Raw genomic sequence first — 144,179 nt, 5'->3', positions numbered from 1 at the left:
TTTTTTAAAATATATTTTCTTTCTGCTTAAATCATTAGAATCATAGAACATGCTATTCTAATCAGCTTTGGTGGAATGCAAATAAAATATGCAGTTTCCTATTCTCTTTCTTATATGCCACCAACACCGATTTGCTAATTCATTCTCGTGGAACACCAGGTGTCCCATTGTGTAAAAATGTTTTTAGTCACAAGGTGAATGAAAAGTTCAATTTGCCATTACTATTTTTCCCATCATTTTTTACAGTATCATATTTTCCTTTATGCTGTTCTTTCCCATAATGTGCTTACGCAATAGCCCATCTGCAATGCATAACTAATGACATGCAAGGTGTTTCATTAGAGTGTGCCTTAGTTATGATATCCCTGTTTTCTTAGTTGCTTTACTGATACTGATTACTTATTACTAGCTGCAATTTATGGAAAATACAATCTCCTGTATCCCTCTTACAGGAGATACCAATCCTGTGACATCAGCACTAAAAGATTAGTAGATACTATGCAGTAAAATGTACAGTAACCAGTGATTATACTCCCTTCCAAACTATTAGATAGTCTTTTCTTGTCACAAGCTCATGCAGTCTCTGGTTGTGAGTCCTGAGGTTCCTCTGTATGAATCTTCTCTTCCTCTCCCCTGTCCCTCTCCAAAACAGCTTCCCCTCTATACACAGTATTGTTACCAGGTTAGCCAGGCTTTAAGATACTTTTTTTTTTTTTTTTTTTGCTTTACAGTAAAACTGTGCCAAGGAAAAGCTCTCCCAAAGCCAAGTACAGCCAAAATAAGCTGTTGCTTTCTGTCTCTTGTTCTTGCTGTGTTCCAACCACACCGTGTGAAGGAAGAATCAATTTTAAATGAGGAACTTCAACACTTTTCTTTGAGCTAGAGATGCCTAAGACTTTAGTTAACATTTTCATTCTCTTTGCAGTTTGCCATCCTGAAAAGAATGGCTTGGGCCCTCAAGTTGAGCTTGTTACCTTTGCAGAAAACAAACAAGGGATGTGAAGCACAGAAAGAGCCACCAGAGTGCCACTTAGCACTCCTGTACTCTCTTCCCCTTCTACAGGTATGCTAGGTATCACAAAAGACCAAAACCTTATTACAAACTTAAATTTAATACACAAAGTGGGGATATCTAAGATACCTGCCATCATTAAAGATTTTATGAATACAGTAATACGAATTCTATTCAGTGAAAGTATTTCATATTCCTAGGGAGTGAACCTTGATCATTTATGCACATGGGACAATAAATCCTCAGACCATGTTTTTTGACCCAAATGATTGTGAAAACTTCTCTTACAGTGAATTAATTCACAGGTTGAAGAACAGTGGAGAAACAGGGCCACTGCCTGTGACCCTGGAGATACTGCCAGTATCTATACAACCGGAAAAGTGTTTGCATAGCTACAGTGTGATTTTATGGTGGAAGGAGACCTGGCTACTCAGGTTTCCATTAGAAGGGAATGCTAGGTGGATAGGCATGGAGGGGGCAAACACAGGTTTCTCAGGATGCATGATCTGGGAACCAGGGTGTCTGGCTCCATCACATACCTGCCCTACAGAAAACATGAGCCATCAACCTTCTGGATGTCTCCCAACACACAGTCCGACCCTTCCTTTCACTAACAGGGAAGAAAAAAACCAACCTAAACTATGCTGTCACTACTCTGTCTCCAATACCTTTTGTTCGTTTCTAGGCATCTTGGTGCCTAAAGATTTCCTTTCCATTTCTCTACAATTTCTTAGACAGAAATGCCAATAGAAATCTATGTTTATTTTTAAAGAAGTTTTATTGATCTCTGCTCAGGCAGTTCTAAGAAACTATTTAGGAGCTAGCTGAGAATGGTGCAACATGCTGGAAAATAGCATCACAATGCCCCTTTTGGCCTGCACTTTTATTGCCCACCACCCAGCCAACATAAGAGAAACAAGGCAGACAGAGGGTATAATCCCAAGGTGCCTCACCCAAATCGTATCTGCAGTCCAAATACAACAACCTGCCTCTTCTGTTGATCAGCATGAGGCATTTTGGTAAGTATATTTCAACATTACAAATATCTCAAGAGACTGAAAACACACATCATCATCTTGCTCTGTGAATCCAACTACTTGCAACTCTTGCATCTGTAGGGATGAATGGATGACATTTCCAGCATTTTTCCCCATGGAAAGAAGACGCAAGACACATTAGAAGTCTAAGGACATTACAAGCAAGCTGCAAGTTGAGGAGTGTGTATAAAAATGAATCAGGTTAGTAGTCACTTTGGGCAGCATCATTCCCATGGACTATCAGGCACTGAATGATTTAAAAACATGACCAGAAAAGAGTTCTGCTCTTACATTATGGGTTATTACAATTCACTCATTAGAAGGGCTCTTTAATACTAGAGAAACCTGTTCAAATTTACACAATATTGTTGTTGTTGTTGTTATCATCATTCTTATTATTACTGTCTTGCAGTATTGTCTACCTGGCTCAGCTTGCTTATCCCTAATAATTAGCAAAGTGACCTGGCTTATACTTCATACAAACCAAGCATCAAAGAGCCTTGACAATCAATTTCTGAAGTGACTGAGTAGCAAAACTGCACAGCAAGCGTATATACTGCAATGGTGATGATTTGTAGGGCTTTGTAAATCACACAGCTAAAAAAACAATAAAAAGAAAAAGAGACTAATAATCCATCAGTTTTTCCATCAACTTAAGATGAGGAACTCAGATTTGACCTACAGCATGTCTGAATTTACAGACTATAACTAACTAAAATTTTGCAAGCACAAAGTGATAAATGCATTCAGTACAAGAGAATGCACTGTTTTCTGTTCTAAGAACTTTATGGTGTCAGAGGTTGCCTTTCAGGTCAAAGAAGTAGGCTGATTATCTCAAGAAAATTTAGTTAACAAAAAGTGTTTGTTATTAACTGAGGTCATTCATTATTTGAGAGCATCAAACAATGTGTTTCAGAGGTCAACAGTTGAAAGAAACTGGCTGAACAATTAAAAGCACTTAAAAGTCCTTTGGGGCCAGTTAGAGTTCATTACATTTTTGTTTCAGATGTTTCTTCCTTTGGCATATTAAGCTATCCAGAATACTCCAGTAGCTTGAGCGTATGCCTTAGCAACCTTAACATCTTTGTTCTTGTCTGATCTACAGGGAGACTGATTGTACTGCATATGGTAGTGCTCCAGAAATGGTACCTTCAGAGCAGCAAATATCTACCCACTCTCTTCAAGTACTGCTCATCTTAAACAGTTTCAGATGAAGCAACTAATATTGCATCATAGAGGATAGAAGTTACTATGCCAAATCCAGCTAACACTTTCATTTATAATATATTCTTGCAACCTGATCTTGACAGTGACATTACCCTCTATGGTTTGCTGCAGTATGTGAAGAGAACACAGCCCCTGGGTGAAACATTCTGCTGATGTGGAAATCCATTTCAGAGTCAAAATCACCATTTCTCAAACAGGGTTCATACTGGATTCTACCTACACTCCATCCCACTGAGCAGGTACTGCCCTGTTGCACTGCTTCAGCATATCTTCCCAGGCTCAGACCTTGGCTAGAACAAAAAACTTGTAAATGATCCCATCCGAGGCAAATGTGCAGAAGGAGACCTTACTTCCTGCACTTAAGAAACTGTATTTTCTGCAGTCTTCACAATTTATCAGTATCAATATACTATTGCGGGTGTCATGCCACATGTTTTTTTAAGTCAATATCATGACTTGTTTGTTAGGTAGGCTCAGTTCATAATTTTGGAAGCCTGACACTGAAAAGACCTACTGTGGGATTAGGGTTAATTTAATACCGATTGTGGAAAAAAAGTGGGTCTTTAAGACTTCTTATGTTAGGTCAAATTTTGCTCATCACTAAAGATTTTTCCCTTCATAAAGGAGAAAATACTCGCCTGACTGGGCAAAGAGGAGACCAGCATCGCAGAGAGGGGGGAGTAGATGCATGGGGCTGGAATGTGCCAGTGAATTTCAGATAGTGTGAAGCAAATGAACAAATCAGTGCAACAGAAAAGAAGGGAGGACTGGAGGAAAACAGCCACCCTGTTACCTCAGGAAACAGGTGGCTCTTTAGAAAGAATGAGAAAGACATAAATGATCTTCAGGAAGGAAAGAATATTGGCAACAGGTGTAACTGCAACACAAAATACAGAAGAGAAATTGTAAATAGAGTAAAAGCTAGTAAGGACTATGAACTGGGAGATAAGAAACTTGATTTTTGCACAGGAGACTAACAGCTAATAAATAACAGCTCTCTTACCAGAAAAGTTATGAACAGAAAAGGTTTAGCAGAAGAGAAGTTTGTCAATAGTTTAGCTGGAACACAGGGAATCAAAGTTCAGTGATTTGCATTGCTACTTCTTGTGGAAGCTTTTATTTTGTATGTATAAATATATAGAAAAACTTACTGGTCAGATCTCAGACGGACATTTTAGCACAGTGCCCATCTCAATATATATGGAACTGGAAATAACATCTAACACCTATGAGTTTGTCTAAGAAATTAAAGATCACCACTACTTAGGAAGGATCTATAGCATTTATCCTGGGACAACATAGAATTAAAAACACCTCTCCTCTGGTCAGTAAAATTGATGCTAACTAAGCGTCATGTATCAAATCACTAAACTGATGCTGAAGTGAAAAAAACCTCCTTCATTTTAATTTGAATGAAAACAAGACTGAGGAAAGAAAACTTGCAAATGGAATAAATAATAATTGCTAGGGAAAGAATTACCATCACAATGCTTCTGAAATAACACTGTAAATAAAGTATGTATAAAAAATAGAAGCCAAGATCTTTAGCTCTTGGAAGCAATGTTGATTTACAGCACCTGAGAATCTGGCACGGACTGTAAGAGGACAATCAGGCCCTTTCGTCCAAACACTGAATAGTTCTTACTACAGTACTATTATATTATAATATGACTAGGAAATGCTGCAAATGGATCTAATTATTATTACAATCCTAACATTATAATCTTGAAGTCCTTGTCAAATGTTATTTCCAAGACAGAGAGAGATGTCCTACAGGCAGGAGAATTAAAATAAATAGATTAAATAATTTCCTACTGGCGAGATATCCTAAAAAGCTAATAGGTTTAGATTCCAGATTGGATTCTGTAGCAAAGATATTTGATTTGCTTGTCAAAATTTAAAGATCTTACAGTGCTCCACCAATCATTATGTATAAGATAGGTTAATAAGAAAAAATCAAACTCAACAATTACAATCCAGACAAAATTTTGGCAATGTGTATTAACTAGGGGTCAAGTAGTACTGTGCCTTTAGTCTAATGTTTTCAGTGGTCTTGGATGTATGTGTAGTTAGTACTAGTCCACATGCTCTACTGTTTCAGATACAAAATAATAGTTCTGTTTAAGAAACATGGTGGCTTGCAGAGCCAGTGAACACTGAAATACTCCAAAATTTGGATGACTGGATCTTATTTGCTGTTACTTGAGTGGTAAGTATTGAAACAAAGACAGACAAAATAAGAGAATCAATGTCTGCACTGGTAGGATTCCGCCAACCCTATCAGCTTGCTTTCACCTGATTTTAGAACACCATCCCAATAATTCTTCATGAAACATCCACTCCTCCTGTAAGCAAAAGTTCAGAATTGCTTCAGCTGTGAAGGGATCTTACGGTTTGAAATATATCACACTGGAAATAAGACCAGTCATTTAATTTGACCTTTGTGACATTTGAATAGTTTCCAGATGACTTCCAGATGACAACAGTGCCTCTTTGGAAGTAACTCTTGTCTGATTAAGGGAATCAAGGTATTGAAAAAAAAAAGAAGTCTCCAAGTGCATAAATATTATCAATCAGGTCAGTGGTGTTCCAGTATGAGCCAATGTCCCTTATCTTACATTATGTTGATAGTACTGCCATCTGTTACACTTAAAAGCTTTCAAACTGAAAGAGAAGGAATATTAGTCAATAATTTCTACTAGTGTAGCATCTGCACTTCTGCTTGCAGGGCCTGACAAAAAATCACCTTTGATATCCTTTATCTTACAGATGTCTCTCTAGAGTCTTGTGTGGTGGTGCTAAAGAGATGGCGGTTCCTGTGGAATCTGCTCGCTTTCCTGCCAGGGCACCTCTTACTCTGAGGGAGAAGAAAACACCCGATTCTCTTTGTGCCATTGGGAAAGCAATATAGTAAAAGAATGGATGAAGAGTGGTAGTGGGAGCTATGAAGTTTGATCATGTCAGCTGTGAAGTCATGCAGAACCACCACAGATCTTGTCAAAGTGAGGATACTGTGTTTTCTTATCAACAGTGACTTAATGCTTCTGTGCATGCTAGGCGTTTTTTCAGCTCCATAGAGCTACAAAAACTACCGCTGTTTGGTGCACAAAACCCCTTTTGCCCAGAGGCAGACAATTCTTCAGACATGAACCATCTCACATCTGAGGTCCTGAAGACAGATCTTGCATTTGTAAATGACCAGATATAATTGCTGACCATGACCTCCTCCTGAGCAACCAGCAATCTGAGAGCAAGATACTTTCAAGACCTGTAGCTGGCTCTGTTCCTCCCCATAACTCCTAGCTAGTGTTATGGTCACTAATATTGTTAGGAATGCATAATGTTATGGATGAGCTTTGCTGTTAGTGACAGTAGGGACCTGAACCTTGAGCCTTACAGTGCCAAGGTTTAGTTCCCCACTCTGCCACGGACCTCTACAAATCACTATTAAATCACTGTTTCTGTGCCTCAGGTACTCAGTTATGCCATAGTTTTCCTGTTTCTCAAGCATTTTGCAAGGATACATGCCCTGGAGTCAGTGAGAAAGTCAGGTATTTGTGGTGTTGAAGAGAACTGTGGCTTGTTGCAGTTCAAAGAAAACAAGAGGACAGGCAGCAAATTATGTCTGAAGAGTCCTTAATGCATAAATTATCTGAGGGACAAGGTTGCTTTAACTATTCTTCATATACAAGAGGAAAAATTAATCACTTGTGCACGTTCTGAAATACAGGTGTGATATTTTTAGCAGATTAATGATTAGTTATACTAATTAGCATAATGTAGATTAGATGTATTGTCTGTGGTAAATACTCTTACACTCAAAATACTGTTTCGGGTAAAGAGAGAATGCCATTTATTGCTTGTCCACTTAGCGTTTTCACAGCCAAATACCCAAATTATCCAATGCAAAAAAGCCTTATTAATAATATCGTCAAAGTTGTTACACGTACAAAACCACCTTCCTAGTACATACCTTGTCTGTGGTGGTGTCCTCAATCTCATGCCCCATTCCACGTCATTACACATTTTTTCACCCCAGCCTTCTCCCTTTCTCCTTCTCCCAGGGAAGGGGTGAAAGCTGCCCTGCAGCCCCACAATATACCTGGGGCCATTTGTCCAGCAGGGAGTGCCTGGGGCTGTCAGCCCCTTCCCCAGCAGCACTCACAGAGCTGGAGCTCAGACAGGCTGGGCAATGGGCTCCTGGCTACAGGGCTCCTGGTAATCCCAGCTCAGCCCTGCTCAGGCCAAGGGCAGCCCAGCCACCCCCTGGGACCTGCCACAGCCCAACGCCTGCCCCCAGCAGTGGCAAGTATAACCATGCTTACTGGGTTGCAATGTAATATTGTTAATTTAAAATAAATGAAGGTAAGCTACACTGAATATGACTATTCTGTACTTGATTTCACACTGAGGAAAACTGACAAAACTGATGGGAAATATTTTTTTTAATAATATAGTTGAAATAATTGCCTTCCTTCTAATTCCTTCTTTGAGAGAATGAACATTACACATATTCTCATAATGCATTTCATAAATGATGAGTGATTCATGAAAGACCTGCCTGTGATGAAGAATTAAAAACATGCAACCACAGATTCAAATCTTAATTGAACGCTTTGTGTTTCGTAGTAATTTGATAATAAATCTTTCATCTTTTAGCGGTATAGGCTAATGTTAACAGAAAAATCATTTGGTTTTCAATAGAGGTCAGCTACTCTTCTGTTTCATTTCACCATATCCTGTGTTACAGAAAATAGGTAGCAAATATTTCTTACTTTTCCGCAGGTCTCCAGCAACATTATCTAATGCCAATACTCAGATCTGAAAAAGGACATTAGTTATGCCTGAAAGGAGACCACTAAATAAACAATCCCTCTAGTATTAAAGATACACCTAGCTATACAAATATTTTGTCTAATATGAATTTCCTTTCTGTACTGTAAATTTAGTTCTTATTGTACCAGAGCAAGCCATTCCCATTCACTTGGCCATGAGGCACCTGTTAAAGCCAGCTCAGCCCAAGGCAAGCCCAAGGCCTTTGACTTTCTGGTTGCAATGGCAAAATCATATTTACTGAGTCACAAAGTGCATCCATCCTTCAGTGCTGACATCAGTGGCAGTGCAGCCTGAGAGGTACTGCCTTCCTCAAGGCAAGGGAACGTAGCACCACTGAAACCAGCGGGTACCAGGAGAGGCTCTATACCACAGCGCCTATTGCCGCACTGATGCTTGGCAGAGGGTTTATTACAGAAATGCTCTCACATGCAAAAAATAAAATATTTCCGTTCCTATTGGAACAGAAATCTACATGGTTCCTGGTAAAAGAGGTAGCTATACTTTGTCTTAAACACGCTTGCTACTCAGTTTCCTAGTATTTTTTCCTAACAAAACAAAAAGACCACTGATACAAACACTGCCTACATTTCAAGGGAAACAGTAGCAAGTCTTTGTTCTTTGAATTAAAACCCCTCTTTTTGTTTAAATCTTTGAGCTGCTTTGCTTAGTCTATGACAATTCAATAATTATTTGCATACCATTGATTTTCTTCTAAAGCAAAAGTCATTAGACCATTGGCTCACAGCCAGCATTGCTAAACCAAGATGGACAGAAATCATTGCATAAATTTTGATGGCAGCTAGATTCTGACTCTGAGATTTTCTTCAGTTGTTGGATTGTCAAAATAAAATGCTGAACAAACACTCATGTCTCGTATCGTTACATTTATTGTTGAAAATTACTGGTCGATATTTGCTTGCACATTAACTAATAGCACTGACTATTTCCCTGTCCATACAATATTATAGTTAATAGCAATTGTGATGCCTCACACCACAATAAAAATCGGCTTAAAAAAAAATCAATAGATTCCCTGTTTTGTATCAGGAAAGACAGATGAACAATAAATCATGTATTTTGAAGTGATTGTTTAGTCTGACAACATGATATTCAGAATTACTTTGAATGATAGGTATGATTCACTGTAGAGTCAAATTCTAATATGAAATGCATCTCTGAGTGCCTTTTTTGCTTCTGTTTAGGGACAAGTCATGGCAATAGTGTCTCAATGAATTTTCTGAGCCAAAGTGTATAATATAATTTAGGAGTTCACACCACCAGTTTTTGCCTGGTTGATGCCATTTGTGGATTGTTCAAGTTAGAGCAACATAATTTGACTCATGGTGCATCAAGAATATGACATCTAACTCTGTGGTTGAGACAAATAGAATATACATACAGAATAACAGAAAACTGATTTACCTAAATTAACATCCTTAAGTTTCAAATATAAGCATTGTAAGGTTCTTTCAGAAAGAGGACACTCACCAAGAAAAAAGACATCCACCAACACAATTCACCAAGCAGGTATGTCATGCAGCCTATGATGGTAATCTTACATAAATACATGAAAATAGAGTGGCTTTTTGGCAGGCGTTTAGACTGAAAAATATTGCTGCTTTTAAGGGAAGACTTCTTTCAGTTTTATCATAATGATCCATATACAGTTTTTACTATAGTTTAAATCTATTTTTTTTCAGAGCAGATATATTAAGGATGCAATATCAATGATGTTTTAGCATGACAAATTATCTTCATTCATTCTCATGGCAGAAGAATCTCTTATCTTTTGTTGTCTGAACAAATAATGGCTTGCTGTAAGACTAAAGCATTGGTTATATTGTGCAAAGGTTTAATATGTCACAAATTCAGCGTGGATAATTGCTGAATATTCTTGACTGGTAATCCTCTCAGCACCTCCTTGTCAAGGACAGTGTCTGCTGCCTACGTATGTATTTGTCTGCATTGAAGATTTGCTTCAAACTTGCTCTCTTTATTCCAGAAATATCTTTCTCTATACCAGAACCATGTGCTGGAGTTTTGTACCAGCAAATAATACCTGAAGGATAAATCTAAACTTGAAGTATTAGTTTCTGATTTGCTGTATTATTTTTTTTTAAATCATGCAGCTTGCATGCCATTTTTTTCCCTACACGGCCCTAAAACATTTGAGCTTTGTATTCTTTTGGTTTTTTCCATAGCAAAAACCATGTACAGAAAGATCAAAAATTACAGCCAAACAAAACCAAAGACTAATACATATTATATTGACTAGCTACATTATACAGCCTTTTTAGTTCTTTATTTTTCCTGTCAGATAGAAGACCATGAGCACCTGGAGGTCTCACAGTAGTTTAAGATACATTACTCTACTTACACAATGTCATTAAAAAGGCATGCATAATAAACATTTCCAAAAATCAAATAATATTAAAATTGGCCAATGTAGGTTAAAGGACTATAATGCTTTTACTTTAGATGTTGAGATGTTACTGGTGGAAATAAGCATCATGGTAGAATGCAGATGAGGAGAAGGAATCAAATAAAAGAGGTAATTTTGATGGAAGAATGTTAAAATATGAGAATTAGGAGAAAGGAGAAATCAGATGGTAAAACAGTCTTTGCGCGAGTGTCTTAGATGAGTTGGAGATTTGTATCCAGAGAGAGGGAGAAAAGAAAAATGGACACACAGATACAGAGGTGACACAAGGGAAGAAATAGGAAGTATCTAGGTGAATGAAGTTCTAGGATGCTGAGAAAGAATAAAGAACCTGAAAAATGAAAATGAACAGAGACATGACAGGTCCCTTTTCTGCCTGTAGGATTTCCTGACCACCACAACCCTGTGTGCCTGAAGACCAGTCTCATCTGTGCAGCAATTATTGATGCTGGTTCTGTATGTGCAGCCAATGAAGGCAATGGATTATGGTTAATTTAAGGATAATAATCAAATAGATTCTCATCACCATGGTGAAGCAGCTTTTAGTGAAGCCTTGAATCTATTTGCCACATCAGTTCCTAATTGTCTCACTGCTGTCATTTCAAACATTTCAGCCAACATTTCAAACATTTTGTCTCATCTTTCTTTCTTTCTTTAATATCATTGTCAGACTCACAAATTGGATGCTTTGAATATGCCTTTAATTTACCCACAAGTCAATTTATCATACATTTACATTTTTCATCACAACTGATGAAAACTAGGAGAATTTTTAATCTTCATTCTTTTCATGGCATTTCTTTTGCACTGGTGTCAATAACTTCATCAGCTGGAATTACAGAGCAGTGTGGTTGATGATTTCTTATTAATTTTCTTAACAAAAATTATTGAATTGTCAAATGCAATTGTTTGAATTGTAGTCAGATAAAGATCTGCTTTATTTTGCTATTTCATCCAATCACAAAAACAAATAAAAGTGGGCAATGATTCTCCACCACAGGAAAACAAATGGGGACCTCTCCTATTATTTCTTACTAAACAGACCCTGAAATAAAAGCGACTTCCCTGATGATATTCTCCAGACTTTTCACTTTATCCCCAGGGTCCAAAATCTGGAACTACTAGGAAACAGCTGTGCTATCAAAGCATTCCTGTAAAGAGGTCTCAAACACATCAAAAATACCAAACTGGAACTGAATGTTCAGAAAAATTCTTCTCAGCAAGTACACCTCAAGTGAAAGTCAAAACTGCATTTTTTTTACAGAAATGGGGGGATATTCCTATTTTAAAGGACCAGAAAATTTGCTGAGAAGCCAGTTACAAATTGGGAAGAGCTAGTGGGTAGCAGCAAGTCCCCAGGAAGGCACAGCATACTACTTCTAGTAGCAACTGGACATAAATGGAATAAAAATAAAGAATAATAATAATAAAATAACCTATTCTGATTATTAAGGACATTATTTTCATTTTCATGAAATTAATTTTTACCATAGGCTTCTGATGATGATGAGTGGTAGAAAGTCCTTTTATCCTGATGTGTAGGAAACAGAAAATAAGAAAATGTGTGTTTTTCTCTAAAGCAAATTATTAAGGAATCTGGCTTCAAAGAGTCAAACAGATCTTTATTTTTTCCTTATCTGTGATGTCCAAAACACTAAGTAATCAGAAAAAAGAACCGGAATTGAATCAACTTTGTGAGAATGCACGAGGTGATAGTGTATTTGTAACGTCTTTATATCCTTATGTTATTTCTACCATATTCTAGGGAAATATGTAATTTGCAATTAATAAAACCATATCAAGATCACAGAAAAGCAGAATTTAATGGAATTCACCTATTAACAGGCCATTCTGCCAATGATTTGCTGTAACTGAGCATCTCAAAACCTATCCTTAAGATCACAGGGTAATTCTGTTTGGAAAAGACCTCTGGAGTTCTGTCATCCAACCTCCAGCTCAAAGCAGGGTCTGCTACAAGGTCATACAGGCTGCTCAGGGCTTTGTCCAGGTTGATCTTGAAAACCTCCAGGGATGGAGTCTATGAAGACTCTCTGGGCAACCTGCTCCATTGTCTACCTGTCCTGATAGGGAAAAAGTTTCTCCTTATACCCAGTATGAACCTCTCTTGTTTCAACTCATGCCCTTTGCCTCTCATTCTCCTGCCATGCACTGCTGTAAAGATCCTGTATCTGCCTTCTCAGTGACCTCTCTGTAGGTATGGGCAGGCAGCTGTTAGGTGTCCCCACCCCCAGCTGTCTTTTCACCTTTTCAGGCTGAAGAAGCCCTGACCCATCAGCCTCTCCTCACAGGGGAAGTGCTCCAGCCCTTGACCACCTTGGTGGCCCTCTGCTGAACCTTCTCCAGTTTATTGAAATCTTTCTTGTATTGGAGGGCCCAAAGCTGGGTGCAGTCTAGATTTGATTTGTGAATTGCAAGCAGAGGTGGACAATCCTTCCCTTTGATCTACCGGCTGTGCTCCTGTTCATACAGCCCAGGATGCTACTGGCCACCCCTGCTGCCAGGGCAGGCTCCTGGCTCACGCTCAGCTTGCTGCTGGCCAGAGCTCCAGGGCTTTTCCAGCAGAGCTGCTCCCCAGCCTGGCAGTCACCAGCTTATATTGTCACTAGTGATTCTTCCTTCCAAGGGGCCAGACTTCTCATCTGTCCTTGAGGTTCATAATGTTTCTTTTGGACCATTCCTCAAGCCTGTCTAGGTGTCTCTAGATGACAGCCTGCCTCAAGAGTATCGAATGCTCATCCCAGTTTGATGTCAGATGCAAACTTGAGCATGCACTCCATCACCTCCTCCAGGTCATTGACAAAGATGTCAAACAGGACAGATCCCAGGATAATCCCCATTGGTATTCCACTTGTTACTGGCCTACAGTTAGAGTCAGACTTATTACATCACTCTCTGAGCCTAACCATCCAGTCACTTTTGTCTGACCATCCAGACCATAACACCATAATTTGAATACAAAAATATTGTGGAGGACAGTGTCAAAGCTTTGATAAAGCTTTGAACTGGCTGAACACAGTGATTTAAAGGATAGGGGACGACGGTGTCAAGCTCCTGCCCGGCGCAGCAGGCGTGTGTCGTCTATGACTGCCCCGTCTTCCCAGGTGCCCTTGCATAACAGGTATGAAACTCTGCAAGTGGAACTGAACAATAACGAGGACGATGGCACATCTAGCTCAGAGGTGTTGCTGAGGTTAAGTTTGCCTTTGTCCTGTGTCAAAATCACTTCCACAAAGAAAAAAAAGATGGGTAATTTTCATAGGAGACTCTCTTCTGAGGGGCCCAATATGCAGACCGGACCCACTTCTTAGGGAAGTCTGCTGCCTCCCTGAGGCCTGGGTTAAAGATGTGAAAAGAAAGCTTCCTACCCTGGTACAGCCCTCAGATTACTATCCATTATTGATTTTTCAGGTAGGCAGTGATGAAGTTACAACTAGAAGTCTGAGGGCAATCAAGAGAGACTTCAGGGCCTTGGGGTGACTGATTAAAGGATCAGGAGCACAAATAGTGTTCTTTATCCTTCCAGTCACAGGGAATGATGAGGGAAGACACAGGAAAGGCCAGCAGATCAATACCTGTCTCTGAGCCTGCTGTCACCACAAGATTTGGGTTTTTTTGATCATGGGTCAGTCTACACAACACCAGGCCTGCTGGCGACAGATGGGGTACACCTGTCTCAAAGGGGGAAAAGGATCCTTGCACAGGAGTTAGCAGGGCTCATTGGACTGTCCCCATCCCTAGAGGTATTTAAAGGACTTGTAGATGTGGCACTTAGGGACATGGTTTAGCAGTGGACTTGGCAGTGCTAGGTTAATGGTTGGACTTGATGATCTTAAAGGTCTTTTCCAGCCTAAACAATTCTATGATTCTATAAAGTCAAGGTAAATGACATCTGCTACTCTTCCTTAATCCACAGACCTAGACATTTCATCTTAGAAGGTAATCAAAATGGTTAGGCATGATTTACCCTTGGTAAATCTGTGATGACTGTTCCCCATCACCACCTTCTGCTTTATATGCCCAAAAATGTATTCCAGAGTAGTTTGCTCCATGGGACTGAAGTGCAGCTGACCAGCCTACAGTTCCTTGGGTTGATTACTTGGCCATTTTTTGAAATGAGTGTGACATTTACCTTTCTCCATTCATCAGAGGTGTCCCTGTGATTTCCATGCCCTTTCAAATATGATAGTGGCTTTGCAAGGACATAGCCCAGTTCTCCCATCCTTGGATGATACTCTGGACTTGTACTGGTCAAGTTATCTCTGACTTAATCTTCACCCACTGCTGTTAGCTCTCCTCCTTGAACCCAGCCACTAAGCGCAGGGACAGTGGTAGAAACATTTCATGTTGCCCTTCATGTCCCTCATCAGTCTTGACTCTAGGTCAACTTTGGATTTCCTGGCACCATCCCTTCATGCCTGGACAGCTTTTCTAAATTCCTCCTTTGTAGCCTGTTCCTGCTTGCATCCTCAACATATAGCCTGTTTGCACCAGGGCTCTGTCATGAGTTCCCTGCCTTGCTCAACAGTTTGTAGCTGAGTTGCACAGCTGCAGATCAGAACTCTTTCTCTCTTGCAGGACAATAATTTTATTGCACAAAAGTCTCCCTGGATTTCAGTGGGACACATGCAACAATTCATCCTTCAACACCCCTGTATTTCGTCTGTCTTCCTCTTGTAGCATAGCTAGCCATCTAAAAAGGTATCTCCAGAATCACTGAGCTGTGAGCAGCCAGAAGTACATTTTAACTACACAAGCTATGAGAACCCTGTTAACCTTTTATACATAATAGAATTTATGGAAAAAAATGATAGAATGTAATTCACAACAATATGGTGCTTTTAAGCAGGGCTTCAGAGAGCAAGCACCCCGAATTCCAAGCATTCCTACCGAACAACACCTGCACACAAACACTAGAATAAATGGAAAAGAAGAGAACTAAAGCCTCTCTATCAGTACTGTTCCCTGATAGGAGGAACAATATGAACAATTTAACACCAAATTAGCTACTTGGAAAACCTAGTAGTTAACTCCTTAGATAGCAAACGAGAGGAGGGATGTGGCAATTATTCAATAGAGTCATATTTAAATAGATCTGAAAAGCATTACTAATGTCTAAACTATTTTTTTTCATTTTTGCTTAAAGAAATTTTACGTAAGAAATTAGATTTCTCAGCTGACTGAGATACATTCTAGAGCCTTACAGAAAGCTACGACTGGATAAGAACCTCTTTATACCACTAAGCACAAGAACACAGTATGGGCTGGCAACCTTCAGAGCCCTCTGACAGACACTACTCCTTCAGACTCAGGACTTAAGTCAGGAAGATTCTCCTTTATTGTTCGGATGGCATGACAATCCAAATATTTTCACTCTTTGCCCAACGCTTTGAATGATGCATTTGTCTTTAGAAAAACGTTAGAGATATTGAACATTATACAAAGTGAAAAAGGTTTCTTTTTATGCCATGTTAAATTCGATACTTCTAGACCCTTTCTGACACATTAATCTGTGTCATTTATTATGGTAGGGAAGACAAATTCAGAGAGATGGAAAGAAATCCTAACAGCAAATTTGTGTGAAGTCCACTGTTATCATACAAAGATAACAGTTTTTCCTAAGGAGGCTGTCTACAGCGAGATAGGTTTAATCTAAAATTTAATATCAGCTTTTATGACTGAAAGAGAAAACTGAAATAAAACATGAGCATAAACGAAAGAAATTATACAAAAATTACTATAATTATGAACATCAAAGTTACTTATCAAAACTCCATCTTCTTTATGCTAATTATTTTCCCAACAGATTATTCTGAATAGGATGAAGCCATCTCAGTTATGAAAGAAAACTAGTGTTTTCCCGTTCTCTGATAATTAGTCATTCATATTTAGATAGCCTTCATTCACTGCTGCACAGGTGCCTCAACCTTTGCCACACAACGTTGAGCTGTATTTAAAGAAATACTCTTTGAATACTTCTAAAGGAATAATAAAAAACTGTATTAACAGCTTAATCACCCTGCATCTCTCCAAACAAGAGATCTGTCATGTGAAATTCATCTTTTTTGTCAGAAACATGCACAAAACAGTTCTGACAGACTAAAATATGACAACGTTGTATCAGCAAGCCTGCTTCAGCAGCCCTGCTAATTTAACACCCTATTCAGCAGATATTCAATTTCCGCGGCTGCTGGCCATGAAGTTTCAGTGAACTTTTATGGGTTGGCACCTGCAAAGCTTAATTCCAATTCAATAAACATAAATTCCTGCCTTCCTCATTACAGATATGTTAACTGCTGACTATGACTATGACTCTCCAGCAAAAGCATGTCCTATTCACATATCTATATATAGAAATCACCATTATATGTCCATCAGACTTGCGAACTTATGTTTGGATAGATCACAACTAATGACATATGAGTGGGAGGAAAGTCCATGAAGAATGATGGAAATACAGATATGCTCAGAGATGTCAAAATGAAAAAGGTTCCCTGATCAATGTATTCCCATCTATTTGGACTCTGAAAAAGTTATTTACTTATGGCTATAATAAGTACTAGAAACAATTTTACAAAAAAAACCCGAACAAAACAAACAGTACTCCCCTATGTCTTCTGAGCTACTACATAACGTCATGGGTAAAGCAATTCACCTGCATAACCTATTCATTGTCCCATGAACCAGGATCTTCTAATGGAGAGCTACTGCTAGGATGCTACACTGCATCAACCATAATGCACCTTACTCTCCCACTGACACTGATTGGTGTGTCACGACTGATTTAGGCTAGACAGGGAGTTTACGTAAGATTCAATAAGGGAAGAAAGCTTCTAAATGCTAGGATGTCTGGTTTTGCCATCTCAGCCACAAAACAACTCAAAATCTCAAATCTGGGGGGTTTTTAATTAAAAATAGCAAACCAGCACAATTCAATGTCCCCATAGAAAACTGTCACAAGATATCTGATTCGTAAGATTAAAATTTCATTATTTTCATTATTTAAGCTGATTCAGGATTAAAATCTAACAAAATAACCAATGAGATGCCAGCAGTCTGCTGTTTCAATAAGCTCCTTAAATGAGCATCATCCATGAATAGAAAAGGCAATTATCAATTGTCATCACTGATGACAATGGATAATTGTCATCACTACTTTCAGTAAAAAAATGGGCAGGATTAGCTGTATCACTGCAAATACATAACGTGAATGAGCAGGTCAGGCCAATTTACAAGGCTATGGTAAGAGTACATGAGATTATCACCCGATCACATTGACTGATCTACAGTGGTGCTCCCAGTGCAATGCTGTTGGTTCTTTGCAGTTTTGAAGTCCATTTTAAAATATTTAAAAATATTAATATAATTGATCAGACAATAAAATAAATACAATTGGTTGGTTGCTGGAATGGGTAGGAGGAATTTCTACTGTTTATTTAATCCAGATTCTTGAATTCTGTTAGGCCTGTTCAACAGTGTGTACATAGTACAGGTTTTATGGTAGTAGAGATACTTAAATTAGCTTTAAAACAAGCTGATTTGAAAGCTAGAAACTACCACGCTAAAGCAGGAAATTTGGCATGGTCTAATTAACCATGTAGAAATAAAAATTGACATGTGGCACTGATTAATTTATGTAGCCAAACTTTCACAAAGACCATAATGATACATCACTGCAAGCATCTGTATTTCAGATGACCGAAAATGGCACCCTTTCAGGTGGTCAGAGGAGTCTCAATTAACAAAATTCCTAGAGCCTTAAAGCCAGGATAGCAAAGAACTGCATGAATTACTACCTTTTCTAGGAAATATTAAAAGGGACGAGAGATTTATGTGCTTTTACTAAACTGATCTGGTTTGATCTCCTTAAGGATATAATTTTTTAATATACCTATTTTTATTATCCTTCTAAACATAAGGACCATTTGTATTTGATTCCAATAGATAATTGTTACACACAGATAATCTACACTTCCTTCTTGACCATCACCCCAGTGTCACATGCCTGGCTGCTGAAAGATGAACGACCAGGAGAACAGAAGTGGAACTGCAGAGAGTTGTACACGAGGAATGTTGAACCATGATTGTTCTCTAGAAGATGTCTCTCTCTCCATTTTGGCCAAGATATATTGGCTTGCCAATAGCTGTTTGTCCATCTGAAACCTTTCGTTGGTTCTGTGGTGGGTTGACCCTGGCTGGGCAACAGGTGCCAACCAAAGCTGTTCTATCACTCCCCCTCCTCAGCTGGACATGGGATAGAAAATATAACAAAAGGCTCATGGGTTGAGACAAGGACAGGGAGAGATCACTCACCAATTATTGTCATGGGCAAAACAGACACAACTTGGGGAAATTAGTTTAATTTATTACCTATCAAATCAGAGTAGGGTAATGAGAAATAAAAACAAATCTTAAAACACCTTCCCTCCACCCCTCCCTTCTTCCCAGGCTCAGCTTCACTCCTAATTTTCTCTACCTCCTCCCCTGCCAGCAGCACCGGGGCACAGGGAATGGGGGTTGTGGTCAGTTCATCACACGTTGTCTCTGCCGCTCCTTCCTCCTCACAGGGAGGACTCCTCACGCTCTTGCCCTGCTCTAGCGTGGGGTCCCACCCACGGGAGACAGTCCACAAACTTCTCTATCATGACTCCTTCCCACGGGCTGCAGTTCTTCATGAACTGCTCCAGTATGGGTCCCCTGTGGCGTCATAAGTCCTGCAAGGAATCCTGCTCTAGTGTGGGCTCCTCTCTCCACAGTCTACAGGTCCTACCAGGAGTCTGCTCCAGCACAGGTTTCCCACAGGGTCACAGCCTCCTTCAAGCATCTACCTGCTCTGGCGTGGGGTCCTCCATGGGCTGCAGGTGGATATCTGCTCCACCATGGACCTCCATGGGCTGCAGGGGGACAGCCTGCCTCACCATGGTCTTCACCACAGGCTGCAGGGTAATCTCTGCTCTGGCGCCTGGAGCACCTCCTCCCTCTCCTTCTTTACTGACCTTGGTGTCTGCAGAGCTTTTCCTCTCACATATTCTCACTCCTCTCTCTGGCTGCAGTTGCTGTTGTGCAGGTTTTTTCCCTCTTTTTTCCCTTAAATATGTTATCACAGAGGTGCTACCACTGTCGCTGATTGGCTCAGCTTTGGCCAGCGGCGGGTCTGTCTTGGAGCCGGCTGGCATTGGCTCTTTTGGACAGAGGGGGAGCTTCTAGCAGCTTCTCACAGAAGCCACCCCTGTAGCCCCCCCTGCTACCAAAACCTTGCCACGCAAACCCAATACGGGTTCATATCATGTCAAACTCGAAATGTTTAATAGGAAATCCCTGGAACAATAGGAATAAAGGGAACAACTTGAGGATGAGAACAGAACTAGAAGAGATAGGAAGAAAGTAGAATGACACTACACTGCCAGCACTCAAGTGCAAGGTGGTGACAGAGCAGCAGGAGGAAGAAGTAAAAGGAAAAAAAAATCAGAAGGGAGAAAATATAGGAAGTTGGTATCTCAGATATCTTCTCACTGTCATTTGACATGGACCTCTCTTCACTAATTCTTATTGACTAATTTCTACTGACTTCAGGGGGCTTGCACGGTAGACTTCTAACACAGTGAAGAAGGGTAGGAATTAAATAAGGACAGTGTGTAAGTTATGGAGACAGCAATCAAGTTTAAAACAGAAAATTCAAGACACTTCATGGATTTGCTGAATAATATAGGTATCATTAATATAGATACCCTCAGGTAAAACTGAATTTGAGGTTCATTATACTAAATCACTAATGGCTAGAAATTTTAAACTTTCATGTTAGCTCATATTAACTTTAACTGGAAATTTTAGTTCCGCAAAACCTGTCAATCTTCCTGCCTGTACACAGTAGCTTGCCTTTATTTAAGATGTCAACAAGAAAGATCAAAGCACCCTTGTAGTGGTTAGCCTGGAAGAATATTGTACAAAGAGTCTGTGATCCACATTATGGTTAATCTAGGTGTATGCTTCTGTATCACGGATGTCGTGTGATTGCTATTTAGTCAATATATATACAGTCAATGTATAGTTAGTAGATGTACATGTAGTCAAAGCATATTAATCTTGAGTGTATGTATAGTATATTGTCTTGTTCAATTGAAATATATGCACCTGTTCAGGAAGTGCAGGTTTATTAATAAATTAAGAATATTAGAGTGCATTGTCCAAGGTGCTTTTCAAAGCTAAGTCCATATTCCAGTCCTGACTGTTGTCATTGATTGAGAAATCCGTATTTTCATAGAATCATGGAATCATAGAATCGTTAAGGTTGGAAAAGACCCTTAAGATCATCAAGTCCAACCGTTAACCTAGCACTACCAAGTCCACCACTAAACCATGTCCTCAAGCACCACGTCTACCCGTCTTTTAAATACCTCCAGGGATGGAGACTCGACCACTTCCCTGGGCAGCCTGGTCCAGTGCCTGACTACCCTTTCAGTGAAGAAGTTTTTCCTAATATCCAACCTAAACATCCCCTGGCGCAGCTTGAGGCCATTTCCTCTCGTCCTATTGCTTGTTACTAGGGAGAAGAGACCGACCCCCACCTCGCTACAACCTCCTTTCAGGTAGTTGGAGAGAGCAATAAGGTCTCCCCTCAGCTTCCTCTTCTCCAAACTAAACAACCCCAGCTCCCAAGAGCAAGAGCCTATAAGAATACCAGTGATCTTAGAGCTGGTGAACCTCACCATGGATGGGATCTGCGCAGCGTGCTGTGCCTTGACCGTAGGTCCATCTGATACCATATCATCTTGGGGTTCCCAGAATCAGAAATAAGATTTTGTAACTGGCTATCACCTTTTCTAGGCTATTAATGAATAGTTATCTGCTTTGCAAGTGCTTGTGCATTTGTTATTGGATGTGGAAAGAACTCTCACCTCCTCAGTGCAAAACACTTGAGTCCAAAGACCTTGAGCTTCTTGTTATGCATACAAGGAAGACCTGACCTCTGTCTCTGTGTTAGTAACCTGAACAAATCTAACTGCAAACCATTCAGGGTATATGAAAGTTATCACTAAAACCCACTGCTATTGCATTTTTTTTCAACCCTCCTACATAGCATGATGAACTCTTAGGATGAATTGCACATCCATGGTACACTTCTGAGCAGCACACACAGTAATATTGAACTGTGCAGTGGGGTATGTTTGTGCAGTGGGATATTTTTGGAACCAGGAAAACCCCTCCATTTTCCATAATGCAATAAAATATACCCCTGCTTGCACTTCAGTGAAAAATTCACAACCAGCCCTTCAGTCTTTCTTTTTTTAAAACTATTGGAAAATGAACAGCATGCTGAAGCTCCATTCTAACTGGTTTTCCTCACTAATTTGGCCTCATTTCACAAGTGTAGACTGCTTGTGCCAAGATTTTATATGCTGCTTTTTCTTTCTGTCTCCACTGTGCCAATAAAAATGTTTTTCATTTGAAGTCTTATATTTATTACTTTCAGTGTCACTTAAAGGAATAAATCTATCATGGAGCAAAGTGCAAGTCAATAAAGTAATGTACGTACATCAAGCAAACTTTTTACCAGCTAAGATACTATGGTATAGATAATAGAATTCTTTGAAATACACTGTAAGGTAATGTTCTTAACTGTAACTGTAAATTCTGCAGTGAGCCAATAAAAATGTGCTTTTTATGCTTGAATAAATGTCAGTTTTTAAATATCCTAAGATGCCTTAGACTGTTTTAACCTCATCCCTATAGAATTGCTCCCTTGACTTAAATGGGAAATACATTTTATCTATTTTTCTTTCAAAAATAAAGAAAAAAAATCTGTATAGTTAGTAGAGCTTCCACAGAAGATCTGTAATGAAGACCTCTAGCTCCTAATAGCCTCAGACTTACCGAAATTGTGTGGTTACATAAAATAATTATCTGGAAGGTACCTGTAGAAGTAAAATAGACACCCACAGCCACTTATGCAGTGTATCCTCTCCTATTTATCTGGACGGCCCACTGTAAGCCAGAATGAGCTGCGTTCAGGGCAGAACCTTACCTTATCAGAGCGATCCTTTGACTAGCTAATGCAGTTGGCAGGAAGGTTTAAATGTATTTTTTTCAAATGTTTTGCTGGGAAATTAAAAAGCCCAGACAGCAACGAGATCCATTTGGTGGACTTAACTCTCAGTGTGTGGGCTGAGCGGTTGGCTAGACGACCTTCAGGCTGGCTTCTGTCAAAAATTTTGACAGAACCATGAAGTTGTCCATGGGAACACAATATCATCTGTAGTGGGCATTACACATGCATTAAAAAATAGGCAGATGAACAGGTATGCATATATATTTCTGAACTATTATTATGACCAGGCAGATTCACCTCAATTCATTTCAGGCAGGCATTTTCTGTTCATTTTTCATATAGAACCTCTTAGAGTTTTCTTTGAACTAGTACATAAGGAATGGTATGCAAGACTTGGGTATTGCAAATAACTTCCCTCAGACAGGCCATATGTCCATGACACACCGCACTGATTTCAGGCTTCTGGGTACGCTGTGAATCAGTAACTTTCAGATCAAATTTCCTCAGTTCACATGCAAAATGGTGTTTTGTTTGGATTTTATTACTACCAGTTCTGTCAGAGCATCCTTAAATCTGAAAGCCAAGCTACTATTTTTTCCAGCTCATGCATTTTCCAGTAGAAATGAGGTCTCTCATGGCCTAATTTAACCCCTGCTTCAATTGGTACCAGTCTTTTCCCTGATAAGGACTTCAACTTGTGCAATTCTACAGAACGTGTGAGAGATGAGGAGATTACACACATAAAGCCAAATATATTATGGCAATGGCTTTCCACAGCTGCAACTGTGTGTCAAAATAAAAAAAAAAAAAAACAAAAAAACAAAAAACAACCTTCAAAATACTGGAAATAGCACATGAGAAAGTAAGAACTGACAACCAGATGTAAACCATCCTCCTTTTGGATTCGTACAAAGACAAAAAAAAAAACAACAAACAAACCACACACCTTGCAACACTTGCTCCCTTTAGATGTGCAACAGGAACAACTAGATAAAGCAAAATCAGGAGTCTTTTTCCCCAGTCACTTTTCTGACAAATTCTTAGTAACACTTTGTGTAGTTTTACAATGATCGGTGCAAGTTCATCAGGTTTTTTTCTAGAGCTTTTAACACAGCGCCTCTTTTAGTACAGAATGTGCTTTATGTTGCTACCATTTCTAGTCCTTCTGAACTCTTCAGTTTTTTTAGACTGAGTTTATTTATGCAAATGGCATGCTGCACAACGTCTGTAAGTACAGTATAAAATTCTTTAAGAAAACAAAATAAAATTCATTTCACTGGTTAACATTATGGTATGGTAGGGAATTGACTACAGATATGTGAATACTGAGCAGCTAACTTACGAGTACTGTAAATATTGAGATTTTTCAATACTGAAGACAATAGAAAAACAGACCTGTTTTTACTGCCTTATCTATCAGCTGAAGAGGTTGCCAAGACTTCCAAGTGCCTGACGATGTCCCAGTGACACAGGTCAGAAGACTAATTACCAGCCAACCCAAATGGCAGAAGAAAAGAGACATTTTTCTCTCTCAGGAGAAAGAAGGCTGATTAATTTGCAGATGAAATTTATCAAAAGAGAGTATTCTGCTCTAATGTTCTGCTTCAACTACAGCAGTGAAGCACAATGCACTAGAAAAGACAATATGCACAAATTGCAAGTGATAAAAAGAAGCAAAAAGATCCTCAGTGTCTCTATGCAAGCAGATACTCATCAGCTCTTCACTGGAATGATCTGTGCTCAGCATTATTAGTTGTGCTGCTCAGTTGCCCAGAAGCTCTGATCATTATTGTTACCACCTTTGCTAGTATGATCCAGACGGAAATCATGCCAGTCTCAAATAGCAGACTACTTTAAAAAGAAAACATAGATAACTGATATAAGATCAGTACCATTAACCTTACTTTACGGATTGGAATCTGAAGGACTACTAGATACATTCCAGGATGTTGGAAAAGCTAGAAATGAAGCCCATCTCAAAGCTTGGCCTTGGTGACAAAACCACCCTTTCTCATTAGCTTTTCTCTTAACTATTGTTAGAACAAGACTGACAACTGAAACCGGGCTGACAGCTGCATCTGGTCTTCTTCTGGATGTTAACATACTGTTCCAGGGAACTGGGTACCCAGTTGGCTGGTTACACATTTCAAATTATTTGATCCCATATGAACTCATTTCACAAGCCTTCACATCAGAATAGGGGAGGTTCGGGTATTACTAAGGCTAGGCTTTGATTAGCGATCAGAACAGAATACAATTTACACAGTGCTACTGACTTCTTACGGTTGCATGCACTGCCTCAAAACTTCCACCCATGACACCAGCTTACAGATCAACAGCAGCCCAGCTAACTTAGGGAAACAGCCTTCCTTAGCAGGTATAAGATGTTCAAACTGAAATAGGCACACAGATATTTGCCAAAATATTTGACACCCATCCTGACAACTGTTCCTGGATGCTGACCTTAAATGCAAGTAATAACACTCAGCTTTGTGAGCTGACACTGTGTGAGTGAACTTCAGAGAAGGAAATATGCAGAGATAAGCAAGTGAGGAGGGTGAAGGGTACTAGAGAGAAACTGTGACAGAAGGGGATAATCGAAATAGGAACTAATTATGGTCAGGTTTTCAGTAATTATGGTGGCTTGAAATGAAATATACACTTTGGACATTATCTCTAGGCAAATTTAAAACAAGAAAGAGAAGAGAAAGTCAAATCTCTCTGCCAAGCACAATAGAGATGTGTAACAGACCTTCAGGACCTCAGCAGTGTGCTGTGGTTCCATGGTATACTTAGAAGGGAAATGTGAAGGATAGCCTGACCCAGCATCAGCAGCAGGGCATTCTGCCCTGCAGGCTGGGATGCTTTTAAATGCTGCAGCACAGATTTCTGAGAAGGAGAGAGACAGGCTGAAGAAAGGACATTCCTAATCCTCATTTCAACCCCCAAATTCCAGACTGTGTTCCCCTAGAAACAAACCTAAGACTAAAAGTTTTCCAGAAAAGGGCTACATACACTATCAATCCCAAGGTAATTTTAGTTTCTTAGAGGATCTGTCCCTTCCCACCCTCCTGCAACTGTCATCTTTGTGTTTAATCTTTGTCATAATGTTGTCCCCTGAATTTGGCCACTGGCAAGAGTAGAGGCTCAGAAATGGTCATTCACTCCTGGGAGGAAAAAGTTCACTTGTTTTGATTTTCTTAGTGGGTGACTCCACTACAGTGTTCAATTTCTGTGTAAATACTTCACTTTCATTATGAACTAGAATTAAGGTATTATTGATCAGATCTGAAATGAAAACAAACCTCTGTATTTATACATTTACAATGTTGTTATTGCAATTATTGGTCTTGAATCTTCTCATTCACATTTCATTTTAGGACTTCCAGGTTGAAAAATTGGACTGTTCCTCCAGAGGGAAAATTCTGCTTTCTGATCAAGTCTATTTCAAATTGTCAAAATTAAATCCACAGCATGCAGATAAGTCTGTGTTCCAGAAAAGCACCTTCCCTAACTCAAGTACTTTTTATGACCATTTAGTTCACCTTTGTTCGCTTCCTCTATTTCACAAAGATGACGTTAGTAATGATTATTATATTAGCTCTGGTACCATGAATGCTACAGCAGACTTGCAGCATAATTCTCTTCCTCCTTAGGGAATTGATATTTTTATTCACAGCACACGAAAACCTAGTTTGTGGACAGAATGTTTTTCCCCCATTTCTCTTTCTTTATTTGGTGTTTTGATGCACTAAATTGATTAGATAGACTAGACAGTAGTTTCATAATCCTGTTCTGAGCCTACCAGAATTAATTACTGTTCACATAATACTATTTAGGAAGTATGTTTTAAAAAGCAGAATACTTATTATGGTATAATTTTCAAGGATGCCATCCACATGGTATAATTCCCAACAGTTATGGGGGTGGATGCTTGCATATTGCAAAAGGACAAGATAGTAAGCAGGTGAGGAGTTATCCAGTAATGCCAGCTGGTGCAACGTGTGGTCCTGTGTGAGGCTGTCACAGCATAGTTCTTCTCCCCCATTAGATCAGATTTCACCTGCCCTGGCTGCAAGTATCAATGTCATGCCAATGAGTGAAGATGAGGTTAAATAGCTACAGAATGAATCTGAGCCCAGTGAAATGAGTAACAGGATTTCCACTGGCTTCATGACACCTTGTGTGTGGCCTTCAACATAGTCCTTTGCACAAGACTTAAGACAGTTTTGGTCCAATTCCCTTGCCTCAAATAATCCAAAGTTCATAAAAAGGAACCTGAAAGTGTACCTATCTGGAGAACTCTTTAGCAGCTTGTTTGCTGTTTAGTAAACAGTTCTCAGCATCCACAACTGAAGTAACTTGATAGTTGCACTTACAGATTGCAAGACTGGGGTTTCCTGTTCATCTTGTCCAGCTTACTTTTAATACTACACCTTTATCTGGTCTGTCCCTCAACTAAAGAAGAGGAAAACCTCAGACCTTGTTAATGCACAAACACAACCAGTTTTCATAAAGAACTTATTAGCACACCCAAAATTTCTTTATGATGGCTAAATTTATTGCCTAGATCAATGCTGAAGGGTTTTCTCTCACTAAAATCTCTCTAAGCCCTAAAAGTTAGCCAGTGATGATTCAAGTCCTTTCTGTTATGACAGCCTCACTGAGCTTCTCAAGTTTATCAGTGAATCAAAAGGGTATCTAAGGTACTTGAGTAGTACAAAAATTCTGAACATGGCAACCAAGGCACTCCTAAAGATGATTTGTTAGGATGATCCTTCAACAGATGGACTGAGTTCAGAGAACCATTTCAGTCAGTTACAGAGGTAAACATATCTAGAGCTTAAGCTAGAAGCTTGGGAAACCTTTTTCTAGATCTTCTTACAGAATTACAATTGCTTACTTTGCTATTTCTTATACAGACAAGTGATTATACCTATCCTTATACAGCCCTTGTCACTGTCCTAGCAATTTTTTTTTTCACTGAACAAACATTTGAGCATGATATCAGGGTGACATTTGGAAAAAGATACCCACAGTCTTCTTTTCGGTTACAAATACAGACAAACAAAGCCCTGAAGTAAATCGATGTTTATATTCCTTTGCCACTTTTGTTTTGCACCTTGCATCTGTAGTGATACACTTGAAAGCACACCTACTGCACACCTGAAGAGCTATATAGCTATTAAGAACTGAAACACATTAATAGCATTGGAAGGGGTAGGGCATACAAATCACTATTAAAGGAGAAGTGGTTGCCACAGTAGTGGTGTATAGCTAAATGTGACAAGATCTTCAGAGGCTATTAAGTTGATGCTGTATAATATTGAACAAAGTAAAGTTAGCCAGTGATGACTCATGTCCTTTCCATCACAACTTAATAAATGGATACAGAAATTATATCGATTTTCATGGGTAAGCAAGTAGATCTGAAATCCGAAAACTCGATGAAGTATAAATTATGGAATATGGACCACATGTGATGATCTCATAACAGGGTGAAAAGTCCATCACTTGGAGAAAGTATGCTAAACTGCAAGGGTTTATTTTGACACACTATCACAACAGGTTTTTGTTTTTTGTTTTTTTTTTTTTTTTGTTAAATGTGGTTTGGCAAACTTCTCCTTGTGCTGTTAGGATTCTCTGAAGCCTTGTCTCTAACTGTAGAAAGCTTTAATGTGGAATACCTAGTTTGTCATAAAGTGGAAAGTATTAATGTGAAAAGGGTAACTTCAGTCAATACCACAGAATGAAGAAATATGAAAGAAAATCTAAGTATTTGCTGGTTTTAAATGAGAACTTGACAATCAGCTTCCAGATTCATTGCAATAAGAATCATTAGGAAAAAACTGATTTTACCAAAAGATATTTTCTACATAATAGTGTCCTCTGAATTTAATTTGTGGGGAATTTCAACCAATATGCCTCTACAGATTGATGTTTCTAATATAGATTTGTTTCTATAAAATCAATTTTATTTTTTGTAAAGCAAAAGTGAAACCTGTCAAACATGTAACTCAAATAGGTTTTTAACCAAAAATTAAGAACTTTTCCAAAGTTACTTTGGCCAGCTTCTATTGTAACTATGACAATATTTTATTAGTATGGGCCTGAAGATGCAAGCAGACCCTCTTGGTTATTTGTCTCTATACCACACAGTCAGATCAAAAATCTTACACAGAGAAGAGTACTCAATTATCAGAAATGTAAGTGTACACATTATTCAGAGGTCAAGAAGATGCAAAATGAAGTACAGCAGTTCTCTTGTTTCCTGAACTCTGCAAACTGGTTTAAGTTAATGAGGAGCTTTTTCAGCCTTTGAAAACAGAGTATGCTCTCCTTAAGCTCCTCATTGCTCATTTCTCGGTGTTTTAGTAGTTCTCTTCCCTTCATGCCCCCAGAAGTTGGCAGTGTAGGACTCTCTAGGAAGTACTCAGTAGTAGGGCAACATTTTTGTTCAATTTCCATCAGCAATGCTTTTTTATTTATATTATTATTTTTAAAATAAAATTTGTGCCATGAATTTATTCACATTCACTACAGAGCAATCCATCCCTTTCCAGAAGGCTTCCTTCCATTCCCCAGGACCTTGGACATTTCAGCTACCCAAACATGCGATGTGCATTCACATTGAGGGAGCACCAGCGAAGATATTTGTGGAATGTCACTTTTAGTACTTCACATCTCCCAGATACTCACTCCAAGTTAAAGCAGACCACATAATTAAGTACTGGCTTCCCTGCAAGACTACCAGCGATTTTGGACAGATCATGTGGCTCAGGACAGTCACAGATATGGCTCCATGATGTCACGGCAGCCTGGGAAAGTATCTTAGATGTTTGGGAACAGTTCAGTGACATCAGGTCAAATAAGATCGATAAAGCCCCTGAAGAGATACTGAGTTTGTGTTATTTGTAGAAAGGAGATTCCCAAGTCTTGGGTCATTCAAATCAGCAGCAAGTCTCTCATGGGCCTTAAGGCAAGTAGGGCAAGATCTGCAACACACATGAGATCAGAATAGGATCTCTTGAGATTTTTCAGTTTTTGTTTATAACATCTGGATCAGCAAAATATCTTTAAGATGTTCAGATACTCAACACTATCAAAATACAGCTCCTATAACAGACAGCAGAACCACTCATTTCTAGCTTCTGTGCTTTCAAGATGAAGACAATCTTTGTACGAATGGACAACTGGGGAAGAACACTTAAGGAGAGACAAGAAAAACAAAATTTAAATTAAAAATTCATTTCCACTCAGATATTCCTACAGCACTATTTGTAAACATTTGCAAGTTCTCAAAGATACCTTGCTGTTATTTTATTTCCTTAACATGCTTAGGAAAATGTTTGAAATACAGTACCTTACACTATATGTAATTTAACTCATACCTGTTTCTGATGCTTTTAAAAATTGGACAAAAACTATTCTTTCCTGAGCTAATTCAGCACCACAACCTACCTATAACCAATTCTGCCAGCTAAGATCACTACTTCTAGGACAGTTCCCATACAGCCACTTGGCTGCAATCTCTTAGTCTATCTTACTAAGAAACACTCTCAGGTTTTCCATATTAGGCAGCTGGAATAGCCGCAAACACTATGTTTTGCATTTAATGATTTAATCAATTTTGCTCCCTTCTCAGAGACCACCAACATGCACCTTGTATATGTGAAATGATTTTCTTTTTTCATCTATGGCAAAATCACCTTATATTGTCAGTGCTTTTCTAAAGGAAGATTCTGTTATTAGCATTCTCTCTCGACAGAGAGGAAAGAGGACCATGCGTAGAGAATTGCATGCAACAAACGTTGGTGGAATAGAAGTCGGGACAAGGAAGTGGGGGTAAAATAAGCGGTATCCAAAGGAAAAGATTCAACTAGTGAGAAATTATGATGTATTGAAGTGGACTTATCTCCATGAGTAGGAAATTTAGTCCTAACTTGAAGAATACTAAATGTTTAAACAAGACATATGAAGGAAAGAAAAATAAAGAAATCCCTGGATAAAACCGGGTGGTTCTGTTGCGCGTGGGATTGCTCAACTTCAGTGCAAGACAGGAGAACAGACTGGTCTCATGTAAAAATCTAGGAAGGAGGAAAAGGAGACTCTACAAAGAAAGGACAGAAAAATAGCCTGATATTCATATTTTGGGGGGATTAATAAGAGATAGGAATAAGAAAGTAGTAGTTATGCATTTACAAGTTCAAAGGCACTTTCCTGCCACCATCCCCTGACCCCAAACAGGCACACTCTTGATCTCTTAATAATTTGATTAGTTATATGTGTGCTAAGTTTTTAGTTTCCAAAAAAAACCCAACCCAAACAAAAAATCCAAACACTTTAAAAAGGCACAACTACCTACCATTAACCACTTGCCTAAAGTTAAGCTAGGAGGATATGGCAATCTAACATTCCTGATTGTATCAGATATGTCTCTAAAACTCTTTAAATTCCAGAAAAAAGATAGATACATATGCCAAATTAAATGATCTTTTTTTTTTTTTTCAGTTTTATGACCGAATCAGCTTATATAGAACACAGGAATTAGTAGGATTCTGCTTTGTTTTGAGACAGATAAACTCATGCTTACAGCACTTGATTATTTTATAGCTATCATCACTCTGCTTGGACAGTGGGGAGTATTATACTCTACTATAGATACACATATAGAATATATACTAAAAATTAGCATATATTAGTATATTGTTACATATATGTATGTCTATATAATAGATATTGTCTAATTCTTGATGCAGTTTCGGTCTCCCTGAAAATAAGTGCTAAAAAAAAAAAAAAAAATCAAGCTTTTTCTCCTATTGAAGTAATCATAATTAAACAACAACTCCAAAAGAACAGAGATTTTGTCCATAACATGATCTTTCAAAGATGAATGAAAAGGTTTTCTATTGCTGCTTTTAGGTATAATTTCAGTTTTCATGAGAAGTTCTACTAGTCTGACGCTTGCAAATGCTAACCTGTATGAACCTAATAGACATGAAAGATGGATTCTATAGTAAGTTTTAGCCTTTTTCATTCTATTTTAATATAATTACTTATTTAAATTTATTTTATTGAGCTATGAAAACTAACTAGCTTTTATTGTTGGTTATTTACCTCACCAAAGTGCTTGTTAGCAGGATTTTGGGAAAGAAGAGAATCCAAACACATTCAGAGACTAATTAGAGTGGCCTTCATTTGGGAAGATCCAAAAAGGTTAAGAGTAATCCTCAATTACCTTGCCTTTGGACTAGCCATATGGTGGAAGCTTTGCCAGTAACACTAACTCTGCAGTTTTACTACATACATTTCCTAATATCTGAGTTTTTCTACAACCTGTTTACAAAACTAAACGTAAGAGTTTACCTCACATACAGAAGAATGGCCAGGTGACTTCAAAAAGAAAAATAAACATTCAAATCAGTTTTCTGCAGTGAGTTTCCTCCAAGGGGACATGAAGCATTTTCCATCCTATGCCCTCGTAGATACAGCCTGTCATTTGACATTTAACTCTGGAGAGCTGAAGGCATTCCAAGTTTGGAAACTCATGAAGCCATGGATCAGCTTGTGCAATATAGCGTTTGACAAGAATCACTTTAACGAGCAGATATCCTTAAGGTATTCCACATATTCAAAGTCAGAGTATGTAATGCATAAGCTTATTACATAGAGCTTTCATCGTAGCAAGTGTAACTGGCATTCTTGGCATGCCAGTATCTGTTTTTCCTTACGTTTAGTTAAGATAAAAACCCCCAGATGTTTGTTTTTGAAGTAGTATCCTGGGTAGTATATCCTCTTGCAATAAAAATAACCTTTGCCAAATGTTCTCTAGGAACAGAATCATCTCCTCTTTCCTTCTATGAAGCTATACCCTTTTTTTTCAGGCTTTTACTAATCAAACTTTTGCATAAGAATTCTTATTTCTTAAATTTCTAGATTTCTTTTTGTGCTGCAGATGTCAGCAGTTGTCTTTCCTTCCTCCTTGAACAAAACCTTCCACCCTTGAAACAACTGAAGCTTTAATTCAATGACGTAGTCTCAAGAGATTATTCAGCCTTCTCTGTAAAGATGAAGTAAGATCTACTGATTAGACTTTCTAGAGAGGATGATTTTGCATTTCATGCATGTTATCCATTAAACTAGCTGCTGCAGGGTGTTTTGTGTGAGGATTAACTTCCCCCCTCTCCAAGTGGTTCACTTCAGGAAGTTGCAGGGAGAAGGGGATGAAAAGAAAGGAGGAAACCAGAACAATTTAGGATCAGTAGCATGTTCAGGTGGTATCAGTTGCCAAAGCTCAGTTTTGGACAGAAGCATGAGAGCCAAGCCTTCTGAGTTCCTGGCATCTCTAACATTGATTAGAGCTCATTGGGAATGCAAGAACAGTAGTTATAACTGGCATTCCTGCTTCTGCAAGGTAGGGAGGATCACAAATAGCTTAACTCATGAAAAGAGATACCAGTATGTGTCTAGAAGAAAATGAATTCTGTTTCCTGCTGAATCAGCCACCTTATCGCTGCAGAGCTGAATTAGCAACAATTGACATCTGCAACCGAATTAATCCCAGCTCTCCAGGAATTAGAATCTTGAAATAGCGAGGAGTCACTGACACCCTGTTACCGCCATCTGAATTACTGAAAGTTGAGACCATGGTAGTTCTCCTTATTGAAGGGAGATCTGTGATGAAGCTGCCCCTTATTAGAGAAGCAACCCCCCAGGTGTAGGTAACCTTAACAGAACTTGCATCTGGAAAACACCATTTGTTCAAGAGAACAAATCCATGGAGATCACTGTTTTAGTGTTACATGTTAGGTTAGAATAGCAGTATGACATTTCATAGAATCACAGAATCATAGAATATCCTGAGTTGGAAGGGACCCACAAGGATCATCGAGTCCAGCTCCTGTCCCTGCATAGGACAACCCCAAAAATCATACCATATGTCTGAGGGTGTTGTCCAATTGTTTCTTGAATGTTGTCAGGCTTGGTGCCATGACTACCTCCCAGGGGAGCTTGTTCCAATGCTCCACCACCCTCTGGGTGAAGAACCTTTTCCTAATCTCCAACCTAAACCTCCCCTGGCGTATCTTCCTGCCGTTCCCTCAGGTCCTATCATTGGTCACCAGGGAGAAGAGATCAGCACCTGCCCCTCCTCTTCCCCTTGTGAGGAAGCTGTAGACCACGATGAGGTCTCCCCTCAGTCTCCTCTTCTCCAGGCTGAACAGACCAAGTGACTTCAGCCGCTCCTCGTATGGCTTCCCCTCTAAACCCTTCACCATCTTTGTGGCTCTCCTCTGGACACTCTCTAGTAGCTTTGTGTCCTTTCTGTACTGTGGCACCCAAAACTGCACACAGCACTCAAGGTGAGGCTGCACCAGTGCAGAGCAGAGTGGGACAATCCCCTCCCTCGACCGGCTAGCAACACAGTGCTTGATGCACCCCAGGACATGGTTGGCCCTCCTGGCTGCCAGGGCACACTGTTGGCTCATGTTCAACTTGCCATCAACCAGAACCCCCAGATCCCTCTCCACGGGGCTGCTCTCCAGCCCCTCGTTCCCCAGTCTGTATGTACATCCAGGATTCCCATGTCCCAGGTGCAAAATCCGGCACTTGCCCTTGCTCATTGTGGCAGTTCGAAACACCACTTACGATCTCAGTTTGGGACAGAACTGCTGCTCGCTTAGAGTTGGTATTTTGCATCTGGTTTGACAATCAGGGCTAATTAACATGCACAGAGTTTCATTCTACTGATTAATCCGATCTAAACCCAAGAAATATTAATAAATTGAGTCTGTAGCCATGAAGATTTTGCTGAAGAACTACCTTTAATGGGATTTTAAGGGGGGGGGGCAGGGGGAAGCATGTTATTTTAGTAGATATAAGATGCTACAGTTTAAAAATGCTTAAAAAATCTGTGAACTTACAATTTTTGTGCTAATATGTAAAAAAATGTCCTGTGGTATTTAAGAAACCCTGTTTATCTAAAACTTTGTGTTCATTTTTTTTAAAGCTACTTCTGCTATATGTTACATCTAAATGGATTATAATCGAAGGAAATTAAATTACTTTGGTCCTCCTTGGCAGAACTTGGCGTAACTGTCAGTCATACCGCATTGCACATACAGCCACAATGGCATTTTGCAGTGTGCAATGCAGCACTATGCAGAAATACCTGAGTTAGCGCTGAATTAGCTGGCTGACAGATCAAGGTGGGAACAGTGCGATTCTAACTGGGGTATCGCAATTCAAGGCAGTGCTCCTCGCTGGCCCCAGCTACACAGACCACTAACTTGCAGGTAGTTTGGGAATTTCTAAGTGGCACTGTATTGTGCCAGCTAGACATACATTTTTAGACACTCAAATAATGAACGATGGCACATTTCCTTTCTTCTCTCCTCTCTCCTGCTCCTTTTTTTCCTTTGAGTCGCATTAACTTTATGGGTGGATGGTACCTCAGACGCTGCTAAAGGGGGGTGAAGGAACCTTAAACTTTTTCTAATCCCTTCCCTCTTCTAGTACATCTTACATCTTCTCAAATGTTTTTAGCATCTGTACTGAATTCTTTTCCATAACTACAGAAAAAAAAAAAACCACATTAAAAATATAATGCTATTATAGTCCCAAGAAAATTGGCAGGGGAAGCTACACAGCTTAAACTGTTTTTGGAAGCCAATGAAATATCAAATTGATAGAGCTCTAGAAAAGTTATTTAATAAATTATCCATGTGCAAGCCATCACACATGGTAAATGTACAAAATTCTTTCCTCCTCCTACTTTCAGTTGTATACAGGGGCAGCTTTAGAGACTGCATCATCTAGGCTCATGGGCAAATGACAGAATAGTGTTAGATACGAGTGGGAAAACTAAGAAGAAAATGAGAATAATCATTGCTGAGAAATGAACTGATAAAACAGCTGTAACTCAGATTTTAAACAGTACTTCATGAAAACGAAGTATACAGTACTATCACCTTGGTGAATGGTAAAATAGAGGAACTCTTAAGCCACTCCAAAGGGCAACTATTCCAATTTAATTTCCTTTTTTCCCCCTTCTAGGCTTGTTTGAAAATTGATTAGTGATACTAAATAGTAACCTTTTTTTAAGATTGGCCAAATCTGGTCTTTAAAGTGTTTAAAAAGCAATAAGGAGAAGCACACAAGCATTTAAAGATCAGAATTATTCACAAATTCATAGACTAAATACCATTAAGTTATCCAATGATTTAACCACCTTATGGAATGAAAGTGCTCATTTATCCGTTTTCCTCTGTGATTAGGAAAATAATTTGACTTAGACTAAAACTTACCTTAGAAAAGTACCTAGCCCCGATTTGAAGCTAGCAATATTTTGAAAGCTTTATGGTCAGCTAAACTAACATCTTTCTAATTTTTTTTTCCAGATTAGGAAGTAAAACCTTGCAAATGTGGCAAAATAATGATGCCAGAGAAAAGACAGTCCACCTTTCAAAGAGTTGCTTCGTGGACATACAAAGTATTAGGATTTTACAATAATCACCACAAACTTTTAACGAACTAGAAATTACTTATATTCTGGGCACCAGAACTTTGAAATATGCATTGCTAGTTTTTCGAGTTGTAATGCAATTATTGTAATTTTTTTAAATTGTAATTTGTTAAAATTCTAGGTTGCTCAGTCACTTCATAATGCTGCCGTGTCTTATACGCAGTTCTGAGATGGGACATACATTGTGGGTGAAACTACAGTATCAACAGAGTGAATGTATTATAAAGACCATAAACCTGGTCCCAGTAGTGAGTCCTGTTTCCATCGTTTAGAGGTTTCAGATGAACAATTGCAACTTATGCAGTTGCCAGGTCTGGGAAGCAATTATTTTTTAACTGAAAGTGAGATCACTGTTTCCTGAAAAAAAGAATTTTACTTCAACTATGAAAGGGACAGGGAGAAGTAGACAGATTAATAGGCACCTTCTTAGCTGGTGTGAATTGGCACTGATAAGGAAAGCTCCTCTGACGCAGTATCACAGGGCTCTGTGTTTTCTTTCTGCAGGAAAGCAAGCAGCAAGTGGCTGCAAGTAAGATGAAGACAAGCCTGGAAAGTTTCTGCAGATAATTATGAAAATGCAGTTTGGTCTCAACACAACTGCACTTCTTTCCTCCCCCCTCTCCCCTCCAAGAGACTTGTGATGAGAAGTGCAGCAAAGGCCAGCAGAATGCCAGGAACAGTCACTGTATATACAATTTTGGCTAATAAACCAGCATAAAGCATGTCAAAAAAGTGCTGCATAATTTACTAAAGACAGAATTTGTTTTGTTTCCCTATGCATGTTGTTAATTCCACTGGAAAAGAGATGGCGGTGTGGATGCCTAGAGAGTTTCTTTAGCTGTGCGAATATATGACAATTTCATTTCAATATGGCTTTAGGAACTGCCAAGCTAACAAAGTTGTACAAAGGCATAAGAAAAAGAAAGACGACCTTTTCCATGTCTATGGCTGGTATTCAACGTAAGATTCCCACCAATTTGGAGGGTGCCATTTCTGAGAGAGTAGGAGACTTTACATTCTGGAAAACTTGTAACATCTCTCTAATTTTCCCCACCTCCTTTGGCTGAACATCACTTGAGATCCAGGATAATTCAGACCAATGTGAACTCCTTCATATTTGCAACACAGAAGTAGGTTAAAAACATATAGAGCTGAAAGGCTTTGATTACCAAACACGTTCTAAAATTCTCATTGTATTCAATACAGTTGTTGGTCATGCTCTTCTCTTTCTGCTTACCATCAGCTTTACATGAAGATGTATGAAGAATCTCAGATGCCATAGAAATTTCAGGTAACTTCTCCATTTCAGAATGTATTGTTCAGTACGACCAGTTTTAGATCACAGCTCAACTTACCTACAGATTTAGAAAAAAATAATGTTAGAGGCTTGGAAGCCTAAAATCCACATGGAAAAAGTCTGTATCAGTCAAACAAATAACTCTTCTACGAAATCAAAAAAGATGGTAGCAAAACACAGCAGTGCTTGAAATAATTTTCCATTGCTACTTATAGATGTCAAGGGTTTTTTTTAGTAAGAAACTGATCTCAAGTAGCTTTAAGGCAGCTAGGAAATCCATTAAGTGTTTTAAAGTCCATTGTAATCTGAGATGTGTTGACTTCAAAACTTGGCTATAAACATCCAAATCTCTAGCTGAGTTCTGAGAAAGATGAAGGTGACTGGCAAAGCATCAAATAACTTGCATACAGGATGTCCTTTAAACATATCTATAATAATCTATCCCATTTAAAAGCAAAGCATTCACAAGTGCACAAGTAATAAAATAAATCTACAGACAATTTGTAGAAAAAAACCTTAACAACATAACTCTGAAGAACAAAGTCTTTAAAGCGGTCCTTTGAGGAGGTCCAAAACAATTACCATGGTGTGGTTTCAGAGTGACAGTAATGTGACTTTGACCACAGTATCTTCTAGGGCAGTGAGAAAAGGGGACTTCCCAGAATATATACCTGTATATATGCATGCATATTTATACATTCTTTAAGTTGGCAATAGTACATTTCTATTCTTGCTAGGGAAAACACAGACCAGGAAAGTCTATAAAGCCTTTAACAGGTATGAAATCCACAGGGACCTGGGTCTTGAGTACATTCACCAGCCGGTAAGTCAGTTACTAACCCCGAATGAGCCGGCAGCTTATGGTAGCCCCCGAGAGCCTCAAGCCCGGAGCGGGAGGTGGCAGCCCCGACGGCACCGGCCGGGCGCCGCACGCCGGGCGCCTCCGCCGCTCGCTGCCCAGCGCCACGGCCGCCGGCGAAGAGGGGCGGGCGCTCCTCGGACACCGGTCCCCTGCCCACCCGAAATCGGGCCCGCCGCCCCCCGCGCAGCCGGCCGACCCCGCGGCGGGGCTGGGGCAGGGGCTGGGGCAGGGGCTAAGGCTGGGGCTGAGGCTCGGGCTGAAGCAGGGGCTGGGGCAGGGGCCGGCCGCCGTCGGGGCCGGCTGGGGGGCGGCGGGGGGCGGTGCGGGGGCGGTCCCGGCCGCCCGCCTGGGCCGGCCCTCGGCGGGGGGAGCAGATATAGGCAGGGCCGCGGGGCGGAGGGGCGGCGGTGGCGGGTAGCGGCGCGGAGCCGGGCGGGCGGCAGGCAGGCGGCCGGGCGCCCCTTCCCCGCCGGCGGGCATCGGCCTGCCCTGAGCGGCCGGGGCGCTTCGCGGAGGGGAGCCGGCAGCGGGACGGCCGCCATGGGGGCCGGAGGCGGGCTGGGGCTGGCGGCGGTGCTGGCGGCCGCCGTGCTGTGCGGGCCCGGGGGGCTCGCCGGGCGCGTCCTCAGCGGTGAGTGCGCGGGGGCGGCGGGGGGCGCGGGGCCGGGCCGGGCCGGTGTCGGCGCGGGGGCCGAGGTGGGAACTCGGCGCTCACGGGAGCAGGAACCCCCGAGGGGAAGAGCCGGGACCGGACCCACTCGTGAAATGGCCCGCGCGTTGGAGGCCGGCTGTGAAACCTGCCTCGGAGCCCGCCGCCGGAGCTGCCTCGGCGCAGCGCTGCCCGGCGGCTCCTGCGAAGCTCTCGCTGCGGCGTTGCCTTTGGTCAGCGTGTGCTGGCCCGGTGGGGCTGGCCCGGGACTAGCGCACCCCTCAGAGCTGGAAGCAGCTGTAGTGTCGGGTCTTCAGAGGCAGAAAGCTAGGCTGTCAAACTTCTGCAGCAGTCTTAGGTCAGTTCCTGCCGGTGCGGCGTTGCCTTCTACAGGCAGGTTTTTAGATTTGATGGAGTGCCTGCGTAACGTAGCTCCGTTTTAATTGCTTAAAAAGATAGAGCGTGTACTTCCTACTGCATCTTTCGGGGGAACAGCTATGCATTGAGATTTGTTTGCATCTATACAGGAATGTTTTTTCTTTGTCATATAGTTAGGAGGAAAAAGCAAACTTTGGTGAGCATACAGTAGAAATAGTTTTGTTATGTGTGGGTATATCTGCAACTCTCAAAACCGAGAGGAAGATAATACTTCAGAAATCTGTATCTGACACTTGAGCTTAGGTTTAATTTAAGAGCTGTAGGATCACCTGTGTGCTGGAAATACACCATGTGCATATGCTCAGAAGCTGCTAAATTAATGAAAAGGCTGTTTTTAATTGCATTTTGGGTCAAACCCTCCAAGCTAAAGCTTACAGGCTCTCTCAGAGGCACGTTGTGCGTGCAAGCACATGCATACATTTGTCTTGAAACAAAGATTTACACACTTGACTGCACTCGTTAACAAATCATGTGTGTAAATCTCTGTGTATGCAGGTAAGAACATGTCTCTTTACAAACTGATTCTAGAACAATGGAAATTATTTGTATACAGTTGTTTCAGAGCCTGTAGTGGCAGCATGTCAATAAAACTTTTTTGTAGGTTTTTTTTTGTAGCAAACATTTGGTTGTTGAATTCAGATAACTTTTAGTTGCTGATGGAGTACAGTCACTGACCATTTTGGTGATGTCTTATTTGAAGCAAGTTGATGTGCTGAACTGAGATGTGCTGTTGGGCTTTTGGTGAAACTATGTCTTCCAGGAAACAATAGCTAAGTAGCAGTACTTCCAGGATTTTGAAAAAGCTTGCCTGCCTGAAGTGTACTCTGAAATATTTAATCTACCTCTGTTATAGTGTGAATTGTACAGTCATATACAGTACAGCAAAGCTCTTAGTTTAACTATTTATATGAATACTATGTAACACTTTGTTATTTTAAAGAATAGTGAGGATTACTCGTCCACGAGATGCATTTTGCATTAGTAGCCTCAGCGCAGGAGTCCTATGTGGCTGAGGAAGCCCAGTCCCTTAATCTTCCAGCTGAAGCTTCTGTATTTAAGTGATACATGTAGCAAACTGAGTAGAGGTCCAGCTTTTAAAACAATGTGTAATATGTGTATACTGCTTAGTCCAGCTGTTCCTAGATGCATATAAGGCTTTGGGGTTTTGAAAGAATACAGGCTCTGCCCCATATTTCCGTGAAGCATTTCAAAGCATGTGATGAGTCTCATGTCACCGTATTATGCAGCTAATACTTGGCTGGTAGAATACAGGAGAGGATTTGAAGCCACTTTACAGAAGGAACCATTCATATACTATCAGGTGTATTAGCTGAAGTTGTATTCATTAGATAAAGATTCTCTAGACAATAACAGCCAAAGATATTTAGTACGCTTATGCCAGAATATTCTGATATACTGGCAGAAGAACTCTTGCCCCGCCCACCCCCCAAAGACCACTGCTCTACCCTGCCGCATGCACATGGATAGGTCTAGTACTAGTAGTAGTTGGCATTTTCTCAAACAAGAAATAGTACTATTGAAGTATTGGGCAGTGTGTGCTGTCCACCTGACTTCCATCTAGCTTATCTATCTTGTGTAAGAATCAAATCTTGTGTAAGAATCAACAGTTTGGACTGCTAGCAGGCTGTAAACAGGCTTACATTTAAAATAATAAGTCTACATCTTACAGACCTGTTTCTGAAAAATTGCTGATTTATTCTTCAATCATGATAATCTGGAATAAATGGAAATCTCACTGCTCTCCTTCCAAAGAAGTTAGATATATAAGTCCTCTCACTCACATAGAAACTGTTCCTGAAAGTGACTTGAGCGCTGGTCGGACCTTGTGGAAAGATTCCTGTTTACTGCAGTAAGTTAGCAGCAGGCCTAGCAATAATTGCAAAATTGCAACCATTTTGACCACAGTGTCAAGAAGGCAGAGAAGGAAGGGTCTACCTTGTCAAAATGCCATTTCCTTCGATAAGGATTTTCTGTTTCTTTTTCCAAGTATGTTAATTTTCCTAGGATATAATTAAAATGATTAATTGCATCAAACAATTCACGTTTAGGTGTTATTTCTTTGTCATCCTTAGTTTGGGAATTGTTGAAGAGAAGTAATAGAAATGCTTTGTAACTTTTAGTGTAGTTAGATGGATGTTTTGTGAGCAGTGCTCACAGCCTCCATATCAGAATATCTAGTGTTGCCAGAGAATTGATTCTTAAAGAAAAAAAATCAAAGCAGGCTCAGGAGAAACTGCTGAGTTTGCCTTGCTGTCCCATGACATCATGAAGAACGTGAAGTGATGATAATGCAGTTTGCAAAGATGCAATTACTTTAAGTATCTATTGGGCAGGAAAGATGCAAGCTAATCTTATTACTAATCATTTAACAGCCTATGTATTAATCATAGACATACTTTAATGATAGCTGTTTGCTGTCTTTTTGTATTTCTATGGCTTTTTAAATTTTGTTCTTTGCTAGTGCTATGCATCAGTAGCAGATTAAATACTGATACAGTATTTTAAAGCAATATGTATCTATTTTGGTGTAGAAGTATTTGGATATATAAAACACTAAATGAAGAAACACATTTGGTGGGTCATGAAACAACAAGAGTTGCCTCTAAACTATAGGCTTATTTGCTTCAGATGCCTTTAAGGATGTGGATATGTTCATTCAGATAGCTTATGACCGGATTTGAGTTGGTCATAAAATATTGTAAAGTAAGATAATTAAAGAAGTATCTTCATGGGTAATGAATTGAATAGAGATAACAAACCCTTTCTCAAAGGGCATAATTTAATTTAGTTCAATTGGCTTGGCCTGCTTATTACACCTGAGTTTTGTCTGTCAGACTTTACGTATTTTCTGTAGATGAAACCTTCTGCTGTGGGGGTTTTTTGGGGGGGTGGGGGGGTGGGAGGGCATGGACTGTTAAATTTAAGCTACATTTGTAGCTCAGAATTTGAGAAAGTATAATTTGAAAAAATACTGCCAGTCTCATCTACAGGATACATGTGCAACAGTTGTGTATTGAAGACATTTTGTTGCGAATGCCCAGCATTTGGTTCCATGCTGGAAAAGCTTTTAATGGACATGCAAGCCCACATGGTACAAGATCTTTTTGTTCAGTTATAGGTCTCGGTAATTGCTAAAGTTGAGCCTTTGAGAACTGCAAGGGAGGTTGGGCACTTAACTCTCCTAGACTCCTTTATGAATTCCTCTCTTTATGCACCTGTTCTGAGCAGTGTCGTCTTGGGGACAAATCAATGATCTAGGTTCTTAAAGTGAAATGAGTTGATGACTCTTGGATATAATACATGTTTGTACTAAACATGCCTTGCTCCTAACCAAGAAATTCCATAATACCCTGTGGAAAGATGCTTTGTATTAGGTAAACTGCTATGACTCATAGATGAGAACGTAGTTTTGATAACCTGAGATGTGTGATGGTGGATGAGTCCTTCTATAGCAGGGCAGAAATACTGAAATACTTAAATCAGTTTCAGAAATCAGACTTCTATATTAGAGGCGATGTCCTTTTATTAACCCTGTAAAGCTTACCTTGCCTATGGGGAAGAGTTATGCAGGTTGGCCAGACTGCAGCCCTATTCAGGGGCTAAGGAAAGAATGATGAAAAATTCTAGCATTTTGTCTCGGATGAGCATGCTACTTTTCCAGGAATACAACTTCTCCTTCTCATTGTCTTGTTTAAAGATAGAGGAAGGCATTGCAACTCTCAAACTCATGATTGCCAAGTTCCAGTACCCCACTTGGCTAACAGGCCCAAGAGAAAATACCTACCATGGAGGGGAGCTATGATAAATAACGTGGAGGACAGTATGGGTTAGTCTGCTTGTCTTTCACATGGCTTTTACTTGCTCCCAGTGAGACAAGGCTGGTGTGCTGTCCCAGTGCAGCAGCTAGGTGCAAAAAAGTGTCTCGCCTTGTTGAAGTCATGTTCTGTACCTTGACTTTACTTCTCTGTAGTTCAGGTCTGATCCCGTGTAGATCAAACTTCTTGATAATAAGATGTTTGCAGGAAAACATGTTTTGGTTCATAAAGTGCTCTATACAGCACTATTTTTTGAAACTAATTCTCATAACGACTTTTTCTTTGCAAATTTCTCATGGATCAGAAAAGAATGTATAGTACTAATGTGAAATAAGTAAGATGAAGCAATGACTTGATAATAATTTCTACACTGTAATCCCATACTCATACCTGTCACTCACTAGTTGGAAATTGAGTCACTTGCTGAAGCAGCCCCCACTTCCACCACAGATAGGCAGTAGGACCTTCAGTTCCAAGCAATCTTAAGAAACACTGAGTCCTAACTAAATAGTTGGCATGGCTCTAACTAAATCTAAATGTAGCTGCAGTATACAGCTAATCACTCTGGGCTCACTTTATAAGCAGTGAAGGAAAAAAAATAATCAGTATTTTTAGAGTGGGATTAATTTCATTTTAACATAGATCTTGAAAATACTGCAGATACACCCTAAAAATGCCTGTTTCTTGCAGTTGTCTACACAGTGAGGTTAGTGAGCCAGCTCAGATATGGACAGGTACATTATGAATGACTAAATTTTGGTGAGGTGAATCCTGTTCTATATATCTCAACTGTTTCTTCCCATACAGGGTTGTATATATGTGATGTGAATTAACCAATTGTGCTTTACTTCCATTTGACTTTATAATAAATACCCTAAGAGAAAAATATTCTAAATTTTGTCCTCCCCTCAAAGGTCCCTTCTATTTATGCCTTAAGTGAACTGTCACCAATTCTAAGATCCCATGTGGATTGGCTTTTGCCACTTTTTTAGTAGAAGGTGAATGAGCAAAGACTTGCTTGTTGCTTTCTCTTTTAATTATGGAACTACTGCAAAAAGGTGGGCACTCTATTGCACTCTTGTACTGAGATGCATATAAGGTGTTCCACCATAGGAAACTTTAAGTCTATAAACCAAGGAATTTAATATAATTTCACATCCATATATATATATATATATATATAAAAATTTTACTTACACCTGTGGCAAATATAGGTGTCTTGATAAAAAAAAAAAAATCCATGAAAATACACTTACTTGGAAAAAAGCATTCAAATTTCACTGAAAAAGAACAAGAGTATGGGTGATGCTTGCTCTGGATAAGGACTGATGAAGAGTATATTTTAATGACTAAAGATTTATGAACTACTGCCTTCTAGAGACAAAAATAAGACACAAGCAATCAGCAGAAACTATCAGAATTGCTTAAATTTATGCCTGTGAGAAATCCTGTTGAGGGAGTCTACTGATGTATATAAAATTAGGTAGGTGTGAAAATGTCTGCTGGTTTGGAACAGTAGAATAAGAATATTCCCTGCTCCCCTAGGCTGGCACACATTATACTTAGGCCATTCAGACTCCGCAATTTTTGTCAAGTCTATTCTATGACATGCTAACAACAACTTACTCGCTGCCATATTATGTCTCTTAAAAAGTATCTGGGAAATCTGTTCTGGTCTTCACAGCTTCACAGAAAACTATTGATGAAGGGACTTAATTTGCCAGTCTTGTCAGTGTTTGTGTCAGTATTTATGCTTTTTTATTAAACAGCTAAAACGATGGAACATTCTTGGTGTGTCTTTAGGCTGTGATATATAAAAAACTTACTATGTTAGTGTGTGTGTGTATAAGACTTTCCAGAAAAATTAAAACAATCAAGCAAAACCACTGCTAACAGTTTCAGCAGTAAGTGGCTTTTTTTTTTTTAAGTCCTGGGTAAATAAGCCACATCCTGGAGCAGACTTGTAGATGTTGAGATCTTTCTAACACATTGTGTTTCCTCTTAGTTAGAATAGGCTCGAATAGATTCCATTGACATTTGGGTGTTATCATTGGCCTCCCTGCTTGTGTCTGTGGAAGTGAATAGGGTTATTTATACTTGTGAAGACTGTTATACTTCAGGTAATTTTGCTTTTTTTTTTTTTAACAAACATAATTCATTGTTAGGGAAACTGATGTCCTGAGTATATATTGCAAAGGAAAATGTTTATGCTCCATGTCCTATGCTCATGGTGACTTTTCTCTTATTGCCAATTGAGAAGATGCATATTGTGCCACATTGAAATGCAAGCCTGTCATCTCTGTGGGTGCCAGCGCGAAGTTTCAAAGTGCGTTGTCCTCATCGTGCTCAGGGATGCCAAGGAGCCTGCATTGCTCACAGCGACAATGTTGCTAGACCTCTCAAAGACAGACAAGGGAAAAATATAGGTCTGACACTAGTCTCAGTTCCTTCTTAACATGGGAAAAGGGAAGGCAACTTGCAGCTTTTAGGGGGTTGTCTTGGCAACTCTGCTGGCACTTTGCATGAACCCCTAGCACAGTGCAGTTTTGCAGTGGCCCCTTACAGAAGCGAGTGGCTGTCTGCCATGATCAGCTTGGTGATATATACCCATAAAGTTCACGTGATCAGAAGAGAGAAAACCGTTATTACAGGAAAAGCTAAATGGATCTCAGGCTTTAAATTTATGATGTGCTAGTTATCTGAAACACAGATGATGCCAAAAAGTAGGTATGTTTCACTTAGACGAAAGGAAAACTGTCAGGGCTTTAATGATTTGACTGGGAGCAAAAAAGAAGTACTTGGGAAATACTTTATAGAGGTTTTTTTTGATGCTGACATATCACTCGAATCACTGACTAAAACTGTTTCAGAAAAATGGATATTTGTTTTCCAGTTGAAGACACTTACCCTGTATTGATTTACATAATTGTAATCGTATGTTTTCCTGCAAGGGTAATTATGGATGATGAAGTGTTGATTAGCTTCTAATGAGATTTAGACATCAAGCTGCTACTTTACAGCTCTGTTACCAGTGGCCTGAGATCCCTGCCATGTGTGCCAGGGCTGAGAAGCTAACTATAAGAAATAGGTGTGTTATTTTCTTTGTGAAATAAGTGAATAAGCCTATCACTGCTTGGTGAAGATGGCAGCCTTTCATGAGGGCAGGTATTCCAGTTCCCAGAACATCAAGAACAAGCCAGTCTCTGAAACACCACATCCCTGATTTTGAAAATTCAGACAAACTTGTAGTCTGCTTTGGGGAAGACACATCCTCCCAGTGTTTCATTCAACACAATGAAAAACTTATTTATGTTTTGCAGGACAAGGAATCCTTGCTTGCCTCTCCCCAAGGCCTAGAACAGTACAGGTTCTGAGCACATACAGGCTTTAAAAAACCTCCCCAAAAATAATCTATTTAGATGAATACTTGTCATCGGTTTTCATATGTATTTTTTTAACCACTTATTGCAGCAAGATAGCTGGTTAGTAAAATATGGAGGGAAGCTATCAGATTTCATTTTAATTGCATTTGTATTCAGCCAGATGGCAAAAATCCAGGTGTTAGTGGTAAGTAATATTCTTTAATATTCAAATCAACACTGCCCAATGCTCCTTTAGAAACAGACTGTCTCCTTTCTCATTGCTTGGGTTTGTGTAAGTGTGGCTCTTATGGGTCTATTGAGAACAGTTGTTATTCAGAAATAACCAAGTCAACTCCTTGTCCCCAAAAGCGCTTGGAAACACAATAGCATAACTAGGAAAGGCTGACATACAGGTGAAAACTCAATTTCAGCAATAAATGAACTGAAAAATCACTTCACATGGCAAAAGAGAAAGTAAGATGACAGGGACTGGACTGGGACAAATGTTTCTTGTGTAGCTTCATATTCAGCATAATTGTACTAAATCTCTGTATGAATGGTATAATACAGTACTTTCTTTTTACTTACGACTTCCATCATCCCCTGTTTTCTCTCTCTGCAAGAGTTGCATTAATCCTAGAGATGGCTGTCTGGCTGATGTCTGAGGACCTCTATCATCATCTTTGCTAATTCACAAGATATGGGATGGTTAATGGCTAAAGATATATCATTTAGCCTGTGTTTGAGAGAAAATAGAAAGAATTTGCCTTTTACCTATAATTTTATACATGCTATCTACAAATCTGATTTTTACATGCTTATGCCTAAGAATTTAGCAAGAAAGGGACTCCGTCATGACAAGTGTTGTAAGAAGTCTGGCTAATAGATAAGTTTTGCTTAAGAGAGGTTGGGACCAGCTTGTCTGAAGCCGCCTTAGACATTGTCTACATGCTAATGCCTGTATGATATGATGTATACAAACTGTCTGCCTCTACACATATCTACTTGAAGTACAGCTACTTAATAGGCAAATGTGGCCCTCAGTTATTTTATATAAGCCCTTAAAAGGGACTTGAAACCTTTGAAAGTTTCTCACAAAAGAAAAATCACTTTAATGGCCTCAAGCTGTGCCAGGGGAAGTTTAGGTTGGATATTAGGAAAAACGTCTTCACTGAAAGGGCAGTCAGGCACTGGAACAGGCTGCCCAGGGAAGTGGTTGAGTCTCCATCCCTGGAGGTATTTAAAAGAAGGGTAGACGTGGTGCTTAAGGACATGGTTTAGTGGTGGACTTGGTAGTGCTAGGTTAACGGTTGGACTCAATGATCTTAATGGTCTTTTCCAATGTTAACAATTCTATCATTCTATGAATTAGGCATAACCCCTAATCCAGAAACAGTATAAATCAATAATGAATGTCTCTTCTCTCTGCAGACTTGGTTATTAGGAGGGTGGGAGGAAAAAATAGCTATTAAGGTATGGAGAGTTAGCTATGAAGATATTAATACAGATACAGGCTGGCATATGATCTGTATAGCAGTTTGTATTTGAATGGCAAATTTGTTAGTACACGGAATTCCTTAAGCCGCTCGGGAGCATGATATGAGCAACATCTGTGATTTGAATACTGACTCAACTAGAGAACGATGTGTCTTCAGTATTACAAGCTTTGGGAGCGAAGATGGCAATTTGCTTTTATCATAAATGAAGACAGAACGTAATTATGAAATCTTATCACAGTAGTATTTTCTTAAAAAAGTAATATGAATCATCAAAAAAACAAATTAAATTCAGTAGATGGACACAAATATGATGCAGTAAAACATCAACAGCAGTAACATAATATATCAAAACATGACCAGTAGCTGAACCCAATCAAAATCTGACTGGATAATACAAAGGTCAGTTGACAAGATGCATCAGCTTTGAGTCAAAATGTAATTAGGAAAATTTAATACCTTTTAGCCTCTTACTGGCCGCATTCTGAAGTGCATTACTGGGACTTGGCATGAAGCAAGCTGTGACACAGGAGCAGGTGAAAACAAATTGTGCCCAGTGTCCTGCATGCTGGTTACACAGCCCCTGAGGTCAATGTGCTCATACATGCTCAAGACCAAGACTAGTCTTCATAACATAAGCAGAGAAATATTATCTAGCTAGTGGAATATTTTGGTTATTTTATGCAGATTTGTGTTTTGCTGTTATTTCATGATCACTTTCACTTAAATCCTTGTGTCTTTATTTTGTTACTTTATTTTCAGAGGCCTCCATCAGCTTCATGCTGACCTTTGGGACTCTGGTTAGCGTTAAATATTTCGCATTCCTTTGTACCAAATGCTCATCTGTGTTTTCTGCTGAATCCATTATTTTGGGAAGAAAAAAAGTCACAGTATGAAAACATCATGGACTTTTCTACAGCAGGCTTTGTGCATTCCTTTGTTCTCTCCTCACATATGCTATGCACATGCAGCTGCTGTTCCCCACTAACCTAGGTGGATGCTAATGGTAGCAGACCCTAGGCTGTATGTTAGTTTGAGGTTCAAGAGGAATAGGGATGGGATTTACCAGCAGGGAGCTTATCTTCTACCTGACATCTTCAAAACCTCCAGCTGAGTCATGTTTGTCACTCAAGATAACCTTTGTGCCCCTCATGGCCCATGGGGGTGTAGTTAGGACTGAGCCTGATGCTCTTATGGAGATGTGTCTTTGAGTTGGGCACTTTATCAGTAATTTTGCTTCTAAATGACATTTTGCTATAACTTCTGTCATGACAGACCTAAAGGAACCTATTATTTCTGTTTAATGAAGCATCTTTATTAACACATAATGGAGACATAATTGATTGAAATACCAGCTGAGAATTTGCTTGTTTCTCCTTTTCTTGAAGGAGATTTTTTTTTTCCTGCAGAATTATCTGCAGAAATGTTTTAACTAAGTATCAAGTATTTCAACTAAAAGCTCTCTTTGTTTTAATGTTGATATCAAAACATTCTACTATGGAGCTGCTTTGTGACATCCAAGGATGAAAACTGATCCATATGGATGGAGATGGTAGCTAGTACTTTTTAGAGCAAGTACTGTACACTTGCTTTCTTCAGCTAATGGGATGGTGAGACAAAGTGAGTGCAAGGGAATTTCAGCCAGTTCAGGTTCTCAGCAGTAGGCAACTAGAGCTGCTACAGCTGAGGGAGCAGGGCTGGGGCTATGTTGTATGGCTGGTGTATGCAGGAGAGGTAGAAAGAACAAACCTGGAGACGTTTCCATTAAGGAAACTGAGGTGACCTAATCTTGCAGTTTTGCAACGGGGGAAAAAAGAGAACAGTCTTTGTCTGTTAGTTGTTGCTTTAACACAGCACTCTTCCCTCAACAAGAGGCAAGAAAGCAATTGTTGATGAAAAGGTAAGGTGTGGGTTCACGACACCAAGCCAAATGTGTGTTTTGCCTCTTCTATGCCTAATTCTGACCAGGGTCTGGGCTGTTCTGCTTGGGTGAGGGAAGGTGGGTTAAGGATTAAGGAGCTGATACACTCATGAAAGGAAGGGTATAAGCACTCCACCTTCACACCTGCAGATAGTCAGGTAAGGTTGGTTGAAACCTCAACTTGTCTGAGCATTTGTAAGGCAAAATATTAAGAATGAGTTCTTAGATCTTATCAAATGAATTAATTAGACCTTTGGTTTCATGCTGAAGGGAGGACTAAATACAATAACATGCTTTTCTTTTTTTCCTTTCTGGATACCCTGTGATGAAACAATGTTTTCCTTCATGTTTTCTTTCATCTCTTAAGCAGCACAGGGAAGATTTTGTAGAAAGGTTGTAAAGGCCTAACTTGCCTATATTTATTCACGTTGCATAGTACCTTAGCCTGATTCATTCCAATAGACTTGCTTACAAATCTAGTTTCTAGTCAATTGTGACAGAAAAATTGGAATTCAATTTATACAGTTGAAATAGCAAATGATGCTTTTGAATTAACAGTGGAGTCTTGTCTGCTGCAAAGATGTTAGAAGAAGGTAAAATAGCCCATAGTTAATGTTTCCATACTTATCTTGTCTGCTATACAATGTGGTCCATTCTGTCATTTTTCACTGGTAAATTATTTCTGCTTTGTAGTTCAGAAATTAGTAGTGAAAGCTGTAAAAAATGAAGCTTGAAAACTTGACATCTCAGCGTGCTCCAAGAAGAGCACTAAAACGTCAACTGATTTGGCAGCTATTAAGGCACAACTGCAGTTTTCCATTAACACATTGAACTAGCTGTGCTACAGCAGATAAAAGTCCCCTTCAAAACAAGAAAGAAAAGATTCAGAGTAGGTCATTGCCTATACACGGGGACTAAATTAACTAGAACAAAAAAAACCTCACAGCTTCCAGAAAACTTACTATTCTGCATCACATACTTCATTCACACCAGATGGGTCTTAATGCAAAGTATTTCTTGGTTTCTTGCTGTTTTCTCTGTTGTTTTCTAGAGGTATATTCTTGCACAAGTGATCAGCTTGTAAGGAGAAAACTATTCCTTTTGCCACAGGTGTAGAGAGCAACAAATGAAAGAAGTAATTTAGGAGTTGGATTGTATGCAAATTTTCACTTGTTCAATTCTTTCACTTCATAATACTTGATTTTAGAGTTATTTAACCCTGAACAAACATCTGCAATAACAATAGTATGCTCAAAAATGATTGCGATCAGTTTAGGGGAAGAAAAAAAGTCTTCACACGAAGGCTTCAAGTAACTCACTAACCCTTTGAGATAAACCCTTAGGTACAGATTAGGCCATCACATCTGTATTCTGGATAACTCCAAGGAGGCTTCCTACTCTGTGGGCACAACAGGGGCAAGCTGTTACTGGACTCCACAAAACTGGCATGTATTAGGGGCTGCAGTGGCACCTATCGAGCAGCTCTGCTGCTGTTGTGCATCACAAGTGCCTGTCCTTCCCCTCTGAGCTCCATATAGTGCCACCTGGTTTCCTCAGCTTGGTGTGGGTGATGGAGCTGAGCCTTGACACTGATGCAGCCTCCGTATTGGACCAGCATGCAGCACAACTTACAGCTTATGGACATGAGCCTTATAGCAGCTCAGAAACAGCACGTGCCATTTGGCAATGTGGGTCTCTGCAGGAGCTGACTGGAAGATAAGTACACTGAAGAAGTTTGGTCAGTTAGCCAGCAAGGACCCATTTGTCCTGTTGGAGAGGTCATTTGATTGAGGTTTTGGGACAGTCAAAGAAGAGCAGAGCCTGCATGTGAGAATGGAGAGTGAGGGAGGCACTTCAGCCACCTGAGAAACACGGGGAAGGGGAGCGCATGTGTGTGTTACGGATGGAAAGCTAGCTATTTTCCCATGAAAGGGAGGTGCAGCACAGGAATTGAGATCAGTCGTGGCCAGCCCACTCATCTCAGTGGATTGAACATTCCTGCTCGACTGAAATTGTGATGGTGGTATTTTGATACCTGAATTTTCTCATGACTTCCTACTTGGTGTCAAGGAGGAGTATGTGCACGGAATGAAAGGAATCATAAATGCGTTATTCTGAAAATTGTCTGGGAAATAAAAAGAACAAGACAATGGACAAAGGACTCTCCATAATTTTGCACATACATCTTGAATTAATGCTTTGAACCCAATCTTTAATTAGAGGGAGAGGTGTGGTCCCTTTTCCTTGTAAATGATTAGTGTCCTACATAATTCAGTGCTAGCCTTTGGATGTTTGCACTGCTATGTACATATGTGTACTCTGGCAATAAGCCATAGTCACTCACCCAGTGGCAAGGATTAAAATGTTGAACAGCTCCTCCTTCTCTGTGCACTGTGTTCTGTCAATGAGACAGACCTCCTGAGGAAAATAAAAAGGTGGTGATCACATTTGCAAAATTTGAATCACATTATAAATGAAGGGAATGAGCTGTGATTTCACATGCAGCTTTCATTCTTGCACTTCCCACTTTTGAGCATTTAGTGTTATCACTTTGTTACTTTGATAATAGGGGTAGTTTTTGTTCCGAGGATTCTTATGAAGAAACCCATTATTTTATATGCATCTGTAACAAAGGGTCTGCTCCTTGATTCTTCAGGATCATTGCCCAGCTCGGACTATGGCTCTTACTGCATTCATTGATAGCAAGGCTCTTAACCTATATGAATAAAGGGAAATGGCAGGAAAGGAATTGGGACATACACAGCATCGTCAGGATGTTATCAGAGAAAGTCCAAATAGGTGGACTCTCAAAAATTTTTTTATATATATATATAAAAAAACCCCTTCTTCTGTCCCCTAATAAACATACTGGAGTTCAGTTGCAGCTGATAAGTGAGTTTGTTCATTCTACATCTTGTATATGTTGAATAAACTATAGAGAATCTCACAGGTGAAGAAAATTATAATTATTTATCCTTTTTAGGAAAAAGGCATGTGTCTTTCTCAGCCAAAGAACTGGAAGGGGAAAAAAAAAAAACAACAAAAACCATTATTTCGTCACTTGGCTTTTGATTCTTTCCACAGACACCACTCTGAAGGGAAAGGAAAAACTGGATTGAATGCAGTAGATACAGTGCTTTTTGAAAGCATCACAGGGCTTCTTTATGGTATCTGGATAGTGTTGTGATATCTGCTAATATCTGGAGTTTCTGTTGGCTGTGTTAAGGGATGTTGAGTGTGACTGCCTCCTCCAGCACCTCCAGTCCCAGGACTCCCTTCTGCCTGGCTGCTGGTGCCCACCTTGGTACCCAGCGCCTCTCTGAGCTGAGGGATGTGGCTGCTGCGTTCCCCTTTGCTGGTTCAACCAGTAGCAAAGCTGAGCAGGTATCCCAGTGCCACGCAGACAGGACAATGGCAGGGCCATAACACAGGTTGCCACAGACAAGGCGCTGCCTTCAACAGCACCCAAGTGCAGGACCCACATGAAACGTAAACATAGACAGCCGAGTGCCTTCCTCCTCTTCGGCTGGTAGAGATAGAAAGTCACTAGGGAAGGGACATGTCCAGACCCACACGCACTCCCCATTTTACACGCAACCAGCCCCTTTTATACCCGTCTCTGTCCGTTCCCCCTTTGTTCCTCCCCTTTTCCTAACCCTGCATGGTCCCTGATCAGATTGCATAGTCCCACCAACCTCCCTGACATTCTGGGTCCCCAGGTGTTCATCCTTATGAAGTTGCAAAGTCCTGTTTGCCTGTAGTTTTTTGATAGCCCACCAATTATTGTGTCTGATGAGGGGTTTTTTTCTTTTCTCTTTCTTCGTTAAGTTTTCCCATCAGGTTTGTATCTCTCTATTTTTTTTATGGCTTCCTCCTTTTCTTATTATCCCTTTTTGCACTGAAAAAGTCATTGACCAGATACCCTTAAAGGACCAGACACTCTCTCCTTCCACACACCCTTACAGGTTGTATTTAAACACATTATAGCGAAGAGTAGCTATGAGGTCCTTGTGAATACACCCTCTCAAGGTTAGATAGTAGAATCAAGAAAGTGCTAGCTGCTTCTTGCCACTAAAATTGAGAATTTAAAACATTTTTTTCTGATCAGGTAGCTTCGATTACCAAATAGAAGTGGAGTTGGTCCTTTAGTATGAAACAGTTAAGAAAATACCCTCCAAATAGATCCTGGCTTTAACAGCGGGGCCTGATGGTACAGTCATTAAAGTAGAGAACGTTCTTCGAGAAGTCAGTGGGAGTTTTCAGTGTCTTGCAGAGTTTCACAGGCCTTGGGAAGAAAGCCATAGATTCTCATGAACTGTATGATATTTGCAGATTAAAGCTAAGCTTTTCAGCAGTGTCACTGTATCACCGTGAGCCCTTTCATAGAGGGGCACAAGAAAAAACCTAGTGTCCGTCTCCATCACAGCATCTATGCATGCTGTGGTGTATTTTTCTTCAGTTGTGATATTCATTATTATACTCTAAATACTCTCATATTTATATTTTTCAGGTCAAAAGGTGTGCTATGGTGACCTCAAGCATTCTTGTTACAAGTTAGCTTATTTCCAGGACTTATCTAGACGTGTGGGCTTTCAGGAGGCCCGCCAAGCTTGTGAAATTGATGGTGGGGCTTTACTGAGCCTGGAAAGTGAAGCTGAGCAGCAACTAATAGAAAACATGTTGCAAAACCTCACTAAGTCAGGCTCCGGGATTTCTGATGGTGATTTCTGGATTGGGTTGTGGAGAAGTGGCGATGGACTGGCCACCTCAAGTGCTTGCCCTGACCTCTACCAGTGGGCTGATGGAAGTATTTCACCATTCAGGTAAGTCTGTAAAACTGCTTATTGAGAAGGTTTCATGGAAAGAAATGGAGAGTGAAATGCCCAGCAAGTCTTCTTGAAAGAAGCTTGAAGACTTGCTGCCCCATGAAGTTAGTAGCATCCCTTCTTAACTTCTCCAGATAAAAGGGAGCTGACAACCAGGGTTTTGAATTTGAAGCTGTAAAAGGATGGCATAGTGTGGCTTCAGCCTACAATTTTCTTTGCTCCCATCTCATGAGTTTGCCTCTGTATGGCTTTTAGAGGATTTAAGATGCGATCTGAAAGCAGCCAGACAAATTCTGCAAGACTCTGGCCACCTTGAGTCAGGGAGCCAGCCACCAAGTAAATTAATGCATGTTACTTAGTGTAAATTGTTCTGTTTCTACCTTGTCTTTTGAAAAGCCTTTAATTTCCTGGTTAAGCAGAAGGCCAGAGTAGCAGCAGCTCACAAGACTCAGGACAAGGGGACAGGTAAGGGTCAGATAGGAAGGAAAACAGGTAACAGAGCAGTAGGGTGTTATTTCTGCAGAGGCACTTTGGTCAGAATTTTTTCTAAGATCCACAGATACGGACCCCAGGCCCTAAACTCCTTTCACAGAGGAGTTGTGGGAAATGCAGCATATCTTTGAAGAGGATGGGGCTGTTGGGGTTGACATGTTTTCACTGATGTAAACTTCTTTCCTTGGCATCCTGATGAACCTTACCTTCAAAATTTGAAACTTTGTCTTTATGTGTATGGCTAGAAATTGGTATACAGATGAGCCTTCCTGTGGAAGTGAAGCCTGTGTTGTGATGTATCATCAGCCAACGGCAAACCCTGGTCTGGGAGGACCATACCTTTATCAATGGAATGATGACAGATGCAACATGAAGCACAATTTTATCTGCAAGTATGGCCCAGGTAGGTGAAACTAAAGTTATATTTCACAGGTGGGACGCTTTCTTAGAAAAAACAATTGCCTTTTGTTTTGTGAAGGCATCTGTAAACGTCTTGTGGCCTGTGTTATTGATTCCTTTGGCATGTGAGTGGCTGAGCTGACATTAACAGGGGATGTAATACATCAAATCTGGTGGTAATTTAACTAAACCTGTCGGTATCCAATAAGAATGTTTTCAAGGTTAGCTTCACTTTCATGCATTCCCAGGTTTACTTTGATTTAACTCATTCATTAGTTATTTTATTCTCCACAAAGTGTTTTAAGCAGCCATTTACTACTTCCCTTGCCTGTTATCAAGTGGGATAACCAAGACATCTCTTGGTCCTACTGTAAAAAAATTACAATGTCCTTGCACTTTCAGACCTCTGACATTTTATACCAACTTATGTGTGATGGCTGTTTCTGAAAGTCTTGACTTAAAGAGAGAAAATAGAAGTTCAGAACAGCAGGAAGAAAATTCTGCATTCATACATGTAGATTTATAGATATGAAAAGCAGATGCACAATAGTTCAGATGGTGACAGAAGAAGCCAGATCTTAAGCAATTTGGCTGTACTTCCAGACGTGACATAGATTCTGTATATGTCAGTAGAGGAAACATAAACTATAAACTAGAACTTTGTGCAAACAGAAAAAGGACGTGAAAAGTAAACTTTCAAGTTGAGCCTGTAACAGTTTCTACTTTTGGTGGTACTTACAGTAAATGAAAACATGTTTTTCAGCAGGATCATGCAAAAATTTTCAAATAATTTATGGTGTGTCTGCTTTTCAAAAACTAAGCTGAAAGTCAGAATGCATATGAAATCCTACTCTTGGCAGCTATTTGACCTACCTAATTCTTCAGTTTCCTACCTGCTATCTCTATGCTCATGATCTAGCAATAATCACACTGTAGAGATTTGTCTGTCTGTAGAGATCCAGGCTGTTTTCTTCCTCCGGTTTTGGTGGATAGTTTTCTCATTCTCAGTGTCTAGTATCTTAATGGAGATATTAATGGCAATTAATATTGCAAGCAAATATTAAATAGTTGGAATGCTTGATATACCCATACATTTTATCCCAACCCCCCAAATCTGTTTCTGCTTCTAAAATTATTAGTGACTATCACTGTCTTATGGTGATCAGTTATCATCTTGGTCACACAGGCTGTTCAAGGAACTCTGATGTATACAATTTTATTACTTTTACAACTGATCACAATTATTTTGAAATAAGAGAACACAATAAAAAATGTTTTAAGTTGTTAAAATAACAACATTTTTACGTCAGAAAATGCAGGTTTGGTTAAGAGGGCTCAGTTTCAAGTATATTTCATATCTTTAAAAACAAATTTAATTGAAATAATTATTCTGTAATAGTGAACTACTTACCATTCTAGTTGTGATGTGATAATTGTTTTTTCCTGTTGCTTTCACCATCTGAAAAAATGCCGAGTATTTTTGGATTGGCAGAAAAAAAAGTGATAACAGTAACAATGAAAACGAATTTGTATTTCTTTCACTATGCAGAAATAGATTACTAGTGTATAATGAGGCATATAATAAGGGAAACAATATATAGATAGATTATTATTAGGACTGACATTGTTACGCAGCTAAATACAGTGCTGCTGAATTGTAGCTATTTATTTTTCAAGCTGTTGGAATTGTGCTCTTTAGGAAAATAGGCTATTCTCCAGAAATGTATTTTTCTATCCCATGGAGAAGAAGAGTAGATGCATAAATGTATATAAATAGGTATATGACATTTCTTTCACTGCCTGAAGAAAGTACCACAGCATTTGTAAGAAAATTACATTTGCTATCTAAAACCTAGTGAGACTTACAAATGACCTTACCCCCCCCCCATCACTGTAATAGCTTCAACATCAGCCATTTGCAATACAAAATACATACATTTTACCAGGAGTATTAAAGTGCCACATGCGTATTGAATTTCACTTTGTTATCTGAGTATATTGTTTTTCCCAACTTTCCTGTCTGTTTTGAGTATATGGTGTATGATACCGGTCATAGGCCAAAATGCAGAGGTTGTAGGTAACCACGATGAAGTTGAATATAATTGCAGCAGCAACTACATTTCTGGTAGTCACTTCCATTTTTCTAAACCCTCTTTATAGTACCTCCCTTGACAGCATTTACTGTTGCAATGCTCACTCTGGCTTTAGATCATATTGATCATTCAGCGCTCTTTAAATTTAATTATAGGTTGGTAATTGCAACCACATTTAGTTCCTGTCCAGCTCCTGTAGGTTTGATTATGCAATCAAATTAAAAACTCATCTCCTCTTCTGCTATCTAGAGCCAGCAACTCAGTTCTTTGTGGTGTTTTGATATCTTTCTTTATATATGGCCGAATGTAGATGTTTTTTAGCAGAGTAGATGAAATAATTGTCTTTGTTCTAGTAGGCTTTATTGCTTCTTCGATTTCTCCCAGCATTTTGTGTTTATCAGGACATTTGGATCTGCAGGCTAATGGTACTATACTATTAATATAATCTTATGATAAAGGCATGGTATTCTAAAAATCATGCAGATGCCACTCCTATGCCCATCCTTTCAATATGAGGTAATTATTTCTGTAATCTTTGTAAACTTTTAGTTGTAACGATAGCCATAAGTAAACTTGCAAGCCTCTGCAATGTAGCTCAAAGCCATGAAGTGGTTCTCCAGTTTCTGATGCATTACAAGAAATATGGTATATCATTCCTCTTTTAATAATTTCACTTCCTTATGTGATGTGTTAGTACCCTCTGCCCATGATTTGTATTTTAGGGCTGCCTGTTGCAAAACCAAACTATATGAAGCTAACATGTAACCTCACAAACTTGTGCTGCTTTGTTTTGCTTCATAGCCAACATTCTGTAAGCATTATTTTGAAAATGTGAATAAGATTTAAGTTTTAATCAAGAACACTTCCTATCATATTGTTTTAGGATCATCTGCACAAATGAAACTTTGAATATGTTAGGAGTTTTATTCAGCACAAGAAATTAAGTGATGTAGCCAGTAACCTAGCAGAGGCCACCAAGAATTGGAACTAGAATAAACTATAGCCCTTTTCTAAGGAGCAAAAAAGTATGAACTAGAAGTGATTTGACACTAGTTTGCAAATAGTTTTTGGTAAAAAGATTAAATGCCGAAGAATTAAGCAATTATTGCTCTGGAGACTGTATCCATTTCTGTGTTACTGCATGCAAAATAATGAAAACATCTGTTTTATTACACACAATTTTCATTCTTCAACAATTGATTTCAAATATTGATTTAACAGATAATGTCTTAGAAAAAGAATTAGGAGACAGAGTGGAGCCAGATTACGGTAAGAAATTTTGAAACATTAAACTGAGTTGCAATGGTAAATACATAATTATAAGGATAGCTTACAATAACCTCCAAAGTTACTCAAGTTTAACAGCCATAGTTTAGAACTGGAACATAGGAAAAATGAATCCTTTAGAGAGCAATAGCTACAAATATATGGCTATTGTTCCAAATAGCACTGCTCATAACTCTTGTTCCAGATGTAATGCTAATTTTGCAATAAAATCCTGTTTACGTGTTTGTATCCAGCAGTTCAATCAATCCTGAAACTGTTTATTTTTCCAATGTAAGTTAAAACGTAATTACTATTAATTTATTTAACAACATAACAGCCATATTTTGTACTCACCATTTTCCTAAAATGTTTGATATCCTTTTCAGGTATTTTTCCAACGGTGCCAGCAGGAAATCCTTATGACACAAGTAAACCAGAAGATCAGTATCATGTTATTGCTACTGAAACAGGTAATGTGTTGAATGAATTGAGTGTTCTGGTAAAAATATTAGCAGTGGACTCAGTTAAATTAATCTTTAACAACTTCCATTATTGTCAATGGGAGGAAGCAGTCTGTTTCCCCAGGAAGTGCTCTGAAAAAGTACACTTGCGAATAACATTTCAAAAGTTTTAGTCAGTCTTCTTCGTAACTGTGGAAACAAATTATTTCCATGTCTCCCCAAACTTTGATCCAAATCTACAGTTTAGCAGTCCTTGAAATCTGCACTGTTGTCTCTGACCCTGGTGAGTCTCTGTCAAGACGCAAGATTTCACCGGTGTTCACCCAGCTGTGGAGCATCTCCTGCTAGGCTGTGGTAACCCATGCCTTGCCTCTCTCTGTCTCCTCCCCAACCCGTGTAACAAACATATGGTGCATACATTATCTTTTATATCTGATACCTGGGGCTCACAAAAAAGGCACAACTGAATTTTTCCTAACAGATAGGGCATGATGTTTTCAGTTATCTGCAGAATAAGCACTGTGCCATAGCTCCCCCCAGTACCCTGTGTTTTAAGGAATACCACGTGCTAAAAGGAGTTAAATGCTTTGGTGAGCTTTCTAGCAGAGATGGCGCTTGATATTTTGAAAATGGATACCTACTGCCTAGGAGCTTGCTGTAATGCTCCCAGCTCCTTCATTTAGCAATTTATGGGTAAGAAAGTGTCCACAATTTGTACGTCAAATGTATACTGTTATAAAACATGGGCATATAGTTACTGAAAAACAGTCAGACCCTTTCTGGAAGCTGTAGACCCCCTCCTCTATTGTAGGCAGATAATGGAGTGCCAGCTTGTACCATTTCCCTCTCCTTTTGCCCAGGGACCTGCAGAGGAGCACCTTTAGCGCTCTCATTAGTTAAGGACAGTGTACATTTGTCTTTTAAGGGGAATGGGGAGATAAGAGCAGGGTTTGTTCCTCTTGTGGTCCTGCATGGGTGGGAATCCAACACGTAAGGGCCACTGAGTAGACAGGTTATATGGACTGTAAAAAATAATAGGCTGTGAAATTTAATCTCTTTAAATATTTGAATTTTCAATTATAAAGTTGGAAATCTCACATTGGTGCACATAGAAAATATCAGAATTTAAGTCCTTAAGATATGTTCTGCACATTGCTGGAGAAGTACTATTTTATTCTTGATATGGCTGAGTCATCTTTTTGGAGCTCTTCCTAGAGAAGGAATGTGTAAATGTTCTTTTGTGTAATTTAATGTATTTCTGATATTTCACTACAGATTTTTACTCATGTGGTTTAGAGTATTTCAACATGGGAGATATTAATGAGAACTTTTTGTCATTGTAGGTATAATTCCAAATCTAATTTATGTTGTAATACCCACTATACCACTACTGCTGTTGATACTGGTGGCTTTTGGGACTTGCTGTTTCCAGATGCTTCATAAAAGGTAAAATATGCTAACCCAAAATGGTCTTATAATGCAGAATTCATGTTTCCATTGGCAAGCTATTCATACTGAAAGACTGATTACATCTGTCCCCAAATATGCAAATAAGCATCTTTTCATCTATTAAAATACAAGTAGTTTACAGCTGAACATTCACCATCAGGCTTTTCCACAATACACTGAAATAATTCCAGGTCTCTCAAAGTATATTGCCATTAGGACTTCACCTGTTTCTGAAGAAGATATCTTTGCTGACTATTTGATATGCTGAGCTACTGTCAGCACTTTTACTTCCCCTCTTCCATCATGATTACCATGTATACAGCATCTGGGCTTTGGGGAATAATACTGGGATCCTCACTGATACAGGGCGAACTCAAGGACTTACCTCAGTTTCTGACCAAAAGTGCAGTTTTTTCCAAGGATAAACCTAAGGCGGCAGCAGCTGTTTAATGCGCCTCCCATATGAGCAACAGATGGGCCACTGGAGCAGACAAATTGAAAGCAAAAAGCAAAAACGTGTTTTGAGCCACACACCAGTGCAACTCCTTTGTACATCATGTATCTGTCAAAGAAGGTGCATAAAGTGAATAGATATGTGTACATAGATGTAGTATCGAACAGATGTATTATTATGCAAATAGGAAACATTTCAGCCTATGAAACAGGATATATTTTGATCCATGCTTTAAAATTCTTTGGACTTTTTATCTTTCTCAAAATATGATATACCAAGATATGACAACATATAATTTTTTTTCTGAACTAATATTTTTGAAACTTTCAAGGATACTTTTCATTCTGCAGGTTTTTTTCCTGAAGCATTCTCAAGTAAATGTAATCCAGAAAAGTTTAAACTGAAATATATTTTATGGATAAACACTATTTTGGTAAAATAACAAGAGTAATAAACAGATTCACAAGCTGTTATCCCTTTTGAAGAGCAGGAATACTAGTAAGGAATACATCAGTATTTTAGGAAATTAGGAAAAAAAAATCCTCCTTGCTTTTAGTCTTTTTTTCTTTGTGTTTTTTATTTAGCATTTTCTGCAAACAGCTGAAATACCTTATTTCAAGTGAAAAAACACTCCAAATGTCAAGTCTGCTTATATCTGTATGAGTGAGTGTACACTGATGTTTGCAGCACTCCTTAGTGATGTGTCTCATCATTGAAACAAGTGAACATAAAGAAAAGATATTATGCGATCTGCATCATAAACTAGATTGTATCTTTGTTATGCACTTTCCTATAAAGAAAAGGAAAGTGTGCACCTTCCAACCTGTCTTATGGCAGGCAAATTCAGTGTTGTGAAAGGTTGTATCCAAACCTCAGTGCTGGGGCTATAGAAGATTGGAAAGTCAAAGCAAAAAGAGTAATAAAGGAATCATATGTATAACAATAGCAATTATATAAGTAATCTGACTCTGGAACCCTTATTACAATGGACCTGCATTTCTTGGTAAGTATGATATGCATGTTCATACCTTTTCTGGCAGCTCTTTCTTTCCCCAGAAAAGGTTCAGCTCTCAAATACTCCTGGGAAAACAATGAGAGATTCATGGCCCACTGAAATCAATAGAAATAATAGTGTTGACTTCAGTGGGCTTTGATCAGGCCTTTGATGCTATAGCATTTCATCCAGAAGTAATTCATCTGAACTTCCAAGACTTAAAAATTGCAGGACACAGATACTGGAAATTCAGCTTGGAAGATTGTACTTTTTCTGTTAGCTGATTAGTTTGGTAGGTTAAATGATGCAAATATCAGGGAGAAAATGGATTTGAATCAAAACAGATTTTTTCAGGATGTTCGTTTTGGCTTGCACCAAAGCTTTTAATTAAAGAAAATAAAACAAATTTTCTTTAAAATCCATTTACGTCAAAAGAGGATATTCTGGTATCACCAAAAATGAAGGATTTTCTTTTTTATATCTGTTGAAACAGAACTTTGTTTTTAAAAAATGTTTCCCCATCTATTTTCAGTTATATTTCCACCTTGCGTGAATCATTTTGGTTCATCACGAATACACAGTTCTTGGGTAAAAAGCAAATGAAAAAAAGAGGCAACCACTTGAACTGATCATCTGGACACTGTAGAGCTTTAGGAAAGGGATTCTGTCCTGCTGGGGAAGGAGGGATCCCCAACTTTCCAAATGAACCTGACTTCTCATTCTTTTTTAGGCTTCCACAACATGGTGACCTTTCCTCTGAAAGCCACAATCCATGGCCAACCAGGACATGCCTAGCTTGAAAGGTCATGACTAATTTTGCCTGGCATTGGGCTCTTAAAGGGTAGTAATAAGGCAAAGCAAAACATCTTCCCTGTAGCTAGTAGAAATGATCAGCTCATTCATGCTTAGATGCTCTCCCTTTCATTTCTTCCAGGGAAGCAAGGAGAAACTGCTTCAAAGACCCATCTCCATTATCATCTGAATGCCTTGCAGAAAGTTTAAATTCCAACCTGGTATATTTCTCAGTTTCTATGATTGCATTTGATGGTCAAAACAGTGATATGCTCAAGCTATTTATTGCATCTTCCTTACCTTTCTTACTAAAACCTATTTCCTGAACCAGATGTATAGCTGTTTAAAATCAGCGTAGGTTCACTGAAGATAAGCTCATTTTATACAGCTAAAGTTCTCATCCAAGGTATTTAGAAATTGTTCCTGCTGTGTGGCAGGGACTCTTCAGTCAAAGCATTTCATCATTAATTTACAAAATATGCCTGATTTTGCTGTATTAATCTGGAAGGAAGTAGTGAATCAGTTTCTTAAAGAAAGAGGTGCTGAAACTACTTGATTCATTGCGATTGCTATGTTTATAGCATTGTGGCCTGATCTAAAGTCCACTGAAACCAATGGGAGTCTTTTCAATTACTCCAATGGGCTCAGGTACATAATGCATTACTTTGTAGGGCTTCAGAGGTAAGTCTGGAGGGACTAAAAACTACTGTACCGTCCAGCTCCCTCAAAGTACATTTTAAATCAACTCAGACTTGCTTACATTTACACACCAGGAAGGTAGTAAAACTGAATATATAGGACTGTTGGGATCTTGACTCTCAGGTTTCCAACTTACAGAATTATGTAGGGCTACTTCTCCTCCTCTGTTTTTTACTTAATTGGAAAAAAAAAAAATCAGTGTGAAATATTCTGGCCAGAGACTAAAACGTTCTGATTGAAATGCAGCTGCAGTGGCTCATGAAGTGCCTTTTCTTTTCAGTAGACTGCAGTGCACTATCCTCTGCCATCTAAGCACAGGAAGGTGGTGTGTTGTGGCAGTTGTAGCAGAGATGCTAGCCACGTGGAAAGACTGGCTTCAACTTACACGGTACCTCAGGGTTCCCTGTAAGGATTAGAGTGAACATTTTTGCAGTGTTGCAGAGCAAGTACTTTTGGAACCAGTTTTATCTTTTTTATTAAAAAACCAACAAAAACAACAACAAAAAAAACAATCAGAAAAACTACTATTGGTAGTTTTGAATGAAAACTAGGCCTAAGGAAGCTTTCTACCAGTCATTCATTGCTAGGAGTCTGATTCATGCACCATTACTTCATTAGAAGTTAGGTCAAGCCCAGAAGGGAAGAGGCTTTCTGGAATACGGGTACACGCTGGCATCCATTAGTGTAGCGTGGTCATGGGGGTGCAGCTCCAAGATGTGCGTGGGCAGGGTTGCAGTAGCCCCCCGGGGTGGGTGGGCTGGACCCTGAGCACATTGGACATGGGCTCGGGGGCATGTGTGTTCCCGTCCCCCGTATGTTCCCCCGGACAAGGGAAGCGCCCAGCCTCCCACCACCCTGGTCAAACAGTGTCCACAGCCATCTCTGAAAAGACCACTCTGTATGAGTAAGTGTCGATGAATGTGAACTGGAAAACAAAAACCCCAAAAAACGAATGACATCCCCTCCTCCCCCCCCCCCCCCCCAAAAAAAACCCCCAAAAAAACCAAAAAAAAACCACCACAAAAAAAACCCCAAAACCAGGCCAAGTCAGCTCAGTTCCTGGGAGGAGCGCTGCTAAGCAGGGTGGTCTGGTAACTTTGGTAACAGTTGTTCACCTCGACCCACCGCTGCGGTGCTATGCTTGGCGCAGCACGGGCATGACCCTTTTGTGGATGGGGAGCCTAGGCTATGAAAGCAACCAAGATGGCCTTCAAATAGGGGATGAAATACCCAGGTCTGATCACAAACCTGAATCGGGACTGCAAAGGCACACATGCACTGAAAATAGTTTATATTTTTATTTTTCAGTAAAGGAAGAACAAAAACCAGTCCAAACCAGTCCACACTATGGATTTCAAAGACGCCTAGGAAGGACAGTAGCATGGAGGTATAATGATTTACTGACTGAAAACAGAAAAAATAACATTTTGCAGTCAGGCTGTATTATAATGTCATCAAAGAACATTAGCTTGGAATGGCTTGAAAATGCAAAGGATCTACAAGAATGAACTGTAAGCTCCCCCTTGAGGCAAATGTTCAGATCATTTTTATATAAAGTTTGATTATTAATTCAGTAACAAAATATGCCATGGTAAATAAAGGGTATGTGTTTATTTTGCTAAGAGATGTAAGTTAGCTAGTTATGAGCAATGAAATGAACAGAGCGTTTGAAGTTTTTATGGGAAATACCTACAATGTATATCAGTTTTAAGATTGTTTGTAGTTAAACAAACCCTCTTTGTTTCCTTTAGTCTCTCATGCATTGTAATGTAGTTGATGTACTGTAAATGGAACTGACAGTTTTACAGTGTAACAATTATTTATCTTTGCATAAATGTTTGATACAAAATATTTGTTTAGTATTTATTTGCACACTTAACACAATTTTTTTTTATCCTCAGGCACACAAATTATTTTATTACGTGTTAACATGGTCACTAGCAGAGAGTGCCACTATGTTGTGACATTGATCTGATGTGGCAAAATTCAAGGATTCCTGAAAGTCCCTTGATGTCATATAATGAATCCACTTTCCCAGGGAATGACCATAACTTTTTTACGTATTGGTCCAAGGTCAGCATAAATCACTTGGCAAGTGATACCTCATTAATGAGGTGTCCTTTGAAGGCAGCCGTTAGTTGTTATTTAAGTAAAATATTTTTTACTTTTTCTGAGGGAAAAAATAATATCACAATGGGTAAGAGTTTAAGATTAAAATTACTTGTTTCAGTAAATCTAAGACATTAAAGATCACTTAAATGTAGCTAATAGTTTGTGAAGAATAATGTAAAGTTGGATCAAAGAGAAGACAAATGGCTTTTCTTGGAAGTGGAACTAATAGATTGATTCCAGTGTTACTCAGACTATTAGCTAGAAAATTATGTTAATTGATAGACAGATTTAGAGGTAAGCTTGATGCATTTAAAGTCTTCTTTTAGAGTTATTAACATCATTAATGTCCATTCTCTTTGGTTACTTAAGAGCTTTCTGCGCCATTAGAAGGGTTTTACCAGTCATTAGGAGGAGATCTTGGGGTGGTAGCAATAGCACTCTGCCTGATTTGTTGGTGACAGTCTGGTGCTGTGGCAGATAGTTATGGGATTTTGCCGCAGTTGCAGCGAGAGTTCAAGAGCACAAACTCAAGCTAGCTGGCTTTCCATTAACACAGATGCAACACTACCGCTGGGTGAAAGCTGGGGAGAGCTGGACAGAAGCAAAAGCATATTACGCTTTGGGTTGCCAACACTGTGCTAGCTGATGTTGGCCACAGCTTTGAACTTCAGAGAGAAACGTGTATCAATTTTTCTGAGTAAAGGAAAAAAAAAAAATTAAAGTTTAATACCAGTAATACTAATTGTGCAATGCTATTGCTGAAGCGCTTTGGGAAGCATCTTAAAGTTGCTGTTATGCCATGTTTTTACTTCCTCTTTGAAGAAGCCTTCTTCTGTAGTTCAGGTTAAGTATTGCTATTCCTACTTACAATATTCTGTAGTTTTCCCAGTCAGTCACAACTTCTTTCTTTGCTCAATCCCTTACTTGTAAAAAAAAATTTTTTTTTTTTTTTTTCTGATGGTCTTGAGGGATTAACTCCCCAAAGAAAATAGGGAAGGAGGCAGAGTGCAGATTTACATAAAACTATTTCTTGATACTGTGTGCTTCCAAAGGATGTGTAAAGGTATAGCAATTGATATCCTGATTAATGCAGCAGAAGTGACAGAAGTCACTTCCATGCAGCAATTAGGAGGATGCAGATACCTTCAGATGTCTTTCTTACAGGCTGAAGGCGATTACTGGGCAGTTATCAGCATGGACCAGTCTTAAACTCTGTGTGAAGGAAGAACGGAAAGCAGCATGCAATGCTTTTATTATAATGAACTCGGATTCTATATGTAAATAAGAAATATTGATTATTGCAACAAAATATTTCCATATCATCTCACCTAGAATGTCCTGAGTTGGAAGGGACCCACAAGGATCATTGAGTCTCCTGCTTAGAAGAAGGAAATAGTTTTCTTCCATGTATTTCCTTTGCTTAGGATGTTGTTCCTAGATACCGGGTAAAATCTAAACAATCATCTTAAGAATCCTATGTGGAAGACTGCGAACAGCGCACAAATCAAACGTACAGTCTTATGATTTCCACCTTTAAGTGGGTGACTCTATTCCATGCAAAACATACAAATCCTGTACATACACAAACTCTTTCATCTTTATTTCCCTTATTTCCATGCACAAAGGGGAGATAGGAGTAAGGGTAAAAGAGGAAAAGGGGTAAGAAAGATAGGTGTTTCACACTTGCAGAGAGAATACCTAGAAATTAGACTTTAGGCTGCAAAAATCCTTTGGATTTTGTTGGGGCTTCCAGAAAAACAACCACGGGTGTTTACGTGACATCGTCCATTAGTGGCAATAGAATTGCTATTTAAAAAGAAAAGAAAAATAAAAATCCAACAAAAAACCCCAACCCTCTCTGTCCTTCATATTCACAAGAATACAGAATGGAGAAAGGAAAATGATTGCCAATTTCAGGTGACAGATTTCATCAACTAGAGCCACTTTGAATAAGCTCGTTGGCTTTTAGGTATGGCTATGGGGTCTCCTTGCGGCGACCACGTTCCCTTTCTTCTCACTGCCCCTCTAAATCTCTTCTAAATGGCAGCAGTAGGTGAGGCAAGGAACTGCAGGATGAACAGTAAACCTTAGCTAGTCCTCAGATGGATGGTGTGGCTTCAGTTTAGCATTTTAAAAACATTATGCTCCTATTTTCTCCAGGGAATATAATTTTTCTTTTTTTTCCGTCGTGATCTTGGCCTTTTGCAAGCAAGATGCATCTGAGAGAGAAAGCTCTTATTTCCTTCTTTAAACTTTTTTGGGTGCAAGCAAGTTTAAGTCAGCATCAAGCTTCCACCACCTCTTTCAAAGTATCTTGGACCTGTGACTCGATTGAAAATAATCCATTCTGCCCATGTCTTAACATAGTAACGACTGGTTTCTCCACAGGTTAATATGCAGGCAAGTGAAGTAATGGATGCTGAATGAAGACTAGAATGCGGTCGACTAAGGTTATGTTAGTTTTATCTAGACATAAAATAGCTGAAATAAAATGTTTATGTTTAATTATACTAGTCTATATTATGTTTCTATATAAGAGTTTATAATAGGAAATTTTTTAGTCTGAGGGGATGGTTTATTAATGTATACCTCAAAATACATCTATGCTTTGCATTTTGGGAAGCAAAAAGGACACATAAATAGAAGTGTATTACTGTATTTCTGGGAAGCACATTTTCTAGTAACTGGATCTGCTTTGAGTTGGCTCTTGTATTTCATTAGCAGACTGAAACACCATTTACAATAGTGATGTATGGTAAATAATGCAGAAATCATGTCACAGTTTAATTAAGCATTTTAACGTAATTGCTTCATCTGAATCAATTTATTCTGATAGCAGAATGCACTTTATTTTCAGTGGCTGTTTCAAGTGAAGGAGAGTAACAGGAGAAACAGTAGTCCACTATGAAAGATAGGATTTGCAACTTTAACATTTTAATGTTAAAAACTGTGTGGTTTATATGAAAGAAGGTGTCTAAAACATGTTTTATCTTCTCCCTGGCTTAATTACATCTATCTCTGTTCCTTGCAGTCACATGTATTGATAAAGCTAAGTATTTTGGTCTGGACCTAGTCCTCTAATGCTTATGAAGACCTGAAAACAGTTTGGGACTTGGTATTTTTTATCAGTGACTGCCAGCCTGTGTTTGTGAGCTAGCCTTGTATTTGGAGCACTTCATATCTGCATTTAGCGTTGTAAGAACCAAATGTGGGAGCTCCTTACAAAAATCATACATCTATGTGTATATGTGTAGATACACGTACATGGTAAGTTAGAATGTATTTTGTATTTTCATGCAGTACTTTAGAATTAAAAATATATTAAATTCTTACACTAGGCTGAAAACAAAGACAAAGCAAATGCATCATATTACACTAACATTAAGACACCATTGCATTTAACGCATTTCAACAAGTAGATAATTATATTTTAATGTAAACCTAGTTAGAAAAGAGCTCAAGAAGATAAAACCCCTTGTTTTTCTTCATATTCTTTCCCCTTTAGAATACTGTAATGGGCTATCACAATAGTTTTTATACAAAGCACAAAATCAGTATTAAAAGTCACCAGTACAGAAAAAGCAATATATTGAAGGAACCCTAGTACTTTTTATTCACCAGGAATAGCTCATACTGATTATTGTCAGATGTTTTTACAAAACATTACCTTTTATGAGAGGAAGTTGCAGTATTGTGAGTCTGTGCTTGGGTGTACACAACCACATATCCGTAATTGCTTGAATAATTGCCAAAACACTTGCCTAAAAAGAAAACTAAAAAGCTATATTCAATCCTTATTTAACTCTATTAATTCCAAACGAATTACACAAGGGAGAACTTTTGGCTTACATTCAGTTTATTCATTAGAAAGCAGCATGATACATGATCAGCCTTTATGCACAATCCATAAACCTCATTCCAGAGCTTTTTGTAATAGACAAGACAGAAGAACTCCCATGAGCCCCGTTTAAATGGATAACATATACCTTCATTTTGATATGTGGTAAGATTACTGAGAAGAGTTGACTATGCATTGAAATGAAAATGCATGTTGAAAAATACACTGTAAAAACATAAAACCAGGTAATGTTTGGCCTGAAATTAATAAGTTAGACCATTTTTCAATAAAGCATTTGCAGTTTGCAAACTTTTTTTTTTTTACTGCCCGTGGTTTGTAAAGCCCTCCACTATGCATATAACGCACTGGTGTTCAAAGAAACTGTTTCCCCACGGTCTCATATAAAAGAAAATGTAAAATGATAAAACTATGTATTAACAAAACCACAGCATCTGTTTTGAAATACTGCTCTCAATTGGAATTCTCAATTATTAATATTTTCCTCCCCAAAATTTAAATATTTATTCAGTTTCTCTAACTGTGAGATTGGAATGCTAGTCTGGTTTACATCATTATACAATGGCTTGCCTTCAACCTTTAAATTCTATTTCTGTCATTAAAAAATATCAAGCTAATAGATGATTTTTTTGATCCAGTCCACAAACATGGTGACGCGAACATACACTCCTGGTCGTTTGGGAAGTGCACACTTGTAGCCAAATGATGTTACACCAACCAAAAACCACTTGTTGCCATCCTCAGATGTCAGAGGGCCACCTGAATCTCCCTGCAATATGAAATTCAAAAGTTAAAAGTGAACAGTGTCAACTCCAAAGCAAAGCCTGTTTATGATGTTTTGTTCGTGCTGATCCTTAATCATAGACATTGTATCCCTATATGTCTTGGGCACCAGAAGCGAGATCAATATAAATTTTTCCATGTAGAAAAATTCTTGAGATAATCCATTTCCTTTTTTTTTTTTTTTTTTTTAAGGGTGTGATCTTAAGCTCTTATTGGTCTTTCAATATAGGACTGGGTTTCAAATGATTTTTTTTTACTTATTACTTTTACATTTAGCCCTTCATCTTTCACAAAGCCTGGGTAAATGTATAGGGTTATTTTTTAGTTGAATCTATTCGGCCAAAATGAATGCAGTTCTATTTTCAGTCACCCCAAAGTTTCTGCAATTTCAAATTTAGAGAAAAAGATGGCAAGATTGCCAGAAGAGGAGGTGTCCTTTTATCACACCTCCTTCTCAATAGTTTAGCAGATGTAGAATTGCAACAGAGTGTGGGAGACCAAATTTGATTCATCCCACAGCCTGAGTGGGGGATGAGTCAGCCGTGAGTGTCTTGTTTTGATGAGAAAGAAAACTATGACTATTTTTTTGTTGTCTGTCAAGAAAGTTGAACCAGTATTATTTTTGTCTTCTCACGGCCCTGTGAATGGATCTTTACAAGAGAGTTCTGCAAGGACTTGGCCATTAAAATACTTCTGCCCATAACTCTAGGGCATCCGCAAAAGTTCAAAGGCTGTGACAGCTGCCTAAAGGCTGAAGCACTATCAGGACTCACTTGTGCATCTTTGCTCATGGTTGGATGGTCATTGATCACAATGCTGGTCACTTGTACTCTATATCAGCTTACACTGCTTTTTTTCAGTATGAGGTTCTGAAGGCAAAAAGGAAAGCGGAAAGCCACAGAGGCTGAAGGTATGGCAAGTGAAATTAGGCTTGCATACACTTCTGGACTAAACTAGCCAAAGTCACTGCCCCTGATGAAGGCTTAGATTGTGAGGGCAAGGCAAGAGCAATTATGTGAGAGTGCTCCTCATCAGACTTGAGAAGAATCAGCCAGTCTCCATGCCATAGACTCTCATATTGCTGGAAGAAAAACTATGTGACAGCCAACTCTGACTATGTCCTCAAAGAGAAGCAGTGTGTTATAAGCAGAGCTGGAATGGATAAAAACTAGATTCCCAGGAAGCAGCATATGAGATCAATGCAGAAAGGCAGTCCCTCCAAAATACTGTGACATTCACTTAGAAAAGGTCTCCAGATTCTGGGGAAAAGCATCATTGCTCTCTCTCCTTCCCTGCATGAAGCATTTCTGAGAGTTCAATCTATTTGGTATTTATTTCTCTGTACTCTACTTTCCCTTAAGCATGTCTCTCTTTCCTTCATGGAATTACTCAGCAGTAATTATTCAAAGCTTAGTGCAGAAAATTTCCAGTCCTCATATTTATCTCCCTCTGTGGTTGTTTATGTCAAGATGATACAAAGTAGATTTTTATCTTTTTAACTTGTATCTTGATAAAGTATTAAATGGGCAGAATACTGTGAGTAGAAATTACATTCATGTACAGTGTTTGTCCTGGTTTTAATGATTGGAGGATCAGGGAGCATTTTATTCACTAATTAGATGCGGTGTATGCTAGCAGTGGAAATGAGTCGCTTGTATTTACCTGACAGGAATCTACTCCTCCTATGTCATATCCCGCACAGATCATATTCTCAGTAATGCTATATTCTGGCATCTGTTGTTGGCATTTTTCATTTGAAATGAGAGGGACCTCTGCTTCTTGCAATATATCTGAAGTGGGACCTGATGAAAATACAAAGTACCTGTTGTAATAAATATGTACATCCCGCACGGAACACCAGTGGTTCTGTTCCTGTTCCAGCGTGCTGGGCACACTACCCAGCAGCAGGAAGCCCTGCCTCACTGCTGTATTATTCAGGCTTATACCCCTGTAACACAGTCACTAATTAAACGGTGCTCATTAACTGAATCCTGTCTTTCATTTGTGTAATGGGACTGAATTTGGTTATAATTAGATCAAGATGACTGAAATCAATGACTATGAACTCACTGTGGGGAGATCTAAGGGATAATTAAGGGCTTAGGAGCTTGGATTGTCCAATGTTTCCTCACTATTCATTGTGTAACTTTGAGTATTTAAAGTTTTATAAAAATTTCTGTTACTAATTCCTACCCAAAATTTTAAATGTAATTTTATTCTGAAAATGTAGAAGCAAATGCATACAAGGAACTGTGGAAGTGAAATGGCATGTTTATTATTTCACAGAGACTCCAATCTGGAGCATGTGATATACAAACAGAACACACATTTCACACTACAGTCAGTATTCTTGACTTCTGGGGAAAATCATTTGCACATTGTTAGACTAATTTTCCTGCTCCCCCACCCAATATCTGGAAATAAAATGTACATATTTCATGTTGAGAAAAGTAGTCATCATAACTTCTAAGAGGAAGCAATAAGGTTTTTTCATAATTTAATGATCTTAGATATGCATATTTTTCTAATAAATATGTTATAGCTCTATTACTTTGCTTTATAGAAGGAACAGTGGAGGGGGATAGTTCCCAAATTTTCATATGGAAGAGTACCTCTCTAAACTATTGGACCTTAGCAACCCCTGTGGCATCAGGAGCAAGCTTTCCCTCATGGCTTCATGCCTGTCATAATTTTCCAAGCAGATGACCCACCTTCATTCATAATACTACCCCAGCCAGCAATGGAGCAGTTAACTCCTGGTAAAAACTGCTGATTTTTTTCTGGTAAGCAGATAGGTTGTATGTAATCTGTGAATGAGAAACAAGCAATGAGTTTCAACCTCTTCCCTGTATTCCGGTTTTTATGAAGTCACATAAGAAAATGTTCATTAATTGAAACCCACTTTTTGGGCAAGGTATCCAGGAAGTACTGGACTGACTCCAGAATGATTAGGTTGTAAAAAATGTACAGCCACCCCATCACCCTCATATGCTTAGCACAGTTAGAGTTTTGCATAATAGAGTAAATCTGTTTTATGGGAAAATAACAACTTACCTGTATATTGCACTTTGTATTGAAGGTGCATGAGAGCAATATCACTATCTTTTGTACGCTTCATGTAATGAGGATTTATAACTATTTGATCAATGTTTCGAACTACTGTTGAAGGCTGTGTCATATCTGATTGGTCATACAAGCCAAGAACTGCTTTCCATTGAGATGGTTTTAATTGCCTCCTAGAAGTTGCAAGGAATATTCACAATTATGAACGATTAATGAAAGTTTTGAAAAATATGTTAGGTAAAATGCTAATCTTTAACCTCAGGGTAATTCATAGCATTTGCACATTTTGTCAAAATAAATAGAATGTAGCAGATGTGCTTACAATTTTGCGATAGTAGTACTTCCTTAAACATCCACACTGTAGAAATATGTGGTTGATTCTTTTATGTTAAGCTTATAATGCATTATTTATAAAGAATTAATCAGACAGTGCAGAGGAGGAAAATACATTAACTAAATTACTATGGCTTTTTAAACACTGTGAAGAATACTGCTGACTGCCCACCAGGCAATTAATATCGGTCCCAGTTAGAAAATTATTACGGACTATCTAAAGAATAATAGGTCTAAAATGTTGTTGGAAATGCTGCAGCTCATAGACTCAGAAAACTGGTCTCTTAATTTTTTTAACCTAAATCAAAAAAGATATGGTAAGACAAAATATGACATAATCTGCATTTTTTTTTTGCTGAGCTACACGTGCTGGTTTGAGGCTGTATTTAAGTTAGAGACTTAACTATTTGCTATTTTTTAAGCAACCAGTTCATAGTTTCAAAAATGTGTTTTCAGCCTGACTGTTGTACTGAATTGGTTTCTGGTGATCTTTTGGTTTGACATCAAGAGGTTATTTTCTTCTAAACTAGGTGTGTTTAAGTTAAATGTTCAGAATTAAGGTGTGAAACTGCAAGCTCCCACTTAGGAAAATTCCAGCAAAGTCAAGATGATAAAATGAGATTTAAGTGAAAATAGAAAGGTGATTTAAGTGAAAAGGAAGTATCAAGACAGCTGTGGATTTATTGTGTGAGAACTAAGAGGGCTTGATTCTTCTCATTTCAGTGTCTTTGTGTGGAATATAACTCCTGTCATGCAATGAGGCAGCATTAATGTATTGGCATAGTCTCCACTGCCTTACTACTTAGCTATTTATAATGAAAGCTCTACTGTAATTTTGAATATTAATGTTTCTTTTTTTGCCATTCCAGTTTCTAGGTGTCTTCTACAGCACTTGTTTTTATTATAGATGTTATGGAAGCAAACCCTAGAAAGTATTTAAATATGCATGACTTCTTTGAATGGTACAAGTAACACCATCTAGAGGATATCCAATATTGCCTAATCAATGCACATAAATCAAGATTCATTCCAATGATGCACAGTAAATCTTGATCAATCTATGATAACATACAGGAGGAACAGGCAACACTGAGTTTACCTTTATGAGGTATGATGTCATCCTTTGTACCACTGGCAGAGATTCAACTAATCAATGGAGGCCCACATTAATCATGGGTTAAGTGCAAATGCTCAGTATTAATACCATATATTTAAAGTGCAATTCTTCATTGTTCAGAAAATACTGCTTAGTTTCCATGATTCTCTGCTTTCAAGTAAGGACTGAAGGTTTACTGGAAAGTAAAGGAGCCTTTAGCTGAGCCCACAAGTGATTCAAAACACAGTAATTAAACAGTGAGCTAGTTGTTAATTTTTTATATCAGTGTCACAAATTATTCATAATCTGATGCCTCCTTAGTGAACCTGCACATAAAACAAGTGTTTCATCATCATTAAAATCAAAAAGAAGAGACATGGCATGGATGTCATATGGCCATCTCAGCTAGTTGGAAAGATGCCCTGGAGTCAGTGCAGAGAAAGAGGCACTTGTGAATTTGTATTAATTTCATTCTAAAGTAAACATCTAGAAACCCTCTAAAAAGTGCCACTCCCCAGTGATTTCATTATGATCCTTTGAAAGTGCGTTTTGCCCTATACAGGACTGATCGATGGCTCAGGTCATACTTCAACCGAGCTTTACTGACAACTATCCACCATTTGGATACTTGCATGTTGTGGGAGTATCAGAATGTGTTAGCTGCTGAGTGCAGTGAACATTACCCATATACACAGTGTGCTGCTGTCACCAGCCATTCATCACTGACAAGGGAAGCTCCACAAACAGGTCTGGAATTAAAATGGAGTGAAACTATCCATGGCCAAGCCTCTCTTCTGGCATCACTTCCACCTACAATCCTTGCTCCATCGTTCTGAGTTACCAGGTGTTTTCCACAAGCTAAAATTAAAAAAAAAAATAAAGATTGTAGATTTTTGGGGGGATGTAGCATGTTTTATTGGACTAGCTAATATTCTTGGAAAAATAGGCTTTGTAGGATCTGAACTGCTATTCAAAAACACTATTACTGTGGAAAAAAGTTTCATGTTTTATAGCTGAAATCAAGATGCCACTTCAGAAGTTGGATTTAGTTGTGTTCTTTCCTCACACCTTCTGGATTTTTTATATATGTGTTTTCAGTATAGACCCATCTCTAGTGTATACTTAACTCTGAAAACAAGTGAAGACTGTAAATTTTCCTGTGTTTATATCATTACGAGTATAGCTTTTATAGTCCATTCTCTAACCTTTCAATTCAAAGTATAAACATTAGGCTTTATGGACTGAACAATTTGATTTCTGTGTGAAATATTTCCAGGGTATGTGTACTTACGTTTAATGTTACATTGCAGATGAACCACCAGGTTGTGCAAACAGTGTTCTCTAGAATGAAAGTGCAATTAAATCGCAAGTATCTGCACACCAGGTAACACTAAATGACTGTCAAATACACATACATACACACATATATATAAAAATATGCATATAAGCATATATATACTTATATATATGAGTACATTAGTTTATCAGTATCAAACTTAAATATAATATTTTGTCCTACGTTTTAATTATATTTTAATTATAAATAGACAACATTATATTATATATAATATTAAATGTACATATTCCTCTTCAATGGACACTTAATTGGTGTATTGGAAATAAAAGCAGACTTCCCTTGTGTTTTAGGGAAATGACTCATCTGTCTGTGACAGATTCTCAATAAAATTGTAACTGCATATGGTATTTTTTTCTACCTTTTGAAATGTTTTCAATACCTTACCACTAGAGATCAGTGTGACCAAAGAATTTAAGAGGTTAGTTTGATATCACTGTATCTTTTTACTAAGATTATAATGCATTGTAAAATATATAGCTGCATATACAGGGTTGGAAATTATTTAGCAGAGATATAAAGCCAGAGTCTGAAGAGCACAAGACCACAGATCAAAACTACTCAAGCATTTCTGATACGTAGAGGTTTTAAGATTATCTTCGTAGCTTGTAATGAATCTGAGCAGTTGGGAAAGTGCATGTTCTAGCAATTTAAATCTGATACACACAGAAATATATCAGAGAAAAAAAAATGTCTGCCAACAGCTAGTTTACAGTATGCATTTCCACATCATTTTTAAATAGAAAAAGGGAAGGATACTTTGAACGTGATATGGTATTATGTATCCCTCACTATGTTTGCTCTAAAATTGGCTATCTGTTGTGAGGAAAATTATGCATTACGTGACCCAGCATTTTTGCAATGGCATAGTAGTGCAGGAAGGGCAAGTGGGAACTGTAACCACCCCCCACCTCCCCAGTTAAATCTTCACTACAGAAGGGGTAAGAATGAGATATGCCTCCAGCCCTGAATAGTCTCACATAGCCATTTTCCACGTCAAGATAGATGCATAACTTTAAAGCTGTAATTTGAAAAGTGGATACCAAATTCTGTAATTGGTATTCAAATCTGTATTGACTTCAGAAAGGTGTCCTTTGGTAGTGAGACAAACATCAAGGAGGACAACCAGAAATGCATAAACCCACAGGAAACAAATACTGTCTTCTGCATAAACTTCATAGCAACTAAATACTCTTGACCAAGCTCCCTCCATAGGCTTTAAAAGGGTGGTCAGTGGTACTGTATATTTGGTCCTTTATCCGGTCCTATGCATAAACCAGCCAAACTAACATCCAACATGTCAGATTTGTCCCTACTTTTTTACATCAAAGCAGGGAGTCGCATGTAACGAGGGTCTTTGTCCCACGACCAGTACCTACTTATTGCTTTAGTAGAAATTACTTCATGGGCCTCTGCTTTTTCTTCTTTCTGAAGCTACCCTCTCCCAGTATGAACACCAGTTCCTTGTCTGCACTTCAGTTCACCAGAGCTGCCTCTTGGTCAGCACAGGAGAGTCCAAAGGGCAACACAGGCATTGCATGTGCTGAATACCCATGCTGTGTGCCTCTCTGAGTGTCGTCTATGAAGCAGCATGCTAGGCAGAAATCTGGAGTAGTTGGGATGTCTGTGAGTATGATCTTCACTTAGGGCTGGCAAAAGCAATGATGCCTGTGGAATCTCCTCACATATATCTTTGGGGCAGGATTTTGCCCTGTTACAAAGCTGTCCTGCCAAGAAATACATTACCTAAGGGCATCAGAGAACAGTTTTGCTGTCTCTGCCACCACAGCTTTCAAGTCCTATTATATATGCCCTCCTTTGCTTCAGTGGTAGTTACGCTTGAATAAAGACCAAAGACAATGTGAGAAATACATTTTATAATTTGATTACCAGTTAGTGAATTTGGTTTTTTTTAATTATCAAATCTGTGCGATCTTGCTAACATTCATTATATATATAAAACAAGTGTGTGAATCTGTAGTGGTGTCACCCTGTAAAATGATTCCTATCAGTTGTCCAGATGAAACATGGTAGAAAATACCTATTTCAGCAACAGAAATACAACTAAGATGAATGAACTTATTAAATTTCCTCCTGCATTAATCACTTTTTAGTGTTTAATAGATATTAACAGAAGATATCTTTAAATCATTACTGCTCTTTAATATCTCTGGTGGCAATGCTGGTTTAGACATCCACTCAGGAAAAAAAGAAAAATAGCTTGCAATGATATTCCATTAGTTTAAGATACTTTCACCACCAGTGAGAATGATAAATGCTTGGGATTAACAGAGTATAATTAGAACATAAAATGTATCTTTTTTTTAAAATATTTTTTTTTACTGTAGATAAAATACAGCATAGCAAATTAAGAATTCTCTCCTGCTTTGTTACTATGTGGTATGTTTAAAAAGGAAACCCGAAAGAACATGGACTCTGGCCATCCTCAGCATGGTTTCAGCATTTTAGCAATCAGTAATTTTCTGCCTCAGTGCAAGCAGTGGTACAATGCCAGGAAAATGTGTATAATAAACCCTCTTATAAGCAGAAAGACAGTAGTTGAAGTAATTTATTTTTTTTTATTTGATGATGGCAAGCCTTTCTCCTTTTGGAGGTGTACTGTAAATCCCAGAATTTCCTGAGAATACAATCCTATGCTAACGTTACATTTTCATTTAATCTACAAGAAACTCTACCAGTTTGTAGGACCCTTCAGAATAATTTCAGTTGTTATTTGGACTGAGAAAGATTAGACTATAATTGAATCTATTCTGAGGTTCATCTCATCTAATGATGCACTTCTAAACGTGGAGACAAATCCAGAAGTCATTTTTGAGTGGGACTAATTTGTCTAAATATAGATGATACCTGTCTGTGGATTGCTTACCTTAGCAATCCACACTTAGTCCTAAGTATGTACCAATAAAGTCAATGGATTATAGAGTGTGACGCCTCATATTTCAAGAGACGCCTGGATGGATCATGATTTGGAGTGCTTATTTTTCTCTATTGATTAGAGAGAAAACCTAGTGTGATAACTACATAGCTACATAATTTAGAGATTTCTAGATAAGAAATGTTTTGTAAAAATTTACATAATTTACAGTATTTATCGTTTCCAGAGCATATGTATAAAGACTTCACTTAATATTGTACTGAATGCTAGCTAAAAATGTAGCAAGCATCTCTCTCCTTTTAAATTTACAATAAATGGACAAGAATGGAAGGGAGAAGAGTGAGTTGCCTAATGTTACACAGAATTCAGCAATAGACAGAGAATAAGACCTAGATATGTTTATAGTCCAGACCTCATACAGAATCATGTTACCTCTCAGACAAACTTGAGCTAGAAATTAGTGTATAAATGATCACCACCATACTTTAAGTTATCCTTTGTATGAGGAAGAAACCGCACTCTACCCACCTTTTTGTAAATACTAGACTGTGGTTAGCTGCTTTGGTGATGTTGACAAATGGGCCGTCTCCAGTGAATAATACAGTTGATGACATATTTGCATCCCTGGAAGGAAAAGACATACATGCATATTTTTAGATATTTATCCTGTTCCACCAGTGGAGGAATGTTTGAAATGGTTATGCTGGTGGAATAAACTACATAATTTTTTTCCTGAAATAATGACTATTTATCAGGAGATTTTTGAGGCTTGAAACTCACATGGATTAAAATGCGACTCTCATACTTTCACTCTTACATCTTATTCTAAGATGTGTAATGCTACAATAATATTGAAAGAGAGAAATTAATTATTTTAATAGCAGTAAATTATCAGTTTCTACTTTTCTGTGTCACAATGAAGGGTTTGCAGTACCAATTCTTAAATAAGCTAAAACTTAGTATGCAAAATGGAACAGTAATAGCTGAACCTTGGAATATCACAGTTTTGCTTTTTTGAGGGGGGATAATTGCATTGATACTATACTTCTGTGCCTAGAGAAGAAATGAAACTATATTTTATATCATGAAGAATCTAATGGAATAAATGCTACCTTCCTTAGAAGTTAAGTTTCACCTCGTAGATCTGTTGCAATCAAAATAACTGTTTGTGGAATAAGTCAAGGGTGTCATGTTTGCCATTGAACAGGATAGTTCCTCTGAAGTGGGGTGTACTCCTCAACTCACTTTTTTTGTAACAATGGCTTTTTGAACGCCAAGAATTCTGTGTAGTATTGGTGAGATAAATTGTTTTGATATTTACAACCCATATCCAGATTTACTTTATAACCCATTCTTCATCATATACTTATATGATACTGCATATGACCAGTTTGGAACATACACCCAAGAAATGTATTTGCTGTCACTTGAAGAAGCGTGGGGAAAAAGGATAGCTGTGGTCAGACTACATAATTTTGGGGGGATGACAGCCTACTCCCATCTGACCCTTTAGCCATACATATCTCGGGAGCAAGAAGAGAACCGTTTGTGCAGGTTTAATACACAGGGAGCACCTGTGTATCAAGGAAGTACCATCTCTTCTTTTCAAGTGCAGTAAATCTCATTCTCCTGGGAAGCATGAAGTCTAGAATCTGCCTGCAAATCTGCTGTGCATGGAGAGTAAGACTAGGCATAGGAGAAAGGAGGTGTTCAATAGCCCTGCTCTGCCACGGGGAGAGCTGCATGACCCACCCTACTGAAAAAGTCATTACTGCAGCATTCCTCAACCTGGAAATGACAAAGCCCACTTAATGCTGTCTCTAGATATATGTACAGCCCAGCATACAGACTTTTTTCAATATAAAACACTAGTATACTAACATGTACTTCAGAGAGTTCCCCAGAACCCTGACTTGACCTTTTAGACGGTCTGGAAGAGTAGTAAAGTGCCAACCCAAGTAGGTAGAGTCAAATTCTATAATAATGAACTTTGCTGAGACCAGTCTAATCATGGAGCTATGATAAATGCAAATGTGTGTAAAAGTCACTAAGTTGTTTCTTGAGAAAGTTAGTGAGCAGGAGCTTTTACCAATGTAAAAAATGAATGTGTTACCAGGAGAAGCTTGGAGTATGTACATTTATGAATATTACTGGTTTATATTTTCCATGGCACATTATACCAGGAAACTTCAACTGAATGCATGTGTGTTTTACTAGATTACTGTAACAGACCCTGTAATGGGGCAAACACTATAAACCTTCCAAGTCAAAGCTTCCACCAACCTCACAATACTTGTGAGGTTCTCTCATCTCACCTCAGCAACTTTCTTGGTCTTTCTCAGCAAAGACTGAGCAAACTATTTCCCACTCTTCCGCTGCTTTTTTTTTTTTTTTTTTTAATAAATGCTGAAATTTCTGGATTACAGTTTGGAACTTGTCCGAGCTTTTGTGTAACCACAGGGGCTTTATTAAGCTTCCCCAGCTTTTTGAAATAAAATCTAAGCCCTTTTTTAAGAACACCTTTGATAAATTAATTTGGTTTCTTAGTGTGCTGAAGCACACAACTGGAAATCTCTAAGCTTTATGAGTGACTGCAAAAATCAATCTGCTACTCTTGTAATTAACTTATTGGTAAATGATGAGGGTTAAGCATTTCTGTAAGTATAAGAAATCATACACTTTTCCTGGAGATATTAAGTTTAATAAAAAGAATATAGTTTGTTCTGCAGGTCCAGAAATGCAGTGTCACAGCTCTTTAATTTCTGTTAATGAAAATGATCTTTTAGAAATCTTGCAGATTGTGACAAAAATGGCCTTTAAGAGGCTAACCTCGGTGTTAAGTAACCCTCATTCCATTCAGCATGCTCACTAGGCAAAACTTACAGCAAACTTAGAGAATAGTCTTAGAAGTTTCTTACACATAGATGTACAGAGATAGCTGTGCAGTAAATTCTTCAGATATTATTGGTCCTCATGTATCTAAATACTCTATGGATCACTATTGTTTCAGTCTCTATCTCAGATGTGCTCAGTAACAATAAGCAGTAGCAAATGTTGGCAAAGATTCAGATGATGTGGCACCATGCTGAAACAAATATTCCGAATAAGGATAGAAGTGCAGTTGTCTGATAGCTATAATTCTTTTCCCTCTTTAAAAAAAAAAAAAAAAACAACGCATTTCTTATTTGAAGAAAATATGTTCACACATTTTGTCATTCATTGTTTAGCTCTCAGTCTGTGGGATGTTTGCAGTTTGTTTAATTTGTGTTTGAGACAAAGGGCAGTGTTTCGGTTTCATCTGTTGATTTTCTGACAGAAAAACAAACAATGAAGAATAGTAGCAAATTACAAATAGCGAGCACTTTCTTTGGCATAAGAAAGCTTTGTTCACGTGTGGATTCATATGAAGAGCTGCTGTTTTCTAAATGCTTGCATGCACACAATTTTTTATATGAAAATTTGCAAATGATAAATAAAAGTAACCTCTCTATACTTGCTGGATTTGAAATGAAGCTTCTTAAGCAATGGGTTTAAGCCAAGCTTACCAGCAGTGTCTGATCCTAAGAGAAGATGTGGACCTACAAATCCAAAAAAATCATTGAGACTTCTCCTGTGGTTTTCAGGTCAAAGTGCACATTATTACTTGGTGACAACTGACATGAAACTAAGTCTATTGCCAAATTATTAGGACTGTCCTAATTCTGGTCCTCAATGCTGCAAAAACAGCCTGAACACACTGAGAAGCAGGTTCTTTCTTACATCCAGCACATGACTCTCATTGGCTTTACAGCAGAGTATGATCATGCTATCTATTATCCTAATTTATTTATTATTTAATAAAGTTATTTTGTGCATAAATTTTGGGGGATTATTTCTACACCTTTCAGGCCGTATGTTTTATTCTCAGCACACTGGAGAGCCTGGGTCTGACAGTCAAAGAGAGGATTTTCTGAGGTGTCTCAAGGAGCTAGGCAGGTAGCTACTACTGACCATTCATAAGTGGGGAGGGTGAAAACCTAATTGACCTGGAAATCTCAAACAAGACATAGTATTCCAATGAATTCATTTCCTTCTCAAGAATTTTGCGAGTTCATGAAGAAAATAGACTGCAGGGTTGAGAGCAAGTCCTAAACTCTGAGTCCTGTTTGGACTTTTGGGTATGGCAAAATTGCAAGGCCTACCCCCATTCTTTGGTACAATTCAGTAAAGACCCAGCTGGTTCTGGTCCCAGAGAAACAAGCAGGCTTCACATCAGACCAGCAGAATGGTGAAAAGCTCAATGACTGATTTTGTTGGTTCAAGGAAAAGCGATAACAATACTCAGAGTTTAACAGTGTCGTCAGATGCACACAGTTACAAGTGCAAGCTGAGCAAAGGATCTTGTTCAGGTTTCTCAAAAACATCAGTTTGTGCACCTTGCACTCCAGACTTATTAAGAATATTTGTAAATTATTTGCCTAAGCTATATTTTGTAGATGAACACATAGGCATGCCTCCAGATTAGCTTACTGTTTGGCACATACCACAAATGCGACAGTCACATATTTGAAAAATAGAGGCAAAAGGATTCACATGTGTGATTTATTAGAATCTGTGTTAAACATTGCACTTTCTAGCCCAGCTACATATATAATCAGGATATGCTACAGGACTCCAATCATTTCAGTCCTTTTCATAAATTAAACAACAAATGAGACTAGCAAATGTATAAGCAATTAACAGCAAAAGTAAATTGTCCTAGATGAAGCTTAGCCTCTTTGTCTAATAAAGCACAATTCTAGGTAATCAGTACAGAAGCATGAGCTGTAGCCTACTCAAGACATGTTATTACAATCATCCATTTAGTAACAAATATGTTGCCACTTATTAACAAATATGCTGCTACAGGGGGTTTTGTGGAAGGCAGAAATACCGTGATGCTTACAGGAGTTATATGTATGTATGTAGATGAGAATTTTATCCTAATCTATAGGATCAGTAACAGCAGTAGCACCCAGGATACGAGAATGTGATGCAATTTAGGTTTAAAAATACCTTTTCTTGACAATGGGCATATGTAATTAACTGAGAAATTGAATTAAAAAGAAGTAACTAGGAAACTTAATAGGAATTTTTTTAGCAAGTATATCTGACTAATTTATAGAGACAAACTGAAACGTATTGCCACAGAATGCTATGGAGACAAATGCAGAAGTAATTTTTAAAAGGTAATAGGAAGTACCATGGAAGACAAAGTTCACTGAAGCCTATCAAATATAAAAATGTAAATTAAACCAATAGACCACAAAATTACTAGTGTCCAGAAGTTATAGAGGGAAAGGAGGCGGGGGAAGGGGAGAAAGAATCAGAGGAAGAAGGCTACTGGCCAATGTAAAGGACAAGATATTTGACTAGAAGAACATTTAGTCATAGTTTGTATGTTCTTATATGCCTGCGTAAATGAGATAACTACATACATAAATTACAGTCAGGATTTGTGCATGCAGGTATCTGATATTTACATAAAGGCAGTACCTACCCAAAGGAAAAAAAGTAAAAAACCAAACCAGCACACATTCATCCAATGATTAAAAGTATTTTCGAATAACACTTGGATATTATTCTAGGTCCTCCTAACTCTGTGTTTTCTACAATTAATTTATCAGAAGTGCATTTGCAGGCATCCTACTTTGGTCAGAGACTAACATAATGAATTGCAAGCTTAGAATTTAATTTGATTATTAGTTGGATGAGTGACATTCCCTAAAAACCTCAACGCTGTAGGAAAGCTATTTATTATTCAGTGGATGCAGTGAAGGTGCATACAGTGTAAGTAAGGCCAGAATTTAGGCCATAAATTTTACCATAGATGGAAAAATACAACACTTCTGCACTCAGCCCTCCCCACCATTTCCCTGGAAATTCTGCTGAACAGTGACTGAAGCCAAATCTATTTTTTTTTCAGTCATATACTTCCCTCCTCCCTCCCCACTCTAAGTATACCTCAAGAGAAATATAGTTTCCTCTCCCAACAGCTCAGGTCTAATGATAGGTATGAAATGTATTGGGACCCAATAGCAGAATACCCAAGTGATCATTTCAAGTAAATTCAGGATAATCATTAGTTATGATAGTAGAGCAGCCAAGGCTCCTCTTTGCTCCAGCTTTACTCTTGAGTAATCCTCATAGAAGTGAAGACGTAAATGATGACATAAAGTGATAAGAGTAATACCTCCACATCAGTCTGCCAGTGTTCTCCAATATATATCCTCATGCCTAATCTGCCATATTCAGAGTCATCAATCCTGTAATGAATGCCATCAAAACAGGGTTTGCAACACTTACAAATTTGTTGGCACACCAAGCACTTCACTTGCCACAGAAAAATACATTTGCACTTTTTTTGGATGGTAAAGACACCAGTAAAATGATGAGGAAAAACACCAATATACAGTCTCAACAAACCTGCAAACAAGTTACAAGGACAATAAATATTTTTCACTCACCCTAACCCCAGCAGCTGGCAAACAGTGTCTGAAATCTGTTCATTCCAATCATCTGCACATGCCAGGTACCATGTCTCCCCAATCCTGGCCTGTACCAGCCCTTCAGTGCTTAGAGAACCATTAAGCAATCTCACTGTAGACCAAAATGGACAGAAGCATTTTAGATAGGTGGTAAACCACCCTCCCCCTGATGCCAAGCAAACAGAAATGCAATATAAACAGATTTATTATTGTCAGCAAAGAACAAAAAAAAGTTAAAATACATTACAGTGGTAATAAACCCAGCATCTCCAGGACATTGTGTTCCCACAGGAAGGAAATGTTCTTGCTACCTCCTTCTATATTTCTGCCGCAGGAGGGTTTCATACCTTGTATTTTGCAAATGTCTCACGAATAGACAATAAACAGTACATTTTCCATCAACTCTATCCAATGTTTTTTCGTAGCCAGCATTATGTTATTTCCAGATACTGTGTGAAGCTTTAGCTACATGATGCCCAGTAACACCGATTGGAAATAAGGTTAAAACCAGAGCTGACAGAAAAATTGGATTTTCCAGTTCCAATTTCTATGTGAATTTTCACTGTTTTCAGTCGCAGCTTTAGTTAAAACACACATATACAAATAATAAAAGCTCCCTGAAAACCAATCTTTCTATCAAAACTTTTCCCAAAACAAAATATTGAGAACAAAAATTCAGAAACTCATTAAGTATTTGGTGAAAAACCTTGTGATATTAGCATAGTGACTAAGGAAGTTGGACCATAAGGTTTAAGAAGGTCGACAGGATCCCATATGTGGACCAGGAGCTACAGCTGCATTTCAGGCAGATGACAGTTATTGCCAGCATGAAGTAGGGAAAAACATACAATGCATTTCAAATTTACTGGCTGCCAAATATTTTTTTTTAAATCTTAGTTGTCCAGAAAAGCTTTTTCCACCAAAATATTTCCACAAAAAAGTAAAGCGTACCCACTATAGTAAAAAAACCAAAACCTAGATTTTTAGGAATGCTTCTTTGACACCCAGAGTGCATAAATGAAAGAAGTGATATACAGTGATTAATTAAATGTAAACCTCAGTCATGAGACATTTTCTAGCAGTCTTGAAAAATCTCAGAATCGTTTGCACCGCAAGATTTCTCCAAATTACTTTTGACACCTCTCCTCTCTTCTACCTGAACTAGAATTCCTTTTCCTTTCTCCTCATCAGATCCATGTTCTCCAAATACTTTGTTGGTAAGGAATAAAAGAGTCATTGAGCACTCAACATCTGCTTAATTCAAATGTCATTTATTTTAGAATTCTGCAAAGGAAGAGGTATCCTCTGCCTTTTCTTTGCAGTCCCTGGGAAGTTTCAGAAGTTGGAGCATTTGAAAATGACAGTTTGTCTAGTCCAAATTGCCACTTCTGATAAAAAACTGAAATTGGTTTCAGGAAAATGAGCAAGACTTTTGGACACTATGTGTGGGACTCAATGTGAGGATGTCTAATTGAATTTTCATTTTATTTTAAGGCTTAGATTGATTCAGCCAATGTTTGGATTAAATGGGCTTTTGGAAACAGTTCTCCCAGTCCTTTAATGTGTGGTAATTTTTTATGAAGTAATAGACAATTTATGGCAAAATAAATCTTTGGGAAAATGTACATCATGTTAACGTAGGTGATGGTTACCTTGTTCAGATTTTCTTTAGCAATGGCTGAAAACCCCATTCAAGTCCTCTTTGCTTAAGAAGAAGCTGAAGTGAATTTTATTCTATGCATTTTAAAGGAAGAATATGTTTGCAACAACATAGCTAATTGCACTAATGCAAAGAGTGAATCCGTGCCTTTGGACATATATAATGTATACACATTTATATATGCCATATATACAAATATATATATATATGTGTGCATGTAAAAGATGTTGAAATTAATGAGAACTGTCAGCACACATCCAAGGACATATCTGATCCCTAGCAGTCCTCTTTAAAAAAACAGAAGATGATGTTGTACTGAGCTTAAAAGCCCACTTTTAACTCTTCCCTTAGTGCTCCACAATAGACTGTCAGAACAGCACTTTGTCAGAAACAGCAATTTAATTTCTGTACTAGGCCCAACATGTTTTTAACATCAGTTTTACATTTAAACTATTGTTTAGAGAATGCTATTTCCATGTTATGTGAAATGAAGGCATATACTGTACACCTACATTTTGGAAAGAAACATTTTACCAGAGGACTAAGCAATAGCAGCTGTTGGTCTCCTTGTTGTAGGAACATTCACTTCCACTATGAGCAATGGATGCTGCTTTTGCAACTGTGCCATCCCTTCACCCCATGGCAATGCCTCCACAAGATGGAGTCCAGGCAAGCTGGAGGGTGCCACATGCTGCAGTTTGGCTTCACACCCACAAGACTATCTGGGAATCTGTCAAGACTCTTATTCTCTGCCCTACACTGCAGAATTTATACTGCTGTGAAACTCAAATTAATTACAGCAAAAAGTGATAGCATTTGGGAATATGAAATGGATACAGAAGGAAAGCATATAATGAGTTTTCATTTAATTTTGAGGCCATTATAAGCAGCCACAGTTTTAAGCACAGAGGAACTTCCTACCTTTTCCAGAGATCTTCACCAGCTTACCTACACTAGCTCAGAAAAGTGACTTTGTTTTTTTGGCCCTGACAAACTCAATGAGATACTGCTGTGTAAATTGGCATGGCCTGCATGCAGCTGCAGTAGTTTACGCTAGCTGAGGTTTTGTGGCTGTTTTCCTAGGTAATTCCTACCAAATATGCATGATTCCTTCTCTTTATGTGAAGGAAACCTTACTGCACTTTGCTTCATCAGAGCCGTCTTCACACTGAGGTAGGCTGTCACAAAGGTTACGCGATGGTATACAATCCCCACTGCCACACTGATGCTCGTCAATTGCACAAGCTCCTGAAGGAAAACAGGAAAGGAAAATTAAGCCATAATTACAAGGAAGGTTGATATTCACTGGAGATCATACAGTTCACCTGAAAGAAAAATTGAGTGGATAGTATGCAGAACCTTTGATTTCATTTTCTTTCCTATCCATCTCTCTGTCAAAATAAAGATTATTTTCAGATAAATAGAAGCTAATTAAGAATAAAATCTATGGTATTATCCCTTGTTGTTTCTGCTATAGTTAGCATTGCTCAGTTGCTAGTGTTCTTCTGTTACATGTAATAAACTTTGGAGGAATGAGAAAAGTCAAATCCTGATCAAATCCTGTCAAAAGTGACTAATGATTTCAAGTTCCAGATGTTCAGTACTTTCACAAAAGTTTAGAGACCTTAAAGTATGTCCAGTCAAACTTACAAGTAAAGAGGCATTGAAAGCCAAGAGTCTCCTTTCAAAACCTATCCGTATTATGTAAAAAAAGCAGACCATATACAGAGTAAATATAAAGTTATAATTCTTTCTATGGCCAAAGTGTATTTTTAATGGCACCATTCTATATATTCACAGGAAATGTATAGTCATAAGCTATTTTCTATTGAAAAATTGTTTATTTTCTTTATTTTACATTCCTGGACTTACAGACCGAAACATTTAATTATCTAGAAGTCTTATTTAAGGCAAGATAAATGCTTTGCTTCTGAATTTTTAATATTCATATAAAATGATTCATTCATCAGTCAGTATGGCCTGTTGTACAATATGGAAGCAAAAGAATATGGTTTATAAACGGCCTGAACCAGATTTTCACACATTCAGTGGCCATAACTGATGCCAGATTTTCCATAGAACTTAGATCTCACTTAGACAGGTTTTTTTATTATAGTGCATACTGCCAAAAAGTATTTATTTCCAAATTATGCTTCCTTTTAAAAAACTCAATATTTCACGGAAAAATAAAATACAAAGAAAAATCTGCTTTTCTTGTAAAGTTAATTTCTTTACTGACAATCCTTTTATCCTTGGGCCTGCATGCTAATGATATTAGTCTCTGTCCTTTGGCTGCAAAGATCATGAATAAGCATAATACTTTTGCAAATGGAACCTTTTTAATATATTTAACCAGAACTGGCAATGGCCGCTTTGAGAACTCTGCCTTGCTCAGCTTAATTTTTATTTCACAGCAAAACATGGGCAAAGCTGGCTCAGCAAAGATGCTGAACCAGCTAAAAAAAAAGAATAGTGTTGTTGGACTGAACAAATGTGATAGAGAAGGCAGAACAAGAAGCAGCAAGATGGTCCTATGTCCATACAAACCTACCTCTCAGTCTTGCACAACAGGACTAAAGAGAGTTGATTTTACAAAGGTAAATCAATGGTTAAGATTTTTTTAAAGATTAAGAAGATTAATATTATTACTCTTAACCTCTAAAAAAGCTGCAGCTAGCTAAACATGCTGGGAGACACTTGCCTTTTACGATATTTAAAGTAAGAAAAAGAACGTAGATTCTGGTTTACTTTCTGTCCATGCAAATGAATGGTACTTCACACATCTCTGAATACATACTGCTTTTTCTTTCTCTTTTTTTTCTGCTGTCAGAATTCCACAGAAGTAATACAAAGCCTCTAATTAATTCCATCAAGATTTGGCCTAGAGTTAGTGTAAGTATTTGTCCTGGTAAGCAGGTTGCTGTTCCATGTACTTTAGCATTTGGCTCCATTTTGCATGTTTTTGGATAGCTGATTGCTGAATTACTTCCATGAGTGACAAGTCTAATTGCAGTCCCCAACAAAACCAGGAGTCTTTCAGAAGGGGACTAGCTGCGACCAAACACTGCTGTCCGAATATTTGAAAGACTAACTCTTCCCAGATCCCTCACACGCTAAGGACCAAATTTTTAAAGATGCAAGAAGGACCATATTGCAAACATTAATCAGAGTTACCATATAAATATTCTTTTCTGGTGGATGTGATCAATAATAAATATTTTACAAATGCATTTAAACACACATTAATGACACCGTCAAACGAGTCACAAAGTGATGTTCTTTTCTGGGGCTTGTATAGGGAATAGTTCGTATTTGCCCTCTTAACATATGAATAGTTTTTGGTCAAAATACTGAGTCAATTTTTCACATAATATCACACAGAGTTGCAGATGATACTGACATTGGTCCAATTACACTAAAGCAACAAAAGCATCACTTTTCATGCTAGAAAACATAAAGTACAGACGGGTAACCGCTAGGCTTTTTCTTTTTAACTTTTTTCAGATTTCTGTTGATCAAAGGCTGAATCACCTTCCACTCTCCACTTTTTCTCAAATGTATTTGACCAGTGGTATAACCTCTTAAATATAAGGGTTCATAGGCTTACCTAGATGGTAGCCAGTAGTAAAGTTTGCAAGAAATCCCTTCTTTGTTGCAGACTTGTCCGTAAGGAGGATTACTGTCATCTGGTTTGTTGTAGAGAAGACATCTGGCAATGAGTCTTGTCCTGTATAGACAGCTATTCTCCAGGAGAACATTAATATATTTAAGCTATTCTGTTCTTATGTATTTCAAAATGTTTTAGGTTCAAAACCAAATACTGCTACCTCATGAATACAGTTATTCCCCCAAACCTAACTGCTATCAGACTGCAATGATCAAAGCTCAACCCCAAATTTGACACATCAGTATAGAAAAATAATGTTCGACTAAGAGATTATGCTTCTGTTTGTCCACATACGTGAGCAGTCTTATTTATTGAGAAGTTAATTTCATTTGGATTGCATAGAAGGCTGAGCGTGTGCAAATATTTGGGAAATGTGATGTCACATACAGTATGCTTTCTGAAGTTTTCTTCCTAATTTCTGAGACCCAAAAATGTGAAGAAGTGTAGAATGAAATTAGAAAGAATTAATTTCCTTTATATTATATCCATCAATTTGCTCAAGCTGTCTGATTACATTCATTTTAGTACCCAATGCTGTTACTTGCCCAAAAGTAAGGAATTTGGTCCTCTGCCATCTCTGACTTCAACTACATCATGAATATTTTCCAGATCAAAAACCTGAAAATGAAGTTGAATGTTTTTTCCCTTTTCAGCATTTAAGTACCACACACCTAGAAAATAATAACACACATAGAGAAATCACCTTTTCAGTTGTTACATTTACTGTGTCATTTTCATGTTGAAGGATTTTGGGGAAAAAAAAATCTCTGCTAAACTATTAAGAATCACCCAAGGGACTTAGAAGTATAAATCTTATCTTTAAAAGCAACTTATGCTGTCAGGGCCCAAAATTCAATTGACTCTCATTCTTTAAAACACTTTTGAAAACTGGAATTTGGCTCCAAAGACATACACACATGCATTTTTTACCATTCATCACAACTGTGAGTTTCCCTAAAGTAGCCAAGCTAATTCTTTTGTAACTGTGAAAATGTGACAAATAGTCTTGTCACTTAAGTCTTATTTGTTAGTAAGATAATTTCTATAATCAGCCACAGAAGCCTATCTTTCAGGTTAGATGTCTTTTTAGGGAAGAAGTGTTTGCTTCTGTTTAGCCTATACTTTATCATATTTGATCTATGTAAGTGTGGATACTATGGAAATCTTGTAAAGAAAGTAAAAAAAAAAAAAAAAAAAACAACTAAACAGTTTTTAATCTGTTCATAGAATGAAAAGTATTTTCTCACTAGTAGGAATCTCATTTGGGATCTTGTGAAATTAATACCTGGAAATGAGAGCCATATCTCAAACGGGGCAGAAACACAAAATTACAACTGTTCTGATTAGCATGCCAACACAATTCTCCAGTTAAAGGTGAAGTAATAAATAATTAAAATTTCATTAAGAAGCAATGGCAAAGTTCTCTTCCTTGCTTCATCCATCAACAGCACATAGTGGACCACCTTGAAACATTTTCACTTTTGCCAGCTGTAGCTTAATCTAAATCAAGTAACATTAGCAGAATAACGATGTCTTTTCACTAGTATGTTAAGAAACATTCAATAAAGAGAGGATGCCTTGCAAAATGCACATTGCAAAACGCCCTGCAAAATACACACATTCTTTGCTCCTAGAAAAGGTTAACTATTTAACAGAAGAGATGATGATATTAACCTGGCAAATACGTTGAGGTGTAGTGGTAAAATGGGGACTGTCAGCACCTTGTCCGTTGTTGCATTGACATAAAGATATTTGATATAATAGGCATGATGGAATTGGCCTGTCTGAACCCATTCCAAGGGATTATGTTTATCTTCATCACTTTTTAATCAACTGGCACATGATACCTTAGCTTCTGCTAAGTGCCATGTAGACTTCAGTTAAAAGATCCCACTGTATATAGCTTAGATCTTTTCTGCTTGACAGCATCTGACTTGGGAAAGCAGATTTAGTATCTCTACTTCCATATGGTTAAAATTTTTCTGAACACTTGGAGAAGAATGACTTACAAAAAGCTTGATTAGGGTAATTGTTTGGAAAGTTTTCAGAGCTGAATGTACTGTTTGGCTCCCAGAGTTCAACTGGCCCTCCACAGTCAGCTGAAAAACAAAACATTTCAAAACCAAAATTAATCTATTGTCTTACTTCTGCAATCTGTTGTAACAAAGCTTATTTGGAAAAAGTAATTTTATGAAGAGGATATTCAAGCTAACTTTGTCACTGTAAGGGTTCAGTTACAGTGCCATTGGTATGAGTTGTGAGAAGCCAACGCTCTGGTAAGGACACAGAGCATTGAGGAAACAAAGTGTGTAAGAAATTCACTGTCCTTATTAGTTACAGTGTCTAAATCAGACCTGCTGACACATACAATTGATGCCATAGTGTTATCTACAGCTGTACTTCATATATTGTTGTTTGTGAAGTATTAGTGCCCAGGTGTACAACTGTATTCATGATGGTGCTATGAGAAGTCTTCCCCATGGAGTTAGGGGAACACAGACTGTTCTTCATTTGGTGATTATTGATCTGCAAGCTGTGCATATGACAGAAAATATGAAGAAAAGAATATATACATTAATATAAAAGATAGAAAATGTCAAAGAAAGACAGGAAAGCCCCCCTCCCTCAAATATAACCTATTTATGCACTTAGCTTGTATGCCTTGCTTATTATCTGATTGATCTTCTTGCAGCATTAGCAGAGATACTCAAGTATAAAGCCCATTTAGTCATCTAGCAAATAAACTTTATAGCAAAAAAACCCTTATACTGTTATTTTGATTTCATAAGGACCCTAAAAACTTTTACAGTTAAGCCTTGTTAATGGTAAAAGTAGCCATTTGCTTTTTCCTTGAAACAACTGCTCCAATAAGAAAGGTCTTTATCATCAACATGTATATGCACTTATATATAAAAATGAATAAAATTTATTTAAAAGCAAATATTGTAGATATGTTTATACACACATACATGCACTCACACACATAGACATAGCTAACTGTACTTTATATATTCAATATTCTCTTTCAATGTATAGTTTAGATGGTGGGTTACATCCAAAACATGCCATATTCCAAAACTTTAATTCATATTGAGAAATATTGTTTATTTTCATTTCAGCTGTACCATCAGAATGAACTTTGGTGTTTTCCCACTTCTGTTGCTCGCAATTACTTTATTCAAAGAAATTCGGCAAGAAAAGCCAAACTCTCTGAAAGGAAAAGGAACTGTCAACAATCAGACACTGGCTAACAAGTATATTATGTTTCAGCTGTATGGCTCACAAAGAGAACTACTTTCTGTAAATACCATTAACAACAAATAAAGATTACACTGGCTTTTTTGATGGAACATTACTGCACATACATACAGATACACAACTATTGTAAAGCTGCATGAAGAATATATGATTCTTAACCAGTATCATCTGATGATATGAGCAGAGCAAAAACAAGTTTTTTAATAGCAGAACAGGGGCAACTTATGATGAAATCTGATCTGGTGTTGACTACATGTAAGGCACATTAGTAATGATCTTTCTCTTGCATGGAAAAACAATAGAAGTAATTGATTTTACTCATGTCTGGAAAAAATGTTTTAAAAATTTCCAGTGATCTTTAAACACAAATTTATATGGAGCTATTTGTATAGCTGTCGCTTGTTAGAGAACCAAATAGCAATCAGCCCCAATACTCTTGGTCCTTTCATTGAGCATAATAGACAATTTTCTCAACACTGTAGAAAATTATATCTGACCTATTAACAAAAAAATTCCTCTGTGCTTTGGCCAAGACTTTAATTTATATTGACATACACATCTTAAGTGTGGATTATACACTGTAATTTCCACACTGTTGTTTGTGTTAAAAGACAGGTTATAAATGAATATGGAGATGAAAGCAATCTTTGTTTTAGATGAAAGTGTAAGTTGACAGCCTTGTGCAAAAGACAAAAGCAAATCCAGCTTCTCTATCCCATCTCCAAAAATTTTTTTTGACTTTTCAATGAGCTTTTGTGGTACTGTGAATGATGCCATTGCCTCTTATGAAGCTCTAAGTCTAGCAAAAGAAATTGGCTCAGCTCAAATTCTTTCATCTCTTGTTTATAGACATGACATTTGTAGTGAAACCATTAGTGTTAGTAAGCTTCCACCACATCCATCAAAGTAATTGCATACTTCTTTGAAGATGATTGATAACATTCATTTTTTTTAGCAGTTACAGATAGCGTATACGTAGCATGCCTCAACAAAGTTATGTGAGCAAGTTCGTTTTCCCCTAGTGACAGCTTAGACTGTGCTTTTTTATGATACTGCAGGACAGTATGGATCCTCTCTAATCTGTTTCATGAGGAGTTATATGCCACATGACCACTTCCTTTTTTTTAATATTAAAACTTTATCAGCATATGTTGGGTAGTGATCTATAGTTTGAATGACATTTCTTTGGTGTTTTGACAGCAGCACTCAACTACTATTTATCACAGAGTCCTTCTACCACTAATCATTAGACTGATGCTACACAGAGTCCTTCTACCACTAATCATTAGACTGATGCTAGCTTGTGAGGTCTGCTTACCCACAGCACCTGAAAGCTGACTGGAGGTGGCAGACATCAGCACCTCTCCACAATATTACTTTAATGAAAACTGCCATCAAATTCCAAAACTCACTTTGGTAAATTTTGACTGAAATTACTAGCATTATTAAAATTTAATTTTGCTGACAGAGACATCTTATTGAACTTTACCTCCCTGTGTCTCAGGATGGAGCTCTAAAACTGAATTTTGCTCTTATGTTTAGAAGGTTTTGTTTTCTTACGTGTCCTGACGCAGTAGATTTAGAGGTGATAGATTTGATAAAATAACAATATTAGTATACAGTGCTTCAACATGAATACAAGGCAAACAGTCTTTTTCTTATTTTAATCTTAGACCATTTTTATTTACTATATGCTGCCAAGAGACCAACTAGCTGTGCTTTGTAAGTGACAGTAAATCTAATAGGAGGCAGTCCTGGAACATATTCACTGTTTGTTTTAATGATTTGAAGCCATGTGTGAATAGGTCTTTTGTAGAAATCTCTTTTTTTTCCCAAGAAGTTCATGCCTCTTTCACAATAAATTACAAAGCCCTATCAGATATTTTAATGATTTTTTCCACAAGCTCTATTCATATGTGTACCAGTTTTTGCTCTGAATGTGCATTAACATCATATGCAATCTTTCTTCATTGTTTTATATACATTTTACGGATTTATAATGATGACTACAGGTATTTTTTTCACATTTTTCTCAGTGATATTCTTCTAACTAGCTCTGTGAAACTGGAATGTTTTGAGGAAGCTTAGATCTCTGTGCTTTCCTCTAAAACACTCTGCAATATGATGGGTCTGGATCGAGCTATACAACCTGTCTGGAGAAGTGCATATGCAATATAGGTAGAGACGTTTCATGTTTCATTAACTTCTACTTGACTTGGATGGCAAAAATGTGCAAACAAAACCAACTCTCCACCAGTTTCCCACTGAACCTGGGATTCAGAAGAGGTTCCAAGAAGATGATAGTGAGATGAAATGAGATGAGGCCTCATCAAGCAGGAAAAAAGCCCCATCCATTATTACTAGAGCAAGCACCTATTCGTCACTCCTGCCTTACCACAAGGAGTAGAGTTAGCAAAGGCAAAATTGAAGAAATCAGGCTTAGGTTTTGACACATTCCATAATTTATGCAGACATTGAAACCTCTCATTTGATCAGGGAGTAGAAAGAATCCTTCGATTGTTTCTTTTTGTCCACTCATTTTGTCCGAAACCAGAAGAACTGCTAACTGTCCTTCTATCCTTTCTGTTTCCCTATTTAAATTTTTTTCAAAGCAAATATTGTTTTCTTTTTCCTTTTTAATGTAATCAGATATAGTAAGAATAACAATACAGCCAAATACATATTGGAAAGAACTCATTCATCGTGAGCCTTGTTCCAGATGATACCTCCATTTTGGGTATTAGACACTCACATAGATCGTGCTCCATTCTTAAACCATTCTGGCAGTATTATAGATTCATTCCCCTAAATATGGGAGTTTTCAGTGTGCATGTGTTCTCGGAGCTTAGTGAATTTTTACTATTGAGACTTCTAGTGATATTATTATGTGACTTTGCTCGTTCCCTTATTCCCCTGCTACAGTGCTTACCATTTCAAATACAGAGGTTATAACCTTCCTTCTCTTTCTTTCTTCCCCTTCAATGGCTTCCTGGAAGCTTTATTAATTAAAGCTTTGAGAGACAAATTCTGAATTCTTTAATTATCCTCCACTCTTCAAGTTTTGGAAGATACTGTACTGATAACTTAAGCTGTGAATCTACCAGTTCTTTTGCTATCAATGGAGCCATGCGCAAGGAACCTGATCCCTAGTATGTTATCCTGAAAATAATTTTATAATGCTAAAGAGAGATTTCTATAGTACTGAAGGCTGAAAATTCTGAATGACTCATACACAAATACCGTAATAGGAAATGGTAATCAACTGTAATTTAGTGTTTACTTACTAGGAACTGAAGGGACAGTAGTAACAGCTGGAATCACAGTTGGCTCTACATAAATACTTTGATTACACTTTCCCTTTGTCAGGCCAATGTCATCCAAGGCAATATCACTGGGACCACGCTTTTTAAAGGCATCAAAAATAACCTGAAGTTCATGAAAAAAATTAGAATTTTAGAATTTGATGAAAAATTCTTCAGCTTCCTATGCTGAACCATTCTGTCTTCTTTCTTGAATGCTGTTATTTCCACTGTAATCTACATTGGTGTTACACTCAGAGGAGGGCATCGGGGGTGAGACAGTATTCCTCGCAAAACAAAACAGCCTTATGCAAACCAAGTGGATCATTCTAAGGAACGCAGGAACTTTGTATAAATGATTAATATGATTTAACACTATTCAATAACTTTTTTTTTTATATAAAAATGTGTGTAGTTTTTGAAACACAAATTCTGTATCACTCATCTTGTCAGTCCAAACTTCTCCTGATCTAATGGCTCATCTCCACAAAAAATTGAAATTAGTCTCATTTGTTTGTTATTGCTTTAATATCCACATATTTAAAGTAATCCTGCTACCAAGGAATTTGTGCTGGTGAAATACAGCTAGATATAGCACTCTTCCTGAGATCATAAACGACACATTTGCTGGAAATCTGATGCAGCCAGGTCACAGATGCATTTACTTCCTCAGATGGTAAATGCGTCTTTCTGGCAGTGCTTTTGCATCAATCAAAACTACTATAGCAGGACAAGCCATCCCAAATACCTATAAAAAGAAATTATTTTCAATAGAGAGTTGCTGAAGGAATTGTCTAGCATAAGTCTCCTCCTTTTGTTTACAGATAAGTCAGGTTGGTTGTTAACCATGTGATGCCAAATACCTTTCTGTCTGGAACACACTTTCAGTGAATTATTCTGTTAATTAGTGAAAATACTGCTTCAGAATCTGAATTTACTTAATTTAAATCTTCTCATGGCTAAGTGCTTCATATCACACTCCCTGTCGAGATTTTAAACTCCATATCAGATTTTGATAGGCTTTGAACACATTTTGCGTGGTTTGTAGAAAGCTCTCTTTCATGATAACATTGATTGTCTCATGACAATGTTAAGGTTTTCTGTTTTCTACAATAATAATACTTTAAATTCCAGAGTACGAAAGGAGGGGGGATGACAATTCAAATAGGAACTCCAGTCTTCTGCATGCTAACATTTATTTGATGGCATACATTAGTAAATAGTACTAGATATTATCTTTGGAGCTGTGGGTCATTGGGTTCATTTGGCAGTAAACACTGATATCAGTTTAGCTAAAATAAATTTTAAAAAGAACTAGCAGTTTAACAAACCTTAAAATCAGATGTTTCATTTAAAGTTACTTGTCCATAATTCCAGTTGTTTCCATAGTTTCCTTCTTTCTGGAAAACGATCTTTTCCAAACCATGCTCATTAATTATGCTAACTCTTAAACGGTAAACATTAGTACTGTACATGAAATACCTAGAGGGGGAAGAGCAATTTTAGTATTATTAGAACAAAGTGAAATTTCATGAAAAAATATCAAGCTTTTTATATTATAAATGGTTTTATGGAATTAGGACTAATTTGCAGTGAGCATGAAAAGAAAATGAATCGTATGTTTAGATTACACCTGAAAGTTTTACTTGGTACTTTGCTGTATTTTCTGCAGAGGCCTAGTGAAGCTTCATGACAAAAAACATTTCAGGGATTCTTAATATCATTTCTATATATAAATGAATATTGGATGCAGAGTGAAAAAGAAAATACATTAAAGCTAACTGCAAGAATCAAACCTATAAAGGAGCCAAAGCTTCAGGCCTGGAGTTGAGAATGATCATTGAAATCCAAACAGAAGCAGGCTTGTATTGCTGGCACATTGACTTGGATTAATATTAAATATGAAAGAAAGCTACTTGGTTTCATTCTTAAACAAAGTATATGTTTAGGAATTATGTAAGAATACCAAAAGCTTAGACAAAATGAATCTGAAGAGACCAAAGGCAAGCTCAGAATCCGGACTCTCTCTTCTCCAAATCCAAGTCCTATGGGTGTTGAAATATAAAATCCTGCAAGATAATGAGAATATTTTAGTCAGTACAGGATTAATGATTTTTTTATTTAAATGAGAGTTTTTAACATTGAAAATAATATCAATAATATCAAGCACAGATAGTGTTGCATGACCTGGAAGATTCCTGACACAATACATGTGAATGATTATCCCAAGTTATATTCATCAGTCAATGACATATTAAAATGAGCTTTTAAGCTTGTCCGACACTCCTCAGAACTAGACCTAAAATGGCAAACTAGTCCTTTTGAAGTCAGTGGGAGATCTGCCGTTTATTTAGTGAAGGCAGTGATTCACCTGAGTGATTTCTACTTAGTTTATAAAAATGTCTTCCTGTTTGACATTGCTTGTGATTTTGCAGAAGAATTTCCTGACATTTTAATAATTTTAATCCACATGATAATGAGAAATATGGGTTGTGTGTTGAGACCGGTGAGAGAATGACTACATGAATATTTTATAACAAGGTGAAGCATTATAAACAAGAAAAATACATTATTTGGGGAAATTGGGTTTTTAGCTTTTTCTGAGTTAATTCCTTGCAGCTGGGAATTCAGACTTCTTGCTGCCATATGGAAATATAGCATGAGGCTAGGCAACAGAAGCATTGTGATTTGTCACAAGAAAAGCAAAATTAGGCAGAGTTAAAAGTCCTAAAATAAAATTTGTGCTTTATTGAAATCATGGCTGTAATCTTAGATTTTTTTCTATCTATCTAATACATCAATATGTAAATATTATATTCATAGAATCTACAAATAAAAATCAATATAATTGTATAATTTAAATTATATATACTATATTCTGTTATTTATACCACTGGATTAGCTAGCTTTTTCATGTGGGAGGTTAAAGTACCTGAAAATCAGTCTGAAATCTGAATCAGGCCTTTCATTTCCTTTGTTGACTTAGAAAGCATGCATTAAAATATACATGGTGTCTAGCTTTAAGAAAATGAGCATAGCATTCTTCTTCAGAAAAGGTCTCCATATAGTCAAAGTGAGAGTTCCCTATCTTTGTTTCATCAATTCTCTGAGCATTCAGAATCAATTGTTGAGTATGTATTAAGTCCTTTGCTTTTCAAGAGCAGCAAAACAAAAATACACCGTCTCACTGAAAGTATGCAATAGCTAGATATTAATGATGCAGCTCACATTTTTACTTCAAACGCAGGTTGTAGAAATTTGATTATTCAATATAATAGCAACATTACATATAGCAACATTACATATGTCAGCTTAGACCTAGCACAGTAAAACAGAGAACACCTAAAATAAATTAGCATTTTCAAGAGAGGTAGAAATCATTGTCAAGTGTTTTATTAAACATATTTTACGTTCTTTCATCTGATTTGTATTCTAGGAGTCAAGTGGGAAGATAAAATAGTGTTCTGAAGATTGTTTAGAAAATGTGCATTTACTTAGAGGTGAATAATTTCTATCCAATAATGTGCTGAATAATATTTTTCTTTTCCTGGGAGTAACTTCTAGAATAATTTGCAATTTTTCCAGTTATTTATCACTGAATAAGTTCTGTATAAGTCTTGCATAGAATACATATAACCATTGCAAAATCCAAATTATGTTAATTAGTTTTAGCTGGACTGACAAATCAGCTGAGAAAGGGATTGTTTGGTTTTCCTGTTGAAGCAGAAAAAAACTTTTGGAGTCTAATTCTGGGATAAGCATTCATGATACACATTCAAAATCTGATTCCTATCAGTACTGTCTTTTTAATTAAAACTCACATTTGATATGATCAATCTTACAATTGCGTTGTTTTGCTATAGCAGTTGCTGGAGTATTTGTGTGTTTTTCACATGTGTTGAAAATTAGTGTTTTGTGTGTGATTCTAACTGGGGACACAGGTTCCCTATGTACCCTGCAGGTCAACTTTATGTTAAATCAAAATTATTCTGTGACAATCATGAGGATGTCACCAGTAGATAGGGATGAAATAGAAGTTATTTCCTTAAAATATAACTGTACTTGGTTTTTTCCCTAAAGTAAACATGAAGTTATTTGACCTACAACATTGTTGCATAATAGAAAATCCTTTCTCAGATAACACACTTTGGCATATTAATAGCATTGAAACTCTTCAATACCTCACACTAATCACCTTATATATTCCTTTATTTCTTCTTTTAGTTTTGGTATATTTCCACAAGATGGCAATCAGTAGCAGAAAACATTTTGTCTGGTAGCTCTGACTCATTTTTATGGCAGAATAAAACTACATCCCAATAATACCATTATGAAGAATCCATTGTACAGTGGTATAACATAACCTAAACCAAGCTTTTCCTTTAATCTGAAAGCAACTTGTTTTTGATCTTACCTGACATGTTACCAAATGTATGATCAAAATCAGGACCACTCATAAAGGGAAAGGTAGGGCCTTGAACTCTCTCCCAGTCTGAATCATCATCTAAATCTTGTAACCAGTAACAAAAACCATCTTCAAAAGTGCAATTGACTTTCTCATAATCTGTGAATAAGAACTTCTAGTAAATAAAAATGACAGAGACATTAAGTATTTTCTCATAATTACATAAGAATGAGTGATGAACAACGTAAATTTTTAAATATGCTTGAAAACCAGAGCCCACGGTGACTCAATTTCCCCTTCCATGCAATGAAACATAATTACTCGCATAAATGTGTCATTTGTTAACAAAACACTATCGCTGAAGGCGGCCCTACATGCTCTTACACTCATTCATCAGCCTTCTTTTTTGATCCTTCACCAGTAATGTGGTGGGGGAATGAGAGAGGACCCCTTGCATAGCTAACACCGAGGGCTAACCCTGCTCTTTTCCTCTTTTCTTTGCCAAGGCCTGGATTGCTCCAGCTGAAAGGGCTCACCACCAGAGCTGAAGGCTCAGAATATAAGTGCCGTGCTCCATGCACCAGGGATGCCCCTTTCCTTGTTCTTCTCCTTCGCTCTTTCTTTGCTTACATATATTTGCTGCAACATCCTTATCACTTTTCTTCCCAGGATATTTTGCTCAGTGTCTTTTCATGGTGCCTTGAAGCGCAGGTCAGCCCCCAGCAAGGGCTTCCATACAAGAGTTTGCTGGCACTCTGGATGCTTCCTGCAGCATATCTCTATTCACATCCTGCTCAAAATTTAGCAGCTGAAGAAGCCTTCACTTGTCCAATCTGCATCTAAATTTTTTTCTGACTACTAAAGAACACCAATGCATAAGTCACATTGCTGCATTTTGTTGTCACTGTAGATTTACTGCATCTGGAATTTTTCCAGTGCTTATTTACTGAAGCAGGTATTTTCCTGAATGGCAGTTTTGCCATTTGGGACTACTACTTGTGGCAATGAGTTAGGACGTGAGAAACTCTGGAGAGCAGGTACTGTCAGGTGACCACAGAAAAATGATTAGTGTCAGTGATTCAACAGTGTTCATTAGTGAACAAACTGGCTGAGAGGAATCTGATGGAGATATGGCCAGAGTTTTACTCTTATTTAAACAGATTAGCTTTGCAAGGCATCACCCTACTGCTAGATACAGGCCTGTAAACTTGTGGATGGTGTTACTGAAATTAATGATTTGATCTTTAAAATAGTATGAAATTTCTCAAAGTGGACCTAGTTAGTGGACTGAGGCCAGAAAATACTGCTTCCCTTTTCATGTCCATTCCATCAAACTTAAAATATAGTTTCACCAAACTTTCAGGATAACAAACAAACACACACACACACAAAAAGAAGACTTACTGTTTAGTTCATTTGCATTAAATGTAGTGTACGTTGCATTAAAGCCACTGTAATTTTCAGAATAATCGGATATAAACTGTGCCGTAGCCTCATGAGAAAAAATGTAAATTGTCTCAGGATTAGTCCCTGACAGAGAAGCTGAGAACAAATAAAGAATAATATAGTCAGAGAGAAAACAATCCCATGTGCATTAAAATCCCCAGTGCTGGCACAAAAATACAGTGCATTAGCTTTTTGAGTCTTAAAGAATGCTTTCCCTCTTGTGCTGTGATCCTGCCTACAATAGCTTCAAAACCCTGAAGGCATTTAGCTGTTTGGTTGCTGTATAAGTATTCTGCATATCCCATCTCTCATATCCGTCAATATGGATATCAGCTAGTGGAGTAACATCTCTTATAGCATACATATTCAACACTATAATCTTCATATCCATGCTTATTATGCTGTAAATGTTCTCAAAATTTACACATATGCACTCTGAAACTCTAGAATCACAGTATTAATTACATATTTTGGCTATATATACTTCCTCTCACAGTTTAAAAATTAGCACACACACTTACAGGTATTCAAAGAGTAAGGAAACTGTGAAATTACACAGCAATTTCTTTTTGTGGTGTATGCATGAAGGCACATAGCACAGGAACAATTGCAATGATCCGAGAAGCAACTGGACAGGGTGCTAGATAATCTCACCTAGGCTCCCTTTTCCATGAAGGGCTGGACCAGAGGATCTTTCAAGGCCTCTTCCAACCTGGGTAGTTCTATGTTCCTATGGTACAATGTATCTAAATTTTTACTTTAAATTCTAAATTAATTTAAATTCACTCATATAAATTTCATATGTGTAAAATGAAAGGATCGATACAAGTCATCATACAGTAAAATAGTTGCTCCTCCATCTAAAGCTGATATGATGCCAGGCAACAACAATTAAGACTAGTGACCGTATTCAGGATAAAGAAAATCCTGAGTTCCTCACTGTTCTGTGAAAGTTTTTGCCTCCGCTCTTTCTCTTCTGAAGTCCTTGCCCAATTTTGCACAGAGAGAGAGACTTTGCTTTTCTGAGGAGGAGCTATTTACCTACTTGTAATAGTATATATTTGAAACAGTGCCAAATTATTAAGGAAAGACAATGGGCATAATCTTTCACATTTTAATTATACGTGCATTATTTTCCTTCCTCCTTCTCAGGCTCTTTTACTTAAGTGGAGAGTCTTTATCTGGAAATGTCTTGTAGTCCTTCTTTCCTCTACATTTGGTATTTCCAATACCTGGAAATCTACCCCTCAAACTGCAAAGTTTCAGGCAATCCACCGAAGGACAGTCTTTAATATTGTCTTTGTGGTATCACTGGTCATCCCCACAGCAGTCCTTAAAACCATGCAAGTTAATGATTGCTGCAGAGAATATTATTGAAGCAATCTCTCACATTTAAGTTGAAATTCCAAAAGGGGGCCAAATTCAAAGCAGTACTGAAAGGGAAGAACTCCATTCTTTATTTTAGGAGTCTTTTACTATTTATCATTCCCATTCTCTCCCTGCTTCCAAAAATAAGGATAAATAATAATATATCTTTCTGACTTCTCTCTATATATTTATCTTCAAGTATATGTATTCCACATCTGATGGATTTCGGCTGGATAGACTAAGTCTTGTGAAAAATGGGCAAAACCCCAGTTTTCCAGAATAGAATACAGAGAGAGAGATAAGGTATCATCAGTATTTCAGGGTCTGAGGAAAAAAATGCTATGCTGGTAATGAATTTCAGGGAGTATCATAGTACTTCTCCCAGCGGTTTCAGTTTAGATGCTTTCATTTCATGTTACTGTGTGTGATGTTACAGAATCTTCTGACAACATATTTCCAATGAAACATGGACCCCACAAGACCATGGCTCTGGTCAAGCTATCAAGATTGTTCAAATAATATCTTTAAAAAAAGTAGAGATTTCTTAATATAGTAGGGAAAGATTTATCTGGTCACTTTGTAAGAGTGGATATGTATACTGAGATCAATTGTCTAACAGGGTAACTTTACAGAGATGCATTCTTCCACTTAAAGATACACATGCAATTTTTTTCACTTCAAAATGCTTATTTTATCACTTAAATTTTATTAAAGGAAAAGTAATATTAGTTGAAAAATAACCTTACCTCTTAAAATCTTGTTTTGTCCTATACCTTCAAAAATATTTAAATTGTCTGCATATTGTTGTGTATCAAAAGAAGTGAAGTTCAGTTTAATGGATAACCCTTGAGGCACTCTAAGATAACAAGAGAAAAATAAACGTCAAAACTGAAAGTCATGTTCTAGTAATCTTTTTTTGACTGTAGTACATTAATTGCGTGCTTGAATGATGTTAAGTTCAGAAACAATGTGAAATTATATTAATCAAGATTATTAATCAAGATGACCTATTTAGCTAACTTCTAGTTTCCCCAAAGGAATAGGGCATAAACCTTTTGTAACAGTACAAGTATTCCTTTACTCACTGGAGTTAAGTATATTTTAGGAACTGAATCTTCCAAACTCTAGAATGTGATATTCAGCTGAACAGTTTTTGTGGTTTTTATTTTCTTTTTCTTTGCATCTCATTAATTTACAATTACTTTTTAATACATGTTACTAACAGAAAACATCTCACTGCTCAGGTAGACTTCCTAATGCCAGAGGAATGGTATCACGGTATCAATATGAATAGCAAGTTATCAAAATCTGTTTCCTGAAAGTCCAAAATAATGTCTCTTATGACAAAACAGGATTTGCATGAAGATTTGAGGATCTCAAAGCCACTGTTTGGGAACACGTTATCAAACCTAACCATCACCCAGTAAGTTTAATAACAAAAGTTCACTTTAACTAAAGTTTAAAAAATGCTGGGTTTTATTTTGCTGCAGTTATGTTCTTTCAGTAACCTATATTTAAGTAAGTAGTTCTCCCATTGCCTTTCCACTAAGCATATATTGTAGTCCAAATTGTAAAACTCTATTATCACAATCAGCTTAGCTTCCTATACCACTATTTGTTGTTTTCTGGAATTGAGAGACCCAACGAAGATAGCTTTTCAATGGCAGGCTGCTGGTGCTTATCAGTACCGATTAGTAGAGAAATGTGAAGTAAATATTTGAATATTTGCATTTGCTTTTTCTTTTTTTTTTGTTATATATTTCTCCATAGGAAAAAATATATTCTTTGAAATATATTCTTTGAAAAGAATAGAACATACAGTTGAAAGGTAATCTTTCAGGAAGCTAATCTTTCAGGGAAATATTGAACATACTGCTCTTACTTTTAAAAGGAGAGGAAATTACATCTTCATTTGGGGAGGAGTTAAATGGGGTGAAAATGTAAAAGCTTTTCCTAAAGGTAATGGGGAAATCTTTCTAGATAAAGAAAGGCAGAAGAGAAATCAAATCTTGAATGTATTATAGGGTGACTTTTATCACATTTTAATAGGGATAATAAAAATAATAGGACAAAATGTCTCTCATTGGTTACTGGAAAACCCAAAAGGTTCTCTCACAGGAAAAATTCTGTTCAAAAGGGAGACAAAATTTGAGTACCACATTGAATTTTTCAGGCCTTTACTGTCAGTGTTGCCAGATTTTTTTTTAAAGCAGATTATTGGAAAATAAAACCAGATAGTTGTTTTTGTCATTGATCAATCTGTAATTACACAGATCTGCAGCACCTGTACTATATTATTTGCAATTACTCATCAATCTTTCAAAAATTAAGCTTTTGTTAGCTACATACCTGGTATAGATATCTACCTAATACCTTCTTGCAGCTATAGCAGCATTTGAAGCAAAATTAGCAGCTTAGGAGGAAGTAGTGCACTTGAGACATGATTATTTATTGTGCTCAAATTCTGCGACACCTTGAAATGAGGAACAAGCCAACTTATATTCTGAACAATACAATCTTGTGCTTTTCCTGTGACACACCTATATTTTAAAACCAGGTGTAGCCAGTAATTATTGGTGAATAGTATTGCTGCAGATGAGAAGAAACAAATGTACTAAATGGAAGGAAAACCATGACTTTTTCCTGAAGTGTCAAGGTGAAGACGAAAGTCCTGAAGAAACTCAAAGGGTTGCACTTTCAAAGGAGCTTTGGGAACGAGAAGTCCGAATCTTATTCAAATTTAAAGGCATTTCCTTAATCTCCTTTGAAACTCTCATACTTCTCAGAATCAAAGAAGTTCCATTATTACAAAGCCATAATAAGAATTACCGCCTTTCAAAGCGGTAACTTCTGAATTGGCAGTCATTGTAGGGGTTTTTAGGAGCTTCCAACTTGCAATCATCTAACTTATTTTAGATGTGTACTTTAGGATGAGATTTATCACATAGTATGGCTATCTTTTTTTCTCCCTGGCCTATGAAGTGGACCTAGAGTGTCAAAGTCAAATAGCTGTCCCTCTCTGTACATATGTATCATTGATTAAACAAATTTTACTTCTTGTGCCTAGGGCTTAAAAGGCATTTGGTGCTATTATGTCAAAGAATGCTCATGTGCTTTCAAAACATATTCCTAAATGACTTAGGAGCACAGGTGCTGCTAATTCCCAGATGAAATATGTACCCATAAATGACAAGGCAATTCCTGAAAATTCCATCTGTTAGTAACAGTTATATCATATAAAACAATTACCTAAAGACTAGTATTTATTGTAATACTTTGAAACAAATATCTTGAAATTATTTTGAGTTATGTGATTTATTTTGGGCTTACAAATATGTTCCTGTGCATGCATATAATACATAATATTTCTCAAAATCATACCTAAGAATTTTCATAAGTGGGAAAATTATTGATATAGTTATGGGTTTTAGGTATGCAAGTTTTTAAAGAAAAGTTACATAAATACAAAGGAGAAAATACTATTACATATTTCCCATGCTAGGGTATTTGGGAATACAAACAAATGGCACAAGGTTGATGTGCAGGAAACAATATCACCTCATAATCAAAAAAACGTTAGGTAGAAAATTATTGGAAAATGGCTTACAGTATAATCCATTGGCAAACGATATTTGCATTATATGGTTTTGGATAATTCATAGAGTGAAAAAACCCAGAGGAATCAGTCAACATAAATTTTCCATCACAAACTGCAGCTGTAAAGATATAATGAAGAACATTTGTCAAAATGCCATTTGAAAAACAGAATCAGAGCCAAAATGAGGGTGACCTTAGATATTGGTTTACACGGATTACCCTGGAAAGGCTTTGTAAGCAACAATGGGAAGACAAAGTAAAACACACTGCCAACATACTCCCACTTCTAATTCCTATGACTATTTGATCTCAAGGTAGTATATGAGAAGAAAAGCAGTACAGGTAATTCACTTTTAAATTTTAAAACTAGTCCAAACCAATCCAAATAATTAAAATCCAGCAGTTGGATTCAACTAATCCAACTCTTTCTTTCATTTTATTTTATACATTTGTAAGGAAACAGGATCTTGGCTTAACAGTTCTTATATACAGCTACTTTAAATCAGGAAACTGTGTTTGCACTACCAGAAACAATTTGATATCACGTGAATAAAAGCAAGAAGGGATATGGTTGACTATTGCTATCTCTACTTTTATGACCTTCGTAGTTCCTCTCCCCAAGTTTCCTGCCAGCTATCAAATTCATTCATCTGAGGTAAATGTCATCCATCATCATATATTTTTTCAAAAAGCTTTTATTAGTTTTGTTGCCTTGGTGCTGCTATTCTATTCTACACATGTTCTTTAGTTTAAAAATTAGTTATTAAAAAAAATGTAGTTTTAAGCCTCAGCAAGACTGGAAATGCTAATTCATGTAGAGTTATTTTATTTCAGCAGACACTGAAGCACTGTTGAAGCTTTTGCTGCATCTCTTGAACATTACGTTAGGAAACTGTCTGATGATATTTTTTTTTCAGTTTTTCAGAAAGCATCATAGATCTTTCAAATAAGGCTAAAATCAGTACCATACATGGTTGTCTGGAGAGGTAAGGACAAGTTCATCAATTTAGGGCAGATAATCAGAAATCATAGAGCTTTTCATTAACATCAGAAATGAAATCATACCTATAATGACCATCCAAATTATGAATAATCAATCATACAGAAAATTAAATGGAAATTTCATTGAGCGTAGTCCTCCTCTGGGAAATGATATATAAAATGATAAATCAGGGCTCCTTGTCTGTTCATTCTATAAGTGTAAAATTCTTTCTGACTACCACTGTAGCAAACACAACATAAAAATTAAGCTTTGTTTCAGTCAGACTCATGCATGCACTGTTAATAAAGACTGTGCAGAAAGAACTTCACTAACAATGATATGTCTAATATATGAGCTGGGACAGAAACATATTCCCTTTTGTAGTCTTCATAGCCTTTGAGAGGAAAACAGAACACATAAGATTTTAAATACATAGACAAAAAAGGTCCGTGAAAGAAAGAGTTACTATTCTATACAACCTTTTTAACAGAATAGGCTACAGTTTTAGAGCTGGATATTGGTACAGAAGTATTTTTTCTGTCCATTCCAATTTATGTGTTTCTTGTCCTTACCAATGGGCTAATATTTACAACCATATCCCGTTAAGAAGAATAAAATCAGTGCGAGAAGGAAAGTACCCAGTTTGTTATTAGCGAACTGTGCAAAAAAGTGGTACTGTTGACAAGTAGCTAGCGAGACACATCCTGATCTAAAAAGGAGTTTATAACACTGGCAGTAATAAAAAGAGATATAGCATACTGCTCTAATAAAATTAATTACAAAAGTTTGCTCTTGTCAACAATCATTTCTTCTGTTCTTGTTTCCTTTTATTTGTTCCTTCTTATCTCTTAAGAGACAGTGAGTAACTTGAAACAGGACAGAAAGATTCAGGCAAAAGTCCTTAGGCTGCTCATCCACAGCCTAGCAATAGTCAGTGGTTAGTATCTCAGGAACAAGCAGGAAGATAGCAGGGACTGGTCCTATTTCCCTGAAGAACCTCCCAGTGCTTCCTCATTGCAGGGAGGAGGCAGCTGTGGTCAAAGGCAGGCAGGGTCACAGAAGTCATTACATTTCTGCCTCCTCCTGGAGCCCTCAGAAAAGCTTCAGTTGTTCTAATGAGACAGGAGATATCTTTTGTAGGCACCACTTTCACTGCTTCCCCAACATGCATCTTGCTGTCCATTTCTATTTACTTATGTTGCATGCAGGGCACATTAGGAGGGCTTAATCCTGATACCCTTGAATTGCAGGGAGAAGCTCCCCAAACTGGCCAGACCAAGCCTACATATTTCACTTGACAGGACCTTTCTCTGCCAAGGGCAGTACGTTACTTCCTGGCTTACATATGATTAATTTCTCTCAGTACTGTAGTGATGCTGTGAGGTAGGTAATCACAAAATGTTAGCCTAGACATATAATAACTGCAAAGAGAGTCTGCAGAGAGAAACACCTCCTGGGATCAGCCTCCAGTCTCCCTTTCCTTACATTTACGTGGTACATGGCTGCTTTTCAGAAATACCAGCCATTATTAATAGATACTGTTCAGACTTTCGCATTTCTCTAGAGACCCTTTCTTTGAAATTGCTAACTGCGCTTTTGCAATGCCTTTTGTTACTGCACTGCATTGCAGAGCAAGGAAGAAACCTTTCAAGATAATTTTAATCAATAAAACCAAAAAAATGAAGGTGTTCAGTTGCCTGAATCTCTGCTGAGAATCTGAGATTTTACTGAATTCTGTCTAATGCAGGAAGAAACTATTAAAATTCACCCTTGTATTCTATATTTTAAAACCACTAACATATTCTAAAATCAGAAGTTCTACTACTAATAATAGGAATAATAATCAAGATGAAAAAACAAACCAAGTTGTTTAAAGGGCAGCAATTACATTTTGTGCAAGAGCACTTGTAGCACAAATTATGAATTGGCTGTAAATCTCATTGTGAAACTCTGAAGCACTTCTGAAAATCTAGACAATTTTAGCTTTTATATGACTGTATTAAATTACTGTAGGGATGGGACATAAGTGAAAAATCAAAGAGGTGGAAAAATTGGCAGGTGTCCCAAACGTGCATAGGGCTTATTGCCACTCATTCCATTGGTTTTGCAAAGTCTGCTAATAAACCTAAATATATAAATTTAGAAAAGCTCTGAGCTTTTGGATGGAAAATTTTAAGACTGAAAATGTAACACAAGAGTCATGGAGCAGCAATTCGTCCTCCAGCCAGAACTGTATGTCTGTAAGATTGTGAGCTGAAACTGCTAAACTAATAGTAACCAAATGAATTGCTTGGAAATACCAGGCATCAGTGAAAATGAACAGGCGCAAACCATCCAGCTCCCTGAAGTGGACATTCTGTCTATTTTTACTTGTATGTGCATTCCTGAAATTTTCACCTCAGTTGTGCATATTCTTTAGTCACTGTTAAAATGTTGATTAAGAAATAATATCCCCAGTTACAAAGGAGCAGGATATTCACAATTTATATTTGGTAGAGGTTCAGGGAGAGATGGAAATCAGATCCAAAAGCCATGTGCATAAGAGGCTACGCCTCAGCTGAAAAACTCTACTCAGGCACAATTCATAACTTAAACCACTGTGTAGCCACCAGGGCACAGCTGAGTCATGTCTACGTAGCTTTGACTGCAAGTAGGTGAGCTTATCTTTGTCTGTATCTACTAATGTATGAATACCAATTAAATTCTGTTCTACATGACAGGTCTGACTGTAATGTCATTAATAAAATGTGAGCAAAACTCGTAAACTCAGACCTAATCATTCATGGTAACTAAAAAGCATTCACTTTGATGAGATGTATAATACTACTTTTTAACTATAAGGTTCTGCACTTTTTTAATTTAGCTATATCTAAAATAAAATAAACAAATACCCCAAACAAAATCCATGTCTCAATACAACAGTATGATGGTAGAAATGAATGACTGAATAACTCTTTGGGGTTGTGCTACCTTAACGCTTGCAGTGGAGCAAAGGTCTAGCTGAGGCTGCTTTAGGACCTTCTGATTTCCTCAACTGTAGGGGACCTGCTCAGAGCCCATCATTCTTATGATCTAGCTGGATGCAGCTGTTATGCTAAATAGACATTTGACTGTGTTTCAGTAGATATTCTACTGAAGTATTTTGATGGATATTTTCCCAAAAAAGTTCAGCTAAGTCTCTCTTCTGAGTTGGCTGCACTCAGAAAAATGCAGGTAATGGGCAGGTCTGCAATTCACCTTTTTTTTCTGAACAAAATTCCACTTCTGGCAGAAGGAGTCAGCATGTCACCAGCCTTCAGAATCAGGCTTGCAGATTCTTTAAAAAAAAATTGGTCTTTTACTTGCTTGTTTGTTTTTAAACCAGAGCCCAGCATTTTACATGTTGCTGAAAGCTCAGAGCAGACTGTCCCCACCGTTATTCTCAGGAAAGTTCAGAAGGCTGTTCTCAGAGCAGAAGGGAAATAAACTTTTCAGATTTCTAGCACCAAATTCTATATTTAAAAAGCAAACAAAACTCTCAAGGAGTTAATTGCTCCAACTTCTAAAACATTTGCAAAGTTCTCTTTGCAAGAAAACTTTACAGACTTTTAACTGAGAGCTGAGACTGTGAAGAGCAATGCAGACAACATTAACATACATGCTTCTCCACCAAAAAGCTGCACATGCACTTTGGTAGAGCAGCAACATAGTCAGACTCCTTAGTACAATTTCACAGTGTTCACTGCTACATGGAGTAATGGCTGCTCTGCACAAAAAGGTGCTCAGGCAAACGAGGCAGTCAGATAAAGGGAAACAAACTCACTGGCACTGAAGGACATAAACTTTTTCCATTAAAAACCAATCAGGTTTCAGGTTTGTAAGATTTTCACAGAATCACAGAAGGGTTGAGGTTGGAAGGAACCTCTGGAGGTCATCTGGCCCAACCCCCTGCTCAAGCAGGGCCACCTAGAGCCGGTTGCCCAGATTTTCACATCATCATCTTGCATCTCTCACTGCGGTGCCAGCAACCCAAACATTTGTGTCAGAGTCATCCAGACACTTGGTGTAGTGAGATGCCGGTGAGCGGCCCACAAACAGAGTTAGAGCGCCTGCCAGGGCTCCATTCTGCTGTGGCAGCAGTCACACTTGCCTGCCCTGGCTGCAAAATGCTGCCACTGCTTCCCCCTCCCCCCATTTAAGTTTCTGGATGTACAATATCAATGTATCTGAGTGAACACAGTAACCTGGGAAAAGCTGTTTGTATGATGATATTCTTAATGCTGGAATCAAAAGAGAAGCCTCTCTTCTGACTCCAAATATACCATTAGGTGGTTTCTGATACTAGGTAATGTGACTTTATGTCTGTATAGGGTCATAATGTTAATTTATTTGGAAAGAACATGATTTGATTTTATTGGTACACAACTTCATATGAAATTTCTATATTATTTTATAATTTATATTATATTTATTAATATTATTAATATTTATATAGTAAACAATGTCTAATATTTTATTATTTAACATTCTGTAATTCTTATTATAATATTTTTATATATAATATTATTATAACCAGATTGTAATATTTCTTCATTATTTATTAAGCATATTCTTCTTTAATGAGAATTTTAAAGACAATTGTTTCCCTTTACAAGATAAAGATTACAACAACCTTTCTTGTTATTATTTTTAGTAGAATTGATTTGGACTTCACTGTGCAGTTTATTGCCTATAAACTATTTACAAACTAATAACAGGTTTAAGTATGTTTAAAAAGACTGATTTACAGGGGTTTACATTCTTACCACATCTTTTTTCAGATTCATCTGAACCATCCAGGCAGTCCAAGACCCCATCACAAAATAAATCTTTTCTAATGCAGGTTACACCATCATCACAAAGTTCAGCAGGTGGCAAACACTCAGCTGAAATAATAAGGACAACAGCAATAACAGCACAGCAGTAATGCACTTTCACTACAAAGGAAAATTGACTTACCTCTGCTTACTCTAGCACAAATCAAATCATCCACTCGATTGTGTTTTACAAAACTACATTTTTAGAAGCCTGGAATGAAATATCACATACTAAAAAGATAAATTTGGCACAGAATGGAGGAAGTTCTCAGAAGTGACATTTTCTTTTTCTGAAATTAAGCTTGAAGTAGGGCTGGAAGAAAATTTCCATGACTTCTCATTTCCTTCCTCTACCCAAATAAACTACTTTAGGCAATATAATAAATGACATTTTCCAATTTCTTATGTTGAATAACACGAGAAAACTTTACTTTGGTTTAAATAACAGTGAAAAATCTCTGGGTTTAGTTGAATACAATTTAATTTAATTTCTTCAACTTCAATACATCACAAAGTTGCACTTCATCATGCCAAAGAATCTCATTTTTTAACTAGCATATCTTGAAAATGAAAGCCTTTAAGACTGGATCTTCAAATACCAGGAACATTAGAAACCCTATTCTTTTCAGATTTGCAAATTAAGTTTATAAGTTAAGAGCTAATTACTGCAAAAAGAATACATGGGCAGATCCTTAAAATTGTGGAATTTCACTAACAGTATTTTCCCAGAGCATAAATGTTCATCCACTGCAAACATGCTCTCTCAGTCTTTAGATGGTTTTGGTTTTAGACATCTGTGGAATTCAAGTAGGTCCTATTAAGGTGAATAAAAACATGCAGCTAAAATAAGCTTTGGATAACTACTAATTTCAAAATTCTTGAAAATTGCATTAAATTCTATGGAAATTATTCACCTAGCAGTATTCACATAGTTCCTTTTCTTTACTTCAGTAAATGCTTACTGGAAAAGGTCAAAATTTCTTATGCAAGAAAAAAATATTAATTTGTAAAACTGATCTTACAGCCTCTAACCATTATTGCTTGATTTATTTTTTCATAAAACTTTAGCTCTGTAATCAGATTAAGTAAATGCTTGTATGATATTGTATTGTATGATATCAGTATAAGTGACAAAGACTGAAATTGGTTTGGATGTATTGTAGAATTTCAAAGTGCTTTACAAAACACTTTCAGTGTTAGCATTGTAGACAGTGTAAAGAAAAAGAGCTGCCATTTTTCATCCAATTGGTAACTGAAGCAAACAAAACATACTTTAGTCAAGGGTTGGAGGTGATACAGTACCAATGAATGAATTGCCACAGATAAGTGGAGACAAAACTGTGCATTCTAGACCCAGAACAAAAACTCAACCAATAATGTAGAAATATGTTTTGCACAAGCCCACTATGCAAGAAAACATTGTTTACATACGACGTGATCAATTCTAGTTTTATTCTTCAACTCATAAAACTAAACAGCATTGCCACCTACTGGATAGAAAGAAACGAACATTTTCTAGTAAAACATTTTGACAGTTTTTTAAATGGCAAATTCCCCTAAATTGCAATGTAATTGCTATACTCAACTAAAAAATGGCAGTAAACACATTAGACCCATTTGAATATGCTTATAAATGTCATATATATGTCACCATTTAATAAGGCTAGGGGAGGATTTCAAATATTCAGACAGCTTTGGCTTTCTGTCCATTGGAAATAATGTGAGAGTTTGCTAAGAGTTTTTTTTTTTTTTTTTTTTTTTTTTAAAAAGCCCCAAGAAATAATAGGAAACAGAAATGAGCAGTCAGTATGCGTATCAATATATATACATCAATATACACAACACATATACAATTTTTGCAGAAAGTAGTCTTAGAAGTCCTTTCTCTTTGAAGAGGTCTCCTTAGTCAAATCAACGGTAAACCCGCATATTGTGTATTTGTAGGAATGGGATGCGAGAATTGAATGACGCGAGAAGAGGCTGTACACAAACAGTGTAATTCTAAGATCTGAGACTGTTTCATATAACCTCTCTGCTTCTCCCCACACATAGTTACCTACCTGCAGTTGTTGAGGACTTGCTTGTAGTGAGTTGTCCTGAACCTGCGCAAACACAACCCAAGGATAGAAATTTACTTCTTGCTCCCTGGAAGCACCTCTGCAGTTGCTTGTGCAGAACTAAGCAGCAGCTAGTCTGCTCTTATATCTGCATTATTTGCTGTATTCCCAAATGCCAGCTTAGGCAATGATATGGTAATGCCAGCTTCTGTGGTGTTCAGATCACTGTTTTCTCAAATGGTCAGAAATGATGAAGGGCAGCTAACTGTCACTGAATGGACCCTAGCAGCTGAACAGCAACTCTTATGTTTCTTCATGTTGTATTGCTAACAAAAAATAGCTTCTGTTTTATGAAAGATACTGACCTGACGAAGTTAAAGGCATCATTGTAGTAAGATTTTCAGCAGCTACAGGAAGAAAGCAAGTTCATTATAAACTCCTTTTATAGCACAGTATCTAGTTTTATACAACTCAGAGAAAGAAAGGTTAGAAAAAAAAATCAGCTGTGACTATTTCTCTTTGAATCACTAGCAGTGTTCCACTTCCCTCCTTTTGACCATCTCACCCTCTTCCCAGCCTTTTCTCAAACTCTGATCTTCCTAAGGGGAAAGATCCATATTAATCCCTTTCAATCCTCAGTCCCTACTCATTGTCTTGCATATAAAATGTCTTCATCTGGCAAACCTCTGTCTTTACACTTTTTATACTATGGAGATATTCAGAGCACCTGTGTCTTATAGAACAGTATTTAGATCAATGAGTTAAAATTAACTCATCTAAGATCTAAGACTGTTTCCTATAACCTCCCTGCTTCTTCCCATACGTAGTTACCTACCTGCAGTCGTTGAGGACTTGCTTGTAGTGAGCTGTCCTGAACCTACCTGGGCAAACACAACCCAAGGCTAGGAATTTAATTCTTTCTCCCTGGGAGCACCTCTGCAGTTGCTTGCGCAGAAATAAGCATCAGCGAGTCTGCTCTTATATCTGCATTATTTGCTGTATCCCCAAACCCCAGCCTAGGTAATAAAATGGCAAAGCCAGCTTGCATGGCTTGACCCTGAAGGTCAAATGTCACAATAAACATAAAAATAATGTGGAACCCAAGTGTATTTTAAATCTCATTCTTTTAGCTCTAGTCACATGCTTTTCAATAACTTCAAAAGACTTATGTTATTTTTTTCCCATTAAAATAACAGCAATGATTTCTTGTCTTTCCCTGGTATGTAAAAGTTCTAACCTGAAGCCGGTGTCAGGGAGCTTGTAGTTAGACTCATGGGAGCTGTTGAAACAAGACAAATTATGACAACTTTAATATTAGTACTAAATGTATATGTACATTTTCTTATAAATAATATTGCTCAACAAATCAGTTATTGCAGTGTGAGGAGAGGAGCCTCAAACCTATCTAGTCTTTGTATATTCACATACAGGCATAAATACATACCTGTATGTATACATATTTACACATGAACAAATGCCTAGGTACATAAGTAATTTTTATTAGTGATAGTAACTGCAAAACATTTTTGAAAAATGGAATGCTTATTTGTGATTGCTCCAACACAACTTCCACTTAGTGGTGCTTTTAATAACAATCACTGAGGATGCCCCTGGCATTTCCAGCTCCTAAATAGTCTTTTCTTTTTTCCTCTTTGAATTTGCATTAGCATCCTGTTTACTATTTTTACTTTCTACATTAAGACTCAAATATGCTGGTAAGATGATGATACCCTCAGCTGAAAAAGATCCCCATGTCACTACAGTTAATAGATCCTGTCCCTTAGTTTCTAAGATGAAGGGCCAGAAGGAATAAAGTAAGAGACATAGTAATGCCTTCTCTATAGTTTGCCATCTGTCAGTTTTGCTGGCAGAAGTTGCTGATCATTGGCCATTACAGACTTACTTTTGTTGGATGTTCCTGCTCTCCCAGATGTATTAGTGCACAAACTTGCATGAGGACCTCCTAATAATTTTCTATCAAAAGATGCTGATTTAGCACACACTATTAAACTAAGCTAGGCCATTTTGTATTAAATGGATTATGGAGCATTCTATGTCAGCAAATTTAAGGACACAGTTCCTCTGGCAGAGAGAGAGAAGAGGCCAGCAGAAGGTGCAGGGAGCGTGCAGTTGGATGGACTGTTCTCACACAGCTACATTCAGAGAAGGAAGCTTCATTCATAGCTTCACAGTAGTTTCCGAAGTGTTATATACATATGTATCTACCTACATACCTGTCTATATATTTTCTAAAGGATCACTATTTTGGAAGGAATTAAACATTCGAAGACCTAAAACAAGGATGCACGCATGAGCAAGCAGTTCTAATACAACAGTTATCAGGACACTACATCTTGAAAACTGTTGAAAAAAATTGGGATTGTTACAGGCACTCCCAAAAGTGCACGCACAGGCTGACAGCACAAGTCATGAAAGGAAAAGCACAGGACAGTGACAGAGGCATCAGTGGCATAAACACAAATCACAACGGTCAGTTACTGCATGATCTCACTAAAGTAACAGTGAGGTGGATAAGGATGTTTTTAGGGTCAACAGAGCCAAAATTCAAGCATCCAGCACATGTAAACATACCACATATGGTAAAACTTGGGTATATGGTGGGATTTGGACTGAAACAGAAAGAACAAAGCAGCAGACAGTGTTAGCAAACATACAAAAATGACCCCAAGCAGACCCAAGACCAAGGGGGAAGGAATCCACACCAAGAACATCATTCCCATTCCATCCTGGGGTGCTGACAACTCCCAACTCCCCCCTCCCTGTGGTACCTCCCCCCCCACCTCCCAATTTCTTCTTTGGGATGATTAGCAACATTGAACCTAGAACTCAGGGGAGCATTGAGATAGCATACCAGAGGAAGGGATAGACAGGACAAAATTCGTATGTTAGGAGTTTCAACTGTATCATTGGAAATAAGCTGTAGTAATTGTACACTTTGGACTATATACATTACTAGGCCTGTAACTAGACTAATAATAAATCTTTCATTGTTATGGCTGTAATTAGACTATCAATAAATACTTGGCTCCTATATTCATAGATGCATTTCTTTAGCTCACATAAATTGCACGAAGCTCCTGATCTGGTACCCTGCCCTGTTTTCTCAAATGGTCAGAAATGATGAAGGGCAGCTAACTGTCACTGAATGGACCCTAGCAGTCAAGCCCTAACTACAGCCAAGGCAGCTTTACTAAGTTACACCAGCTGAACAGCAACTCTTATGTTTCTTCATGTTGTATTGCTAACAAAAAATAGCTTCTGTTTTATGAAAGATACTGACCTGACGAAGTTAAAGGCATCATTGTAGTAAGATTTTCAGCAGCTACAGGAAGAAAGCAAGTTCATTATAAACTCCTTTTATAGCACAGTATCTAGTTTTATACAACTCAGAGAAAGAAAGGTTAGAAAAAAAAATCAGCTGTGACTATTTCTCTTTGAATCACTAGCAGTGTTCCACTTCCCTCCTTTTGACCATCTCACCCTCTTCCCAGCCTTTTCTCAAACTCTGATCTTCCTAAGGGGAAAGATCCATATTAATCCCTTTCAATCCTCAGTCCCTACTCATTGTCTTGCATATAAAATGTCTTCATCTGGCAAACCTCTGTCTTGACACTTTTTATACTATGGAGATATTCAGAGCACCTGTGTCTTATAGAACAGTATTTAGATCAGATAAATTGAGTTAAAATTAACCTGAGATAATTTGCAGCAAAGAAAGTTACTTTTAATCACTGTGAAAACTGATTTCAAGCAAGTCACACCTGTGTTGTAGTTCCCTCTCTCTCTGAAATAGGAATAAAACTTCTCTTGCAGAACATACTGAGATATAGGATGCAAAAGTGCCATATATGATTATGATTGTTAATTAGTTACAGTTGTTATTTTATTGAAGCACTCCTGATGGAACGGACAGATGATATCTCATGTGAAAAGAGGCATTTTAATGATCCACGGAAATAAAAGTTTGACTACTTCAAAATTCATCAATAGATATACAACCTTTAAAAAGCTCTTCATAATTTTCTTTGGTGGCATTTTTGAAGTATAATGAGCAATCACTTTCTACAGTGATGTGCAGTTATTTAGAACAACTTCTTATATGTGGTGCAAGTAGTGAAGAGAAATAAAGATGTCAAGACTCTGATTTTAGCCTTTGAATATATGAAGTACTTAGCAAAAAATGCACCTTTTAGAATAGAGTAAGAGACATTGCACACCAGATGTCCCACTCCTCTTAAAGCAATCAGGTGCTACTTAATAGTATCTCCAGCAGGTCTTCAAATGTCAGCTAATCAACTTCCACTTCAAAGGATTCAAATTACTTTTTATCCTCATCCTCAGTGAAGGTCTGTTTTGAAGCTTACTGAGGTAAAAACCAGGATTCCCATTGATCTTGTTGGGCTTACACTTAAGCTTTTATAAATCTTCTAGAACTTACATAAAATCACTATATTTGTATATTTGCAGAATTTAAGACTACCTAGTCTTTAAAGTCACATTCCTTTTTTCCATTTACTCTTTACCTAAGCTTTAGAGGAATATGAAGTCAGTTCCTTGGGCATACTTCTCCAGAAGCCACACTCTGTATTCAATTTGTTGTTCTTACTGATATCTTTCCAATAAATGAGTCTTCACTCACTGTGAGGCTGAGCCCTTTTCCTTATTCTTTAGCAAAACAAAATGATATTTGCATTTACTTATGAAACAACACAGTTGGGGCTTAATTGCTTTGAGGGATAACAAAATTACAAATGTTATGCTACATGAAAGAGATGAAATTGAGTGGTTTTTCTCTGGGAAATCACTCCTTTGTCCTTTACTCCCTTCTTAATGAACATACACAATGCTGACTCATACTTTCTAGTTGACGAGGTTGTAAATGGTTCTTTCAGCTGCTACTGGAAGTTGTGTAACGGGGCAGGAGGGCACCCATGAGCATAAGTAACAATCCGTTTGCTGTTTGGGAGCCAAAGACCTGCAGTTCTCAATATATAGAGAAAAAATGTTTACTAGCATTACCTGTGACTTGTATGCTCTTCACATCAATTTTCAAAGTCTGGGTAAGATTAGTTTTATTTGTGTTGATACCTGAAACCAACTCATCTTTTACTTTCTCAACTGTTACCATCTGGGTAAAATAAAGGTTGAAGATCACGACAACACTAGCAATACAAAACAGAGAATGTGATTAGTTATGCAAACTAATGAAGTAAATCTGATGTATGACTTATCATCTAGATAATACTTCATTCCAACACCGGTTCCATTTGCAAAGTCAGATTATCTTTAAGTGCTGACTGGCAAAAATGACACATAAAGAAACACCTCTTAATTTAGGTTTAAACCTTGGAGAAACAGGGTTTTTTCTTTATGTACTCTTATTTTCACTGTGGAAAAAAACAAAACAACATTCATATCAATTGGTGCAATGGAGCTGAATTTGAATAAACTAAAGGACAAGTAGGTTTATTGTTATTGAACAGGTCTTCTAGTGTAAGCCCTAAAATATTGATGGTGAACCTTGAAGTGTTATGAAAATTATATAATATATTCATGTTACAAAAATATAATACAAAGGAATCACTTCTATAAAGCAAACATCATCTATGGATTCTGTATCTGTGAGGATCAGCTGTGTGACTGCCTGAATTCTCATAAGAAAACAGTAATGGCTGAAAGCGAAAGCACAGATATTTTGATACCAGTGGTTAATCTACATTTAAATTCTAAGGGGCTTGAATTTTATCCAGTGTTGTCTGTTTGCTCTCTCCCACCCCTTCTAGATACTATTATTAAGTTTTATATTTGTAACTAGCTTAAGATAGTGCCAAAGTATGATGCTTGTCAAAGTTTTCCTCCGTTTACTTACATTTAGGTGCAAACTTTTTTATTCTTAAACACTTATACTACTCAAGTGCAACTGACTCAGCAGTGCTTTTTGATAAGGGGTGATTAATCCTGCCATTTTGCTGAGCATAGTTTGCAGTTTGCAATATATGGAAAAAGCTCTCCTCTTTAATTTATTACATGTTTCTGATAACCTCTAGGCCATGCTGAGAAAACAAAAGCTTTTATTGCTATCCTTGTGACTCAGCAGAGTTTCAAGGGTGAAATAACACAGAGATTGCCCAAAGGGGTAAACACTTTTAAAATGAAAAGAGTAAACTAGAAAATAATTTCTGGGACAAAGTAATATTTCAAGTATTATTTCAAAGCAGAAGTGAAGACATCTCTATTCACTGTCCGCAGAACAACTTTCCAAACTAATAGCGTCATTGTCTCCTGCCCATATTTTAAGTAAACTTTGTCATATGCAGTTACCTAATTTCTGACTTCTTGAATCTTTCATGACTGTCTTCAGATTTCCTGTAGAAAAAAAACAGCAATAAAACAAAACACAACACAAAAGCATATGATTCCCCTTCAGTTTATAATGTTGTGGATAGGATGGAAGCGTGTTCTGAAACTGTTTAATAATGGGAGACAGTATTACACGTGTTTTGCTGAATCGGGACCTTATTATGAACAACGCAGATGGAATTAACACTACAGACCTCACTGTGTATACTGGACTTTTTTGCCAGCTGGCCTTCAGTAGGACAACTAACATAATAGGATATTGAAAATGAGGTCAAACAAGCTTTAATAAACAAAGCAGGTCTTACTGTACCTATTTTATGGACTATTTAGGACACACAGAGTGCAGCTTTACCTGGTGTCAAATGACAGCCTCACTTGCTAACACCCTAAGGAATATGAGTTAAGTGGATCTATGTCCATAGGGATATATGAGTGTATTTCCATTCATCTCAGCTTATGCCAGCAGATATCTAACCTGAGCTTTCTTCCAGATGGCAAGGGCCAGCAACCCTGCAAACGCAGTACAACTAATAAGCCTTGGGTAAAAAAAGATTTTAGCCATTCTTTAAAATATGGAAGTTTTGTGAGTTGGTCTTAGGGCTCAGCCTTATTGGTTTGGTCAAGGCATGGACATACAGGAGTCCAAGAAGGAAGTTTGCCCAAAGAAACACATTGGTGTCAAACTTCCCACAGCAGCACTTGGAAGATGTAAGATGTGAAAGGAATAATATAGGATGTTCCCAAGGACCTCTTGAAAAGCAAGGTATTGGTAAGCACTCCTGTGAGAAATAGCTGTGATGACTTTTGACATTTATTTGCAAAGTTCAGTTAAACTGTACCTACTTGAACTGGGAAATTTCACATCTCTCAAATTCGTTTTTCAGATCACTTGCTTGAAAGACTTTTTGTATCTATATGGAAAAGAGAAATCTTGAACTAATACAGTATTTAAAAATACACCCAGTTGCACACTGCATTCATGGTTTTAATACTAAATAGTTTTTCCTTCCCAAATCTAGACTACAGAAGCAAACTTTTTCTTTGATGCTTCACTGAGTTTCACAAATAAGGAATATATTGAGTTCTGACCAGGCTTAGGACCTGAAATGTGTCAGTTTGGAGAGAGGAAAAAGCCATCAACAGCAGGTCATGTTAGGGAATTAACGTACCTACCACATATTCTTGAATTAACCAGACACCAATAGGTTCTTACCAATTGTTCAACATCAAAGGCAAGGACTTTGAAATCAGCTGATGATCTGTTTTGCAAAGCAGGAGTGAATGATGTCCCAGAGAGTATTTTAAATGTTCCTATGTAGCCATGAGTATTCCCATCTGCTTCAGCTAGATAATTAAAAATAAAATTAAATGTTTTGAATTATATAGAAAGAAATGAAAAACATTATATTAGATTTTACTCCACACAGATCATCAATACAATAACTTCTAGCTTCCTGGTTTGCTTTGTAATCAGAGATGTTTTGCCTAGGGCTGATTTTAAAAAAGTGACAGACTTTTTTCAATGTTTACAATAGTTACTACTGTAAACATATTTTTATGAATACTATTTGTCCTTGGTTCTCATAACTTCCAATTTTGTTTTAAATGCTGTTTTCCAGCAGCACGGTGAATGGATAAAGGGGACAATGGCATGTCCAGTTATGTCTAACAGAAGGGACAAAGATATATGGGAAGAACGATAGTGAATTATGATGGTTTTGTGTGTTCTGGATTAAAAATACTTAGAATTAGTACTTCACACTTTCTGTATTAAATGCTGTGCACTTTTTATATAAATGTATGCTATTTTTGATGACAGCACTGGAAACACTAGTGTCAGACTAGTCAAACTATTTTTGACCTGACCTTACTTACCAATACATGCATGAAATGCTGGGAGGATTTCTGAGGAAACTAAATAACTGGTCCTTACTGCAAATTTAATCTTGATTTTTAATATGTTACAGCATATGAAGTATGCATAAAGTAATTCATTATACATCAAAATATTTCCTCACTGTATAGCACACTGGAAATTTTCAGATAAGACCTGAATTACTGTGATTGATATTGATAGAAAATACCTTTTGCTTACCAGTTACAGTACCAGTGGTATTTTTAGGTTATGTTTGAAGGCATTAACATCCAAAATTAGTTTTAACACAAAAGCAAATAACTGATAAATACTATAATAAACAGCTTGTGATGGAAGGCACAGCCTAGTGACACCAATTTGCTACTATCAACTAGTAACAGCAGACCACTTTGAGCTTCTTTGAGGACCATTTATCCTTACAGCAATTGCAAAACTATTTAAACAAATGTTTAAATTAACAAATGTTTAAATTAACAAATGTTAAAGGCAAAGGCCTTTTTTTATAATATATGTCAACTACAATTTTTTAAAATGTTTTATAATTATTATTTGTACATGATTAAATTCTTGCCTATTCATCTTCTAAGACCTAAGTAATTTGATTAAAGCTGTCTCTAACTAGATGCAATAATACACCATCATTACCTTTAAGCTCATTTTATTTTACTGGAATGTGATAGTAGTCTGGTAAGAGGGGAAGAAAGTCAGTAGGGAGAACAAGTTTTAAAATCTGGAATGACAAACAATAGCGACTAAAGAAATAAACTTTAATATTCTGCCAAAACATTTTTTTTTAAATGGCTTATAGCTAGTTTAGTGTTCATGTACTTCAGTATGAAATAGTATGGACTTTTGGTTAATGAAGGCACCAAAACCATCAATGTATCAGAATTATTTTTTCAGCTACAAAAATCACTGTGATGAAAAAATGTTTCTTGAAACTTTTGCCTAACCTGTTTCCTTCACCCCATTTCAAAATGCCTTTTTGCTATTAGCTGTGAGGGCTCCATAGACCTAACTACATTTCCTTCCAATCAAAAATCTAGATCACAGAAGGGTTGAGGTTGGAAGAGAGCTCTGGAGGTCATTTGGTCCAACCCCTCTGCTCAAGCAGGGCCACCTAAAGCCAGTTGGCCAGGACAATGTCCAGATGGCTTTTGAATATCTCCAAGGATGGAGACTCCACAATCTCATCAGTCCTTTACTGGACTCTCTCCAGCAGCTGCATAAGTCTCATGTACTGAGGAGCCCAGAACTTGACACAGTACTCCAGATGTGGCCTTACCAAGGCACAGTTAACATATATCCACAATATTTTTAAACCAAAATTTCAGTTCCATTTGAAAATCATGCCAAGTTGATTTTTTAATTTAGTTTACTTTGAGTATCAGTAGCTTGACTCTATCACATTCTGAGCATTGGCTAAATATTAAGAATGACTTTACCTTAACTTTACATAGGGCTGGGAGCTGACTGTCTAATGCAGGATCTCTCTCACACCAATAAATGACTTGAAAATAATTTGGTTTTTATAAAAATGAAAACATTCCAAGAGATGTAGAACACCTAAAGCTCCTCACAGACTTCAGTGCATTATCAATGTCTTCCTGAGTCAAAGTTCATATATGAAGAAAAAAGCAAAAATTCACAATTTGCTGTATTACCTTCTCTAGTTGATGAATACAAATTGAATAACGAAAGCTTTATAGCTTGCATTCCAGCGACCTCTCCCAAAGTCTAAACCATAAAAATTCTTTTCTATGGCTTCAGGACACGCTTCAAGTGCTTGCATTTTTGCCTATTTTGTTCACATCAATTTCCAGGGGAGAAGAGGAGCAAAACATAAAAAAAACCCCAACAAACACAAAAAAAACCCCTAGCATTAAAAGCCTAGCATGAAATATGATTACAGTGACAACACCACTGGCTTCAAAGTCTGAACGTCTACTGAAGAACTCCTGAAAAGGTTAAAGGCTGGCTACTTACCTCGTTCTAACTCCTGGATTGATAACCATGAAAGTACAATCAGTCCAACACAAACACACACGAAAATTGCAAGCAGAGAAGCAAACAAAATTTCATAGTAACTAAGAGGAATATAGTTCTTATCAGATGATTTTTTCAGCTTCATTTCTGTCTTGAAAGCTTGCATGAATTAAGGACTGACAAAAGACACAACCTGAAAAGGAGGGTAATAATCCACAAGAACAGATATTTATAGGAGATGCTTGTAAATTAATTACACCATAAAACTTCATTGACATAGGTTTTTACAGCTTTCCTGAACGGTCATATTCATGGACAAGATATGCAAATATGAAGAAAAGCAATCTCTTCAGAAAAGAAGCACTTAAGATTTTGTCTCAGATAAGAATAAGCAAAACCACAAAAATTTAAGGTTGGTCACTGGATTTACACTATTTCTTGTCATTTGATACTTTTTAAGTGCAAATTAATAGAAAATACTGCTGTCGGATTTACTGCTTATACAGTTGTTTTTTTTTAATTCTTCACAAGTGCAGTTATGAGAACAGTGAAAGCCATATCTTTCATCATTCTGCTTAAAAAGTTTCTTTAAAAATAATTTTATATACATAGGAAATGCTGGCAAATGAGTTGTTTAGTACTGTGCCATAGTTCAGCAACGTGTTCAGCACTGAACCATAATTCAACAGTACAAATTCGTGTAAGGCATGGTTCTCTGACTACATATCTGGAGAACTAACCAGAGAAGACATGAATTGTATGCTTGTTTTATACTTTCTTGTCAGGCATAAATGTGCCATGGGACGCAAGCCTTTGATAAAGTTAAAGCATTGTGGATGGCCAGTGCTGCATCCTTAATAAAGCAAGAGTAAATTAAACAAACAATGTACCATCCAGTCCAAAACTTTTTGTTACAAATTTAATCTGTCAAAACTTTTGAGTAAATCACCTCCAGAAGAGTAAAGCCATACTGATTTTATGTTTCGTGTCCTGTGAGCTACCGGTTTTGGCTCTGGATCAGAGATCCTAAATCCAGATTTATAGTATGACATTCCTCAGCTCTCCTTATGGAACTGGAGAATCTGAGCACACCAGCCATATTCCTGCCTGTAAAAGGAAAGGGAAACTTGTCTGAGTCAATCTTTGGAAGAGAGAGCCTCTAGCTACCTGTAAATTGAAAGAAACGGAGATAATAAAAATTGGGAAGAAATTAGAAAGTCTCAAAATAAGACCCTTGGATGACATAACAGTTCTCTGCCCAGTCTTTGAGAACCGGGATATTTGACAGAATCTGCAACAGAAATGATCAGATTTAAAGCACTCTAAAACACAATCAAAATCTTGGCCTGACAGTAGTATCCTTGATTTAGTGTATTATCATAACACAATGAAAGAAACTCAGTAATATTTCCCATTGCTAACAATAAATAATTATTTACATAAAATCAAAGTTTTTAAAACAAAATTCAGGGCAGTTTAATCATGTTGCCCTTACAGAGCAAGAGTAAAGTCAGTCTATATCCCACAAATGGATGAGATCTTTGAGTTATCATGCTAGATTAATTAGAGTGAGAACTGCTTTCGTATATATTGTGTATGACACACACACATATATATGACTATAAATGTGTGTATTTTTTTATATGTGCGTATAAGAGCAGATTAAATTTGTACTGCTGAACACTGCTGAACTGTGGCACAGTAGTATCTCTAACTAACTAACTAACAAATTAACTAACTAATAGTTAGTATCTCTAACTAACTATTTGTGATTATTCAGCAATAATTTTAATACCCCTCATGACAAGGGATTTAAGTTTCTGTATCTTTCTGAACATTCACTCTACCACAAAAGTTCCGAGTACCTGTAAATACCTCACTTTGCTCAGTTACACAGATTAGGTTATTCCACATCTAGCAGAATTACATAATTACACGATAGTTGGACCGGGTGCGGGTGCCCAGGCGCGGGCAGGGGGCTGCAGGGCGGCCTCTGTGAGGAGAGGCTGGGGGTGCCCTGGGCCGGACGCAGCCGGCTCCAGCCGACCCGCCGCCGGGCACGGCTGAGCCCCGCAGCCACCATGGCGGCGCCTCAGGGAAAGCCTGGGTAAGGAAGGGCAAAATGCTGCCCAAGAGTGAGGGGAAAAGTGAGTCTGTTTTGCCTGCGATGGTAATCGGTGAGTGATCTCCCCATCTTTATCTTGACCCATGAGCTCTCCTCTCCTGTCTTCTCCCCCTGTCCTGTTGAGGAGGGGGAGTGAGGAAGTGGCTGGGTGGGCATCTGGCAGCCATTCAAGGTTAATCACTGCAATCGTCCATGCTGCATGAAACAATGCTAGTTTATTCCTGTCTTATTCCTAATCAGACATTTTCTATCACAAATCTGAGGAGTTTTGTGCAGATGGACTTTGGATTCCTCTGTCGTATTTTGCATAATTTAACTATTTGTATCATTAGCATTGTATATCACTAATAAAAGATAAACACTATTACCCAAAGACGTCACTGCATTTTAAATTCTGAATTCATGCCCTAATGGTGAAGTGATTAACTGGAGGAGAAGTAAAAGTTGTGGGCATTTACAGTTCAGTCCTTTTACTAGCACCTTGCATGTGATAGTCAAGTTGTATATGTGCTCATATACATTGATTACAGTCTGGCCGAGGACATAACTTAGCATGGGCAGTCTCCAATTGGAGTTGTGACTCCTACAAATGAACTCATTTGCTAAACAATTCTAGCTGGCAACAGGGTCATGGTAGCAGTAATTAATAGGCAAGCCCTGGACACTGAGCTGATAGTAATTAGGAGTGAGCTCTTACATTAATTTGTTTGTAACGTTTTATAGTATGTACTACTATGAGCTGGTTAAAAAAGAATACAAGAATCCATGATTTCACATATTCATTTGTAAATCTTCAAAATGAGGGGTGCAGTCTTCAACACCTTGCCAATGGTAGCTTACCACTAGTCATGAATTACAGAAGCAGAGCAGTTTATGCTGGAAGGGATCTATGAAGGTCATCTGGTCCAACCTCCTGCTCAAGCCAGGGCTACCTGAAATTAGATCAGGCTGTTCAAGGCCATGTCCAGGCAAGATCTGAATACATCCAAGGGGGACGTATTCACAACTCACTCTGGAAAAAACACCTGTGCCACCACTGACTACCTGCATAGTGATTTTTTTTTCCCCCTTATGTCTTATTGCAATTTCAGTTGCTGCAATTTGTGTTTATTGCCTCTTGGGGCTTTCACTATGCTATTCTGAGAAGAGTCTGGCTCCAAATTCTCTGCAATCATCCCTTAGGTAGCTGAAGGCAGCAATTAGACACCCCTACCAGCTTGTCAGCCCCCAGCCGGTACTGGTGCATAGGGTTATTCCATCCCAGATTCAGGACTTTGCATTTGTTGAACTCGGTTGAACTTTATGAGGTTTCTGTGAGGCCATTTAATGTCTCTTAATGACAAGTATATCCTGTAACTACAAACTTCCCTCTATACATTGACTTCACTTGCTTCTACTCTTTTATTCTTTATTTAGTTATTTGTCTTCCAGTTCATTGTCCTTCTGCAGTCTTAGCTGTATATTTTTTCTTTTGATTATAATTCTAAAGTTTATTTTTCACTTCCATTTCCTCTATAGACTGATAGGACTCTTTAAAGTTGGATTTGGTTGGTTTGCTACATGACTAAACTGATGAAACAGTGTGATCCATTCAGGAAAAGAGTGACCATTAACCAATATTACTACCAAATTGGAGAGAATTTCCATCTACTGCAAGTTGTGAGTATTCACAGGTCATGAACAGCCTGCAGCACTGAAATTTTTCATTGGAGAAAATAATACAATATTAAAAATAATAAACCAGATTATTCAATTTATTAGCAAAAAATTTGCAAATAGGAAACTAATTAAATCAGTTGCATGTTATTTTCTAAGCTCTAGTTTTATGATACCACTTGTGAACTGTATGATAAAACAATTATACCATGATTTAAAGATAGTTTAAATGGTACAAAGCCAAATACTCTATTAATGTGTTCAAAACCACAGAAATATGGCAAGTTATTTAAGTACTGATAATTTATAATTTTTTGGAATTATTACTATAGCCATACTAGTGAAATATGAGATTAGGTCATTTCTAAAGAAATCGGTCTTTGCCATTATAAAAGCCCAACAGATTCACAATTCAGTTCATTTATATTGCATCCACATCTGCAGCTCCACAGGTTTTATAGCCTTATTGGCCTGCTTTTATTTTCTTGTTCAATCAGTCTCCAGCACAGGGTGAAAAAAGCGCTGACATAGAAAGGAGGGGACGTTGTGTTCAGATAATTCCTCTAATACCCAGTCGATCATAAACATACCTAAAGCCTGACATTCCATTTATAGCTGGCTATCTGTGGGAAAATGTTTTGGTTACCCACACAGACTTGCCCTCCCCTATCGAAATGAAAATCAGCTTTCTCATAGCAGCTGTTTTCAGATGTCTAAGTGATTTGTCCCTTTTGCTATGCAGACTTCCATAGAGGGAGACAGAAAACCAAAACAATGGCTCTGCAGAGAAAGGGCAGAAACAGACTATGAGCTTATTTTTACTATTAGATCATAAAGAGAAGTTTAAAAGGGAGCTTATAAGGAAGCACAACTTCTCAGCAATGCCATATTTAAAAAATCCAAAACGTGCATATTGATTACCTTTAACTCTTCCAGCTGCATATATCGAGGATGAGGAAGATACGTGGTAGCGGTCAGCCAGCTGTCAAACTTTGTATGAAATTAAAAACATGGACCTTGTTTCCTAAATAAGTTATCAGAATTTTTAGTAGTTAAAAATGTATGATTCTTTGTGTAATCCATTATTTAATATTGCTTGACTAAGAGTGGCAAAATATACATCACTAATGTGCAATTCTCTCTTCAAACATCTCAAGCATATTTGACCCAGCAGGACATAGCTTGGCAGAGGAGTCATAAGTTAGCAGAGGACTACACAGTCTTTGTATCACCTATTTCCAGGATAATCCAACTTGGAGGACTTGCTGAATCTTCAGTTTCTAGTACAGTATTTCTTATCCTGAGGTTCTTAGACAAGATCACAAAATTTTAAAAGTGCAGGCAGTATTAAAGATGTAAGTAATTAATGAGTATTTTTTTTTCTTTAAATTGGACTAGAGATGATGAAAAATCTATGCTGTAGAACACAAAAATGATGAACAAATTTGGAAAGACCTGTATTTTAGTCGTGAAAGGTATGAAGGAACAATGTCTCCATTTTCCCCACAAAGTCATACAGTTTGAGCTAATTAAAAAAACAACCAATGAACCAACCAACCAAACCCCTCCAAAACCAAACCAAAAAACCAACCCTGTTTCAGGGTCATGTAACAAGTGTAACTGCTCAGAGGCCTAGGTAATGTAGGTCTCCATTAGGCTAAAGTATGTTGAAGGTGGGAAGATAGAGAAGGGAACCGGACACTGATATCTGCCTTCAGTCCCTAAGCATTCCCCAAATTTGGGCTCTAAGTATATATTGAAATAACAATTGTTGAAAACTCTGAGTTGATGTCTGGTAGGTCTCATCATGTTGGAAGACTTACTGCTAGTGGGAAGATCTGTTCATGGAGTCATCGGGAGAAGGGTGTTAACTCTAAGACACTACCCAAGAACTTACCCAAGAACATACACACCTGACAAGAAATAAGTTTCCTAAGGATGATCACTATGTGATGGGATGTGTAATGTGCAAAATAATACAGTAATGGGTAACTGAATGCAATTAAGTAACTGATACATTTACTTTATACGGAAGACCATACTGAAACTCTGACAAAGGGTTCTGAGGAGTTTTAGATTCCTGTCACATGAGCTAATGCCTATGCTGTTTTGTGCATTCACAATTTAATTAAATTCTGACTTCCAATAAGCCTATAACAAAAAGGAAAAAAAAAAGCATAAAACCCCCACGGATTTTATACAACCCTTGAAGAGGGTTCAGAAATATGGATTAAAATTAACTGTTCAATGAAATGATCCAAATGGATTGCTGGGAACTACTCTGTCTCCATGTTAATCGATCCATATCAGGAAAGTAATTAAAAACGCACTGCTGTCATTAGCAGTTGTAATTCTTCAGACTGGCTTGGTGAAAAAAAAAATTGCAGAGAAACCAAAAGTGGAATATATTACCTTTCCCGTGATTTGGGGGAAGACCTTTTTTTTAAAAAAGCAACAACAACAACAAAAAACAACAACAAAACCCCACAAAAAAACCCCCAGCACCAACAAAATCATAACTTCCTTTGTTTAAGCACATCCAGAAAGATTCCACAAGACAGCACTGAGGTTCCTTTCCAGATCAATCAATACCTTGTCTGACTTTGGGTAGCTGCAGCTCAACATTCACTTACTTTTCCAGCAGTTCCTAACACAGAATCAGAGAATCCTGTTTGAAGTCAGAATCAGAGAGATGTGTTTCTTAATAGATTATAATAAAAAGTGGGCATATTACGAGTATCCAGAAAGGAAATCTGTGATGGATCCAGTTTACTTCAGCAGAAGTGATCACAGAGCTAGCAACTAGCACGGAGAGTAAAGGAAGACTTTCACCCAACTCTAGAGATCTAATGGTGAGGGGATGAATTTTCTTCTAGAGGCAGTCAATCCTTCTTCATTGAATAAAGAAACATCATAAATAAATATTTTAACATAAACGTCTAATTTTTAAGTAGTTAAAATGAGGTGAGCTGAGTATAACAGGATGCCTTCCATTCAGAAAATAAGTTACTTAGTCATATTGAATTAGTTAGCTGGTTTTGCACCCCTAGATGCATGTGCTTCCTTATATTCACCCTTATTATTAGGAGAAAAAATGGTGTAGATCATGGGAACAAAGTGAAGATAACAGCAATCAATAAATAAAACACTAGTTAGTAGAGGCTGACAGCAGAAGAAACCAGAAAACAGCATGAACCATGTGAGTAATGAAAAGAGCATGCCAATGCAAAGTTCTCTGTGACAAGTAAGTAGGACGAGGGCAGGAACAGATATGGCATATGTGGGAAAGAATCAGAGTCTTAACTCAACTGATAACACTGAATGGCAAAATAAGCAGGTAAAAGACAAAGGTCAAGAGGAAGCAGCAACATTATTGCTGCTCTGATTGAATGAATGTAAAATCCAGTGTGGTGCAGTAGCTGAAAACAGCAGTAAATTTAACACAATGTAATAGTTTCTATGAATAAAAGCAATTACAGCAAAATTACTGTACATATAGACTTGTGCCTTATAGGCCAATATGGAAGTGTTGAAAAGAAAATTGAAATGGCAGGGGAATGGTTCTCCTCTGTCTTCCTTAGCTTTTATTCAGAATGGTAGAATAAATGCAAACTACTTTTTCTATATTAGACACACAGGTTTTTGTCAGTATATATTTGTTTCTAAAAAAACTTTGGAATAAAAACTTTGTATCTGTTTGCAAGTTAAGGGGCCACAAAACACGGAAAAGAAAAAGGTCTGAAACAAAGACTTAGATATGGGCTAGTCTAACCTGTTTCCATCCTATGTAAACCATTTCATGGTATCTATAACCTCTCCAAAGTATGGGGAAAAATACTGGTTTTAAATATTCAACAGTTGTTATTAAAATGCATCTTCATCTTTTTGTGTGGTCTCCAGCAACCTTTCCCAAGGCTGTCCATGCTAGTTAGCAAACTTATTCTTGATACCTATTCAAAAATTTGTGTCTCAAAAAAATACGAAAAATGGGAAATTTCATGTTTAAATATGAATTAAAGCATCAAGACCTGTATTTCATGAGTGTTATTTCAATTATTGAACACCTTGTTGACTGCAGATATTGGAAGTTGATAAGCATTACTATCCCCTGTTCTGCAGATCAGCTAGCTGAAGGCACTTACAAGGTCATTAGGTTTTAACTATAAAAAATGGAAACAGCACCTGTTTCTCTGAAATTTAAGTGCTTTAAAAGTCCCAGACTCCAGGTCATCTTATTAAATCTCTGTCTCTTTTAGGCAAACTCATATTTAAGACGGATCTCTTTTCTTACAGCCCTGGAAAACCCTAGCTATAAATACCTCCATAGCAGGACAGTAAGAAATGCCTAAGAAGCAATAATTATCTCTATTTCTAACCTATATAATCAATACTACAAAGACCAAGATAGTTTGTCCATAAGCCTTTGGAATCATTTGGGAAATCTATATTTGAAATCCAATTTGATTTTATGAAACATTTGTACTCCTGTGTAGCTATATTATGGATGTGACAGCACTCTTAACTGACCGAGATTCTGAAAGACAGACCAGAAGAAACAAACCCTCAAATATCTCCATCATTATGCCATTTGTTACCACCTCATAGGGGTTATTTCTGGTTGACCGCATCAGTCAGAGCAAAGGAAAATCAGATACACAGGTCAGACAGAGTACACTCAATTTAAAGGAGAAGATAGGAAGAAGTAAATCTGAAACCTTGGAGTTCACTTATATAAATAGTGCACAAAATGAGGAGAAAGCTGAGGCCAAAGAAGCTGTAAAAGAGCACTGATAAGCATTTATCTAGTGCTCAATGTGTCAAATGTAAGCATAAGCTTCCTCTCTCTAAATACACATATTACAAAGCATTTTGATAGTATGACATTTTTTGATGTTAAAAATACCCTGCACACCCTTCCAAAAGCATTTGGCCTCAGTCTTGCTCCTTTCCTTTTGAAATTTGTGGTAAAACTTTCTGTAGAAGCTGAGCCTGACTTGTAGAAGAAGAATTACAACAGTGCAGAATCCTTTGAAAAATCCCACTTTACACCTAACATAACAGTAGGGCAACAATTATCTGTTTGTTTTGGAGGAAACAGTAAACTATTGTACTCCATCTTTCAAGATCCCCCAAACAAGATAACACAGATCAAAAGTTAGATCGCTAAATGATTTGATCACTCTTATTTTCTTGTCCTCTGTACTTGACCCACAAAATAACTACTGATCAAAACATAATTTATATTCTTTTAAACACATGTAGAAAGACATCCAGGTTAGGCCTCTATGATAATCCATTTAGCTTCTTTCACCAAATTAAGTTTTCACATGGGACATTTGACAAGATGATGGAGAAATAAAATAAAGAATGTACAATGGGTTTCTTTATTTTTTTCATGATAATTATTTCAACAGTAGCTGACAGATAACACGGAACGATGAGGAAAATGCTCTTGGATTTTGAAAATGAGGTCAACTAAGCATGTAATTACTTTCTCAAAGGTTCATATAATTGGACTTGTCTATTTGAACAGGAGTTTGAATTTTGGTCATTGTGTTCATATTGTTCCTCATTACCCATTGTAAGTGCTACAAAAATAAGAATCTCTCTTTCAAAACGATTTAAATGCTCCCAAGATGCTGAATGGTAAAAAGTTTTATAACTTTCTGTTGTTAAAACCATTGATGACTTCTTCATTTCAGTATCTACCCAAAATTGGAAAAAAATGCCTGATATCAAATATAACAGAACACATGAAATACTAACAATATTTGAAATTGTATAGCTTTTTCTATGACAAGCTTTCAGCCTCAATTTGTCTTCATTTAAAAATCAGAATTGCCACTCAAAAAACAATGAAAACTGCACAACTGAGACACAGGACTACTCTGCATGGAAGGATTTACACACAAATGTAAATCAACTCTGACAGATTTGATATGCTTTGGAGGAAAATAAAAAACAAATAGAGAAAAACAGTTGCTCTTTTAAGTCAGTCTGAAACGGTGGCAAAAATTAAAAAAAATATTGGAAACTGACCCAATTGCAATGCTGCCAAAAATCAGGCCTTAAAAAATTCCCTATAGATGAGACCAATATTTCAGATTTCATACAATATTCTTTGCCTCGTGGGAAGGGAGGGACAAGGAATGGGAAGGGGCTGCTTCAGTATAATTCTACAATAAAGAGTTTTAAAGTTTGTATATATATCAACATTTTAGCTTGTATTTATCTATCTTACTTTTGCTATACAAGTACACAAGAGTTTCAGCATTTGCAGCTAACAGATATGTCAATTATTTCGATAGAAATGTCAACACCCTGAAATCACTACACTGCCTATAAACCCCCTGATTTTTCCCAACTTTGCATAAGCAACCCATTTCGAATCAATTTACGTTTAAAAATTTGTCTTATTAAGTACTAGCTCTGCAAATGGATTTGAGATCTCTGTTCTTTTTCATTTACATATAGAAGTGATAAAAGATTACAGAAGTGGAACCAAGCTGGCAATTATGTTGATAAAAAAGAATGTAACTCACTCTCCCATATCTCTGTCAATTCTTTAAACTATAAATGGAAAATTAAACTATTTTCAGTCACAAAATAATCATCCTTAACTTAAAATTCGGAGATTAGATTGAGTTGTACATATATTCTAAGGCATCATTGTTAGGGTACAACTATATTGCAAGGTTTTCCTATTACTACCAACTGAAAAAAAAATCCATATATATTTAGGGTTATTAGTTATTGTCTTGGGGACAAAAAGATTTTAGCACAGTCTGCTAGAAACTGGCCTCTAAGACTCTGCTCTGGAGGAATAAGGACCCATAGATCTAACAGGTTTTCAGAGATTTAGGGTGGCAGGGCAACTCAGATGTAACATTCAGAATCTGTAAATGCTGCATTAGCAGAGTCCCACACTTTTTATAACAAATATTAAGCCCGAGTTTCTATTTTGTTTTTCAGAAGTAACAAAGAATAATCATGATAGATGACTCCTCCTAAAAGAACAGGCATGAAAAATAAAGCTGGTTTATTTAAATTTGTTTGATTGTTTTCTTATTTCTTAAATAAAATTTTTTCCTACACTGTAGCAAACATCTGACTTTCTTTAATAAGCTTTCAGTTTCATTTGGGGCACTAATGTCCTGCTTGTAGCAGTACGCATTTTCCTTTTTTCCCCCCAGTAATATTTGTTCTTGCTGGTTATCTTTGAGACTTTATCTTTGAGATCAAGTTTATCCAAGAGAAAAAGGAGTGTGTCATTGTGTCATAACATGCATTTTTGCAGTGTTTAAAAAAAAAAAGAATATGGGGAGTCTGAAAAGAGCATAATCTGCCAGAACGATGATTTTCACTGCTGCCACACGTGATCACATGAATAGTCAAATAAAACGAAAAAGGGCAATATTTCAAGGTGAAGCAGTCTAGTAAAATGCTTATTAAATGGTGCAATAATACAACTATACAAACATTAATATTTATACAAACCATAAAAAATTTATAAATAAAAGGATAATGGAGTTATAAAAAACATTTATTGCTATTGTATAATTTCAGTTGTTTTCTTTTGGCTAGGAATTAAAATAGAGATATTTTTGTTTGAAAATTATTTCTAAACTGTTTTGTAAAAAGCATGAAAAACATAACACTTTTGAAACAGTGAAGATGGGATAGTTAATAGCATTTACACTGCCCCTGGGAAAGTCAACAGAATACACTTGCTTATTCAAGTCACACAGATGGAGAAATCCGTTTGTTAAATAAAGTACAAAAGCTGAATTTTCACCTCATTTCTAATAAATAACATTCTTTGAAAAGATCAATCCTCAGTGAAAAATAAAAATACAGAGAATTAGGAGATACTCTGACAAAGTGAGATTCAGATTTACTGAGATGAAAATTAAAGAAGGAACATGTTGGAAAGACATGCTGGAAACTTAGAAGAAAAACAAAATCCAGGTAAAAAACCTGCATACTAAGGTAAAAAATACCAGAAATACTAGAAAAGTTTAAAAAAAAAGTAAAAAAAAAAAGCCTTATGAATTTTGAAAAACACCAAAATGCATAGACTAAGGTGAGACATAATGTGCAAAAAATATTTTCTGTCAACTATGAGTAATTCAGGCATTAATTATTATAATTTTTCTTTCTTAAGGAACTCATTGATTACTCTTCTCTACAGTAATGTGAAATTTTGCATGTAACAATGAAGAAATTATTTAGTAAACACAATTTTTAAAAGAAACTGTTGAAAGAAACAACGAGTGTAAAGCCATTTTGTTGTAGATAAACTCAAGGATACAAATACATGGGTTTTGATTTAGATCTTAAAATATAAGAGCGAGAGTATGTAAACAATTACCTTCAATGTTTTTGAATGTCTATATTTTTGGATGAACAAAAGATATGTGTCATTTTGAAACAGTTTTGCATAATACTTAAGTCAGTATTTCGGAAATATGTGCTGTGAGGGTGTCAATAGGCTTTTAGATAAAGGGATATTGTGGAAATATCTCAATTTTCAAAATACTTTAACAAGATTCCACATGAAGAAATACTAAAGAGACTAAGTTGTCACAGAACTGGTGGATAGGTCCCTTGATGGGGACCCATAAAGCTGATTTATGTAGAGAAAGCAAAGGAGAGAGCTTAATTCTCACTTTTCAGGGTAGAGAAGAGTCTGTAATGGAGTTTTTCAAGGACTGGTGCTGGGATTGGTTTTTAGCCAGCTTCTTCAGCTATGACCTAAAGAAAGGAGTAATCAGTGAAATCTCTAAGTTTGCTGCTGACCTTAAGCTTTGGGTAATTGTCAGATGCACTAATGACAAGGAACTCTAGAAGGATCCCTCATACCTGAGCTAATAGGTAAAAAAGGTGGAACATGACCTTCAGTGTAGATAAATGCAAGATTATACATCGGGGGGCGGGGGGGGGGGGCAATCTAAAATACGACTACATGATGCTAAAGCTGGGAGTAGCAGTTATAACTCATGAAAAAGATCCTGGGAGAATTGTTAGCTGTTGTCTGAAATCTTCCATTCGGTGCATGGTGGCAGCCAGGAGAGCAAAGAAAATATTGAGGGCACCATTAGGAGGGTTAATGGCAACAATAAAAGGATACCATTAAAATTTACTTAAAACACTACTTAAAACACTTCGGGAACTCTCGAGTGTAGCTTCTGCTGAAAGGACAGTTTCCATTCTCTGTATCTGAAGAATAACAGAAAAGACTTAGGGAGGGTACAGAGAAGGGCAACTAAGGTTATTAGGTTTGGGAGTAACCAGGTTTCTGTATGCTTCCTAAGTGGCATCTCCCATTGAGAGACAGAGCATCCTATTGAGATTACCTGGACGGACAGACAGACCATTGGTCTGACAAAGTTGTTTATGCCTTGTGTTTTTTAAAAGCCTACTTTATATACATATATTGTGTTGCTTTATTTTTTAAGTACAAGTCCAGTAATGATCCCAAGTTTACATGTTTACTGAGCCTTCAACAGAATTTGGATTACCCTGACTTGGTGAAGAACGAGAAACATGTTCTCCTTTAAACTTTTGTATGGGAAGTTTGATACAACTACTAAATGTTTCAGACCACTACGTTTGCCTGGGATGCTTGAGCCTGGTGCCAGTGATCTGGTCCCTTCTTAGCTCAGGAGCGCTCTGCTTATGAAAAGGTGCTCCAGATTTCCTTTTCTCAGTGTGTCTTTCTTGAAATGAATGCCCTCTCTGCGGTACAGTTGGATATGGACAAACACATTCACACCCAGTGCCTCATCTTGACATACAGAAGTGCCATCACTCCTTTGTTGACACCCCCACTGCCAAACAGCAGCAACGAATTACAAAGGTTCAAGGTTCTCCTCAGTAAGATTAGTTACAAGTATTTATAATATTTCTTATTGCTAAGCATGATGTTATATGGTATGGAATATCCCTCTGGCCAATTTATATCAGCTGACCTGGCTCTCTCCCTGCCTAATTCCTTACCCACCCCCATCCTACTCACTGTGGGATCAGAATGGGAAAAAGAGAAAACAAGCACCGTTCAGCAACAGCCAGAATATTAGTGAGTTAGAAACATTGTTTTAGCCATAAATACAAAACACAGAACCATACAGACTGCTATGAAGAAAGTTAACTCCACCCCCGACGGACCCAGTACAATAGATAAAAAGGATATTACTTAACCTAATGATGTAATGTACTGAGTAAATAAATAACAGTGAAGTAGATATGATAACCATTACACCTAATACAATGATATGAAGCATACACATTGGTGACAGTTGGTGACACTGCGGGTACTAAATGACAAGGAAAAAAGAGGGCAACAATTAAAAGATAGAAGTGATTATTTTAACGGTTAACACTATTTAGGTAGCAGGGAATTTTAACCTCCTAGGGAGGAAACTTAACTAACAGCTTGATTCTGAAAAGTTTCAAGAAGATATGAACCCCTGCATTAACAAATCTCACAGTCAGACCAATACTGTCATGCCAGATCTTTCTTTTATCATCTCAATCACTAATGTAAAACTACCTAAATCTATATAAGGAATCACATAAGTTTATAGGCTGTAAATTATGAGTTACTTTGCAGTTTGGCTATTTGTTCTGACCTTTTTACCTGCGGAGAGCTCCAGTTCACCTCTTTTTGATATCGCTAGTATTTCCTGGTCATCTTGCTTCCAGTTAGCCTAACCTAATGCTGCGTGGGCACAAGATACCTGTTGTGTACTTAATATTGTGGTGCTTATATGTGCTAAGCTAATATTAATCTACTTCCTTATTCTATTTTACATTATTTTGTAGAAGATAACAAAGAGTGTGGAATAACAATGATAATATGTTTGAAGAATATAGTTATCCACTGTTCAAAAGTGATCGTATCACAGAAATTTCTACATTTTCCTACACTGAAGTCTACTAGGCCTGCAGGTAAAAGCGGTGGCCTAGACCCATATCATGGTTGATATAAGTCTGAACATTTTGTTATTTTCAGAATATTAGATCTGATTTGGTCTGAAAAACGAAATAAGACTTCTTTTGAAGTTAACTTTCCCATATGTCTTGTTCTGAATAAGTTCTAAATCAGTTCTATGATGTGCAACAAAAGGTAATATAGAGAAAACAACCAAACATTACCAAATATCAGTAACTTCTGAAAAGCATATGGTTGAAGGGCTTCAGATATTCTTTATTTGCAAGATGTATTAATTTTAATGAGTAGATCTGCTTCTTAATTTGTAGACCCTGTCAGACTTGATAGAGATGTTTTGTGAAAATATATGCCTGTGCTACTTAAAATTATTTCACCTTCAAAAAGCTCTGAAATTTTTAAAGTGTATTTTTTAAGACTCTCTATTGAAATATACTTGCTTCTGAAGTATGTTTTCTATGCCACTTTTCCTTTCTATTTGCCCCCAATTTTTCTTCTTCTGTCTTTTTTTCCTTTTTGTACTCTGCCACAGTGGACAGTGCGCAGGATGTGGGAAAGAAAAAGCAAGTAACTAAAATAATCCTTTCCTAAATCTAAATTTACAAATTTGTTTTCACATTTTACAAAGAATAACAGCATATTCTTGTATTCACAGTCTAACTCTCTTTAATTGCTTTGCTTAGTATTTGAAGCAGTCCTTTTGTTAATTCATTTTAAATAATTTTTTTTTCCGAAGAAACAGGTAAGAGTAAATACTCTTAATAAAGACAGTAGAGGGTTGCATGGTTTTAACATTTAAAAATGCCCAAGACTACAGAAGTTAAATATTTGGTTGAAAGAAAGAAAGAAAACAAGCAAGCAAGCAGGCATACAACTGCCTGGATCAAATTTCTTCTCCAGAAGACCTCTCATTTCTGTAGTCTCACCTCTGTATCTCCTGAATGAAACAAGAGAATGTAGTCACTTCAAATAGTTATTTAGACAAATTAATTTTGACTTAGACATCAGGGCTTAAATTAACACAATACAATTCACAATATTCCGAAGAAAACAATTATTAATCACACTTGTTCTGATCCTAAATTTCTTTAACAAGCAGAATACTCATAGAATCATAGAATCGTTAAAGTTGGAAAAGACCCTTAAGATCATCAAGTCCAACCGTTAACCTAACACTGCCAAGTCCACCACTAAACCATGTCCTCAAGTACCATGTCTATCAGTCTTTTAAATTACTCCAGGGATGGAGACTCAACCACTTCCCTGGGCAGCCTGGTCCAGTGCCTGACTAACCTTTCGGTGAAGAAGTTTTTCCTAATATCCAACCTAAACATCCCCTGGTGCAGATTGAGGCCATTTCCTCTCGTCCTGTTGCTTGTTACTTGGGAGAAGAGACCGACCCCCACATCGCTACAACCTCCTTTCAGGTAGTTGTAGAAAGCAGTAAGGTCTCCCCTCAGCCTCCTCTTCTCCAGACTAAACAACCCCAGCTCCCTCAGCCGCTCCTCATAAGACTTGTGCTCTAGACCCTTCACCAGCTTCGTTGCCCTTCCTTGGACACGCTCCAACACCTCGATGTCCTTCTTGTAGTGAGGGGCCCAAAACTGAACACAGTACTCGAGGTGCGGCCTCACCAGTGCCGAGTACAGGGGCACTACCACCTCCCTGGTCCTGCTGGCCACACTATTCCTGATACAAGCCAGGATGCCATTGGCCCTCTTGGCCACCTGAGCACACTGCTGGCTCATGTTCAGGCGGCTGACAACCAACACCCCCAGGTCCTTTTCTGCCAGGCAGCTCTCCAGCCACTCTTGCCCAAGCCTGTAGCACTGCATGGGGTTGTTGTGACGAAAGTGCAGGACCCAGCACTGAGCCTTGTTGAATCTCATACAGTTGGCCCCAGGATTCATCCCGTCCAGGTGCCTCTGCAGGGCCTTCCTACCCTCCAGCAGATCAACACTTCCACCCAACTTGGTGTCATCTGCAAACTTACTGAGGGTGCACTCGATCCCCTCATCCAGATCATCAATGAAGATATTGAACAGGACCGGCCCCAACACTGAGCCCTGGGGAACACCACTCGTGACCAGCCACCAACTGGATTTGACTCCATTCACCACCACTCTCTGGGCTCGACCGTCCAGCCAGTTTTTAACCCAGCGCAGAGTGCTTATCCAGGCCGTGAGCAGCCAGCTTCTCCAGGAGAATGCTGTGGGAGACAGTGTCAAAGGCCTTACTAAGTCCAAGCAGACAACATCCACAGCCTTCCCCTCATCCACTAAGCGGGTCACCTTGTCATAGAAGGAGACCAGGTTAGTGAAGCAGGACCTGCCTTTCATAAATCCATGCTGGCTGAGACTGATCCCCCGGTTGAAGCCTTCAGCACCCAGTATTCCCAGGAGCTCTCCCATCCAAGTACTAACCAGGCCCGACCCTGCTTAGCTTCCGAGATCAGATAAGATTTTTAAATAAATAAATAAATAAATAAATTTAATTTTACTGTACAACATGTAGCAAAAAAATGCAAGATATATGCCATGTCTTTTGGAAAATGAGCTTTTGTAGTTCTATATGATATGTTGGAAAGCTGATGCTATGAGTCATCACCAGCACACAGAGATGAGTGAGTTTTGCACTCTGTTAAAATTGTACTGATATATTTTTTTAAGCTTATGTGAGGAAATAGACATTTTTGTTTAGCCTTTTG

At 37.6% G+C, this 144,179-nt stretch overlaps 2 protein-coding genes across 3 annotated transcripts; one reads left to right on the top strand and one right to left on the bottom strand.

The window, feature by feature from the left end:
• Positions 1-38,837: 38,837 nt before the first annotated feature.
• Positions 38,838-65,438, top strand: CHODL (chondrolectin; the record flags this gene model as incomplete). Of its 2 annotated transcripts, none has more annotated exons than XM_082333342.1 (7): positions 38,838-38,928; positions 54,510-54,822; positions 55,563-55,720; positions 59,031-59,078; positions 59,462-59,545; positions 60,880-60,982; positions 65,233-65,438. In XM_082333342.1, 7 exons carry the CDS (start codon positions 38,838-38,840, stop codon positions 65,315-65,317), a joined length of 882 nt encoding a protein of 293 aa, XP_082189468.1. In that variant the 3' UTR covers positions 65,318-65,438. The 2 variants fall into 2 exon arrangements, with proteins under 2 accessions (XP_082189468.1, XP_082189467.1); XM_082333341.1 differs by having other exon boundaries at positions 59,016-59,078.
• Positions 65,439-70,505: 5,067 nt separating this feature from the next.
• TMPRSS15 (transmembrane serine protease 15) lies at positions 70,506-126,885 on the bottom strand (the record flags this gene model as incomplete). Its single annotated transcript, XM_082336435.1, is given in 28 exon segments — positions 70,506-70,661; positions 72,338-72,477; positions 73,387-73,482; positions 73,730-73,911; positions 75,851-76,025; positions 76,459-76,508; positions 79,946-80,041; positions 85,903-86,035; positions 88,721-88,831; positions 91,191-91,322; positions 91,796-91,921; positions 93,260-93,349; positions 97,793-97,934; positions 99,139-99,289; positions 99,774-99,876; positions 102,222-102,371; positions 103,617-103,754; positions 105,773-105,882; positions 108,634-108,742; positions 114,390-114,509; positions 116,501-116,593; positions 116,596-116,597; positions 116,859-116,904; positions 121,538-121,680; positions 122,840-122,884; positions 123,722-123,789; positions 124,092-124,222; positions 126,741-126,885. Coding segments are annotated over 28 exon segments (3,183 nt in total).
• Positions 126,886-144,179: the final 17,294 nt, after the last annotated feature.

This window comes from Platalea leucorodia (assembly GCF_965183815.1).
Source record: "Platalea leucorodia genome assembly, chromosome: 2".
Classification (NCBI taxonomy): Eukaryota; Metazoa; Chordata; class Aves; order Pelecaniformes; family Threskiornithidae; genus Platalea; species Platalea leucorodia.
Note: the sequence above shows the minus strand (reverse complement) of the source record. Positions and strands in the feature narration are given on the sequence as shown.